General features: G+C 36.0%; 10 protein-coding genes and 2 pseudogenes across 10 annotated transcripts; 8 read left to right on the top strand and 4 right to left on the bottom strand.

The window, feature by feature from the left end:
- The first annotated feature begins 9,782 nt into the window (after positions 1–9,782).
- LOC109011143 (lanC-like protein GCL1) lies at positions 9,783–13,216 on the top strand. The gene is made up of 5 exons (XM_018992223.2): positions 9,783–10,056; positions 10,167–10,354; positions 10,904–11,015; positions 12,047–12,517; positions 12,608–13,216. The coding sequence occupies exons 1-5, from the start codon at positions 9,901–9,903 to the stop codon at positions 12,947–12,949; spliced, it is 1,269 nt and encodes a 422-aa protein (XP_018847768.1). The 5' UTR covers positions 9,783–9,900; the 3' UTR covers positions 12,950–13,216.
- Positions 13,217–28,503: 15,287 nt separating this feature from the next.
- LOC109011144 (serine/threonine-protein kinase SAPK2-like) lies at positions 28,504–32,300 on the top strand. The gene is made up of 9 exons (XM_018992224.2): positions 28,504–29,082; positions 29,205–29,279; positions 30,449–30,550; positions 30,688–30,741; positions 30,863–30,955; positions 31,048–31,140; positions 31,274–31,378; positions 31,490–31,588; positions 31,667–32,300. Exons 1-9 carry the CDS (start codon positions 28,963–28,965, stop codon positions 31,949–31,951), a joined length of 1,026 nt encoding a protein of 341 aa, XP_018847769.1. The 5' UTR covers positions 28,504–28,962; the 3' UTR covers positions 31,952–32,300.
- Positions 32,301–38,804: 6,504 nt separating this feature from the next.
- Positions 38,805–41,648, top strand: LOC109011147 (40S ribosomal protein S6-like). Its single transcript, XM_018992226.2, has 6 exons — positions 38,805–38,943; positions 39,086–39,150; positions 40,410–40,467; positions 40,559–40,667; positions 40,794–41,066; positions 41,198–41,648. The coding sequence occupies exons 1-6, from the start codon at positions 38,938–38,940 to the stop codon at positions 41,434–41,436; spliced, it is 750 nt and encodes a 249-aa protein (XP_018847771.1). The 5' UTR covers positions 38,805–38,937; the 3' UTR covers positions 41,437–41,648.
- Positions 41,649–44,459: 2,811 nt separating this feature from the next.
- On the bottom strand, positions 44,460–46,448 carry LOC109011145 (peroxidase 17-like). Its single transcript, XM_018992225.2, has 3 exons — positions 46,084–46,448; positions 45,759–45,950; positions 44,460–45,262 (listed from the first exon to the last, which is right to left on the bottom strand). The coding sequence occupies exons 1-3, from the start codon at positions 46,276–46,278 to the stop codon at positions 44,648–44,650; spliced, it is 1,002 nt and encodes a 333-aa protein (XP_018847770.1). The 5' UTR covers positions 46,279–46,448; the 3' UTR covers positions 44,460–44,647.
- Positions 46,449–56,941: 10,493 nt separating this feature from the next.
- On the top strand, positions 56,942–77,854 carry LOC109014563 (RNA cytosine-C(5)-methyltransferase NSUN2-like). Its single transcript, XM_035689010.1, has 15 exons — positions 56,942–57,349; positions 57,588–57,676; positions 58,255–58,321; positions 58,432–58,544; positions 69,157–69,223; positions 69,373–69,421; positions 69,661–69,746; positions 69,983–70,248; positions 70,356–70,411; positions 71,881–71,966; positions 73,718–73,810; positions 74,947–75,280; positions 75,648–76,180; positions 76,982–77,216; positions 77,289–77,854. The coding sequence occupies exons 1-15, from the start codon at positions 57,158–57,160 to the stop codon at positions 77,648–77,650; spliced, it is 2,628 nt and encodes an 875-aa protein (XP_035544903.1). The 5' UTR covers positions 56,942–57,157; the 3' UTR covers positions 77,651–77,854.
- A 330-nt stretch (positions 77,855–78,184) lies between these two features.
- Positions 78,185–80,266, bottom strand: LOC109014562 (ras-related protein Rab11A). Its single transcript, XM_018997076.2, has 2 exons — positions 79,950–80,266; positions 78,185–78,808 (listed from the first exon to the last, which is right to left on the bottom strand). Exons 1-2 carry the CDS (start codon positions 80,186–80,188, stop codon positions 78,361–78,363), a joined length of 687 nt encoding a protein of 228 aa, XP_018852621.1. The 5' UTR covers positions 80,189–80,266; the 3' UTR covers positions 78,185–78,360.
- A 13,330-nt stretch (positions 80,267–93,596) lies between these two features.
- Positions 93,597–97,528, top strand: LOC109014565 (annotated as a pseudogene).
- A 5,117-nt stretch (positions 97,529–102,645) lies between these two features.
- On the top strand, positions 102,646–110,981 carry LOC109014564 (annotated as a pseudogene).
- Positions 110,982–115,172: 4,191 nt separating this feature from the next.
- LOC109014561 (polyadenylate-binding protein 2-like) lies at positions 115,173–120,557 on the top strand. The gene is made up of 6 exons (XM_018997075.2): positions 115,173–115,352; positions 115,524–115,626; positions 116,090–116,160; positions 119,629–119,820; positions 119,928–120,055; positions 120,167–120,557. The coding sequence occupies exons 1-6, from the start codon at positions 115,230–115,232 to the stop codon at positions 120,213–120,215; spliced, it is 666 nt and encodes a 221-aa protein (XP_018852620.1). The 5' UTR covers positions 115,173–115,229; the 3' UTR covers positions 120,216–120,557.
- Positions 120,558–123,863: 3,306 nt separating this feature from the next.
- On the bottom strand, positions 123,864–127,720 carry LOC109014560 (phospho-2-dehydro-3-deoxyheptonate aldolase 1, chloroplastic-like). Its single transcript, XM_035694533.1, has 5 exons — positions 127,053–127,720; positions 126,588–126,865; positions 126,081–126,357; positions 125,146–125,391; positions 123,864–124,482 (listed from the first exon to the last, which is right to left on the bottom strand). The coding sequence occupies exons 1-3, from the start codon at positions 127,566–127,568 to the stop codon at positions 126,228–126,230; spliced, it is 924 nt and encodes a 307-aa protein (XP_035550426.1). The 5' UTR covers positions 127,569–127,720; the 3' UTR covers positions 123,864–124,482; positions 125,146–125,391; positions 126,081–126,227.
- LOC118348394 (phospho-2-dehydro-3-deoxyheptonate aldolase 1, chloroplastic-like) lies at positions 124,219–126,167 on the bottom strand. Its single transcript, XM_035689945.1, has 3 exons — positions 126,081–126,167; positions 125,146–125,391; positions 124,219–124,482 (listed from the first exon to the last, which is right to left on the bottom strand). Exons 1-3 carry the CDS (start codon positions 126,165–126,167, stop codon positions 124,219–124,221), a joined length of 597 nt encoding a protein of 198 aa, XP_035545838.1.
- Positions 127,721–138,839: 11,119 nt separating the features above from the next.
- Positions 138,840–144,161, top strand: LOC109014559. Its single transcript, XM_018997073.2, has 3 exons — positions 138,840–139,725; positions 143,150–143,260; positions 143,592–144,161. The coding sequence occupies exons 1-3, from the start codon at positions 139,060–139,062 to the stop codon at positions 143,745–143,747; spliced, it is 933 nt and encodes a 310-aa protein (XP_018852618.1). The 5' UTR covers positions 138,840–139,059; the 3' UTR covers positions 143,748–144,161.
- Positions 144,162–144,179: the final 18 nt, after the last annotated feature.

Genomic DNA, 144,179 nt, shown 5'->3' with positions numbered 1-144,179 from the left:
ACCTAACATGAGATGTCACCATTCCTCGGAGCCTCCGTAAATGTAAATTTATTAAAAAGTATGCTACGTACAGTCGTAACATATGCAAGCATCATGCCGTTGTTTTGAAAAAAAAATAAGGTTCATTATTAAAAAATTAATTTTCTTTTTACATGGATCCCATATTTATTCATTTTTTTCAAATTGATTGCACGATGATTGCACACTCATGACTGCAATTATCATTTCTCTTTATTAAAACTCCTTACGGGTAGATGTCATGGTATGCTCAGATGATCATCTCCTCTCTTTACGATGATGGTTGGCGGTGAAAATCCATCACATGCTTAATATAAATAAATAGTAGAAAATAGCTAGACACTCTGGCCTCATTTGTTTTCACAATTCTTTTCAACTCATCTCATTTAACTATTACAATTTTTCTAAGTTTCACACAAATTAAATAAAATAAATAATTCAACTTTTTCAAATCCTAAAATAAAAATAATATTAAAAAAATATATTCTAACAATATTTTATTCAATTTTTAACTGTAATCTCAACTCATCTCATCTGATTTGACAATATTAAAACTTATGTGCATAGATGTTAGATGCAAAATCTACTAGAAATGAGGTTAAATACAAGCTTTCAAGTCTTTTATAAGTTCTTTACAACTACTCTAATAAAGATGTAAAACTATATCACGTAAATAGTATATGATATAAAGACATTCAATTATAATTATTCGTCTTTGATACCGGACTTGTTGCCTCTTTCTCCTTGTCTTTCACTAATACCAGCCCTATGTTTTATGATCTTGTCCAATCAACTTTATGCCATTATTTTGTATCATCAGCTTTATCTATGTCTTGTCATCTTTTATCAATGGACTTTAACATTATTTTGTTACCACCCTTACACATTTTATACCCAACATATTATTACAATTGAGGAAACAGCATATATCAGTTGCTATCGTTAACTAATTCACATATTCTAATCGAGATATGACTTTTCTTCTTCATCCACTATCCTCAATGTGGCGTTTGCCTTGTTCCAATTTGTCATTCGCACCATATTCTAACCTGTAAATGCAAATTAAAAACATTCCTCAAGTCTCAAGGGAATCGAATTATGGCAAGCTGTCAAAATCCATAGAAGCCAACTTAACTAGCTATTTCCGTATAAACCATGCCACTTTGTTAGGTTCGCTTGTATAATTAGTTAGGCTAATTACTTTAATAATTATGTTTGAATTGGGTGAATTACCTAATTATACAAGCGAGCCTAATAAAGTGTCCCATGACCACGGTTGTAGATATGATTCTATCAATGAAAAGGGTTTTATACCGGCCAATTGGTATTGAAAATAAAAATTTTTTATTTATAAGTCGGTATTGATAACGCACCTAAAAAATATTTATGTGGCATAATTTGATTTGAAATTTGAAAATTTAAATTTTATAAATAAAATCTTATTATTTAAATGATGTGAATGTTATACTCTACACAACAATTTAAAATTATAATAACTTATTATACAAACAAGGCTAACAAATGACTCATAACGCTGGTTGAAGATATGAATGCAAAGGAATTTATATAGGGCAAACGGTTTTGGGAATAAGGCACCCCACCCCACCCACCGTGAGTGGTGGTAGGAAAGTAGGCATGGCTTGGATGTTGAGATATTGAGATGAGATAAGGTAAAATGATAAATTTGTAAATAATAGTGAAATGATATGTGAATATAATGAATAGTAGTGAAATGGTTTGAGTTAAAATATTTTATGAGATTTTGAAAAATGAGAGAAAAAAGTTGAATAAAAAAAATTATAAATTATAAATAATTTTAAAATATAATTTTTATTTTGGGATTTGAAAAAATTAAATTATTTTTTGTATTTTATTTGAAAGTTTGAAAAAATTGTAATAATTAGAAGAAAAAGTTAAAAATTAAAAATTAAACAAATATTTATATTTAAATGATATGTAGATGTTGATATAAGATAAAGAGAAATGTTAGGTAGACTTCCGATCATTTGCACTTATAGGTGCATTTGTATTTTTTTGTTTTTTTTTTTTCTTAAATGTTAAGAAATAGATTGAATTGGTTTTTCTTCGTTGCTTTTGTCTTAAACATTAAGAAAAGTATTTCTTAATATTTAATTAAAAAGAAAAAAATACAACTATTGATTATTCTATCGGTAGACCATCGAGCTCCATAGAATAACTGTAAGAAAAAAGCGATTGAGGCCATGTTTGGTTGTTGGATTCGACTGAGATCAACTCAGTTCAATCTAATTTTAAGCTGAATCTAACATTGAAATATCTAATTCTCAAATTACTAAACTCATCTCAACTCAAAAACTTTTTATATGTGGGACCAACAACCTTTTTTAATTTAACACTTCTTTACACGCGTGAACTACAACTTTTTTTAAATTTCTATAAATATATCTAAATTCATCTTAAGTGGGTCCTACAAAATTTACTCCACCATCTCAATTTATTACTATTCATAAAAAAATTAACTCATCTCAATTCAAGTCAACATCCAAACGTAATATGAGTACAATTTTACTATAAAAAAAAATGTGAGTACAATTTCAAGGACCATTAACTAGTAAAAAAATATGTACAGATCCAACGCCAAACTTTGTCCCCAAAAAAGGTGGGCTTATCAGTTGTCTTGTCCCTTTGTACGACAATGAGATTGCTCCTTTGATTTCAATCTCGAGATTTACATCTCATTCGGATAGTAAGATGAGATAAGATGATTTTAAATTAAAATTTAAAGTTAAATAAAATATTGTTAAAATATTATTTTAGAATTTGAAAAAGTTGAATTGTTTATTATATTTTGTGTGAAAATTTAAGAAAATTGTAATGATAAAATGAGATGAAATGAGATGAAATCGTTTCTGTATCCAAATAGACCATAATAATCAACTAAAAAAATATATGTATATTAATAGAAATGCTAGGGACAACCACCCCTGCGTCCCCACCACGAAATTTGCTGATGTGGCAGGCTGTACATCAGTAGATAAAATTAAAAAAAAAATCGAGGAACGAAAGGGGCGAGAATGTATGTCGGTCAGAAACGTGAACGCATTTCCCTTCTGTCTTCTTCTTTCTCTGACCTATCATAGACCACCAAGTTGTTACACATACACTCCCTCTTTCAAATTGTTACACATACAGATCCAACGACAAACTTTGTCCCCAAAAAAGGTGGGCTTATCAGTTGTCTTGTCCCTTTGTACGACAATGAGATTGCTCCTTTGATTTTAATCTCGAGATTTACATCTCATTCGGATAGTAAGATGAGATAAGATGATTTTAGATTAAAATTTAAAGTTAAATAAAATATTATTAAAATATTATTTTAGAATTTGAAAAAGTTGAATTGTTTATTATATTTTGTGTGAAAATTTAAGAAAATTGTAATGATAAAATGAGATGAAATGAGATGAAATCGTTTCTGTATCCAAATAGACCATAATAATCAACTAAAAAAATATATGTATATTAACAGAAATGCTAGGGACAACCGCCCCTGCGTCCCCACCACGAAATCTGCTGATGTGGCAGGCTGTACATCAGTAGATAAAATTAAAAAAAAAATCGAGGAAGGAAAAGGGCGAGAATGTATGTCGGTCAGAAACGTGAACGCATTTCCCTTCTGTCTTCTTCTTTCTCTGACCTATCATAGACCACCAAGTTGTTACACATACACTCCCTCTTTCAAATCCATCATTCCATATCTCCCAACACACACTCCATTTAACTAATAAATAAGTATGAACTGGATTTGAGTAAGTAAACATAACCAAAAACATAAAAAAAAAAAACGTGTTATTCCTTTATTTTTTTTAGCTCCCCGCTATTCATTTCCACCTATTTTGCCATTGCTACTGATTTCCAAAGCTCTTGCATCCTATTTCCCTGTAGAGCCTAGGTCCTAAGCTACTACTCCAAAAGGTAACGTTTTTCATCCCCCAGTTTGTTCTTGGGCTTGGCCTAAAATATGTTCATTTCTATATTTTGCTGCTCTTAGTCCTGTATTGTTTGGTATCTCAAGTTTTCCTCCAATCTATGCTAGATGTTTCATTCTCTTAATCTCTCATCCTTTCCATCTTGTTGGGTGTTTGGATCTTTTTATTTTTATTTTTTTTACTGCTGCCACGTCAGTAGGTTTCGCGGTGGGGACGCAGGGGTTGTTGTCCCTAGCATTTTTGGTATATTAATATCTCAATAAGTATACTATAAGGAATAAATTTACAAAAATATTTATTTTATAGTAGAGCTACTTTACAAAAAAATGTTACAATATAATTAATAATACAACATATTAAACCGCATTGTTTTATAAATTTATTTTTATCAAACATTTTTTGTAGACAAAATATTTCTCTAATATTTTGTATTACAGATGTAAATGTGAGTGGAATGAGCAATTTTTTATGCAGGGCTTATACCTACGAGTCCTTATTATTATTATTATTATTTTTGGACTAGTTTATGTCGAAGGCATAGCTCATTAGAGTGACAATATGTGACACGACCTGTTAATCCAATACGAAAATGACAGGATAATAACGGTTTTGAATTTAATCTTAATGGGTTTGGGTCAAAACGGGTTGACCCGTTAAGACACGATTGCTTAACGGGTTGATAATAGGTCAACGCATTTTGACCCGTTATAATCCGTTAAGAAAGTTAAAATTACAATTATATCCTTATACATAAAAATAAAATTGTTGGGATTTTAATTTCGATATTTTTATTGTTTGGATTGTAATTTTGGACTTGTAGTTATCTTTATATTTTTTTTATAGATATTGTAATTTTAACATTTATATAAAATTATGCTAAATTTAATCAGATCAAATAGGTTAATTTCGGATGATCTGAGGACACATCAGCGATAAGGGGCTCTAGCGATTTTGGCAATTTTGGAATCTTACGGTTTTGGTTATTCCGTTTTTCACGGAGTTTCCAAATTTTGAGTTGTAAAGTTTGCTGCACTAGGGTTCAGCCATGGAGGCCGCCCCACCCCCTCCGTTGGACTCCTCTACGGTGGGGGATGTTGTGACGCAAGGAACAAAGTCATTTGCTCAAGCAGTTTCCTCTTCAACACAGTCCACGTTCAGGCTTCTGATGAGACATCCGGTGGATATAGATGGTGAACAAGACTTTGTTTTTTCAGAGGTGGAGATGTCAAAAGCTGCAGATGATTTCAAGTTTGCATTAGTTCTCAAGTTTTCTCGTACCAGGCCGTCCATTGAGACTGTACGTGCCCATATTGCTAAATCTTGGGGTTTTGATAAAGGCCCCCACTATTAGTTTTATGGATGCATTGCATGTGCTTGTTCAGATAAGGAGTGAACGTGATTTCTTGCATGGTTGGTCTCGTGAAGGACGAACTATGGGGGATTCCTCTTTTCATTTATTCCATTGGACCAAGGATTTCGATCTGGCACACGAATCTCCACCACGTTCAGGCTAAATATGTGAAAATGGGTCATATGGTTCTTGCAAAAAATACATCTGCTTGTTCATGGTTTAGGAAATCGGTTATGAGAGTTTTGCTGGATGTCTGTGATAATATTCGTTGGCGTATTCGGGAGGGTAAGAAGTCTTTTTGGTATGATCAATGGCTGGAGTCTGGTCCTTTATGTTTACGTGCTACTACTATTGCAAATCCTCTACTTCAGATTCAGGAGTGCTGGGGTAACTCTGGTTTGGATTTTGAGTATTTGGAGGAGTTGGTGGGTAATGAAGTTATGGAGGAGATTATTAGCTTTGTTACGACAAAGAGGGAAGGGGTTGATTGTATCATTTGGAAGTCGATGTCGGATGATATTTTTTCTTCAGCGAGTGTGTGGGAGGTGATCTATTTAAAACAAGAGAAAATCCTAGGAATGGAGTGGATTTGGTATAAACTGCTACAGAAAAAAAATGTCATTGTGCATGTGGAAGGCTCGCTTCCGGTGTCTGTCAATGGATTCCAGAGTGCAGAATTGTGGGGTTCACTTGGCCTCTAGATGCAATTGCTGTAATATCGAGAACGTGGAAACTCTTGAGCACCTTGAGCACGTTCTGTGCTATGGTGAAGTTGCAACGCTGATATGGGAGAGAGCGGCAAGGGTGATGGGTTTGCCCTTCATGTATGCAGGAACTTGGTGGGTAGGGGTAGGCAGCGTGGGCGGGATGACCCAAGCGGGGCCCCGCCCCCGCTCCACATATATAATTTTTATTTAGTTATATATATAAATAAATAAATTGTATATAGATATATACAATTTATTAAAGATTTAAAATTGTATTCAAATCATTGGATTGCATTGGCCTTCTACGCCAATCTTTATATAGGAGGCTAAGGTAATACAATAGTCATCCTGCCTTAGCCTCCTATATAAAGGTTGGCCTTGGACACCAAGACAATCCAAAATCTAACTCTAATGAGTTTAAGTTCTTTTTATATTTATAAATTTTAATTTATTATTTAAATTATATTATAATTTTGATCTAAAAAAATATTTTTAGACCAAAATTTTTTTAAACACAATATGTTGGCCTAGGCGGGGGGCGGACAGGGTTTTTTCCCCCGCCCCCAAGAGACCCCAACCCCCGCATGGTGTGGGCCGGGGTGCGGGGGAGGGTACCCCCTGCCCTGCGCCATGTGGGTATCACCCCTACTGGTGGGGACGTGTTCTCCATTGGTTTTCATAGGCCAGGAAGTCTTCTTCAAGGGGCATTTTGATTGGTATGTTACCCACTATTATTACTTGGTGTTTATGGCAACGCAGGTGCAGGAGACGTATGGAAGTGGTTGCTTGCTCGGTGGATGGTCTATGGCTTTCAATAAAATTTTGGCTTAGGAATTTGTTTATGGAACAAATGAAGGAAGGGCCTGTCTTGCCCAGTGATGAGCAGTTTCTTGCCAATTTTGAAATCCCATCGGTTCGAACCCAATGCCGCATGCCACGTCTGGTTGTGTGGAAAAAGTCAGCTAGTGGGATGTGAAGTTGAACGTGGATGGGAGTTTTAGGAGTAATCCAGGCTTTTGTGGGGGAGGAGGTGTGATTTGAGATGCTATCGACACTGTTAAAGGCTCTTTTTAAGCTTTTTTTGTGCAGGGAACAAATAATGAGGCCGAACTTCGTGCTCTACATGCGGGAGTTGTTTTGTGTAAAGAGTTGAGAGTTTTTAATCTGAAAATTGAGCGTGATTCAAAAAAATAATTGTTCACTGAATTCTCTCAAAAAATTGTATAGTTTGGTATCTTTGGGAGTTTTGGGAGAAGACAATTAAAGAGCTTCAGGGTGTTCACTTCTTTATTTGCCATCAATATCGGGAATCGAATCAGGTTGCAGATTTTTTGGCATGGCAAAGTGAAGCAGGTTTGACATGTAGATATGAGGAGGGTGGGTTACTCCCCCGTCATGTCAGGGGTATCCTTCGTATGGATAAACTTGGCTTTGCCAACATTAGAGTTTAAGGTTCCCTGGGTCGTTTCTTTTTGGTTTGGTTTTATGTGTTTGTTTTCTTTGAATATAGGTTGGGTTGGCTGGTCTTGTATCCACGATTTTTCTCTGCCATAAGTGAGGGTGTTTGAATAAAATTGGAAAATGGTCACTCTTGAACAGGTGACCCTGACTCTTGAAAAAAAAAAGTTAATTTCGGGTCTATTAAACCCATTTATATAAACGGGTGGAAACAGATTGAATCATGTCGTGTTAACCTATTTCATAGTATTAACTAATGGGTCAAAACAGATCGTGTTGTATCAACTCGGTATGTTAATGGGTCGTATTAGAATTTAAGATTTTGACATGATAAACTTAATGGATTGTGCTCGGATTGACCCATATAGTATAATATATATACTTTAATACAACATAAATATGACCTGTTAATACGATTTGACATTCTTAAAATTTGGCCTGAACAACAATTTTCATTTTAAATTTTTTAGGAATTAAGGGTTCTTACATGGGAGTGAGACTGTGGCTAGAATTTTTGTTTAAATTCTGAAAATCAGATATTGACATTTTATAGAGAAATAGATATTACGTATAAAATCTACGAAATTTATTATTATTCATGAAGATTTAACACACACTATTAAATGTCCAGTGCTCACACTTATATCTTAATCTCAATTTAGTTCTTAGAATTAATATAAAAACTCTAAAATGATTACGTACGTTATTTACTCTCTTGTTAAAGATCTAGAAAAACAAAAATCTAGGGGAATTAAGGAAGGCATGTTGTAATACCATGGGAATGTAATACCATGGACTTTTATAAGAATAATGTTATAAACTTATATGCGCCCACAGTTTTATATACAACATTATTTACTCTGAAACGATTACGTTATTTACTCTCTTGTTAAAGACCTAGGGATTCCTAAAAAACAAATCTAGGGGAATTAAGGAAGGCATTTTGTAATACCATGGGAGTGGACTCATTGGACTTTTACAAGAAGAAAAATTCTATTCATCATCTCCACATCACACACCAAATTTTATTTATTTTTTATTTTTATTTTTTCTCTTACCAAATATATAGTATATAAATGATGAGTAGAAGAATTCAATAAGTTTAAAAAGAATAAAAAAAATTAAAAAAAAAGTGTAGTGTATGGTATGGGAATGATGAGTTGCAAAATTCTTGTATTTGAATTATATTTGAGAATAAGATGAGATGAGATGAGAGATGAGAATTTTGAGATGAGATCTATTTCCAAACAAGCCAATCAACTTTATTTTTAAAATTTTAAATTTAAATTTCAAATTTTAACCCTTTCAATAAATCAACAAGTATGATTATAGGCCTGAAATTGTACAAAAGTAAGATCTTGTTTGGATAATGAGTTAATTTCTACATAACTTATATAATCATTACAAATTTTTTAAATTTTTAAATAAAATATAATAAACATTTTAACTTTTTTTAATCTCAAAATAAAAATAATATTAAAAATAATAATTTATTTAATTTTAAACTCTCATATTATCTCATCTCAAGCTATGTTTAAAGTGAGAATTTAGTTTTGGATAATAATATCCTTATACCTCCTTTAATATTATTTTATTATCTAACTATTTTTTTTATTTAAATCTGGATTAAAAATCTAAAATATGACCTTCAATTAAATTCAATCAATCAATATAATTATATAATTTAATTAAAAATAACTCAATTTTATAACTAGATAGTAAAACAGATTTTTAATCAGATATAAGGAGCAAATGAAAAAAACTGAATAATAAAATAATAGTAAAAAAATTATAAGAATATCATTTAGGTGTCATCGTTTGGATCTGGAGTCATGTCAAATCAGAGTGATCATTATCTTAACTAATGAAAATGTAGTTAAATAATTGATTGATTCTTTTAATTTTATTTATTTAATAATTAAGAAAATGAATACATCGAATGGTAATGAATTGATAATTTTCTTATATATATTATATTGTTTTAAAATATATAAAAAAATGATTAAAGAAAAAAAAGATAAAAATAAAAAAGTACACCTATTTTCTTTGATTATTATCGGTTCTTGTATCACTTGTCCTTCTGTCTGCAGCATAATTATTAGTGATAAAGAATCTTAAACAACCGGCCCCACATTTCGGATAACCTGCCGTACCTGCAGGGCCACGGGATACTAGTGCACCAACGGTATCTCATTTATTCGTACAATATTTTATAACACGTGGCATCCATCAGTGCGCTTCACCGACCATTTCTTATAAACACAAGCGTCCACCGTTTCACATTCCGCCACTTTCCACAAAAGATACTCGGTACCTCCAATTGCAAACCAAAGCAACTTCAGACACACTCGCGTAGAAACAGAGAGAGAGAGAGAGAGAGAGTGGGAGAGAAACAGAATATATGTCACCGGTGATGGAGTTAGCGTCGTCCCAGGAGGGCCACGAGGAGAGCAATAACGACCGGCTAGATATGATTCACCACATGGATCCGATGGCCACGAGCTTGTCACTTCCGAGCGAGACTCTTTTGACGGCGGCAGTCTCTCTCAAGGACCAGGTATACATGTGTGGGGTTTGAGGGTGTTTGATAACCCGTGTCACTCGTATGAGTACGTACGTTAGCCGGAGGTTTTGAGGTTTTTCTGTTCTGTAATTGTGTCATCGTAGGTGGTGCAAATGACGTGGAGAGGACAACAGGGTATGGGCATGGGTATGGACCCAACTGTGTACACGGGTCTGCTCGGTACAGCTTTCACCTGCTTGCGGTCGTACGAGGCCACCGGTAGCCAGCAGGACTTGCTTTTGTCCGCCGAGATTGTCGACACGTGTGCTGTTGTCGCACGTGCCTCCAGCAGGTAATTTACCAGTACTGGTTCTCATCTGATTTAGCAGGTAATTTATTAGGAAAAATATTACTTTATCCATTTTATTTGACACTTCTATTTAACTGGTATTTAATTGCTGGTTAATTTTTTCTTACTTAATAATTAAGAAAGTAATTTTAAATATATTAATATATATTTTTTATTTTTTAAATATATTTAAATATGTTAAAAAAAATGTAAAAAGAACCAAGTTACAAACGAAGAATATTTGAAGAACTATGCATCCGAATGAGCAAGAGCATAAAGAATATGCTACTACGAATTATACCCACCATAAAACAAGTTTTACTCCAGCAAATAGCTAGCTAAAATTAGGACAAAGTCCACGGTTTTTGGACCCTAATCAACCCAACAAGCGTTTGACATTTCCTAAATCCCATGCTTGATGGATGCTTACTAAGATATTTTGTTGGCTGTAGTTTGTTTTAGTTGGACATTCTACGAGTCTCTTTCTTGGTAGTTGTAGATTTTCTTTGTGTGGGGGTAAAGGTAATAATTATCATGGTCTTCTGGAGACAGGCACGTGACATTTTTGTGCGGTGGAGGTGGAGTTTACGCCATTGGGGCCGTGGTGGCCAACTACAGAGGGGACCATCAGAGGCGAGACCTGTTTTCGAGTCTTTTTCTTGAGGTAACGTGACTATTAATCATCTACTGCCCCTTACGTGTAGCATATCACATTCATGATTATGGATTCTTTTACTGACTACACTTGTAGTATTCTTGAAGACACGCTTATCTTTGTTAGTTTGTCTCATTTTGTAAACGTGACACGTTTTATTACCTGAGCTCGTCTCTTTTTTTTCTTTTTTTTTTTTAAATAATATTTATTTAAAGGTTAACGAGCAATGTCACCTTATCACAGTGGAATAAACTTTAGTATGTTAGAAGACAGTCAGTATGCTTCTGTACGGCTATGAGCTTAACATTGTTTACAGTTTTGAAGTGCCAAAACAAAATATAGCAAATTCTTGCTATATGTTTACAATTCAAAGAACTTGTTCAGATGCTATGTCTTGAGTAAAGATATATAGAAAGCTGTAAGAGGAGTTTTTCAGAGACCCCGTTATTTATAAGGGCCCTCCAAAATTCCGATGCACCCATCAAGTCTACTGTGTTTTTGGACTAGTAATTATGAGATCACGAGTGATTTGCCAGTGTCTTTGTTCATTTAATCTCTTATTTTAGTTCTTGGTTAATAATTACTAGGGAATAGTAAGAAAGGATACCGTCGCTTAGTTGGGTCTGATTTAGATAGAAAACACTTGGTTGTTATCATGATTTAAAAGTTCTTTCACCTTTATCTCCTTCCAGTCCTTGTGAGTTTCTTAAGAACCCAGTAATTGTAATGAAGAATACAAAATCAGAGATGAAACTTGGGACTGTGACGTATGGTTGAGAAATCTCCACACTCCAGTGCGACGGACTAGGAGTATAATGGGGGATTTATCATTTCAAATCTTCTGTTTGTTCTGTATGAATGGACACACAAAAGCTGCCTAAGTTTTGGTTTACATATAAAAGTGAAAATTTTATGGAGCTCTTTATGAAAGGGTATTTCATTGCAAGTAATGTTGGCTTGATTATTATTATATGAAGCAGTTAATGTCATGCCAATTAGAAACAAGTATGTATCTTATTTGTCTATTTGATCATGTACAGGTAGCACAAGAGGGAGCTCTCCCTGTTGGTCCTGAGGAGGGTGGTTTTGGAATGTCATATGATCTTCTTTATGGGCGAGCTGGGTTTTTATGGGCTGCTTTGTTCCTAAACAAGCATCTTGGAGAAGAAACAGTTCCCAGAGAACTTCTCATGCCTGTTGTTGATGCCGTGTTAGCAGGGGGCAGAGCAGGGGCATCTGATAACACTGCCTGCCCACTGATGTACAGATGGCATGGGACAAGGTACTGGGGTGCAGCCAATGGTCTAGCTGGAATCTTGCAAGTGCTTCTCCACTTTCCTCTTCCCAGAGAGGATGTGGAGGATGTTAAGGGGACGTTGAGGTATATGATGAGTAATAGGTTCCCTCACAGTGGAAATTACCCCTCAAGTGAAGGGAACCCAAGGGACAAGTTGGTGCAATGGTCCCATGGTGCCACTGGCATGGCCATAACCCTGTGCAAGGCATCAGAGGTTAGTAACCCAAATTTTCATTTCAATCTGGCAGCTTTCACTATACATGAATTTACGGGATTCAATTTTTTTTTTTAATTTACTAAACAGGTGTTTCCAGACGATAGAGAATTTCGCGACGCTGCAATAGAAGCCGGAGAAGTAGTGTGGAAAAATGGGCTGGTGAAGAAGGTAGGGCTGGCGGATGGTGTGGCAGGAAATGCTTACGCCTTCCTTTCCCTCTATCGACTGACAGGAGAGAGCATATACGAGGAGAGAGCAAAGGCTTTTGCTAGCTCCTTGTATCATAATGCTAGAAAGCTAATGACCGTGGGGAACAGTCGCGGGGCCGACCACGGTTACTCACTATTCCAAGGACTTGCTGGAACTGCTTGCCTCTGGTTTGATCTGCTTGCACCTGAAAACTCCAGGTTCCCAGGATATGAAATGTAGGATATAAAAAATGTGCAAATCTAAATTAATTGGAGTAATCAATATGAGTATGAAATGTAACCCATAAAACATTTGTATATGAAGTCATGTGAACGCGTACCATTCGCTTAGCGTTATATTGCGTGTGTGTGTGTGTGTGTGTGTGTGTGTGTGGTCACTGTATACTTACGGCCATGGACTGTATGATCTTGACATGCAATGATCGAGTTAGATCTTATTCATATTTTGTATGTTATTATAACATATATATAGTTTTTTTTTAGTTTATATATAATTTTCACATACCGATCCAAATTCAAATTGATATGGGATCTGATCCAAATTTTAAGTTGATGGCATTGAACTTCCTTAAAATAAATTTGTGCAAGATAAAAAACGCAAAATATTTCTTGGGTTGGAGCAATATTAGGATTTATTATTATTATTATTCAAAATCATTGATTTAAGTTCATTTTTGCCTTCATAGAAAATATTTTGCTTTATGGGGTTGGCTTCAGCACAGCTTCACCCGAACGTGTATACCTCCATGCTTTGGCTAATCTGTTCTTTGAACATTTGGTTGACTAGCTGCTGGTATGTGGCACCAACATTTTTTAGCCCGAAGGGCATGACCTTTTAGTAGTAGAGTCTTTGATCGATGATAAAGGCCATTTTTGTTCGTCGTCCGGGCTCATTTGGATCTGGTTGTAGCCTGAGTATGCATCCATGAACCTGAGAAGTTGGTGGCCCGCGGTTAATCGACTATCAAATCGATGCGAGGCAAGGGGAAGCTATCCTTCGGGCAAGCCTTGTTCAGGTGGTGAAATCGACACACATCTTCCACTTCCCGCTTGCCTTCTTGACTAGTATTGCGTCGGGATAGTGGGTTTCCCTAATGAAACCTTCCACAAGGAGATGGTCTACTTCTTTGGCTATGGCTACATACTTCCCTATGCTGAAGCTCCGACACTTTTGTTTGACTTTCCTAGCCCCGGGGTTGCTTCATGACTTGCCTCAATTTGAGAGCCATTTTGGTCCCGACCCATACGGTGCGCTTAGGTCTCCAATGGTCCACGGAAGCCGGTTCCAAGGGTTCATTAGGCTCCGCTTACCGCAGTGCCTTCTTGTCTCGGACCTCTTTGTCCCAATCTGCCAAGGTTGGTGGTGGCAGCGGCTTAGCTGTCACCCGTGCTTCTCCAACCGTCGCGACCTCCTTCCCCCCATACCTTAACTCCTACGTGTAACATTCCCAAGTCAACAACTGCTCACATTGAACTTCACCCACCCCCTAGTTCATGGGGAACTTCATCTTGAGGGTTGGATGACCCAATATCGAGTTGTATGAGGAGGGGGCCTTCATCACCAGGAAGTCGGTCATTGTGGCTAAAGCTCTAAGGGCCTTCCCGACCAAGACAGATAGGGTGATGGCTCCTATTGGTTGGACAACGTCACCTGTAAAACCCTTAAGTAGCATTGGGGCTGGGCACAGACGGTCAAGGCTGATTCCCATCTTAACAAAGTCCTCACAAAATAGGATGTTGGCCGAACTATCGTTGTCAGTCAAGACTATCCGCGTCGTGAAGTTGGCGACCTGTACAGTGACTACCAAGGTGTCATCTTGAGGGTGGAAGATGCCCTCTTCGTCTCTCTCGCTAAATGTTATGGAGACTCCTCTGCATGCCTCCTTGCCCTTGCAGTCCTCTCAGTTGTTAACACCTCTTCATACAGAGCCTTGCGGGCGTGGGCCCTTTGTGTCGACGAGGTGGGTCCTCCACCCGCATATTTCCTTGCAATAGTGTGGATCGCGTCCACTAGATTGTCTGTCCTAACCGAGCTCCGACGTCGTGGGCTCCCCTTCTGGCCCTTTATCTGCTCGGGCTCTCCCTTCACCAAGGCCTCAGGCCTACAAGCGTCATTGGTCAAACAAACCCACCGGCTCTTCCATCATTCGCTTCAGTGTGTAGCAGCCTTTGATTCGATGCCAGCCCGTCCGGTGGTAGGTGCAGTATTTGTGGTTTTCCCAACCCTCTTGAGGTTCCTCATGCGAGGTTGGAGAAAGTTCACCTTCCATAGTCATACTCATACGTGCACGGGTTCCGCCTTGTGCCCGAGTCGGCGCCTCATTCCTGCGTTTGACATCTTGTGTGCCTTTCTTGTTCCTCTCATAGTTCGCCCTGCAACTTAGCCCTCCGACTTTCATATCCTTATGTTCTAGGTTAGTTTTTCATGGGGCCGTCAAAGCCCGGAGGGTGTCTTCGGCATTGATAAAATGGTCAGCACGGTCCCTGAACTCTCAGGGTCGTGGGGGTCTTTCGTGCTATCTCGATCATCAATGGACTCCGTGGCCAGATTCCTCCCAGCAAGGCCATCAAGGTGTTTTTTTCATCTTGGTTGTCTGTAGCCATGCACTCCTGATTAAATCGGGAGAGGTATGCCTTGAGACTCTCATCGTCGTGCTGCTTTATCATCAAGAGGTAGGCAGCCGGGTTTCTCTTATTTCGGCTTGCCAGAAACTGCGTTAGAATGAGACGGGCTAACTCGTTGAAGCTATCAACTGACCCTGGTGGTAGCGATTCGAACCAGGCCCTCGCTGCCCCTTTTAGTGTTAGTGGGAAGGCTCGACACGCGATCTCGCTCAGGAACTTGTGAAAGGTCATGTGAGCTTTGAACATCTCCAAGTGTTCCAGTGGGTCTTTGGCCCCGTCGTACTCTTTCATCTGGGGGACTTTGAACTTGGGTGGGAGAGGGACAACCATGATCACCATGTTGTATGGTAGGTCCGTGTTGGTGAGCAGCTGGTCTACCGAGGATGACATGCCCATTCGCTTAGCCATTTCTACGTACTTGTCCTTGAGCTCCCGAAGCCAAGGTGCATCCGACGTCTCTCTTCCTGGGCCGTGGCTACTCTGGGGCGCGCCGTGACTCAACGTGCTCGTTGTGGCTAGGTTGTATTCCTCCCGCCAGTTCTTCGTTAGCTCTTCATAATGCGGTGTTTTCCTGTTGGAGACCTCCTACTTCCACCATTAGCTTCTTTATTGTGTCTCCCATTTCGGTGAGTCTTGCCACCATGGTTCCGGACTGGTATTCTTCCCTTCGTGTGGTCTGGAAATGTATCATTGCTAGCATATGAAGGACACGCTTCTATAGGATAGATTCCAAAGACAGTGCCATTGTTGATGTCGTGTTTCGCAATCCGAACAACTTCACAATTCCCCAGTCCGATCCTGCAAGAATGAGAGAAATGAGGGCTCGAGCTGGTGAGAAGCACCATTGATGCCTAAGTCAGTGCAAGTTGTTGAGAATTCAAAAGTGTATATCTAAAGACCTCGCAACCCCTGTTGGGGGGTATATATTCCTGGTGGTGGTGGTCCCTCGCCAAACCGATCGTGGCTCTGCCACACCGTACCTAAGTCGTGAAGTCCCGCAGCTTGCTGCCACACGATAGGCCTGCCATGCTTGATCGTGGCCACTCCAACGGACTTGGACCCAGGTCATGGCAAGTTCATCCCCACCCTTCATTAAATGCAGTGTAGTCCTGATCTGGCGCACTCCCTTTCCATGTCTATCCACCTGTCGGTAACTTGGGACAGCGGCCACCTCTGACCTTGCATACACAGCTTGTCGGCCAGTAGAGGTGTCAGGCCTTTTGACTGAGTGTTTCGCATTTCATGTGTGATACATCTTCGCTCATTTTTGGGCCTCCTGGGCGGGTCTCGCCCTTCGGGCCCAGTCCGTCCTATCCTTTCATTTCAATTTCCTACTGCTGGTCTATCCCGAGGCCCATCGGTGCCTTGTGAGCTAGGATCGCGTGGTTCGGCCCGACACAAGGGGATGTCTCCCTCACATTACCATTTAAATTATATGGATTGCTTACTTTACGTACCGACTTGAGAATAGAATAACACAAAATTTTTATAAGGACAAAAAGACGTAAATATGCTTTCTAACAACACATAATTGGTTTGAAAATATCTCGAAAAGAGTATGTTGGAGTGAAGATGATTTCTTAATACCCACTACAACCATTCATAATCCACTGATTATAAAAGATTGACGTGTCCATCCAATAGTCCAAGATATCACGATCTCCACCTATAGAACTTCAACGGCTAGAATACATCCATTTGAAAATCGATTGGCACATGAACTGACGCAATTAGCAGTGTCTAATAGCAAATTTGGTAGCATATCTGTAAACAAAATCCCACCATGTCTTCTTACTTTGCAAAGACCTCCCAAGCTTGTAATATTGCTGGACATAGTTTGGGCCTATTTGGAATTGCATTAAGGTTTTAAAAAGTATTTAAATAACCTTAAAAGTTCTTTATGATCATATCCTATTAAATAACCACACATTGAGTATTTACATATTAAAGTATTTTTTAAAAATTATGATCATATCCTATTAGATTGTTTTCGGTTTTATTTGATTATAAGATTTGATTTCTATTAAAGATATGGTCATAATCATTAAAAAACCAAATGACACTTTATATCATTTCTATAAATGTCAGGGGTGATCACACTAAACGGTGTACCTTAGGATTTATATTCTCTCTATAGTGATGTTTCCATGTGGGTGTTGGTTGAGAAAGTGTCAAGAGACACAACTATTTGATTGAGTCAAACGGTTGTGCCCCTTGCCAATTAGTGGTTATGATCTATAACTAGGGACCAAATGTGTACAATCAAAACACTTGCAATTCCTTTGTTAAACTCCAACTTGTGGGACAAATACCCTAACGAGAATGTCACAATTTTTTAGCAAATCACCAACAAATTTTCGTTCAAAATACTTACAGTGGTATCAAATGCCTTGTCAATGACAAAGGGGTTGTATTCTTGCGTAAAGAAGACCATCAATAGACAAGTGCATGGTTTGGCAACCACACTTGTGTATTACAATCACTTACGGAGTCTTTCAGATCCAACTCATAAACTTTTTCAAATAACGGTGGAGGGTGTGAATACACTGGTTATCTACAAAATTTGGTTCCAGTTACTTCTTAGAGGAAAATTACTAGACAATTTTCACTCGAAGGGAGAAAGAAGCAATGTCCGAAACCAAGAAAAACAAAGGAGTTCAAAAAACGTTTCTCACTAGTTACCAAAGTGCTTCACTATCATCAGGTTTCGAAAGTGTTGGGGACACATCAGACATTACATCATTGTTGTCCAATACATGGGAAGAAAGAGAGAGTTTGATTTTTGAGGAAATGGGTTTCAGTGTACGTGGGAAAGAAGACGACACTGCTAGTCAAAACAGTGCCGTTTCGATCAACGGTCATCAAAGTTCAAAAATTTTTATGCTAAATGTCGTTTAGCTCGTTGGGAGGAAAATTTATTAAAACGACAACGTCATTTTGCCTACTTGTGTGATTCCATCTTTAGCAGCAGACGGCGTTGTTTCATGCAAGGCCCAAAGCGAAGTCGTTTTGAGAATTTTGGAGGCAGCATGGAAGAAGCAACACAACGTCATTTTGAACCAAGACAATACAACACCAAACAACGTCGTTTCTTCTTAAACCAAGTGGCACTAAGCATCACGTAAATAGATTCTTATTCTAGTCCATCTCGTTGAGGCCCTTAAGCTGATAACGGACTGGATCCAAGCACAAGGCCAAGAAGAAGCTTATCAGGCCTCCTGACCCACGAGTTGACCCACATCATGAAGTAGTGCACCGAGCCACACATTGAGTAGTTGATTGCGTCATTGACCATGCCAAAAACCAGTATGTTGCTTTTGAACCCAGTTTGAACCGTTTGACTCAGCTTTCTGATTCAGTTTAGTCTAATTTTGATATTTTGGAAATTCTAAGTTGTTTCAAGTTCGATTTGGTCCGTTCAAAAGTCGTTACGCTCCTAGTTCTCTACCAAATTTCTATAGAGCAATTGTTATTTATGATAATCGTCAATAATTCTTTGAAAGATGAGAAATTCCAAGGGGAGTCCGAAGAAATATTGGATCAAGGCAACATTTTCAAAATTCTCATTATTGGAAGTACAATAGGAGGATTTCTAAGCAACCACCTTGGATTAAATTCAATGGTTGTTATTATTAATTTATTAGTTAATTTGTAATTGTTTAATTTTCATAGTTTGAACTATTAGATTTATGATATTTATAATATATATTGCTACATTTATTGTTGATATTAAGATTTGTTATTTATGGCACCAACAAAATGTATTGATCCATTGGGGATAGAAAAATTAAATGGAAGAAATTTTCAGGCCTGGAAAAGGCATCTCATTTTTCTTCTTACCCATGAAAAGGCTTTATATACATTAACAATGCCAAAACCATTTGAAAGTGTGGAAAATGGCCAAAGTGAAGTGGAAGCGACATAAATACCATAGACAAATGGGAAGAACACAATGCTTGGACAATAGCTTTGATTTTACATTGTAGGAATGATGAAATCATTCCCCTCTTTAAAGATTATGAAACAGTTATGAAAATCATGGATGCAATTGAAGGCAAGTATGGATTAAGATATAATATTTATATACAATTATTATTGGATAAATATAATAGGACTTGCATGAAAGAGAATGAAAGCATGGGTGATCATATACTTCAAATGGAACTGATTACAAAATAATTAGTTGATGTTAGTCATTCTCGTACTGATAAAATGAAAGTTACAATCATACTCAATGGTCTTACTGTATCTTGAAAACACATTGTTACTTCCTTAACACATAGTGAAAATGAAATAACAATGACTTCACTCCTGATATTTTTGATAGTTGAAGAAGAAATGATGAAGATGAAGAGATAATAGAACATCCAACCTAATGATGGCTCAAGATACACGTTCTTTATAGAAAAAATGAAGTAAATACCGTTCAAGAAAAATAAACTGTTGGCAGAGAGCCAAAGTAAACCATTTGGTGGAAATTGTTTTAAATATGAAAAGAATGAACATTACAAGTCATAGTATCCTAATAAAGAAAAAATAAAAGAGAGTAAAGAAATTATGATGACAGCTTCTGAAGTAAAAATCGTGGAACCAATGACAACTTCTTGGTGGGTTGACTTTGCAGAAACAAGACATATTTGTAGGAACAAAGATCTGTTTGTCAAACTTGAATATAAAAAAAAGTGAACACAGAGTAGATTATATATGGACAACGATACATATTGCGATATCTTGGAGAAATGTACATGCAAATTTTATATCAATTGTTCTATTATTCACTTAATTATGTATTGTATGTACGTAGTATTTATAGGAATTTAAAACATATGCATGTACTAAATCAAAAGGGCAATGCATTTGAATTTAAGTTTGGAATCGTTATTATTAGTAAGGATAATGTATTAGTGAAGGTGTGAAAAGCCACAATATGTAGCTACTAAATATCAATATTAGTAATAAAAGACCTATCTCTAATGATTTAAATGTGTCAACTAATTGTACATATTTATAATATTTAAGATTGAGTTATATAAATAAAAACAAAATGACCAGAATATATAAAAAGTGTATTAATACCACAAATAAATTCAGATGATTTTGATATGTGTGAACTATTTATCGAAGGCAAACTGATTTGTGAATCATTTTTCAAAAGTTGAAAATCCAAAAGTTTACTTGAAATTATACATTTTTTATATTTGTGAACTTTTTAAAATAAAAATCCATAGGAAAATAGAGTACTTTATTACTTTCACTGGTAACTATTCAAGATATGGGTTTGTAAATCAAATATGAACGGGTCATAAACCAGACTTAAGTAAACTCAAAAGTGTGGGTTTGTAAGACACACATGCTTGTCCTAAGGCCATTAAGGGAAAACTTAAAATGAAAAACTTGAGAATGCATGTTTATTGGGTATGCAAAAAACAGAAGTGACTATCAATTTTATCACTTTGATAGGGGTTGATAAGAAAATAGGGATGAAATTTTCTTGAAGAATACAGATCTAATTATTCCAATTGATCAGACGGTTTTATTGACTGATCTTGAAAATCAACAAATCTCTACAAAACCTGATAATAAAAATGCTGACATTACTTGGACATAGAGTAATGGAAGTAAAAGAAAGTTTGGTCAAAATAAATCTTCAAGAATTGAGTAAAAGAACCAAACGACCATTAGTATTGTTTCAATATCATTATACTATTAATATTACTATTGAAAATTTAGAAAGTGATCATGAAAATTTGTCTAAAACAATCAATGGTGTCGATTTAAATAAATGGCTTGAAGCCATGAAATAAGAATTATAAATGATAATTAAAATAATATTTGGGAGTTAGCAAAACTTCCTAAGGGTAGAAAAACTATTGGTTGAAAGTGGGTTCTTAGAAAGAAATTTAATGCTGATGAAAGTTTAGAAATATATCAAACAAGATTAGCGCCCAAAAGATTCACTCAACAACTAGATTTAGACTTTGTGGATACATATTCGACTATGGCAGAGTTATCATCCGTGAGGATAATCATGTCTATAATTGTAAAAATGAATTTGAAATTATATCAGTTAAATGTAAAAATAGTTTTTCTTTGTGGTGAATTAAAACATAACATCTTTATGTTTCAACCATAAAGATTTCATATTGGAAGACATGAATAAAAAGTCTACATATTAAAGAAATCACTATATGTACTTAAGCAGTCTTCGTGACAATGGTACTTAAAGTTAACCAAGCAATTTTGGAAATTGGATATGAAATGAGTCAACTAGATTAATATGTATATATATGGAAACATGACAATAAAATAACAATATTATCATTATACGTTGATGATATATTGTTAGCCAGTAATTGTCTTTATATGATGGATAAAACAAAAGAGTTTTTTATATTTAAATTTGAAATGAAAGATATAGGTGAGAGCGCCTATATTCTTGACATAAGAATTTCACGAGATAGGAATTCAAAACTTTTATATTTAGATTAAGAAAAATATTTTGACAAAGTGTTCAAAAGATTTGGTTGAAAAATTGTAAATATTTAAGTACACCTGTTTGCAAAAATCCATACTTTGAGTAAAAATATGTGCCTAAAAAATGAAGCGGAAAGAAGTGAAATGCTTAAAATTCTCTATCCTCAAATTGTGGGAAGCCTCATGTATGCAATGACAAGTATGAGACCTGAAATTTGTCATGCAGTAGATTTAGTAAGTAAATATCAATCTAATTCAGAAGATGAGCATTGACAAGTAGTAAAATGTATATTAAGGTATTTTCAAGGTATCAAAAATTATGGGCACCAACATGGACCTATCATAGTCACCTCCATCTCCTTATGGTAATCCTCTACACTCCTAGACCCTTGTGTAAGAGTTGTTAGTTTTTTGTAGAGGTCTGTATAGTAGTGGCTAGGTACAAATCTCCGCCTTATGATTGCTTTCAACTCTCTCCATGTTTCTACAGGTCTCTAAAGATTCCCCCTCCTATTAGTCACTAATTGATTCTACCAAATAATCGCATAATTAGTAAACTCAATTATAGCGAACTTCACATTCTTCTCCTCAGAGTAATTATGTCAATCAAACACTAACTCTATTTTTTTCTCCCAGTCCAAATGTGAAATTGTGCTTTAGAGTCAGTGATTTGGAATTGATTGGCTATAGCGATGTTAATTTAGGAAGTAATGTAGATGATGGAAAATCTTCAAGTGGATATATATTTATATTTGGTGGTACAACAATTTCTTAGTTAAGTAAGAAAAAATGTTATATTGTTAAGTCCACAATGGAAGTAGAGTATATTGCTTACAACATTACAATGAGTAATGTTGCTTGGATGAAACACTTTATTGAAAACTTAAGTTTGGATACATCCACTAAACCAGCCAATGTTGTTGCGATAATCTGTCTGCCTTCTCATTAATATAAAAGTGGAGCAGATGGTTCCAAGAAAAAATACATTGGTGTGTATTATCATTATATTTTAGATATAATAAAAAGATGTGAGGTCAATGTTAATTTTATTTCATCAACTGAGAGGGTAGCGGATCTAATGACTAAGGGATTGTTTATGGAGAAATTTAGACAACATGTGTCTAGAATGAAGTTGAAAATACTTCAGTAAAGTAACCACATGTTTAGCATACATAACTTAGGAAGTTTTGGAAACACTTAGATTAATGGAGTTATGAGGAATTGCCCAAATAAAAAGGTTGTTCATTTGTAAAGCCACTGATAAGGTAAATAAGGAAAGCCTCATGAATGACCTTTAGATGAAGTACTTAATAAAAGTTTAGTGTAGTTCGATACATGTTTTATACGGTTATATTAAGTAATCAATTGTGGCAGGAATATTTGTACAATCACAGATAATTGATGCAGTTTGGTAATGATATAGTGAATATAAGACACACACAATTTGTCATAAGTGGGAGAATATATGATAAATGGTGCGGTCAGATAAAGTAATAATAAAAGCGTATGCACATAAAAGTTGGTCATGCTCTGATACCGATCACTAGGAGTTGAAGATAAGAGTTGAGTTGAGAAAAATTTATATTGGTAGTAAGGAAATGTACTCAATTATATTCATCACCGTTGTTGTGTGTTTAAGTGAGCGATGTAGATGTGAAGAGTGACCACCTCAAACAGTGCACCCCATGGTGATGGTTCCCATAAGGGTGTTGGTTTTGGAAGTGTCAAGAGATACAACCACTTGATCGAGTTAAACGGTTATGTCTCATGCCAACCAGGGCTTGTGGTCTATAAATATGGATCAAATGTGCACAATTAAAGCACTTAGAATTCTTCTGTCAGCCACCAACTTTCTAGGCAAGCACCCTAGGGTCCCAAATGACTGAACAATAAACACCCTAGGGTCCCAACTTTTTGTGAAAAGTAACATACTCAGCCTCACAAAACTTCATAATTTAACACAATGGGTCCCAAATGATTGAACAATAAACATCCATAATATAAGCAATTCATTCATTATTATTAGAAATATTAGGACCCATCAAAGTAACCCCACATGACTTTTTAGTGTCAACAAGAAGTCCTCAAACAGAAATCTTTAACAACAAATATTGAATGTGCAGACCATAAGAATTGAGTCACTCCTCATCAACATAAATAAAGATTAATTTGGGATCAAACTATGCAAAAAAAAATATTATTAAATGATTTAAAAATAAATATAATAATTCGGCATGAGCATGCATTATCTTTATTTATGCATTATCTAAGATTATATGCCTAGAACCTAACAACACAAATACCAGCAAAACAAAATGTTTAATGACAGAAAAATGTTTCAGCCAATATTTTAGTCAAACTAATGTCCAAAATGAGGAAGTGTTGGGGAGCAGATTAGGAAGAGTAACTTCATGTACATCTGAGCGTTTTATTTTTCATGCATTGTCTATGATTATATGCCTACATTGCCTAGAACCCATCAAAAGAAATACATAACAGTTTACACATAACAGAAACCGCCCTTCATACTTCTTTTTTGTCAAAAGAAACTTTAAGAAACATTAAAGACAATTATAATGACAAGAAATAAAATTTGGCATGTCATGATAAAACATAAATGAGTGATAGCCTGAGCTATATCTAACTTGTTGTACAGGATATAAAAATTGGGATTTGAGCTATATCTACACATCTAGCACAACTTCAATATTTGTGAACAGCCTGTTGTATTCATGTCATTCAATTAAAATGTAAAATGGAGCTCAATTAGCATGTGAACAGCCTGAGCTATATCCAACTGGTCCTGATTCAGACTGTGTATTTTATACTTTAGTTTGGATAGTGATTGGGGAGCTGCTGCAAAAGCACAAAAGGGCACACAATACAAAATACAAAGTTCTACAAATTCTAAGTCCTACTGTTACTCAATTCAATTTTTACTTAGGGTTAGAAATTATTGGGAGGGTGTCGTTGAAGCTTAGACAGCTCAAACATACTACTTTCAGATAGAATACCAAGGGAAAGACTTGAAGTTTCAATCTCATTGATGGTGGGGTCACTGCAAATAATTATTTTAATTAAATTTCTCGAGACCCAGACATAAAAAACTTTCGCTCAGATAGAGAAAAAAGAGCACAATGAAGAACTCACATTTAACAGAACCTTCCCGCAAACAAGCTTCAAGAGAACCCTGCAAAAAAAAAAAAAATCATTAATTATGAGAAAGTTGAGAGTTTGAGGGAAGGGTGGTGGGGGTTATATATATATATAAAACCTATTTTTGCAATTGATAATGAACTGGAAAAATATTCTTCCTTGCCAATCCCAGACACAAGCAGTAACCTATTACCAACACTGACAAGCGTAACCATGCAGAACCAATGACAAAGAACATTACAAACTTAAATTTCAACGAACACAACGGAAGCTCCTTGTTACGAAAACAGGGTATGACCAACGACAAGGGAGTCCTCAGGGTATTATAGCCTAATTACCAACAAGCTTCCAACATATCCATTGATACCAACAACAATGAGATATTGAAAGGGTAGAGAAATTTGGAGCATGAGAAACAAAACATATCTCAGCAAAACGAATTGATTTTGGAGCTACGGTTGAAGAGAGAGAGAGTAAGAGTAGAGAGAGAGAGAGAGAAAGACCCATGCTACCATTTGTGTGTGAGAGAGAGAAAGACCCATGCTACCATCTGTGTGTGAGAGAGAGAGAGAGACAGAGATAGGCAGAGGCTTAGCCGCTTAGGGTTTCTCTAGAGAAAAGAATCAAAAGATTGAGGGCAACGGTTTCGCCTGTGAATAGCAATGGATCAACCAGCATATTATTTCTACCCGACTTATCAGGTGGGTGGGTTGGGTACTTCGAACAGATTGGGCCAACAAATTTTTTTGTACAGGCCTACTTACACAATTCCTATCTCTACAATTTTTTTTTTAGTTTATTTCCAAAATAAAAATAACATGTTGAAAGTGTTTTAGATATATGGTTACCAAACCATAAATATATTTTTATTAATAGAGCTTATTATTTTAAGCTTTATAACAATAAGCACTAATTTAAAAGCTGTATTATCCACCGCAATTCTAAACATGTTATTATGCTTCCTTTTATATTATTAATGTCACGTGAATTAGAAAAACTGCCATCATCCTTGCATCAGTCAAAGCTACCTAAGAAGCGCTTGTAGCTTAACTAATATAAGATTAGAGGTAGGGTGTCAAATCGTGTTAACGGATCGTGTTCGTGTCATGTTTAAGACATGTATAATATACTATATAGGTCAACCATAATTCGACCCGTTAAACTTATCGTCTCAAAATCTCAAACCCTAATATGACCCATTAACATAACGGATTGTGTTATGTCAATACGTCTTGACCCATTTATGTAAATGGGTTTAACAGACCCGAAACTAACCTGTTTGACCTAGTTAAATTTAGCATAATTTTATAAAAATGTTAAAATCATAATATCTATAAAAAAAAATATAAAACTAACTACAAGTTCAAAATTACAATCCAATAATAAAAATATCGAAATTAAAATCCCAACAATTTTATTTTTAAGTATAAGGGTATAATTGTAATTTTAACTTTCTTAACGAGTCATAACAGGTTATAATGGGTCAAAATATAACGGGTCAAAATGGGTTGACCCGTAATCAACCCGTTAAGCAATCATGTCTTAACGGGTCAATCCATTTTATTTCGACACTGTTATGAAGAAATTTAGAAAGTTAAGAAGTCCAGGAAAGCAGGGTTTTTATGCTAAACTTTGCATAAAAATAAAATGAGCTGAGGTTGATTTTTGAAAAATATGGATGTTTTGTTATGAAAAGAAATTTGAAACGACCTTAATTATTTATTCTGCATTACTCATGAAATTTTGTATAAGAATAAATTATTTTCTAGCATGACTTATATAGACATGAGCTGATTTTTGACATTTTGTTATTGAACTGAGAAAAATGAGTGAATATGAAAAATTGATAATTTTTGCATGTATCGTGAATATGTTATGAAATTGTTTTGGAAAATGAGAAATGATCTGAATTTCAGTACTCTGTTTTAATATGATGTGGCGTCTGAAAAACCTTTGGCATGACTTTTTGATTTTGTTCTCATTCTGGTTTTGATATGGTGATTTTGATTTTATTTTGCTCAAATCTCTGGCCCTATCAAGAGATATAATAGTGACATCTAGTCCTGTCACGGGATATAATAGTGATCTCTGACCCTGTCACGGGATATAATAGTGACCTCTGGTCCACTACGCGATATAATAATATTTTTCTGTTTTGAGTGCAATCGTTTTGATATTTTTGGTGATTTATGTTCTGTTTGCCTTTTCGCAAAATGCACAGCCCTTTCACGTGGGTTAAACATGGTCTTGGTTCTGATATGATAAGATAAGATGTGATGTTTTAGTTTATGCTATGCCAAAGGGATTTTGATTATTAATATTTTTGAATTTTCGCTCTAATACCTTTGATAATATTCTGATTCTACATTCTGAAAGAAAATATTTTGTTCTGCATTCTGAAAGAAAATGTTTTGGTTCTACAATCTGAAAGAAAGTATTTTGTTCTGCATTTTGAATTCTGTAAATGCTCATGTTTTACACACTAGTATATGTTCTTTGCTTATTGAGTTGTTGATAACTCATCATTTATCTCCAAACATTTTTCAGATAATTTTGATGGCTCAGTTGGAGAACAAAGAGTATGATATTTTAGTAAAGTGTATCGATCGTAGATGAATAAGTGCCCAATAGTACAAATACTTATTTGAGAGTCATAATTTGTAAATAGATTATTTTCGATTATTTTGACGTGATAAGTTAAGAATATTTTTGAGTTTTTGGTGAGTTTCTAATTTATTTTATTGAGATTTTTTTTTTTTTTGTTATTCCTACGAAGGGATATGAATATTTAGGTTGAGCAAATGAATTAATATTTTATTGAGTTTTCTGGATTTTATTATTGTGATATCGGAATTGATATTAAGGCCTCGTTTGTATTCGTAACTCATCTCAACCCATTTCAACTCATCTCATCTCATCCTTATAATTTTCTTTAATTTCCACACAAAATATAATAAACAATTCAATTTTTTCAAATCTCAAAACAATTTTCTCAAATTTTCTTATAAAATATAATAAATAATTCAATTTTTATTCTACTATTCACAAATCATTTCAACCCATCTCAACTCATCTCTAAATCTAAACCATATAAGTATTAAGAGTTAACTTTTCATATTTTTGAAATCGAGATATTATATTATTATTATTTTAAAATTTTAAAAATTAAATTATTTATTATATTTTATATAAAAATTAAAAAAAATTATAATAATAAAATAAAATAAAATATATTTAAAATATTTTTTTATCCAAACGAAAGACCAGGGTTTTTTTTTTTTTATTCTTTCTAATCGTTTATTAATGTGCATTGCACCCTTTGCGAGAAGGATGAGCGACCTTGAAAACTGGGAGATCCCAGTCCAAGTGGAGCCCACCAATAAATTGCACCCACTTCTTCCTCTGTCCTTTCCTCCCAACCGTCCACGGCGCTTTTCTGTGCTATCTTGCGTCATTTTTCTCCTCTGCTCGTAAGTCGTAAGCCCTCAATAACCCCTTTTGTTTGGTCTTCTTTTTTAAATTTAATGTCCAAAAACTCCACAGATGTGAGAGTATTACACCTTAAATACTCGCTTTAGCTCCCCTCTTTAGTATACAAAGTGACCAAACTTCTGTCAACGAAATTTGTTCTTAATTACCAATACAGCCATTGCTGGCACGTCGTCATCTTTGAGAGCGATTTTGTACAGCTTTTGGCAGACGCGAGACAGAAGATAAGGACTCACAGTTATCATTGAGTTCCGCTGGAAAATCTAGCCTCTAGCATTAAGCCACGTATGCTCCCTGGTCCTCCTCCTTGTCCCTCGCTCCTGAAGACTCAAGGAGTCTGCAGGCAAGGCCCTATAACCCAATCATCTCTGCAGCTTTTTAAGCAATGGAAGCCTAGAAATCATGAAGATTCTCGAAGCAAACAAATAGAAAGAGAGTGAAAGATAACACAGACGGAGAGAGATTTCTTTAAAAAGAAAAAAGGAAAAAATGGAGCGATATGAGATACTGAAGGAGATTGGGTCAGGGAACTTCGGGGTGGCAAAGCTGGTCAGGGATAAATGGAGTGGTGAGCTCTACGCTGTCAAGTATATTGAGAGAGGCCAAAAGGTGTTAGCTTTTCATCTTTGTTTTGGAAAACCAAAGTACTTGTTGTTTACAAGCTGCTTTCTGAGTTTTGAAATGGGTTTCTGGTTTGTTCACGTATATTGCTAATTCTCTTGGTTGGGCAGATTGATGAACATGTACAGAGGGAGATAGTGAATCACAGATCCTTGAAGCATCCACATATAATAAGATTTAAGGAGGTATAATTATATTATAATTACTGTTTTTACAGTACTAGCTTTATGATTTGCCATTTTTCCTTTAAAATTTCTTCATCTGGGTTGCTCATTGATTATTCCTTGTACGTAGTTGAATGAAGAGAGAGTTTTTTTAGGACGTAATATATTATTGTCTTCTAACATGGCTGAACCTAAATTATTGGAAGAGAACCTTAAACTCTTGACATGGAGATTATGTGTGCCTAACTACTAGAACTGCCAAATTTTAAGACTGTCCCAACTTAGAACCATTCTCATGCACCAATATGGAAGTACATGACTTTGGTCTATTTAATCTTTTTTTTTTTCTGTTTTCTTTGTTTTTTTTTTTAAAATTTACTACACTTTTCTCAATCATCCGTTTGGTCTATTCAATCCCTCCTTAATTCTGTTTTTTTTTTGTTTTTCAATATAATAAAATATATTATTAAGAATTAAAATAAATGGTTATTAATTAGAAGTATTAGATCAATTCCCATTAATGCATGTTTTGATTACTAAACGACACTCACAAATTTACGTAATTATTGAGTTGCCAATTAAGCAAGACAAACGAAAGATCACTGGCATATATATATATATATATATATAGACATACACACACATATTGACTTGATAATAATTGAGTTGATCTCAAGCCACGGTACATTTCCAATGGCCCACCCACTTTGCGTTCAGTGCGTGGAACATATATATATATATATAACTATAACCAATCGATAGATGCCTCACATGCAATTAATACATTTGGCACCACCTGCACGCCCAACTACTTTAGTATCTAATAAACTACAATAAATTTCGCGCGCAGTACATATGATTCATACCATAAGAAAAAAACAATACGAGAAAAAAATAATAATATGGGACACACAAATGATTAATGCTTATTTCTACCTCTATATTCTTTGGATTATAGTATATACACTCACTTTTGTGAATTTTTTGTGCACTTCATGTGATTATATAAAATAATTATTTTATATTAAAAAAAATGACGTAATTAATCACATTAGTAGAATATATAAAAGAATATATAAAAATATTATACAGAGAATTTTTGTTATTTTCTTTTGCTACTACGTACATACGTTTGATCTATATGGATATTATATATATGGAGAGCAAAGTTGGAGCCTTTTTTGTTGCAGGTGCAGATAACACCAACTCATTTAGCCATAATCATGGAATATGCTGCTGGAGGAGAACTATTTGAGAGAATATCTAATGCTGGTAGATTCAGCGAGGATGAGGTAATTAATGGAATGAACATGATGGATAGGAGAAGATCGATATTTCTTTATAATTTGGATTTCTAGCTCCATGAATGGTATTTGCAATTAAGTTTTGTTATTCTTTGATGTTTCTTTACGTTTGTTTGTATCTGCAGGCAAGATATTTCTTTCAACAGCTTATTTCGGGAGTGAGTTACTGCCATTTGATGGTACAATAATTCTTTTACCGTACCTTTTATGTTTTGAAAAATATATATGGACGTTGCAGTACCTCTTGTTGATTCGAATATAATATGTTTCTTGCATTTTCTTTTCTTCTAATTTTCCCAGGAAATTTGTCATAGAGATTTGAAGCTGGAAAACACACTTCTAGATGGAAGTTCGGCTCCGCGTCTCAAAATATGTGACTTTGGCTATTCCAAGGCAGTGAACTAACTGATTTTTAAATGTGCATGAGTGAATTAGGATCTCATCAAATTAACCAAGATACTGAAAAATTCTACCTCATTTCGCAGTCATCTGTATTACATTCTCAACCCAAATCTACCGTCGGAACACCGGCTTATATTGCACCGGAGGTCTTGTCAAAGAAAGAATACGACGGGAAAGTAAATTTTATTCCAGCTTTCTGATGAGCTTTATTTCTAGAGTTTTCGTCGTTTTCGCTTTATCAACTTTAGTCACTAGATTAATGTTCATGGATTCGTGATAACTTTTTCGTCCTTGAAAATACATATATAGATTGCAGATGTTTGGTCTTGTGGGGTAACCCTATATGTGATGCTGGTTGGATCTTATCCCTTTGAAGATCCCGAAGATCCAAGTAATTTCAGAAAAACCCTTCAGGTTAGTTTAATTTGGTATCAATTATTTTAGTTCATGACCATCCAACCCAGATGCATCCAGCTTGCTGTGTTTTGATTTCAAATAATATGCTAACTGCATGCTTTATGGCAGAGGATTCTTAGCGTCCACTACTCAATTCCAGAGTATATTCGTATATCCATGGAATGCAGACATCTACTTTCTCGAATCTTTGTAGCTAACCCTGAAAAGGTATTCACAGATCAATGTTTTAGTCCTTCATATATAATTCTTCCCTCTTACTGATGATTTAATTTGCCTTTTGTGCAGAGAATAACCATCCCAGAAATTAAGAAGCATCCCTGGTTCTTGAAGGACTTGCCAGTAGAGTTCATGGAAGAAAATGAAAGCGGCTCGCATTATAATAATGGCGAAAGTGAGTCATCCCAGAGTATTGAAGCAATACTGTCAATTATTCAAGAGGCTAGGAACCCAGGTTTGGGGCCCAAAGTTGGTGGGAATACTGTTGGAGGCAGCATGGATTTCGATGAACTAGAAGCAGATGGTGACACGGACGATATGGAGACAAGCGGTGATTTTGTCTGCGCATTATAATGAGTGCTAGCTTGTTTGAATCAGGCATCTTTGGAGGACAAGTTCAGTGAAAAGCTAGCGCTTGAGATAAGGCACTTTTTTTCACGTTCAAGGGGAATCAGATTCTCTGTTTGGAGGATGATGTTGAAGGCTGTCTTACTCTCTAGATGTAAAGAGCATCAAGTCATCCACGTTTTCGTAATTCCTGTTGAAATTTGTAACTATTAGAATCATCAGTTCTTCTGTTTTTTGTTATATATATCTAAGTTGTGTTTGGCAGCATGTCTGACTTGTTGCCAATTAGAGTTCTAGTTCAAATGGTTCTCTCTTGTAATAACACATGAAGGAATATAAGTTTGATAAAGGAAAATGAGTTATGCACGATCCTACTTTTTTTTTTCTTTTTAAAAAAGGATGGATCCTACTTTTTCTTTTAAAAAAAGAAAAAAAAATGCATGTTGTAAACTTGTACTTGACATTATTTTTATTATTATTTTCGATTTTCTTGTTTATTGGCCAGCTCTCGAGTTAAAAATATATAAAAAAAAATGAGTTTTGTAAGTTTAAAATATAGTTTTTAATATCAATATCGTAATAATTCGATTCATTCCGAATTAGCTCCTACTCCCTCTCCTTCTCCATCGTCGTTGGTCCTTTTGATATAATTAAGATTCTCGGCCGCTTCTTTTTAATGTTATCAAGCTTGGATAAACTCATGATGAGCGGATTGAATAGTGTTATAAGCTCATAAGATATAATTCACACCAATTTAATATGCGAGCTGCTCTCTTAAGAACTCGGATTTGGTCTTGCCTAGCTAATTAAATTCCCATCAACGTCATGAAATCAGTTTCTTAACGTTGGGGATCCAAATGTTATTGATACGTCACATGTAGTTGTCCCTTGTACATGCACGATGTTTGTTCACTAGAGGTACATCCAAAAGCAAGCCCAAAAGAATAGTAGACGATCAGATATTAATATGAACCATGGTATCATTTATAATCGATGCACATACTTTTCATGTCTCATCTCATTTGCATCTTACGTGAACCCTAAGAATGTGTAGTTTGTGAATCTCACACGTATTGAATAATTATTGGATGATGGCAACTTTGAGAGTGATCCAAAAAGATTATTGGGTTTTGAGTTCTTAATTTACATGATTACATCTTGCCAAAACTTCTCTCTTGAGATTGATATTGTTGGATGAGAAATGCTTACCCACAAATAAATTTAATAAAAGTATATTTATAAACTGATATTGTTTGGTGTGATACATTATATTGGTGTAGTAAGTAGATCTAATATATTATATAAAAAATGATATTTTGTGAGTTTATTTTTATAAAAATCATTTTGTAACTGTGACACTTCTCTTGTTGAATATATAGTTGGATTTTTTTAATCAAAACAAAAGAAACTTCATTTACGTATCAACTGGACTAACATTACAGAGTTTATCAGATAGAATCAAACTCTTAATTGCTATGGGCCCCTCCTAAACCTAATAGTGAGATCCCTCCTTACCTAAAGCCATCTTGGCTAATTTATATGCTATCATATTCATTTCTCTATATGCAAATACAATTGCCCAATCAGTATGGTAATTAAAAAGTTTTTTTTTATATCTTCTATAATCTGTCCAACTATGGACCAGTCATCTTTAGTATTCTGTTCAGCTTTTATAATCTTCTGAGCATCACCTTCAAACAAAACTCTTTTGAAACCCATTTCTGTGCATATCTCCATGGCCTTCCAAAGAGTCATACATTTTGGTGTATTATCTTTAAGTAGTCCTTGATGTTGTTCATGCAAAGCAGCCAATATTTCACCATTACAATCTCTAACAATCACTCCAATTCCCATTGTTTTATTTTTACTATCAATTGTCGCATCAAAGTTTGCTTTGCAACAATCTTTCTCGGGTCTCTGCTAGCTTTGAGTTGTTTTCTCCATCACTCTCCCATGTTGCTTCTCCTCTTGTCCCATTTGCACTTGATAAAATTCTTCCAAGTTGTCCATAGTTGTAATCAGCACCTTTTGAGGAGTCGAGAATGTTTCTTCAAAGATGAACAGATTTCTTCTGTACCATATGCTTCTCATTATTACCACAGTGGCTTCAAGTTGATCCTTCTTTAAAACCCTACACAGATCTTCCCACAGTGTCAAGAAGTTCTCCCCATAACTTGATCATTGCTGAAGTAGACTTCCCCCCCCCCATACCTTAGAAGCTATAGGGCAACTCCACAAAACGTGAGTAACTGTTTTAGCTCAATTTAGACAGATAGGGCAAGTGTCACAATCAATAATTTTCCTTCTACATAGATAATACCTGGTTGGAGGAAGATCATTTCTTGCCCTCCAGATGAAGTGCTTTGCCACAACAAGAATGTTTAAGCCTCACAACTTCTTCCACATATCTTCCATCTCCCATTCTCTAGAAGTTTCACCCACCTTTTGTCTCCTAATTCCTTGTGCCAAGTGATAGACACTTCTCACAATAAATTTGTCATCTTTTGTAAACCCCCAAATTAGTTTATCTTCAGCTCCCAGCCTACTTCTTGGGATGTTTATGATCTATATTGCTTCTTCCTTATTAAAGATCTCATCTACAAACTTCCTTTTCCACTCCTTGGTTTCCTCGTCCAATAGTTCACTTACTATTAAATATGATCCTAAGACCTTAACAAAGGATTGGACATAATCTGAGGAAGGGTTAGACATCCATTTGCTCCCCCATATCTTGACATTCTTCCCATTCTCCACCCCCCATATCATGCCCTCTTTCACCAGCTCCAAAGAAGACCATATACTCCTCCAAATGAAAGAAGGAGATGAACCCAACTTAGCCACCAAAATTTGTGAGTTTTTATAGTACTTCCCTTTGAAAACTCTTGCCACCAGAGAGTGAGGGTCATGTAGTAGTCTCCAGCTTTGTTTAGCCAAAACGACCTTAATGAAATTCTCTATATCTCGAAAACCCAGTTCGCCACTAACTTTTGAGTCCCCCTAACCTACTCCACTTCCTCCAATCTATACCAGTCCCCTTCTATTGATTGTTCCACCGAAATTTAGCTGACATAACTGAGATTTCATTACACATCTGGACAATAGAAATACACTCATGGGATAGGTAGGGATGACTTGTAAGACTGTCTTTATCATAACTTCATTACTAACCTTTGATAGGAAGTTATTTTTCCAATTGTTGATTTCCAACTAGATTCTATCTTTAATACTTCGAAAGTTATTATACTTTGACTTCCCAGCCAGTGTAGGCAATCCTAGATATCTCTCAAAGCTTCCACATGCTGTAATTCTTGCCCTCCTTGTACCATGATCTGATCTTATGATTGAGTTAGTGTTTGTGCTGAAGAACACATAGGTCTTTTGTTTATTCAAAACATGTCGAGAAGCCCTCTCATATGTACTCAAGATAGCTTGTAACTTAGACCATTCAAGTAGCCTTAGCCTTGCAAAAGAATTATACAATCATCTGCAAATAATAAATGGCTAAATTTTGGCCCTCCTTTTGCCACTGCCACACTAGAAATTTCCTTCCTTCTCTCAACTTGCTGTAAGAAGCAACTCAGTCCCTTAGCACAAATAATAAGACAATAGAGAGAAAGTGAGTCTCCCTGTCTTAAACCTCTGCTTGGAGTGAAGGATTCCCCTGGTTTCCCATTCACTAGTATAGAATAAGAGGCTGATCTTACACATTTCATCACCAATTCAACCCATTTATCCTCAAAGCCAAGCTTCCCCATCATAGCCTCTAAAAAATTCCACTCGATCTTGTCAGCTTTGAACATATCAAGTTTTAAAGCCATGTTACCACTGTCTCTTCTCATTTTAGATTTCATGGTGTAAAGCACTTCGTACCTTATCATAATGTTATCTGTTATCAATCTCTCGAGAATAAAAGCACTTTGACAACTTGATATGATTTTAGAAAGAACCCCCTGGAGTCTTTTAGCCACCACCTTAAAAATAATATTGTATAAGACATTACATAAGCTGATTGGCTTGTACTCAGTAATAACTGAGGGGGTCTTTACTTTGGGGATTAAAAGTAATAACTGAGGTGAGGTTCAAAGAAGGGGAACTAACCTCACTATTTAGGAAATCTAGCATTGCTTTGCATACTTCCTCCCCTACCAGACTCTAGTGTTGTTGATAGAACCCTACACCAAACTCATCTGATCCAGGGGATTTAAATGGTGACATCTGATTAATAGTTGCCTCCATGTTTGCTTTAGTGAAATCTATCTGAGCCTTTTATTCATTTTCCAAGAGAGTTTGGCCTTTACAGGCTGTAGACGCCTTGAAATTGTTGTGGGACACTTAGAGTCAAACAGATTCTCAAAATAGACCTTAAAAGCCCGTACTATCTTTACATCATTTCTCAATATTCTATTATGAGGATCCATTATCTGCTTAATACAGTTATTCCTTCTTCTTTAGTTAGCACATACATGAAAACCTTATTCTTTGGTTAGCACATAAATGGAAATACTTTGTATTTTTGTCACCAATTTTATACCAATGTCTTTTTGCCCGCTATCTTCATCTTAGCTCCTCTTATTCTAACTTTTTGCACTGGTCACCCTGAACTCTCCTTATCTCCTCCATTGTCTTAGATCCCTGCCCTTCTTGTAGCAGCTTCAAATAATCAGATTGTTCATTGATAACTTTATCCCTTTCCCTGAACATGCTCCTACTCCACTTGACCAATGCATCTCTACATAAGTAAAGACCTTTTTGCACCCGAGTCATGGAATTAATAGACACATTGACCTTCTTTTATTCTTCTTCGATCAACTACCCACAATCCTCCTCAAGAGCCCATCGCATTTCATACTTGTAATTTGTTAACTATCTCCTTCTTCCATTATGGTCTGAGCTCCTTACAGCCAATGTTTCAACCCAAACTTCATTATAAACTTCTTTCCAACGTGTTAGCAATCTTTATCCAGTCTCTCCTTAGTAAAAGTATCATCACGATGATTATTACTCCATGTGAATTTTTCTCCATTCATCTCAAGTCATGTAGATCACACCATTCTAATGGAAATCTAAATTTATCCATCTAAGACAACCCCTATCTAGTCTCTCCTCAGTAAAAACCATCACCATGATTATTACTCCACGTGAATTTTTCTCCATTCATCACAAGTCATGTAGATCACACCATTCTAATGAGAATCTAAATTTATCCATAAGACTCCCCTCTTGGCCTTCTACCTTGTTTTTCTTTTTGCATGACAGTCTCATTAAAGTCCTAGATAACACACCATCCCTAACACCCCACAGCTTCAAAGATTTCAGGTTCCATCCCTCTTGCCTTTTACACGATTCTGGATGTCCATAAAAGCCAGTAAAAAGCTAGCTCAATTTATTTTCCACATCCAACACCATGGCATTAATGTGCCTTTGTGAATAGTTCACAATTTCTACCCTTTCATCTTGCCTCCATAACAAAATACGCCTTCCACTTCTTCCTACAAGATCCACCACAAAATGGCTCTCCATCTCCAACCTTTTCTTCAAAAATTGCACATTCTTTGCTTTTACTTGCTCTCCGTCAAAAAGACCAAGTTGGGTAACTTATCGTTTACTCAAGCAAATGTCAACAACTATTCAGGCCGACATTTATATAAAATTAACATCTAAGAAAAATTTATTTTAATTAATATCAACAAACACAAGCTAAAACATTTTTCAAAACCTAGCCAAAGGGACGACCTAGTTGTTTTAGTCTTCTATTCCAAAATCTACAAATTTTTAATAAATAAAAAACTAAATTATAGACAATAATTGTTCCTATTAGAGAAAAACTACCAATTATAAATTTATTCATATTCAAGAAAAATAATTAATCATTTTGGTTGTGGAATTTGTCTCAAGCTAATTCTTTTTCACTTGCTTTCTTTTGACGGTTCTCACTTTTCAAAGCTTTCCAAAAGTACTATGCCTCTTCACAAAAAAACATACAGAGAAAGATCTAGTTTGATTTTAGGATATCGATGTATATAAATTTTAGACAAAATTCATATTCCGACTAGAATACCGAAATCCGGCCTAAATGGAGCAAATGTCCGATCCGAAACAGTTCATCCCATCAAGTTGTGCCGAATTAAAACAGTGACACTTTCTCTCCACCATGCCAGCTTGAATTGAAGCCCCAACGGGGACCATTAAATAAGCAGCCCAGAGGCCCAAAACGAAACGATGAATGTCATACTGATATACTGATAGTATGATGAGAAATTATATTTATTATAGAATCTACAAATGCCACATATTCATTTTAAAAATAATAATAAATAAGTGATTTATATAAAAAAATTAATTTGATAATAATAAATTCTACACTTTTTTTAAAGTAGTGTATAATATTTGGACAATACTACAGCCCCGCTGGGGTCTAGCTTTGTTCTTTCAAGTGTTTTTTTTAAGTTATTTATTATATAGATTTTTTAACACTTTTACATATTTTTAAAAAATAAAATAAATTAAAAATATTATTAAAAAATATTTCTTTAATCAAAAAGTTAAAAAAAATCATTAAAAAACACTTTTTTAATTATGAAGTAAAATTTTTTTAGTTAAGAAAATATTTTTTAATAATATTATGAATTTTTTTATTTTTTTTTAAATATTTAAAATTATTAACAAAATCTATATAAAAAAAACCAAACAAAAACACATAAAAAACACATATTAATACAAGCGGTAGAGCTGGGAGCGGAACAATTAGCATTTTCTATAATATTTACATAATCTATAACTATGTAGTAACCCACGTGTACGGTAACTAATTCACTCGTACAGATTATCACTCTATGGAATAGTATCCAAGAATCATTATGTAAATATATAATGCTCCTCATTAGAACTTTAGAAGTTTAAAAACCCTAAATAGCTTACGGGGAGCCCCAGCGGAGGAAGAGCCAGAGGCGGCATTGTTTAATCGGCGGCCCGAGGAAGCGAGTTCATCGAAGATGAAGGTGACATTCTTTGAAATCCAATCTGTTGTGTCTAACTCTTCAAAAAAAAAAAAAAAAAAAAAATCTGTTGTGTCTTACTCTGAAACCATAGTCCTCACTTCTTCGATACTCACTTTTTTTCTTTGTTTCCCTGTTGTTTCAGTTCAACATCGCAAATCCCACCACTGGGTGCCAGAAGAAGCTAGAAATCGACGACGACACCAAACTGTACGAAAACTTCTCTCCCTCTCGCTTTCGTTTTTTTGGTGCGTTTTTAAGTATTGTAACTGATGCGGTGGAATTGAGAATTTTATTTGTATACGACCAGTGCTTAATCGGATTGTATTAGTAAATTTGGATTCTCTCTCTCTCTCTCTCTCTCTCTCTATATATATATATATATATTTTTTTTTTTTGGGTATTAAGGGTTTCTTTGGTTGCTGATCCCAGGTATGAAAATTACGAGAACAATATAGGAATTTAGGTCTCCAATCCTGTATATGATTTGAATTTGCGTTCTGTAATCTGTACATTTTTTTATGAAAGTTAAGTTCTGTATATCTTAAAGTAGGTGTTATCAGTGATAGTCTAGGCAAAAATATAATGTTCAAATACAATTTATTATTTGTTCACATTGTGTAACACCCCATCCCCCTAGGGTTAAGAACAACATCATTTTAAAAAAATCTAGGGTAACAGTACTTACCTTGCCTTTAATTTTTTTTTTCTTTCTTTAATGAAGCACCGGGTATAAAAGATTCCATATAATAAATAATAAAGTCATTCTTTATTAAAATACTGGATATAAAAGAGAGTATGCGGAAACACTTAAATTTCTCAAACTTTGTACTACAAAAATCATAACTTAAATGCTCTGTACTTGATCTAGGCCTCCGACCTTTGGATTGGGTTGTCACACATTGTCTAGGCAAAGATAAGTATGTGCCTCATGAGTTGGTGTTCATATCATATTTCACGGTTCTATGGAAAGAAATTTCTTCCTACATTGTCTATGGGTAACTCAAAACTGTATTATGTATGTGCAACGTTCGTAAGACACCTAGTGCTTTAGCAATTGAGTGCATTTCTTTCACTTCTGCCCCTTGGATAACAGTAGCTGTTTAGCTGCTAGTTCTTAGCAGTTGGGTTGAACATGGAGAGTCCTTGTCTGTCCAGACCAATTTGGTGAACATGTGAAATTTCGTGTAGCAGTCTTTTGCCTGAGCCTATCTGTATATGCACACAAATTGACTCAACAAATTATATGTTGTGCATACCCACAAATAATTTGACATGTCTTTTATTTCTGTCTCGTGTTCATGTTGAACATATACTGTGCTTTGTTGCCACAGATGTATGTCTGTTTGAGTTTTCGGCTTTACATTACAACACTTTACTTTTCAAGTTTTATGTTTTCTTCTCTACATAAAATTTCTTATCTGATCAAGTAGTAACCAAAATTCCTTGTTGATGAACTACCATTGCAGCCGAGCATTCTGGGACAAGAGGATCTCACAAGAAGTCAGCGGAGATGCGCTTGGTGATGTACATTTTTACTAGTGATCTTTTCAATTTTATTTGCTATGTTTTATTCCAAGTCATTTGGTATGGAGATATTTTCTATGTTTTATGGCAGGAGTTCAGGGGCTATGTATTTAAAATAATGGGAGGCTGTGACAAGCAAGGCTTTCCAATGAAGCAAGGAGTGCTGACTCCTGGCCGGGTTCGTCTTTTGCTCCATCGAGGTTTGTTTGTTGTGTTTCAGTTGTGTGTGCATGTGGTTTTGAGTGGATTTATTTAGCCTAGTTGTGCAATTTCTCGTGTCTTTTTTCTCATGGTGAGGCTAATTGGTTCAGAGTTTTTTTGAACAGGGACCACTTGCTTCCGTGGTTATGGCAGGAGAAATGGAGAGCGGAGGAGGAAGTCTGTTCGTGGGTGCATTGTTAGTCCAGACCTGTCAGTTCTGAATTTGGTTATTGTGAAGAAAGGTGAGGATGACCTTCCTGGACTGACTGATGTTGAAAAGCCTAGAATGAGAGGTCCAAAGAGGGCATCAAAGATCCGGAAGCTGTTCAACCTTTCCAAGGATGATGATGTTCGGAAGTATGTCAACACATACCGTAGAACATTCACAACCAAGTCAGGTTCGCCAACTGATTAGCCTTTCAATTGCTCCTATAGTCAACAGAGAACAAGTCACAGATTCCATGTATAGTCCTCTTTATTTTGTTAGTTGGTTTCAGCTGTTAAATAATGTCAAATTTCTTTCCCACAGGCAAGAAGTGCAGCAAAGCTCCCAAGATTCAGAGACTGGTGACTCCTCTGACCTTACAAAGGAAGCGAGGAAGGATCGCAGAGAAGAAGAAGAGAATTGCAAAGGCTAAGTCAGAGGCAGCCGAGTATCAGAAACTTCTTGCCACTCGCTTGAAGGAGCAGCGTGAACGACGGAGTGAGAGCTTAGCAAAGAGGAGATCTAGGCTCTCTGGAGCTTCTAAGCCATCTATTGCTGCTTAGATCACTAAGGTGCAATATTTGATATTTTTGTTGAGTTGATCTTACCTGGATCATAGATGGGCTGAGGTTGTTTTGGACTGTTCTTGTATTGCAAGACGTCATTCGGATGTTCTGTTGCTCCTAATATGCATTACACTAGATTTTGTTTGCTTTTATAATGTTGAGGATCTGAGCATTTTAATGAGGATTGTTTCTAGCTTATGCCTTGTTCACTAGAAGCCTTGACGTTCAAGTATTTGTGCACAATGCTTTCAGTTAGGAACTACATGCCACTTGGGCTGAAAAGTTGTTCCTTATATATGCGTCCTTTATAAGATCTGTGCTGGATCCATGATAACGGGGTAAATTTACGAGTCACGATGACTAGGTGGTCGGTCTGAGACCAGTTAGGTAAAATTACGATCAATAATCTAATGTAAAATCTCTTTAATACGATCTATTCTGAATTGAGCCATGGTAACTAGGTTAGTTTATGACTCATTCCGATATCAGCTAGGTCAAATTACGACCAATCATCTTGCATAAAATCTCTCTGGGAGGTTTGTCAAGTGGGATGAGACATAAAATTTTCATCTCATTTTATCATTATAAATTTTTTAAATTTTTATATAAAATATAATAAATAATTCAATTTTTTTGAATCTCAGTTCAACTTTTTCAAATCTGAAAATAATAATAATATTAAAAAATAATATTTTAAACTTTTATCTAAAATTAAAAATTTTCATCTAACTTCCCAAACTTATGTTTCATGTTGATTAGTCAATGCCTGGCATCTGTTTGGGAACAAACTTGACAAAACATGTAACGTGTGAAATGTACGTTGGAATGGTGGCTTGATTCCTGTTGAAAAAATGTATTGTTCGCTTGACACCCGCTTAATAGTCAGTTTGAGCAAATTTCAACTAAATTGTTTGCTTGATACTTCGCTCAAGCGAATATTTAGAAAATCTAGTTCTCACGCCGTTTGATATATAAATATATTTTTGTAAAGTGAGGCATGCAGAGTTGCGGTCAATACATAGAAAAGAGAGAAAAGTCTTTTTGTGAGATTCTTGAGAGCTAATTGGCTGTAATGAGATTTTGGGATTGAGGACTTTCATGATTGATCTCTTGTACTCCATCTTTGTTTGATTGTGAATTCATTGAGACCAATCATGCTAACGGACGTAGGCTTGTTTAAACTGAATCACTTAAATCTTAATATTTTGTGTGAGTGTCGATTTTGTTATTTGCTTCCGTTAATCTATTTTAAAGTCATCTCTAGACATCCAGTTAATTCTAACATGAAAAACTTTATTTACAAGATTGTGTCGAAGGAAAGAAGATTGAGAAGAATGATCGAACTGGTGGCTTTTATGATTAATCCTTATTTTAACAATCAAAACTAGCCGGTATCTTTTGTACGTAGGATACAGCAACTAAAATTTTAGTGCGAAACGATGTTGCCACCATTGTTGAAAAAGTGGGAAGTTTCTTGTGAAGTCGAGTCATCTTTGTATTCATTTTACAGAAGTGTAGTTGGAATTCGGCTTGGATTTCCATCAGGGAAATATTATTCTTTGATTATGATATTTATCCGACGGAGAAATGAGAGGAGGATTGCACAACTAGTGCCTTCTTTTTAGCAATGTTGATGAGTCAATCTGATGAAAGTAGCATGTAATAATTCTATTATAGTTGGGTAGGCACCTCTAAATTAAGCTTTGAAGATGCATGCATGGCATTTGGTGCCCATACATCATCAATGGTACTTGGTTGTTCAAATTCAACAAATCAAAATGGTGGATTTCCGAAAACCCATTATATCTTTGATTGCTCATACTCTGTATGTTGTTCGTTAAGCACGTTAGTTCATAGGTAATCAACCACTGATGAGGACGGCAGAATAGTCAAAAAAGAGAGAACCACTAATTTCAAATGCTCCACAACAAACCCTCTAATTTCACATCATAAGCTATGAGTCTTCGCTTATCTTCGCCAATCAGTCAAATATTCAATAGTACTAAGGAATGGACCACAGTTAATGTGCTCTCTCTCTTTCTCAACATTAAAGTCAGCTTTCAACTTCCTTACGAGTGGGCAGTGGACTTGTGCGAAACGTCCAAAGATGCTTTGAATGGTTCCTTATCTTCTTCACGCATCTGATTTCTGCCTCTAGAATTTTGGCAATATCTGATTATGATAGACCAAGTTTACAGCAAAGATACTGCAACGTCATTAAAAATTACTGAAAATTAGCTAGGAGATAAAATAAAGGGGTGAGGGCCCGACAATCATCCAAGAAAATCGGTACGCAAAGAGAGCCAAAAAAAGGAAAAGAAGTAATAACTAGGGTAAATACGATCACAGAAATGGTACTATTCCTGCTGGTCCCTATGGTTTCTTGGCATTGGCTGTCTTCATGCCTCATGGCCTAGGAGAGGCCACAGCAGAGACATGCAGTTCTCAACTCTTCATTGAGTGAGTGAGGGGTCTCCAACTAAACTATGTACAGAAATCAAAAGAATATATTAACATTTAGTTATCAAAGTACGCACCAAGAAAGAAGAAAATCCTCTAATCTTCAACATCTTGACCCAATTAACTTGGATTTGAGTTGAGCTAGTTTTCTCCTCAATTCTGTTGAGGAGCCTGGAGAAACTCTACAAGGGTTCGTTTTCAGGGAGGCAGGAGGCGATAGGTGAGGAGGTTTTGTAAAAGAGAACCAAAGACTTTTTAACTGCAACGTTCTTAATTTTATTTTTTGATTTTGGAGAGGGGGTTTCGAACTATAGAACTTTATTTTGGGGGCTGTGGGTTATACTATAACCAGGCCACATGCCTTTGGCAACCTTCTTAATTTGTTGAGTCCAAAGGTTGATGCAAAATTCTATGCTGCGTACTTATTTCAATTTGAAGTTTCGTGAATTCGGAACACAGAATATTCTTGACCTGCTTAATCTCATGATAAATTAATTTATGAATTATATACGTTTCACCGTTTAAATTGAAATTCAATGTAGTGCAGGAATTCGGAAACAAAACCACATTAATAAGGTTCCAAAGACGTTAATTAATTCTGGAGTAGTGCACTTCTAATGTTACATGTCATTGTATTTGTTTCAGAATAAACCCCAACCAACACCCATCCACATCATCTCCGTGGACATTTTAGCGTATATGAATTCTCTAGGTGATCTCTGTATTTTCCAATATATATTGCCTTCAATCAAATCACGATCCTTTCCCGTCCAGACTCCCACAATCTGTTCATATGTCGGCCATTAATAGCCCTGCAATTCCTTCTGATCTCCCCCGGCTGGTCCCGTTGCAAGTCACCCATCTTCAGCATTCCCGTCACAAAGGCCTTGAAAAACTCACTCTGGTCTTTGCTAAACAGCTCCACAAACTTTCTAGTCTTTGTGAACGTAAAAAGTGTTTGATCCGAGTTGAGAAACCCTCTCCCAGCAACCAAGTCCTTGAAGTACTGGTTATCGAATATACGGGGAGTTGCATCAAGGTCTCCTGTGACGTTCTGGTCAACATTAGACGGGCAGAGCCTGTCAAGCTTTTCTCTATACTTTGGTTCAATGGCAGGGTCCGGCTGGCCGGTGCCGGACTGGTTGTATAGCCGAAACATGACGGAAAAACAACGAGCTTGGCCAATAGAGTGAGACCCAGAAAGGGCTACAAGGTCTTTGACAGAGAGATTGTAATTGTGGAAGAGATCAATGAGGGAACTGGCATTGGATCTAGGACTCGGCATGATTTCATTCGAGTCTTCTTGCTTTGCACTTAAGCTGTCCAACCTTCCGAGCCTCACTTCCCAAAAGGGTCCTCCAGTCTGGTTTGAGTCAACATTAACGACATCATTTGATCATTTTGAAAAATACTACAAACAAAATACATCGATCTCTGAAAATCTTTGATGCTAATATTAATATTAAGAAAAAAACAAGTTTCTCGGACTTTCTCATCACAAACAAACGAGTACTGTGCCCCCCATCGGCTAGCTAAAATTAATAAAGTGCATGCGCCTCCGGGGGAATCTTATATATGATACTGCCGTATTTGTAACTTTGGACTTGGGGCTATAAAAAATCATTTACGTTAATATTATATTAGACCAACAGGGGACCTAGTCGACAAAAGTTTCAAGAAAAGTGGCCTCTTTGGCCTAGAATTCTGCGACAAATCGCAGGGGCCAAAGATCTCCTCATTTCCAAAATATACCGTAATGCGCGCAAGGTCGATCTATACCAACTTTGATTTCGTTTTTTGTTATTGTTTTTCCAAAAGAGAAAACTAATTAAAAGAGATGCTGTGTAAAAAATACAGACCAGCGCAACGGCATCTCTAGCGGCAATAATTATGATATCAGCGCATGAAACAACTCCGGGGCAAACCCTTTCCAGGGCCTCCTTGGCTTCATCGATGACTTCGAAGGATCTCAGAGAGTTTATGTTGGAAAGGGCGTCTTTTTCTCCGAGCATGGTTGCTGTATCATCCAGCAACAAAGAAGCATCACAACCCTATAATAATATTGAACCACCCGTTAGCATATATATATATATGTGTGTGTGTGTGTGTGTGTGCATCTAAATTTCATAAGCTAATTAACAACGAAACTGAACTGAAACATAAGAGTTAGCCTTGCGAGTTTACGTTAACAAAGCAGTCATGGAATTGGAAGCGCATGACTGAAGCGACGCTCCGGGGTTCTCTAATCAGGGCATTCTTCATGACTTGTCGGACGACGGATTCGGCTTCCGGACACGTTTCCGAGTAAAAACCTGACCGGAGTTGGGCTGCAGTGGCCATGGTTATGCATAAAAGAAAAATCAGAAAGAGAGAAGACATTATTTAAGAACAAGTAGTTGGGTGTGACGGTGTGTGAATGGTCCAGTTCTGTGATCTCTGTGAAGCTTTATAACGCCCATTGGGTGCATGTGTGGAAAACTATATATGGATCATATAAAGGGGTAACTGTTTATGGGTCCCTCCTCTTTTTATTTTTTCTTGAAAAGTTTATGGGCATACATTTATATTTACACACATATATATATATATATACTAGTTAAGGGCAACGTGCGCTCCACGTATGTCCAGTTGTCTACTATTAAATATTGTAAGATGTATAATAGGCAGTAAAATATGACCAATTTCAGATAGAATCATCGTATAAAGCAAATCATCATATTATCACAAGCAGCATATGAATAAGGATTTTTAACTAAATTATTTCCCTTTTTATCTCATATTATAAACCCTAATATCAATGCTTATATCCAATAGTATTTTTACGAGTTCCAGATAAAATAATATATAATGAGAATCTTGGATCTTGTTAGGCAGCAAACTCAAGAATTGAATGCATTTAAATGAAATGTAACATCCATAAGCAAATTAAGATTATTTCTTTTACTAAAAAAAAAATATTGTTTGGTTAACCTTACAAAAATCTCTTGTTTAAAAGACTAATGTTTCTATAATATTAAAAAATAATATTCTAACAATATTTTATTTAATTTTTAATTTTCATTTCAACTAATCTCATCTCAATTAGGATCTAAGCTATCAAAAAAAAAAAAAAACCTCAGTATCCAAACTCACCTAATCGGCAAAAGAGCAAAAACATGAGAGAACCGGATTTGATGAGAAAAAAGGAAAAAAGAGAGAGAAATTGATAAGAACATTGTTCATCCCTTACTTATTTTCAAATAAAAGTCTATTTGAAAATAGATTTTATTCCAAAATTTTCATATCATATCAGATCTCCTTTTTAAACATAACTGAAATACAAAATTTTAAAAATAATCATTACAACTTTCTCAAAATTTCAAATTTCAAATAAAATATAATTTATCTTTTTAAATTTTAAAATAAAAATAATATTATAAAATTATAATCTAAGTGTCTGATAATATTTTAATTTTATAATATTTTTTTATTTAACTCTTTCTCTCTTTCAATTATTTTTTATAAAATTTCATCTCATCTAACTCTCTCCAACATTATATAAATTTCCAGAGAGTGAAAAAATTAAAAATGTTCTAATATATATTAACATATTCTAGACCATATTATTTAACACTACAAATAATGTTAAATTATTGCGTTAGTTCAAAAGTAGTTTAGCTTTTAATTTAAAAATGCAAACCAGATCATCTTAATTTATTTCAAAAGTTTTCATAACTCTTTTTAATATTATTAAAACAGAAACACTATAAAAAATAATAACAATAAAAAGCATTAATTTATTTAACATTTTCACATTTGGGTAAATAAAATAGTAATAATGACATATTATATTTTTAAATTATTAAGAAGTTATAATTTATTTCCTTATGAAAATTTGTAATTATACTAACCAATCTACTATTATTACTCTTAATAATTATAGTTGGATGCACATGTTGTATATTTGTTATTTTCAAAATAAATATATAATGTGTCAGTTTTAAAATTCAAAACTACAGTGGTAAGTATTAAATAATTTAATCATATATTTTATAAAGTCTCATCCTTTACATTTAAAAAAAGGTAATGATAGGGTTACTATCCTATTACTACCCAATTACTACTCATAGTTAATTTCAAATTTTTTATTTTTTTATCATTTTCTTTGAAATATTCTTTTAACATCCTTAATCGAAAAAATTAAAAAAATATATAATTTTATTAATAATCACTTCCTTAACCATTAAGTAAAATAAAAAATTTAAAAAAAATCAAATATAAAAAGAGTAGTAAATGAGTAGTAGGAGAGTAGTAATCCTATCATTTTCCTTTAAAAAAAATTAAACAAACTATAGTACATTAAAAATTATAGATCTACCTCAAATAGTGTAATTAATTTCAAGTTAATTAATAAACTATTCAATTTATCCAAAAATGAAAAAAAAATATTTAAGTTTATTTCTTAATAAATCATTAAACAAAAACCATTAATAAAAGAAAAAAATTAGATTTATAATGAAACTGTAACAATTCAATTCAATATTTACATAATTTAAAATTAAAGTAAATAAAACACAATAAAGACACAACGCTCCTATCAATTAAATTAAATTAAATTAAATTAAAAAATTAAAAAAAAAAAAAAAACAGAGCCGCGGCGGCTTGGATTCGTCGTGGCGGTTAACGGCGGCACGATAGGAGCTGATATTGGAAGGGGAGGAACGCCGGACGGAGGGGAAGAGAATGGGTGGGGCGGTGTTGGCCACGCCGGCGTGCGGCGGAGCACTGGAGGCGACGAAGAATCGGACAGGCCGCGGCTTCGATTCGCTCGTGGCGGTCAACGGCAGCACGAGAAGGGCTGGGATTGGAAGGGAATGGACGCCGGTCGGAGGGGAAGAGAATGAGAGCGGCGGTGTCGAGCACGACGGCATGCGGCGGCGCACCGTAGCAGATGAAGAAACGAACGGGAGAGAGGGGAGGAGGGGCTCGCGCGCGGGAGAGACAGGGGCAAAATGGGAAAATTCTCAGTGGCAAAACCGTAATTTTGGAATAAAAGTAGGGGTAAAATTGAAAAAAAAATATTAGACGAAAATACTGTTACAGACTTCTTCGCGCTTTATATATAAGTAGATATATATATATTGCATGAGGGACATTTTGACAATATATGAGAAGGTTCTGGTTGGAGAGAAGGGGGCAGCAGAAGCAAATTGGGTGAAGAGTTTGAAGGACCAAAGCAAACTGAGAGTTCACAAATGACCACATATATATATATATATATATATATATATATCTTTTTAAACGGTGTTGAAATTAAAAAACTATACAAAAATCTTGATACATTTGACTTTTTTAAGTTAGATGAGCATCATGAATGCCGCAATAGTAGACAAACTGGATCACAATCAAGATTTTTGTATAGTTTTTTAATTTAAACGCCGTTTAAAAAGATATATATATATATATATATATATATATATATATAGTATGGGGAGTTTACTATATTTATTACACTAAGATCCATATACATATAATTGCATGGGTGTCAATACATGATCAAAGGGTTTTGGTTGGGGGGAACTAGAAGCCAACTGGGTGAAGAGTTTGAGTGACCGATAGCAAATTGAAAGTTTGGATAAAGAGTATGATATATGATCATAGATATATCATATTGGTGTGGTTCATGTGGATGGTGGATTATGATCCAATTTCTCTACTATTGCAGCACCCACGATATTGCTCTAAAAAGGTCAAATCATGTATCGAAACTTTTTACAATTTTATAGCCTTCAGAATCCATATTCAGTCTGGATTTTGAAGCCACATCCCGTACTGATTCCGTGCATGAATGTATATAAGAATAAACCAGCTGTGTGGCACTTCAATATTATTATAAAATTTAATACACCAATTAATGGCACGTCAATCGTTACCACTTTGCTTAGAGGGTGAAAAACATTCATTAATACAGATTTCTTTTTCGGGATCGAGATTACTATTTACTGGTCAATCATCTAATGCTTAGAACTCGTAATTGATGCTAATTACCCCCAAAAAATGGATTAATTAAGTTTATTTGGGGTGTCGGAGATCGGATATGAAACTCAATAATGCGCTACTCTTTACATAGAGAAATATTGTTATTTTTCGTCTTGAAATTATGGTTAATTTTCATTTATATAATTGGTTTTGGTGTACTAAGTTGTACGTGTGGTTTCTTATATAGATTATTGTAAGGAAAAAATATTTAAAGATAAATTATATTTGCAGTCTTAAAATATGTTGTTCGTATTCCCTTTAGAAAAAATGAGTAACTATAGAACTCACATAAAAAAATTAATTTTTAATAATGACTTCGACTTTTTTTCAATAGGAGCATGTGGAGAGTGCACACTCTAAGATGGTATATAACATTGTCCATAATTAAAACATGCCACATCCATTGTACATGATAGTTGAAAATTTTTCTCATTATCTATATTTTTTTGATGACTCACGGAGTTTGTTTATACTTTAACTTTGAACAATCAATCTTTAAAGGTATATTTAGGTTCGTTATACCTCCTTCCCTTTCTTACTTCCTTTTGAAATTTTATTCCCTTTGCACACATTCGATGTTAAGGCAGATATGTACCGGCCTCATATCAACACACCTCAAGGAAGCTTCTAGAGAATTAGAGAATATTCAAGAGAATAAAATCTTCCAGAAGAATATTTGTGTAACTGAAATAGTGACCTAACTAGCTAGGTGTCACCGTGGTGTGACCATAGGACAAATTCTGTTATGGCTAAATATCTATATATGGAAACCTTTGTGTACTGAAGGAATATGAGTGCAGGGTATACAAATACTCTGAAAGAAAATATTCTTTGACAACTTTTCACAAACACTTGGTAGTTAGTCTTTTTTCACTTCATCATGGTATACTGAGCCTAAAGGACCCACGTCCAAACTGTTTTTTACAATTCTTTCTCCCACCTCATGGAGTCACCAAAAAAATCACCCACTGTTAACACCTTCATCATCAACTCAGTCACACATTTCATCACTATCAAACTCACAATCGACAACTATTTCTTATGGAAGGCACAAGTTGTGCCGCTCTTCAAAGGTCACCAACTCTATGGTTTTGTCGATGGCTCCTTCCCCATGCCCACTCTCATTCTTGATGACAAACCTAACCCAGCACATACATGATGAATTATACAGGATGATCATTTCGGCTATCAATTCCTCCCTCTCTGATAATGTTTTTGGCTCAAGTCCTTGATTGGGCAACCTTTTGTGAGGTTTGGACCACCCTTCAAAATCTCTTTTCTGCAAAATCATCTGGTCGTGTAGTTCATACCAAGCATCAGCTAGCCACACTAAAAAAAGGACCTGAATCAGTTTCAAAATATTATACCAAAGCCAAAGCACTGGCTGCTTCCTTAGGAGCCACTGGTCATTCCCTTTCTGATTCTGAGTTTTCTATCTACCTTCTAGCCGGTCTTGGCACAAACGATGAATCTCTTGTTACTTCCCTCACTACACGACCTGATTCACTTTCACCTCATCAAATTTATAGCTACCTCCTTAACTATGAGTCTCGCATTGCTCATCAAGCCCAATCACTACTTTTTGGCAGCATAACACTACGACTAGACCAACTTCTTCCTTTGGTTCTAATCGTGGTCGTAATTCCTCCTTCTGTGGTGGATGGCGTGGATGTAGTAGCGGCAGAGGTTTTTTCAATAGTGCTTGTACTGGAGGCCAATCCTCAAACTCCTTCTCAACTTGAATGGGTCCTTGCCCTGTTTGCCAAGTATGCTCTAAACCAGGTCATACTGCACACATGTTACCATCAGTTCAACCAAACATATCAGGCCCCAACCCAAACTTCCCTCACTACTAACTATACGTCTCTCCCCACAACCACATCATCCCCTTCCTCCTAGTTCCTAGACACTGCAGCTACACACCACTTAACATCTAATTTCAACAATCTCAATGTCGATTCTACTCCATATCAAGGCTCCAACCAAGTTAGCATGAGCGATGGCCCACCTTGCCAATCCAACACACGGGATCAACTCATATGCATTCCTCCTCTGGCAATTTTCTTTTGCGAATTCTATTTCATGTTCCCTCTATATCTTGCAATTTCCTCGTAGTTCGTCAATTCTGTCATGACAATAGTGGTTTTTTTGAATTTCACTCTAGCTTTTTTTTTTTTTGTGAAGGATTCATGCTCCCGGGAAGTTATTCTCCAGGGCCATATTGAAGATGGCTTGTATGTCTTGTCGTCACCTATAGTGCCTTCGACAGCATCCTCTCCGCAAGTATTGATTGGCACCCATACCTCACCTCAACTCTGGCACTCAAGGTTGGGTCCCCTTCTTTTAGCACCACTTCATTGATTCTTCGTAGGTTTCGACTTCCTCTCACCTCCAATGCTACCCTTGGTCACTGTTCTGCTTGCTCGCATTCTAGAGCTCATGCTCTCCCGCACCCTTCATCTCCATCTCGCACTCACATGCCCTTTCAACTTTTATTTTTGGATGTATGAGGTCCATCACCTGTTCTCTCTACTAATGGCTCACGGTTTTATTTGATAATTGTAGATGATTTCTCCAAGTTCATTTGGTTATTTCCTATACAATTTAAATCAAATGCTTATTCTTTAATTCTTGTTTTCCTACGTTTTGTTAGTAATACATTTTCTACAAATGTTTTTTTGGTTCAGTCAGACTGGGGAGGGAAATTTCGCCCTCTTAAATCGATTTTTAAATCTCGTGGCATTTCTCATAGAATCATTTACCCTTATTCACATAAAAAAAGGAAGTGTTGAACGTCGTCACCGACACATTGTTGAAACGGGTCTTTCACTTTTATCTCATGCTTCAGTCCCTAAAAAATATTGGGTAGAAGCCTTTCAAACTGCCAATTTTCTAATTAACCGCATGCCCACATCAATTCTTCAACATAAGTCCCCTTTTGAAGTTTTAATGGACCAAATCCCGGATTATAATTTCCTATGTCTTTTTGGGTCTGCCTGCTGACCCAACTTAAGGCCGTTTACTCGTAATTAGACTATTGCTCTAAACTTTGTGTCTTTATTGGCTATAGCCCAGATCACAAGGGTTATTGTTGTCTTCATATCCCTTCGGGCTGAACCTATATTTTTAGGGATGTCACCTTTAATGAGACATCATTCCCCTTTGAACCACAACCCAAGTCCACTTCTCCTCAAAATTCATCTCTGGACTCACCCTTCCGTGGGCCTACTTCTAATTCTATTCCTACCTCACTTTTCACTCCTATTCTACCTCAAAATACTCAGCCAATTCCAGGCCCAATCCCTCTCACTAGCCCATCACAACTCACTTCAATATCTTAGCCTGATATCACACTTAGGTCTCCTTCCTCACTTTCCTCTTCTACTCGAGATGGCTCCCCAGCCCTATCCTCGTCAGAATCTCCCACTCCCTCACCTCAAATCGTGCAACCTACCTCCCATCTACTGGTTACCCGTTCACAGTCAAATATTTATTATCCCCGACGTCTTACCAGTGGAACCATTCTCTGGCCAACTCTCAAACCGTTACTCTCTTTCCCTGAATCTTCTCCCAAAATGGCTTCTCAGCCTTCTCCAATACCGGAAGAGCCCTTATCCTTCTCTAAAGCGTCCAAATACCTTGAGTGGCGTCAAGCCATGAACTCTAAAACTGCCGCCCTTCTCCACAACCAAGTGTGGAATTTGGTCCCTCCCTTTCCAGACTTCAATATCCTTGGTTCCAAATGGATCCTCAAGTCAAAGCGTCAAGCTGATGGCACTCTTGAGTGCTGTAAGGCACGCCTTGTAGTTTAGGAATTTCATCAGCAACTTGGTCTCGATTATAATGAGATGTTCAACCTAGTCATACATGTTACCATTCGACTTTTGCTTTCCCTTGCTATCACCTCTAACTGGTCTCTTCGACAGCTCGACATATAGAATGTCTTCTTGCACTGGGGACCTTGAGTAAGCAGTCTAAATGAAACAACCTCCTGGGTTCTTGAATCCTGACTTCCCAGCAAATGTTTGTAAGTTGAACAAAAATCCATAGATGGCTTGAAGCAGGCTCCTAGGGCCTAGTTTGCTAAGCTCAGTGATAAATTACTTACTCTCAGTTTTCATTGTTCTAGTTCAGATTCCTCTTTGTTCATACTAAAACATGCCTCTGATTGTATTTTTATTTTGATCTATGTTGATGATATAATAGTCACGGGGTCTAATCCTACACTTGTCTCAGATTTCATAGACTCTTTACATTCATATTTTCCTATTAAAGATCTCAGACCTTTACATTACTTTCTGGGTATTGAAGTAAATAGATCATCCGCTGGTTTATTTTTACCTCAATGTAAATACATATCTGACCTTTTAATTCGAACCAACATGCACAATTCTAAGTTGATTTCTACACCTATGTCATCCTCTAAAAAGCTTATTGCATTTGATGGTTGCTCTTTTGAGGATCTATCGTGGTATCGTAATGTAGTTGGCAGCCTTCAGTACCTAGCTTTCACAAGACCTAATATCTCCTTTGCGGTCATTCGAGTATGTTAGTATATGTATTGTCCACATCTTCCCCATTAACAGGCTGTCAAATGAATCGTTCGTTATCTCAACCATACTCGACATTTAGGTTTATGTTTTTCACCTTCTTCCTCCTTTCAATGTTTGCTTTCTCTAATGCTAACTGAGTTGGGTGCCTTGATGATCGTAAATCTACTAGTGGGTTTTGTGTTTATTTTGGCACTCATCTTATTTCCTGGGATTCTAAGAATCAACCCATAATTGCTCGGTCCTCTACTGAAACCGAGTACAAATCTATTGCTAACACTACTTGTGAGCTTCTTTGGTTGCAGTCTTTATTATGTGAACTTTTCATTTTTCTTACTGCACCTCCTACTTTATAGTGTGACAATCTTGGTGCTACATACTTGTCTCTCAATCCTGTCTTGCATTCTTGAATCAAGCATGTTGAATTGGACTACCATTTTGTGAGAGAACGAGTTGCAGCCACATTACTTCAAGTTTCATTTATTTCAAGCAAGGATCATATAGCAGATATTCTCACAAAGCCTCTCTCATCTGTAAGGTTTTCCCAACTTCGATCAAGCCTTAGTCTCACTCCAGTGCCGCTTGCATCGAGGGGGGATGTTAAGGCAACAGATGTACCTGCCTCAGATCAACACACCTCAAGGAAGCTTCTAGAGCATTAGAGCCTATTCAATAAAATAAAATCTTCCATAAGAATATTTGTGTAATTGAAATAGTGACCTGGTTAGCTAGGTGTCATCGTGGTGTGACCATATGACAAATTCTGTTATGACTAAATGTCTATATATGGAAACCTTTGTGCACTTAAGGAATATGAGTACAGGGTATACCAATATGCTAAAAGAAAATATTCTTTGACAACGTTTCACAAACACTTGATAGTGATAGTCTTTTTCATTTCATAATAATGTTAATTTTCCCTTCAAGCCTAAGAAATGAGATCATTATTTGTTCAACAAGCTCTGATTTTATATTCAATTTCTTCTTTCTCAATTTTTCTATTAGATGGTATAATCATAAAATACATAGCCTAGATGATTAAGTATGCTATGTGGTAAAAATCAGGAGAACAGTCGTATGTTCTATAGCCAATATTGGGACTAGGGAGAACCATACGAGACAAAGATTTGTATTTGTGCCCAAAATTACCCCTTACACTAATAGGAAAATGGGCTAAATTAAGCAATTAATAAGGCCCAAACGAAGAATGCTATATAAATTTAAGATGAAAAATAACATTTTATTATATATATTTGTCTGATGATTTATAAAGCTTGTTTAAACTTTAAATTTAGGCAATTAATCTTTAAAATCATAAAAAGATTATATAAAATTAATCTAACAAACTGACGTGAATTTATGTAATCCGTTAAATTTATTTTATAATAAAAATAACTTTATAATATAATGAATTATATGAAATTAAATTAATTTATAAAATTATTTTTATATAATCTATTTATAGTTAAAATATTTCTTATTTTTAGAGTTATATTCAGTTTCCATAAAATTCATAACTCTCAACTTAAATTAAGGTGCTCACGTGGCTATCAGTCTCAATATATATATGACAACAACGAACTGCAAGAAATTAATTCAAGAGAATTTGTTTCTTCCAAGGAACTGCATGCATTGCTCTCATGCGTGACTAGTCAGTAGCTACGAAGACGTTCATGTCCCCCGTGAATTGCAATTATTTCCAAAAGTCAGAAATGTAGTGATTACACTTTTGGATAAAAGAAATTAATTAAGACAACTGTATTGTGAAATTGTAACGAAAATAGAAAATACATGTTGGTCGATTCGCGCTAATTCCGTATCGGAGTTCCAAAATTTATGACAAATATATGAAAATTGGTACAAAAAGTGGAATAAACATAAGATGTTTTACCCCCACAAGCAATCTTATCAGTTTAGCAGGTCGAATAAATATAAAAAAATTAATTTATATAAAAAATTATGTTTTTAAACATGACCCACAATATCTCCAAAGAAAATAATAAGACTACCTACTAATAAAACTATCAATATTTTTCAGATTCTAACCTATAATAAAATAAATATTACAAACTCAACAATAACTAATATGAGCATAAGCTCAGAATTACAATCCCAACAATACAAATATGAACACGTTAAAAAATACTAATTTTACCATTTAATAATAATCAAATTATAATCTTGAAATAAAATTTAAATAAATTATTACGGATTGATTTTAAGTTAATTGGGTTGATCCGTTTATTAATCGTATCTTAACAGGTCAATTCGTTTTAATCCAAACTCAATTATATCAATCTTAACCTTGCTAATTTTGTGTTATATTTGTATTAAATTTATAAATTGTGTTACATATTATCACCCTTGATTAATATGTTATTCCATAGCTTTTGCAATACGATATATATCTAGGTCTAGATGGCGTTGGGTTAGCCCAAGACTTCTCTTGAAGGCATCGTTTGGGTTATGGTTCTTCAACTAAGCCCAACCAAACCAAACCCAACCCTAACTGAAACCCAAATAGCGAAGCTCACATTTACAAATAAGATGGTAGCAGGAGACTGACTCGAGAGTCGTGTGCGAAGATCCGACTCCAACTCAAACCCAGTTCTTGTTTACGACCCGTCGACCACAGCTCCACAACGCAGTTCCTTTCACGCAGCCAGCAGCAGTAACGCATTGTGTCCAAAATGGGAGGTAGAGGAAGATCTCGTACCCAGAGAAGGCATTTTAAGGAGAACAGAGAGAACGTTTGGAAGCGCCCCAAATCCGATCCTTCCTCTGAAAACATCAACAACAACAACAGCAGCAGCAGCAATAATGAGAATTCGCATTGGCAGCCCTTCGCCACCCAAAACCCTGCCTTCGATGAATACTATAAGGTACTTTTACTCTATATACTCGGTGAGTATTTTTCATACACTCAAACGGGTTCCGGCTGTTATCTTATGTATGAATTTTTGTTCTTTATTTGTTGGTGTGTGCATGGATTATTTTGTCCATTTGATATCATACTTACTCAATTGAGTTCAGAATATTATGCTATATTATTAATGTTCTTCTTTTTTTGTGGGAATACGAACTTGTGGTTTTTTTTTTCACTTTTTTTGGTGATATTAGGAGCAAGGGATTGTGTCCCCTGAGGAGTGGGACTCCTTCATGCAAGTTCTTCGAAAACCATTGCCTGCTGCTTTTAGAATTAATTCAAGGTAATGTCACAATTGGCGTGTTTTGATATCATATTCTATTGAAATGGCCTTTGGCGTGATTTTATCAGAAAATGGAGAGATGGAACTCCTTTAGACGTCTAGCTGTGCTCTTTTAAGCATTTGTTTTGGTAGAGAGAATGAATTGTAGAAAATGTTTGGAAGGAGCCAAAAACAAGTAGGCGGCAATGAATGTAAGCAACCAACTTCCACTTAAACCCTAAAAAGTGTAAACTTTAGGTAAAAATATTTTCCCTACCCCTTTCAAAAGAAATATATAAAAAAATATATAATAAGATATATATTATATAATAGAAGAGTGGCTTATGGATTGTTGGGTGTTTCCTCAATTCTTTGCCGTAGAAGATAAAGTTCCCTATTACAGAAAACATAAACATGGAAATTCATAGGTGCTAATGGCATGGGGACTCCTGTGACTAATGAAATTGAAACAATCAGAAATTGGCCTTTTCCCTTTTTCTGTGCAATTTAAAATGTTTTTGGAATTGTATTTGATTTCCCAAGATTCCAATAGATTTAATTTGACGATGACATATCTTTCATACTTTCATTGTTTGCAGTAGCCAGTTTTGTTCCGACATTCGATCACAATTAGAGAATGACTTTATGAAATCTCTTCAAGCTGAGGTAAGATACACAATTAACTTGGCAATTGTAGTGCAGTGATGATCTTGATGACGGTATTGTTCATTATTTGTGACAAGCTCTTGTGTTTCTTTTGCATTCATTTTTTTAAGGTCACTGATGGTGAAGCGGAGGCTATTAGACCATTGCCTTGGTACCCTGAGAATCTTGCTTGGCATTCAAATTTTTCCCGCATGCAGCTGAGGAAGAACCAAACACTTGAGAGGTCAATCATGCTTTGTGTGATGATATATGTTAGTGTAATAGAGTAAATTGCATGTGTAGATTGCCGGTTGTCTTCGCATACAGTATATATCAAATTTGATTCTAGAATTTTTGTAGCGACCCCAAATGGATCCCAACTAAAGTCAAGGTTTGAAGATGCCATTAAAAAGTTAATGTAATAATACCTTAGTTGTGATCCCTTATTGAGGGATCATAACGGTTAAAGGGATGACCATTCTGAAATTCTCCTATTTTTTTCCTTTATCAAATAATCACACATTTAGTCATTCTCGTCAAACTAGATAAAACTAGTTTCAGTAATGGCCAACATACTCCCCTCCTTCACCAGAGTAAAGGATTTAGATTCTATGACTAACACCATAGAAGAACCCATGTGGTGATGATGATGAAGGAGGGGAGTATGTTGGCAGATTTCTGACCTGGTTTCAGATTTCTGACTAACACCATACTCCCCTTAGCCATGTATCTGTGTAGCATATTTCTAACCTGGTTTCAATGTGATGATGAATGGCTATTGAAGGAGGGGAGTTGGTCAATATGGGTTCTTCTATGTTGTTAGTCTTAGAATCTAAATCCTTTACTCTGGTGAAGGAGGGGAGTATGTTGGCCATTAGGAGATACTTTCACTGCTCTCTTTGTGCTAGCTAGAGAAAGGGAGGCATCGATTGCTGACCTTCTGGTCTTTTCAAATGGCTCCCCTCAATGGAATATTGACTTCATTAGGGCTGCTCAAGATTGAGAGTTGGAGTCTATTATGGAGTTTTTTGCGGCTTTATATTCTACAAGTATTTTAAGGGGCACAGGAGACAAGATACTTTGGAATCATTCTAATAAAGGTATTTTGTTTGTCAGTTCTTTTTATCAAAAGCTTATGAACTCCGGAATGCTATGTTTCCGTGGAAGAGCATTTGGCAGACGAAAGCTCCTTCAAAAGTAGTTTTTTTTGTTTGGACAACATCTTTGGACAAGATCCTCGCTACAGATAATTTGAGGAAACGACGGGTTATTGTCCTAAATTGGTGTTGTATGTGTAAGAAGCATGGGGAGTCAGTTGATCATTTGCTTTTACACTGTGAGGTGGCCAAGGTTATGTGGTATGATTTTTTCTCAAGAGTCGGATTGTCTTGGGTTATGCCTTGTAGATTGGTGGATTTCCTTGCAAGCTGGAGAGGACTACGCGACGAATCCCAAATAGCGGCAATATGGAGATTGGTACCAATATACATGTGTTGGTGTATTTGGAGGGAGAAAAATGCTAGAAGTTTCGAAGATCAAGAGAGAACAATGGATGAGCTAAAACTTTTCTTTTTTAAGTCATTGTTCTTATAGGCAGGGGGGCCATAGTTTGTAACGGACTTAGTGTCCACGATCTTCTTCTCTCTATTGTAACCTCTAGCTAGGCGTTCTTCATGTATACTTCCTGTGTACCTGGGCATGGCCTATTTCTATGAATATAGTATCTTTGATTACCTATAAAAAAAGAAGCTAAACTATGCAGAAGTAAATATTCATATGGTAACATATACCTCGTTGTAAGTGTTGGAAGGATGGGGGGGAATGTGTTAATCTCTTTCTTCATTGTGAAGTGGCCAGGTTCTTGTGGAATGAGGTTTTGAATCGGATTGGTCTACTTTGGGTAATGCCAAAGGAAGTGGTGGATTTATTGGTAGGGTGGAAGGGATTGAAGGGTAGCAAGAATACTGTTGATATTTGGAAGATGATTCCTTCTTGTCTCATGTGGTGTCTATAGCTTGAAAGGAATGAGAGATGCTTCGAAGACAAAGAACGTTCATTGGGAGACCTTAGGGATTTTTTCTTTAGTACTTTGAGTTTGTGGGCTAAAACTTTTGTAATGGATGATAATTTCCAGAATTGTTTTAGATTTATTTTTGTTTTTAGAAAGTAGTAGGTATCTCCTTTGTATACGTCCTGTATACTTGGGGCTTATGCCTATTCTTGGGAATAAAATCTCTTATTACTTATAAAAAAAAAAGTTTTGGAATTCTAGACCAACCATATAAAGTTGAACCAAACATAGAGAAGAAGTTTAAGAGACTATTCCCCAAACCAACATTTGCTCTGGCTTGGGAATCCTTCCAATATGCTAACTTTCTTTGTCCTACAGGCTACAACTATTGTCATTGCTGTGGTTCAGTGAATATGGGCCATTTAAGGGGATAATAGGAAAAGGAGGGGTGAATGTTTTAATTGCTAATGAATGTTTGGATAGTAGATTGAAGTTGGAACAAGCTGGTATTCTTATTAAATTGGATATGGAAAAAGCCTATGACCATGCAAGTTGGGATTTTCTTGATTATCTTTTGAGGAGATATGGCATTGGTGTTAAATGGAGATTGTGGATAAAGCATTGTGTTTCGACTTCAAAATTTTCGATATTGGTGAATGGAGAACCGACTGGTTTCTTCTGTAGTTCTCGTGGCTTGAGGCAAGGTGATCCCTTGTCCCATTTTCTTTTTGTTATGATCATGGATGCCATGATTAGAATGATTGAAAAGGCTGTGGAGGGTAATTTTCTGTCCAGTTTTGTGGTGGGTAATGAGATAAGGAATAATTTTAAGATTTCTCATTTGTTATTTGCTAATGATACTCTGCTTTTTAGTGAGCCTGATTTGGATAATATACGTGCTTTAAAAGCACTTTTACTGTGTTTTGAAGTTGCTTCGTGGTTAAGAGTTAATTTATCGAAGTCTGAAATAGTTCCTGTGGGTGATGTTCAGAATTTATCAGATTTGGCAAACTTACTGGGGTGCAGAATCTCTTCTTTGCCTATGAGGTATCTTGGACTTCCTTTGGGGGCTTCTTTTAAAGCTATAAACATTTGGGATGGGGTGATAGAAAAAATTGAAAGAAGGTTAGCTGGATGGAAGAGGATTTTTTTGTCTAATGGGGGTAGACTCACTCTTATAAAAAGTACTCTGTCTAACCTGCCCACCTATTTCCTTTCTCTATAACCCTGAGGGGTAGCTCAGCTGGTCCGGCCTTGGGTTTACTCCACAATAGTCACCAGTTCGAGTCCCCTTAGGGCCACTGGAGGTTTACCTGGTTGTTAACTTCAGGGCCCCGTGGGATTAGTTGAGATGAATGCAAGCTAGCCCGGACACCCTCAGTTATCAAAAAAAAAAATTCCTTTCTCTATTTCCTCTTCTGGAAAGGGTTGAAAGGAGAATTGGGAGTTTATTTCGAAACTTCTTATGGGGAGGCATAGGTGAGGAAAAGAAGTATCATTTGGTTAGTTGGAAGAAGGTTTGTCAACAGTTGGATTGCGGTGGTTTGGGGATTAAAGATTTTAAGGGTTTTTAATAGAGCTTTACTTGGGAAATGGCTTTGAGATATCAATTGGAGAGCAAGGCTCTATGGAAAAATGTGATAGATGTGAAATATGGAAGTTTGTGGGGAGGTTGGTGTTCTAAAGCATCTAGTGGAGCTTACGGGGTTAGTTTGTGGAAATTTATTAGAAAAGATTGGGATTCCTTCTCCAATAATTTCAGATTGAAGATGGGAGATGGAAAGAGGATACTCTTCTGGCATGATTTGTGGTGTGGGGATACTGCTCTTAAGCTGGAATTTCCTGCCCTTTTCAGAATTGCAAGGGATCAAAATGCAGCTGTCTGTGATTTGTATTGCAATAGTAACAACAAGGTTGAATGGAATGTTATTTTTAAAAGGGATGTTAATGATTGGGAGGTGGATGAAGTTAAGGCTCTGCTGGTTAAACTTTACTGCTCAAAACTGGTCCAAGATAGAAAGGATTGTATGGTGTGGATTCCTGCTGGAAATGCTAAGTTTTCAGTTTCATCTTATTACAGAATTTTGTCAAGCCATGGTAGTTGTGTATTCCCTTGGAAACGTATTTGGAAAGTGAAAGTTCCTTCTAAGGTTGCTTTTTTCTTTTGGGTGGCTTCTTTGGACAAAGTGTTGACTACTGAAAACCTTAGGAGAGGTTGTTTATTGCGGATTGCTGTGTTTTGTGCAAAATCATTGTTAGTGGGTGAACCTCTGTTAGTTGTTTGTGACTGAATAGCCAAAGTCGCTTCAGGAGTGTGAGCTGTTCGAGACTCTCTATTTTCTCTGTTTTAGTCTTTTTACTTCAGTTGGTAGTGATTCATCAATGGCTTTCCCTCTTGAGGGGATTAGTGTATTCCTCTGAATCATTAGGTTTGCATTGGCTGTGGGTTGGTTTTAGATGGGGTTGTGCAAGGAGGTATTCATTGATCAGAAGTTGTTCGAGCTCAAAAAGGAGAATGCAAAGTGGTGGAGGATTATAGAAAGTAGTCATCGTGGTGTGAAGTACATTTCAGTGGACTGGGAAACTCTGGGTTGGCTGGGTTCTATGGTGAAGGGTTGTGCAGTAACAGTGGGTACTCAGGAGTTTCTGCAAACTCGTAGAAAAGGAGACACTGTGATAATAGTGAGGAAGGGATGTAACTTTAATGGTAGTTTTATTTCCATCTCAGAATTTGGTCGTGATAAGAGAAGAGGTTTGCTAGTGATTCCGGAAGGAAGGAAGGGGGAGGGATGGAAAAAGCTTGCTGACATTTTAATGGAGATGGCTGATTTTCAGATAGTTGCTGCAAAGAAGAACAATGGTGAGGGAGGTGTTCCATCATCGTTGGCAGGTGGGGCAAGGACGTACAGTGAAGTGTTGAAGAAGTTACCGTATCAGGATGCGTTAGTGGTGTCAGGTGTAACCATACCTGAGGACGTGCAGCGGCATGGTGTAGCAGAAAGCAGTTTGGCGGGGCTAAATGAGGAAAGCATTTTGAAGATGTTAACGGGATTGGAGGAGAAGATCGGCATTGTGCTAGATGAAATAAATCATCTAAAACGCTGCGTTAAAGGCAAGGAGGTGATGGGCCGAATTGGTGGGCCTGGTATGGGGCTGAGCAGAACAATGGGCTTGGGTAAGGGTCAGGCATCAGGCCCTGTGAAGGTCTGGAGGGCAGTGGAGATAGCCGGGTCGGGGAAGGGTCTCGGATCCGTGATATCGGACCAGGGAAAGAGAGTGCCGCCGATAACCTCATTACCGGCAACCCTGCCGGCACAGAAGTGGCCGACAACCTCGGTCGACCCCTCTGGTGAGATGGGAAACGAGGTCCGCCTCGGATCCGAGATTTCGGACCAGAGCCAGGGTGCTTCTGTGGCGCCGATAAATGGATTATCGGCAACCCTGCCGGCACAGAAGCTGCCGACACACTCGAACGACCATTCAGGTGAGGCGGCGAAGGAGGTCCGACGGGAAGAGACAGAGGAGGGGGAGTTTCTGGCGTTAGAGATTGCGTCTGCGTCCTTGTCTTCAGAGATATTGATGGGAAATGAATTCTCGGAATTTTGTGTGGTGGACGAAGCTCCAGAAGAAGGGCATGAGCAGTCTGGTTTGAGGGATAGAGAGCTGCCTCGTTGCGGTGAGATGCTTTCGCGGGACAGTAATGTGATTCAGAGTGGTCTTCCACTTTTGGTGAGGAGCAGATCTGATGAGTTAGTTGCTGGGGATGATTCTCCTATTAATAATATGGTTGTAAATGGTGAAACAAATAAACTAATGGTTTCGGTGATTCCCAAGAACAGTATTGGGGAAGAGGGGACTCTTACTCCTTTATGTACACTCCCTCCCAGTGATTATGGGAGTTATTCGACGAATTGGATTTTTAAAAAGGTAGAGGAGTTACAGAAAATATTCGGGGTCTCTTTTGGAGGTTATGAGGAACAATTTATGGCCCTTCTAGTGGCTATTGAAGCTAGCCGTTCGAAATCAGCTTCAAAGCAAGACAGGGAACTTAAACGCCTAACATGCTCCATCAATTACGATGTCAAGGAGGGGAGTAGTGGAAGGGTTAGATCAAAAGGGAGGGGTAAGTTAAGTGTTAATGAAGCCTAAGCTTGTTTCTTGGAATGTAAGGGGTCTCAATAATAGGGAAAAACGCCTTCGGATCAAAGCTCTATTGAGACTATGGAAGGGAGATGTGATATGCTTGCAAGAAACAAAGTTGGGTCTTATTGATAGAAGTATTGTGCGTAGTATTTGGGGATGCTCTTATTTGGGTTGGTCTTATTTAGCCTCTCAGGGAGCATCAGGTGGAGTATTATTAATGTGGGATAGAAGAGTGGTTGAGGTGATTGAGGAATGTGTTGGAGAGTTTTCGGTTTCGGTGGTGTTCAAAAATGTGAGCGATGGGTGGATTTGGGCTTTTGCAGGGTCTTATGGTCCTAACATAGATAGTGATAGACGACGGTTGTGGGAGAAGTTGGCGGGAATACACTCTTTATGAGATGTGCCGTGGTGTATGGGGGGTGATTTTAACATTATTCGCTTTCCTAGTGAACGATCGGGGCATCATCGACACACTTTGGCCATGGCGGAATTCTCTAAGTTCATATTTGATATGGATCTTATGGACCTCCCCTTGGTGGGTGGTGAGTATACTTGGTCTAATGGCCGTGTTTGGTCGAAATTGGATATATTTCTTGTCTCGCCGTTATGGGAAGCACACTACCCAGAAGTTAGCCAGAAAAGGTTAGCTAGAGTCAGCTCAGACCATTTTCCCATCCTTTTAGATTGTGGTGGCATTCAAGGGGGTCGCCGGTACTTCAAGTTTGAGAATATGTGGCTTAAGGTGAACGGGTTTGTAGAGATGGTGAGAAATTGGTGGACTTCATACCAGTTTAGCGGCACTCCGAGTTTTATTCTTGCAGGTAAGATGAAGGCTCTAAAGCAAGACCTGAAGAAATGGAACTTGGAAGTTTTTGGTCATATTGACAATCAGAAGTCTATTTTGTTGGAGGAGTTGCAAGAGTTGGAGGGTAAGGAATTATTGGGAAGGGCCTCGGAGGAGGAGTTATTGAGAAAAGTGACGGTTGTGGCAGAATTGGAAAGGGTTTTGCTGTTAGAAGAGACTTCATGGCGTCAAAAATCCAGAGCCCTCTGGTTGAAAGAGGGTGATAGGTGTACGAAGTTTATCCACAAAATGGCTAATTCTCATCGACGCAATAATGCGATTGAGTTGTTACATTCAGGTACACAGGTGCTATCTTCTTCGGCTGATCTAGAAAGTCACATTGCACATTATTATGAGACTCTGCTTACCGAACCAGCAACTTGGAGGCCGAAGCTTGATGACTTACCATTTGAGACAATTGATTCACAGCTGGTGAGTGTATTGGAGAGACCTTTTGTGGAAGATGAGATCTTCAAGGTCATATCTGGTATGGTTAAGGACAAAGCGCCGGGCCCGGATGGTTTTTCAATGGGTTTCTTTCAAACTTGTTGGGATGTGGTGAAAGGTGATGTCTTGCGGGTGTTCAGTGAATTTCATGCTTATCAAAAGTTTGAAAAATCACTTAATGCGACTTTTATCGCACTCATTCCAAAGAAATATGGGGCGTCGAATATTGAGGATTTTCGTCCAATAAGTTTGATTAGCAGTGTCTATAAGATTATTTCAAAGGTCCTTGCTAACCGGCTCAGTCTAGTGCTGGAAAATATTATCTCCAAGCCCCAGAATGCTTTTATTCATGGGAGATATATACTTGATTCGGTGCTCATTGCAAATGAGTGTTTGGATGCTAGGTTGAGGGAGGGAAGTCCAGGTATTCTTTGCAAGCTAGACATGGAGAAGGCTTATGACCATGTGAACTGGGATTTCCTTTTGTATTTATTGAAGAGGTGTGGCTTTGGAGATAGGTGGATTTCCTGGATGCGTTTTTGCATTTCAACGGCCCAGTTTTCAGTGCTAGTTAATGGCACTCCTGCAGGTTTTTTTTATAGTTCGAGGGGTTTGCGACAGGGTGATCCATTATCTCCCTTTCTTTTTGTCATAGTTATGGAGACGCTGAGCAAGATGTTGCAGGCTACTGTTAGTGGGGGTTTCTTATCTGGTTTTCATGTGGGAAATGGCTCTGGTAGCTCTTGTATCATTTCACATCTTCTTTTCGCAGACGACACTGTTGTTTTGTGAAGCGGATAGGAGTCAGGTCCAAACTTTGCGTGCATTATTACTTTGTTTTGAAGCAGTATCAGGGCTCAAGGTGAATCTTGACAAGTCTGAGATGGTACCGGTGGGGGTGGTCCCTAATATACGCAATTTAGCAAGTCTTCTGGGTTGCAGGGTGTCCTCGTTCCCAATGAAATACCTGGGCCTTCCGCTAGGTGCTACTTTCAAGAGTAGAGCTATATGGGATGGGGTAGTAGAAAAGATAGAAAAAAGGTTGGCTGGATGGAAAAGGGTGTATCTTTCGAAAGGGGGTCGTCTCACTCTTATCAAGAGTACCCTTACAAATCTTCCCACTTATTTTTTATCCCTTTTTCCTATGCCTGTAGGGGTGGTGAATAGAATCGAGAAACTCTTCAAGGCATTTTTATGGGGAGGCTTAGGGGAGGAGAAGAAAGTTCATTTGGTTAATTGGAAGTCAGTATGTTCTCCAGTTGAGTATGGGGGGTTGGGTGTGTGTAATTTGAGAACTTTTAATAAAGTGTTGTTGGGGAAATGGCTTTGGAGATATCATATGGAAGAGGGTTCTTTGTGGAGGGAAATAATAGATGCTAAACATGGAGTTGATTAGGGTGGTTGGTGTTCTAAAGAAGTGAGAGGGGGGCATGGAGTGGGGCTATGGAAGTTTATAAGGAAGGGGTGGATTATTTTCGTAAATCATATCCGTTTTGTCGCAGGCGAGGGTAACCGAATCAGTTTTTGGCGAGATGTGTGGTGTGGAGATCACGCATTGGAAAGGGTGTTTCCAGCTTTATATCGTATTGCAGTTAACAAGGACGTGTCTGTGTGCGATTATTTGCACATGGCTCGCATCAGTGGAATATTCTGTTTAATAGAGATATTCATGATTGGGAATTATCTATGGTTTCAGATTTTTTCATCTTGTTACATTCTTTTGGGTCTACTATGGCACAACAAGACAGCTTGAAATGGAGGCTCCAGGATCATAAGAAATTCTCAGTAAAAGCGTATTATAAACTTCTGATTTCTCAGGATCACACCTCATTCCCATGGAGGAACATTTGGAGGTCTCGAGTGCCTTCTAGAGTTGCTTTCTTTGTTTGGAATGCCGCCCTTGGGAAGATCTTAACCACGGATAACTTGAGGAAAAGAGGATGTGTTGTATTGGATTGGTGCTACATGTGTAGAAAGAATGGAGAATCGGTAGATCATCTTTTACTACATTGTGATGTAGCAAGAGGGCTATGGGATGAGATTTTTCGACGGGTCGGGGTGGCTTGGGTAATGCCTAGGAGAGTGGTGGAGCTAATGGGTTGTTGGAGAAAATTGCAGGGCAGTCATCATGTGGCAGCAATTTGGAGAATGATTCCGTTGTGTATCATGTGGTGTATTTGGACGGAACGGAATATGCGCTGCTTCGAAGACAAGGAACGAACAATGTTGGAGCTGAAGAATTATTTTATGCACACTTTATTGCTTTGGTTTTCAGCTATTGTATTAAATGGGGATGATATACATGAATTCCTATCTTTAGTTTAACACTCGTAGAATGTATCTAGGTGTTCAACTGTATACTTCCGGTGTACTAGGTATATGCCTATTTCATTCACATCAATAAAGTTTATATCTTACTTATCAAAAAAAAAAAAAAAGGGTTGGAGAATCTGTAAATCACCTTTTCCTTCACTACGAAGTGACAAGATTCTTGTAGAATGAGGTTTTGAGTTGGACAGGATTACATTGGATTATGCCCAGGGAAGTGGTGGATTTATTGGTAGGGTGGAAGGGTGTGAAGGGCTGTAAGAAGGTGATGAGTGTTTGAAAAATGATTCCTCCTTGTCTTATGTGGTGCATTTGGCTCGAAAGAAATGGGAGATGCTTCGAAGATAGAGAACGTTCTTTGGGAGATCTTAGGGTTTTTTTCTTGAGTACTTTGAGTTCTTGGGCTAAAGCTTTTGTAATGACGATTAATTTTCTGCATCTGTTTTAGCTTTATGGTGGTAGTTTTCTTTTTTGTTTCTGGAAGTTGTAGGTATTTCCTTTGTATACGTCCTGTGTACTTGGGCTTATGTCTGTTTCTTTGAATAAAATTTATTACTTATAAAAAAAAAAGTTTTACCCCTCAGTAAGCCAATTTACCAATGCCACTGTGTGAAGAAGGGTGAAATGCAGGAATATAACATCCATGATGATATAAAACAAGGGCATCATAGCATGCATCTTTTAAATAAGGTAAAACCCATAAGTCATAACACTTATTTCTCAAATGCTAACACAAAAGCAAAAGAGCACATAGAATCGTCTATATAGGAAGTTGCATCATCAAGCCAACAATATAAATCATAGGAGGGTGTTAGTACACACACTATATGATCTGTCAAAAAAAATGGGAGGGATGGCAAGAATAAATATTTTAGAAGATAACAAAGAGAGATGCTTACCCAAAATTTTAGAATAACAAAGAATTAAAGAGTTTACCTACCCATTCTAGAGAGCACAATGAAGACAACAAAGAGTTTAGAAGAATACAAGACTTCTGACCATATGCAATATGTACCTGCTTTTTATCCTGGATTTCAGCCCGTATGTCTGTTCTCATTCTGCTATGATATGTGAATTTTCCAGGTTCCATGAGTTCTTAAAGCTTGAAAATGAAATTGGAAATATCACAAGACAGGAGGCTGTCAGCATGGTAAGCCAACATTATACACACCCTGTCACTCCTGAAGTTTATGTACTGATGTTTGTAAAAGATTTTAAAAATCTCTTTGCGTTTTGGATGCATTTGTTTCCTTAATGGTTAAAATATTTACTTGTGATTAGTGATTGCTTGTGATGCAGGTGCCTCCTCTCTTCCTGGATGTACACTCATATCATTTTGTACTGGACAGTAAGCAACTTATTGTGCATTTAAAAATTCTCTTTAAACATTCCTTTGTATTGTAATATCTTATTTTCGATAATATTTTTAACCAAGTTATTTTATAACTGCTGCTTCATCTTTGTCTTCACATTCATCAAATGGTTGTTAAAGTTGCAGGGAAAAAATAATTGAAAACCCATTTGACATGTAAGAAAATCGGGATATTTAACCAAGTGTTTTCTGACTGATTATTTGCTTTTGCTCAGTGTGTGCTGCACCAGGATCAAAAACATTCCAACTGCTTGAGATTATACACAGATCAGCCAAAGAAGGATCACTGCCTGATGGATTGGTTTGTGTCCTTTAACCATTCCTGTTTACTACTGATTTTATATTTGTATATAGTCTGCTCTTTTTATTTAGCTTGGCTAACTTGGTCTGTTGATATAATTTGAACTTCTCAATGAAGTCCTTGAGCTACGCCTATTTTATTCTCAATGAAATCCTTGTTTTGCCGATAAAAAAAAATTTGAACCTCTTCTCGCTCTGCTAATTCTGGTTTTGAAATTGATTTCTTCATTCTCTCAGGTTGTTGCAAACGATCTTGACGTCCAAAGATGTAATCTCCTCATCCACCAAACAAAAAGAATGTGCACTGCCAATCTGATAGTCACAAATCATGAAGCTCAACATTTTCCTGGCTGCCGTTCCAACAGAAATTGCTCTAGTTCTTCTGAAAGTACAATGGGATTTCATCCGAGTATTAGTCAACTTATCTTTGATCGTGTCTTATGTGATGTTCCCTGCAGTGGAGATGGTACACTTCGCAAGGCTCCTGATATCTGGAGGAAATGGTCGTGTGTTTTTCCCTTTATCTACCTTTTGTTTCTTGAATTTTATAACGCCATTTCTGTTTTTACCTTTCTTTCGTGGTGGATAAGATTTTATTTTCTTAATACAGGAATCCAGGATTGGGCAATGGGATCCATAACCTCCAAGTTCAGATTGCCATTCGAGGTAACCTTTGATGGAAAAATTTAAATCAGAAATCCTCTTTATTGTATGCAACAATGCTTGTTTGGATTATATGATTTTTTAGTCTTTTTGAGATTTATTTTGTTGTTCCAACTAGATGATTATACTTATTAACAATGACTAGATATATTTGTGCATATTCTGTAAGAACTTAACTCATCTAGGTGGATTCCATCATATTAGATGGTCTGAAAGCCTTTTTTCCTAACTTGGTAGGGGCCTGAAGTTTAAGTTTTCATTTTAAAATTTTCCTACTGTCCAATTGGATCCATTTTCTTAAGTTATATTTTATGAACACGTGATGGAAAATGAAAGTTAATGATGGTGGTGGCTCTGGTGGGATTTGGAATGGAGAAGAGGGAGACGGAGAGGAAGATAGACTTTTTTTTAAGGTAAGAAAATAATTTAATATAATTTTCAATTGTTGACATGGTATGGCAATGTTGCCATTTCACATGCCACAGGTACTATTAACATGCCACCTTAGTTTTCCTTTTGCTGCATCAGCAACTTCCCCCCCTTGATGGATGTAAGAACTAAATTGCTACCATTTAAGTTTTTTTAAGGACTAAACTGAGGCTTTTCAAATTTCAGAGACGAAATTCAGACCCTTGTTATATATTTGGGGACCAGAAGTATTTTTCAGTCTAACTTATACCATACTTGTATATTTATAGTTTTTTAATTCTATTTTATTATAATATATGTATTTATGATCAAACTGGTTTGACCAGTGACTCTGTGAATCAACTATCTTTCTGGCTCACTTATTTAGTTTTAAATCTTGATCCAATCTTGTCAGAAATTCCAACTAAAATAAAATCGAAAAAAAAGACTCGGATATTGTCCTGCTAAAATGGTGTTTTTCTTGAAATGTTGATGTGAATTTGTGTCTAAGGGAGATATGGAAAGAAACAACCCACCTGTGGGTAGCCCAAGTGGTAAGGGCGAACTTGTGTGCGTGAGCCCCATGTCACAGGTTCGATTCCCCCTGGGATCAAACTGCGATTTAAGTGGGAGGCCATGGCGGTAGGTTGCTATGCTAGTCTCCCGGGGGTTTAGGTTCCATGGGTGAGTCCTAAGGGCTCTACCGTGGGGCGGTTCCCCCGTCATTAAAAAAAAAAATTGTGGAAAGAAACAGTTCTACTATATGTTTTGTCTCGAGTAAGTCACAGGTTCCCGTGGTGCTGACAAGAGGCTAATCTCTTCGAGAGCCCTTCTTTTATTTAGTCATTACATTACAATGCATGTTGTTGCTTAGACTCAAGTTTTTTGATGGTTCATTGATGGTGTTCAAGAGATGTTTGTTGTATTAGATGGAACTTCTATCATGCCACTTGGTCTTTCCTTTTTAAGTTAATATACGAAGGCCATACTAGTGTTTGTATTTGGGTCTGCGCATGCAGTCTAGTGAGTATTCAAAACTTACAAAAACTGTGTTGTTTATGCAGGTCTATCCTTGCTTAAAGTTGGCGGCAGAATGGTTTACTCAACTTGCTCAATGAATCCAGTTGAGAATGAAGCTGTGGTTGCTGAGGTAATTATCAATTATTTTTCTACATCAATGAATCCAGCTAGTGAATGAAGCTATGGTTCAATGAACTTGCTCAATTTTTTGTGTGCACGTGCACAAACCCTACCTCTATATCAAGTAACATATCAACTCTTTTAACAGCCTGCAGGAGGTTCTTTTTTATTTCTAGATTTAACTGTCTTATCACTCAAAGATGGCATTAGGAAAAGGTAGAACTAGTAGGCTGATAGGCTCAAAAGAATAATTTTTGTTTTTTGGGATAAGTAAAGATACCGCGAATTATTGTTAAGTGCTGGGGGCACAACCCAAGTACACTGGGGTTACACAAGAAAATGCCTAATCTGAAAAAAAAAAAAACAAAGAGTAAAGATTCTACGTATGGACAAGTAAATTTTGTGCTCCTGGTCCCTTGGCTGCTCTTTTAAAATCTTCACTTGAATGAAGACACCTGATTAGGCCAAGATGTGGTCATTGACAAACCTGTCCTACACTGCTACTGATCTCCTAATGAAATCCTACAGTGTCCACCAGCTTATTCATCTCTCCAAGACTTGGAATGTTTATGCTATGTCCACATCCTAAAGTACGTTGGTCACAACTCCTTTTTTACAAGTAAAGCCTGTTTGTCACAACGTATTCTCTATATAAAGCAAATCAATTTTGATTCTTGAATAATTATGATTTTATGTATTGACCATTCTCTCCATGATGGCAGCCATTATGGACCAGTTCTGCTTCAACTATAACATTTTCTTCCCTTTAAAAATTATTTTACTTATGTACCATTCCTCTAAACACGAGGTTTGTGCTCATTTTGTGACCAACTTTACATCTAATGATTGTCATGCACTACTTTCGTGTGTCCCTAAAGGAACTCCTCTATCTGAAGACAATTCACGGCACCTCAGCAGTAAATTGAAGAGTAATAACAGCAAGTGTTCGATTTCCTGTCTACTTTCAAATTTCTTAATAACTGGTTTTTACTTTAATTGACTGAGAATTCAGAAAGTTGGTATAAATAAGTAGATGGAGAAGAACAGATTGGACAATTTGATTTTGAAGCTAGCTTTCTAGTATTTTGGAATTTCCTATCTCAGTTTTCACTTTCATTATGTTCTAAGATTGTTAGCACCTTGTGTCTTGAGAAGATCTAATCTGTTTTCCTAAACTCATGTTGCTGTATAACATATGAGATAATTTGCATGTGAATTTTATGCTTGCAACTTTTTGTTTCTACTTTATTTTCTTTTAACTTAACATAAGTGTCAAATTTGGGTCAATTTCGGCTTAATGTGTTGGTATTTGATCTTACCAAGTTGTTGTCTTCTTTAGTCTTTAATTTATTTATTTATTTATTTGATTTTGGAGAACCTCTCCAAGGCAGGGCCCTTCGGACCTACCCCTGTAGAGTAAACCCCAGTTCCGTGCACCGTACCCTCGGAAGTTTCCCTACACGGAACTGGTTAAATCGCTGGCTTTTCACCAAGGGGTGTGACCCCAAAAGATTGTTTGCACCCATGAGGTGTTGAACCTTAGACCTTGAAGGGAGTGATACCCCAAGACCAAGGCCTTTATCAATTGGGCCAACCCCTTGGGGTTGTCTTCAATTTATATTATGGTCATATTTTTGAATGGTTGGATTCCATTTCTTCTAATGATTATGCCCTCATGGATGTGGCAACTTTCTTTCTCTGCACCAACTGGAGGTTTATTCCTACACATAAATTTTGGTCACCATTGCTCATTTTCTACAGATATTGCGGAAGTGTGGAGGGTCTCTTGAACTTGTTGATGTCTCTTGTGAGCTTCCCCAACTTGTTCGCCGGCCAGGCCTCAAAAAATGGAAGGTTAGTTCTTGGTGTATAGATTATGGTTTTTAATTTTTTTTACTAAATACAATTACTCTGGGGTATGGGTGATGTGTATGAGGCAAGAAAAATCCCTATGCCTGCTCTCAGTCACCTGCAAACTATATGCATTGTGTTACCCCGAGGAAAATTGGACTGAAAATATTTAGTTCCTGAGCCATCACATTACTACTGTTCTACCCAAGCGGGTAGTAGTCTTGTGTTCTTTTTGGTCGACACTATTGCTATATTACTCTTGTATACTGAAAGTTATCTTCATTGCCCATGCATAAAGGACATTTCTTGCTCTTCTGTTAGAGAGGAAATTTAGCTTGAATCAATATTGGGTGTTTGGCATGGTTCCATTGCATACAACAATGTCTATATCAGATTTACCTTCCAAAAAATATCTATCTGAGACTTGGAGTGGAGAGAAAGTAATCTCTGTTACTTGTAGTAGTACACTGGTCGAAATTAATATTTGGGCTTCGTACAACCAGAACCTCCGGACATATAACGAAATCAAATTATGACCCTGTAGATGAAAGTAACGGTACAGCTGACTTTGGCGCACGATAGAAGCTTACCTTTCTAATTAAATTGGAGGATCCCGTATTACTGTTTTTCCCGCTTCACTCTTAAGGTCAAAATGCTGTTTCTCTTATTGATTAATGGTGAAACAGGACTTGGTGCCACTTTTTAGATTGACTATTTGGTGGGAATTGATGCAATGCCTGGCAATTTTTCCTACTTGGACCTTTATTTCTTGACTGGAAAATGTTTGTATTGGTTGTATCGTGGTTTAACGTTGAAGTTGTTACTTTTAGCTTATGGGTCATCTATTCTAAAATAAATCTAAATATTCTCAAATTAGTGAAAAAGTTAATCCTATGAGAGCGAGTATGTAGTGAGTGATGCTGTGCATGAAAAATGTCTGGGTTCAGACTGGATATTTACATGGAAAATGGTATTCTCTATCCAAATCAAAAGCAACAAATTGCTGATCTTGCCCGGTAGCAAGACAATGATATAAAATTTTGGTCAACTTTGTGGAATAAGTTCCAGCATTACACCTTTAGCTGGCTACATGCAGCGTACAAGTATATGGTTTTTCATTCCTTCTCTTGGACATGCAGGTGCGTGACAAGGGCACCTGGTTTGTTTCCTACAAAGACGTCCCTAAGTACCGCAGAAGTGTGATTGTTCCTAGCATGTTTCCTTCTGGCAGAATCTATGTCGAGCGAAGTGAGAATAACCCTGATAAAGAATTGGGAGAAAAGCATGAGAATTGTGGTAACGGAAATTCCAAAGATGGGTTCCAGCCGTTAGGGGATCCCGTAGCTCTAGCTGATGATTTAGATGAGGAAGTTTGTAATTTTCCTCTAGAACGTTGCATGAGGATAATGCCTCATGATCAAAACAGCGGAGCATTTTTTATTGCTGTCTTCCACAAACTTTCCACTCTGCCAGGTAACTTCAGATCTAATCTAACTAATAATATTTCTCATGAGAAGCCAAGACATTCAAGGTATCGGTCATGGTAAAACCAAAGCGACCGCATGCATGTGCTAAACATCCATAGATAAATCCCTTTTTTGTGTCTTCTCTGTTCTGTGTTCTCTTTGTGGGCAATAATTTTTTTTTTCTAGTGTTAAGTTTTTGGAAAATCAGATGAATGTTTCGATACCCTTTTGCAAATGCATCATGTTTATGACATGCTTTTGCAATAAAGTTTTAAATTTATTATTTATATCTATTTTGGAGTAATTCCTGTTCTCTACATGCTGTTTTAGGCTTCCACATCAAGATGATTACACTGATATTTTTTTGTACACAGCCATGCAGGAGAAACCAAATACTCTGCAAGTAGGTAGTGAGTCATCTACAAAACAATTGAATCAGGTTATTGAAGATACAAGTGGGGTGGAGGTTATTTCAGGAGATGGCACAGATGAGAAACATTCAGTAGCCAATTTAGAGGCTGGTACAGATGAACCAGATGAGGCTGCTGTGGAACCTCATCTTTGCATTACAAGTGAAGTTCAGAATTCTGAAGAAGCCCAAGCACTTGATCATAAGGAAATTGATGTGAAGAAAGCTGGAGGTAAAAGAAAGAAGCAAACTCAAGGCAAGTGGAAAGGGGTTGACCCTGTTGTTTTCTTCAAAGATGAAGGCATCGTCAATAGCATAAAGTTATTCTATGGTATTGATGACGCCTTTCCATTAAGTGGGCACCTAGTCACAAGAAACAACGATACTAACCATGTGAAGAGGATATACTATATTTCAAAGTCAGTTAAGGATGTCCTTGAGCTGAATTTCTCAGTAGGGCAGCAACTTAAGATAACGTCCATCGGCCTGAAGATGTTTGTAAGTATTTCTATATGTCATTGTTACCATGATTATTTAGTATGCCCTAGTTTAAGTTCCCGTTTCAAAGTTACATGTTCATAAAAGGTTTCCTTCTCTCCCATCTTATTCTTGAGGGTGTCAATCCTGATTCCTGTGTATGAATAACTGCCTTGTAAGTTAAGAATAGCGCCATTGGATGGAACATAACATATCAGCTACAATTTTATAAGTCAAAGTTTAGTTGGCATACGATTAACAGTACAAATGGTTAAAGTTTGTTCTAAAAACATTTCATTTTAGCCCCAAAAGAAAGAATCAAGAAGCGCTTGCTACCCTGCTTATAATTTCTACCAGGAGTTGAACCGTGATCAAATTTGCTTTCACCTATGTTGGGGGTTTTATTGATGGAGTATCAAAACAAAGACATGGAAAAATAAATGAGAATCCAGTCCCATGATCTGGTATCGTTCATATTTATGCTGCCAACTAATGAATCTATTGAATGGTTTTCTTTTACGAGTACATATTGCCAAATTTCATTTTATTTGCTTGTGATGGACATGAATATTTGTAATGTTTTCTCTTAATTTGCTTTAGTTTGTATTTAGGTGTATTCTCATGTATACTTTCTGTTTACTTGGGCTATATGCCTACTTACTTGGAATAAAATCTCTTATTACCCATCAAAAAAGAAAAAAAAAATGCTTGTGATGAGTTTAACTGCACTCCTGTCTAATCCTAGTGTATTACACGAATAAAGTTCCCAGATAACTGCTATTTTTGTGTAATTGGAGTTTTTTTCACTCCGTCAAAAAACAGGAAAGACAATCATCCAGAGAAGGGAGCTCTGCACCATGTGCGTTCCGGATATCTTCCGAAGGACTGCCACTGATTCTTCCCTATGTCACCAAACAGATACTATATGCATCCCTAGTGGACTTCAAGCATCTTCTGCAATATAAAACTATTAAATTTGCAGATTTTGTTGATTCTGAGTTTGGACAGAAGGCAACAAACCTAATGCTAGGCTGCTGTATTATAGTTTTGAGCAAAGGTATACATTACCATGTTGTCAAGATGATCAGTTCCCATTTACGTGAATATCTTACATATTTTTTTTCTGCAGGTAGCAAAGCCTCATTAGATTCCACCCAAGTGGATTTGTCAACGATAGCCATTGGATGCTGGAAGGGCAGGGCCAGTTTATCTGTAATGGTCAATGCAATTGAGTGCCAAGAACTGCTAGAAAGGCTCTTAATACACATGGATGCTCAAAACGGCTCTTCGGTGCATGAAGAGAAATCTCATGTTAAGGGTGTCGAAGTAGAGGACATTAATGACATAGAGAGGAATGTGGACATGGATGCTCAAAACGGCTCTTTGATGCATGATGAGAAATCTCTTGTTAAGGGCGTCGAAGTAGAGGACAGGAATGACATAGAAAGGAATGAGGACATGGAGAGTAGCATACTTGCAACCAGGAGTTGAACTAATTTCAAGAAACATATTTCTGTGTTGTATTATAATTAGCTAATCCAATCTTGAATATTATCATGATTAGTGTGGCAGAGTCCTTCGTTTTGCTACTTTAGAGGAACTCTTTTTTGACAGTGTGGACTCTTAATTTTTCTTACCATATCATGTTAACGCGATTCTTAAGAACAAGAAATTAAAGGGTTTGTTTTGCTGAAAGTTTACTCTTTTACGCACACTCCTAGAAACCATGACCATGCATGTGTCTAGATCGAAGTTTTTATATTATAAAAAGTTTTTCGATGGCCAACTCGCTGGCGGAAGGCGTACATGGACATGAAATTTGTTTCTCAAAAGTATCCAAAAGAGGAAGTGTAATGCAAAATCATACCGAAGAGGAATTGCAGCAGTTGTGTATCACATTATCAATAATAATTGGGACCCCACCCGTACAGAATTTTAATAAACAGTATTGAAGGCAATTGGGTACTATCCCCAATTGACAAAATTTCTCCGGGAGAATGGATAATTTTCTTATGGACTTTGACATTGGTAGAAAGAGAATCTAAACTCCCATTTCATAACATGCAAGGAACCAGTTGCTCATACAAACGGAACTGAAGCATTGGAAAATATACAAAGGAAATACACCACACACCTCAAAAAATTGCTATGACGAACATATGACCAAGATTCACGTATTTTGAAACTTCAATTCAATCAAATCACGCTAATCTACAGCACATACTGCTCTTAGCTGGGATCTCTTGTGCGGGACCTGGGATAATGATCTTTTTGCCGGAAAGGGATGCGGGGTTCCCATTACCTTGATTTTCGTCTGCAACAAGGTTCTTCTTGTTCACAATGTTGAAGATTTCTGTTAACACAGTCAAGAAGGCAGTTTCAACATTGGTTGCTTCCAGTGCCGATGTCTCCAAGAAAAACAGTCCTTCCTTTTCAGCAAATTCTTTGGCATCCTCTGTGGGGACTGCACGCTGATTCTCAAGATCACTCTTGTTCCCTATCAGAATGATGACAATGTTCTTGTCTGCATGGCTACGCAGCTCTTCCAGCCAACGAGGTATGTGATCAAATGTCTGGCGCTTGGTTATGTCGTAAACCAGCATTGCCCCAACAGCACCCCGGTAATATGCGCTTGTAACCGCTCGGTATCTGATCAATCAACCAAAAGACAATATCAGAGGATTATAGATTGCATTGAGGCAGACAGTTTATTGCAAATGGCTTAACAGATCATTCAATCAAAATCCACACAAAACCTAATCACTAAAAAAAAAAAATTAAGTTGAGTTACTAAAAAGGAAACACGTTGGTCTCAAAATACCACAGAAATTTGCCAAGGCCCCCTCTCATTTACCCAAGGGTAGAATGATAGAATCCAAAGCTATATGAAGGCTCAGTAACATCTCTACTGCCTCAACAAGTGTGTTCTTATCACACTCTTAAAGCACACCATAATACAAGTGACAGGCATTTCGAAAATCTTGTAGAAGGAAGAACTCCCACACAAGATCAAGTAGTCATTCATATTGGACATAAAACGAACTACTCTGCAAATAAAATATCAATCTTTACAAGCGTTGAACATGTTTCGAACTTTCACCTTGTATCTCCAGAAAGGAATATAGAAGCTGAAAAGAAAAGCTCTCGTACGGCTTGGAAGTTATCCTTCTGACCAAAGTTCCAAACATATCATCCAATGGAGGAGGTTCTATCACAAAACCAATGGCTTCAAGAAACGCCGACTTGTCTAAATTTGGATTAAGTCGTAATAAGATTTCAAATCATTTCGCATACTGGTTTTTTAACGCACATTATTCCAATATACATCTACGATTACACAAAAAATCAATTACCAAAACGAAATTATACCTCATGACAAGCCTTCAGAGGACTTGAGACTCTCTGATGGATTGGATCTAAGAATAAAAAAAACTAAGATAACATTTTAATACAATCATACCAGGAGAAAAAATCCTGATCCGAAATAAGGAAATCTAACTTTTTTCTAAATTGTAAAGGAATTAGTAACAAATCAATGCAGAGTGAAATTGACATTGGTTTGACTTATCAAAACTCGGCGTGGAAATAGAAGAGAAGATTGGAACTGCATTTCCTGACAAATCAGTAACCTCAAAAGACATGTGAATTATTTATTTAGCTAGCTAGTTTTCTCAAAAGAAAGATCGATCTCGAGCTTTGAGCACAAATCAGTGAACTAAATGAGAACCGTAGGAAGCTAGCAAGAAAAGTTGAAAGCTAAGTGTGTAGCAGAAAGAGAGTTGATGAGCACCGTTCTTGGCCAGCTGTGTCCCAGATCTGGGCCTTGACGCTCTTGTGCTGGATAACGAGGGTGCGAGTCTGGAACTCGACCCCGATGGTGGCCTTGGAGTCGAGACTGAACTCGTTCCTTGCGAACCGGGCCAGTATCTGCGACTTTCCCACCGCCGAGTCCCCTATCAGTACCACCTTGAACACGTAGTCTATCTTCTGGTTCGCATCCCCGTACCCTCCTCCTCCCCCACTCGCCATTCTCTCTCTCTCTCTCTTCTCTGTGCAAGTTCACGGATCGAAGCGGAAAGGGCACTTTTGAGGAATAGCCGAGGGCCTCAGCCTGTTGATACAAATGAAGGCAATTGGTATTTTCCAATATTGCGCGTGAGGACGGGAAGACCAATGATGACTTCCCACGTCGTGGAAAATTTGGATCGAAATTCCGGGAAGGTGATTTGTTGGCTTACGTGGCGTGAAGGGAATGGGCAGGTTGGTATGCAGGTTTGAATGGGTCTGCACTAGATTTTTACTGGAAATAGTGGGACCTTTCGCTCGCAATGATTCGCAATGTCGGGTGGCACTTTAGCCTCTGTCGTGTTTCAGCAAAGTTGTCTGATTTATTTTTTATACTTTAGTCTTTATTTAAAATTAAATTTATAAATTGATGTAATTGTAAAATTATTTTAATATAAAATAGATCAAATATATTATATAAAATTATATTAATTTATAAATTTATTTTTTTATAATTTCTTCCTATCTATAACAATTTTCTTATTTTTTACGGTCATTTTTTGCCAATGCTAAATTCGTTATGTCCAAGCTTATAAAGCTTCGCTAAATTCCTATTTCTAGTTAAGTTTGTATTTTATATTTTTTTGAAATAATTTTAATTTTTAAGTTAATTTTTATAAAATCTTTTTATGCGTATAATATTTTTCTTTTCTTTCTTTTTTAAGGCAAAAGTTCACAATGTTTAGTTTGATTGATTATAAATTGTACATCCATCTCGTTTCCTTATCATTGAATTTTTGTATTTTTTATTTTAACAACTATTCATTTAAACATTACTTGCTCTTAGGAGTGTTACCCACTTCTCAGGCAGGTGGTTTTGGCCTCGTCTCCCACCCCTGGATGGGGGCGTGAGTGGGTGCCCCTATTCGAATGTTAGGGGTGGATTGGTTCCTAGGGCTAGGGGAGAGAGAGAGACTAGTGACCGTCCATGAGACAAAATAAAGTGAGGGAGATTGGTGAGGGGGCAAGTGTTTTAAAATAAAACCCAAGACAAACGACGTCATTTTATTAAAGAGAATACCTTTCAACCGGTCAGGCTGTCCAACCTCAAAAAACAACCCTCCAATCACAGCCCTCCACATAAGTCGTTTAATTTACACCTCGTGTGACTGCCTATAGCTAATCTAAAAATACAAAACTCTCCAATCTTCTACCTGTGCCCTTCTCGTCTTCCACCAAAGGACCCTGACCAAACCCAGAGCTCCATCGACGGACTCAGCTCCACCATGTCGAGCCACGATGGATAGAGATTGAACCCCCGAGCCTCGACAGACTCAGCTCTGTCAAACCTAGAAGGTCGAAGATCAACCTCCACGCACCCATCTCAAACCCAGAGCTCCATTGACGAACTGAAGCTTGACCTTGCTAAGCCATGACGGATGGAGAATCTAATTCAAGATTCACATTTCTTACAGTCTCCCACATTTTCTCCGATGCCAAATAGAGCAAGCTTGAAAAAAACATGCGCAAGAATGCGCAAACTAAATCAAAAAAGGAAAAACCTTGTCGAGTAGAAAATTGGGGAAGATATGGTTGGTGGTGAGGTAGTGAGTGCAGCAAGGACAGTTGCTCTTGTTTCTTAGGTGGGTGACAATGCACATGTAATAGAAACAGTGACCACATGTGGTGAGAAATGCGTCCATTATGATCTGCATGCATATTGGGCACAATGTGTCCTTGTCCAGCTCACATCTACGGCCTCCGGAGTCGTGTGATTAGGCGGTGGACGCGGTGGTGGCGATGGTTCAGTGTTAGGGTCTGGCAATGGTCCAAGATTGAAGGTAGGGACGAGTGCTTATGCTACAAGTGGGGTATCTTCCATATTAGAAGATATTTTGATATTGTCTGTCTGGCAATCTGCTCTGGAGAAGTGAATTTTTACTAATTTGATGGTGAGTGGTGGGAAAGAGCAAGGAGGGGAGGGTCTTTAAAAGATGGTAGTTGGTATGGTTGCCAGGGGGAAGGGGTTTCGGCGAAAGGGAAGGGAGGAGTTTTGGGTTTCGCAAGTTGCCATGGGGAAGGGGTTTCGGTGCGGGGAAGAAGAGTTTTATTTCACATGGGTTTTAATTAGGTGTGATCTTCTGTAATGTTTATTTAAACAGATTTCTTACGTGTCTTAATATAAATGGAAGCTGTTATTTAGACAATTTCGGATGGGCTATTCCGAAGCATTTCTCTTTATTAAAAGAAATTTATTTATTTATATATAAATATATATTATATTAGGTTGAGAGGATCGGTGAATATTAAGGCTGGCCAGATGCAGAAACCTGCCGCCCAGCCCTACTTGCTCTTATGACATCAATAAAATAACATATTGATGAGATAATATAAATTTTAATTAATGAGAATATGTATTCTTTACATATTTAAGAGATAGACAAAAAATACGTATGATAATTTAGGATAAATTATGAAATTGGAAACAAAAACTTTATTCTTTTCTCTACAAAAGATTTGCCTTTTCGGATCCGTTGGGCTGGTCACTGTGTCCGTACTATTTTATTGGGCCAAAATGTCCGCAATTTATAAGTAAATTGTTCTCTTTATGGTTGGAATTGTAGTGAAAAATATAATTTATAATTTTAAGATTTATAACTTATAACTTAAGTAATAAATTTTATTATTAAATTTTTTTTATTAATTATATGTTTAAAATACTTTTAAACATGCTACGTTTGTTTAGAAATAAATTAAAAAAATATTTTTTGATGTAAAAATTACTATTATTTAAATTTTTAAAAATTATGATCATATCCTTAAAGTTTGAAAGTTTGAAAATTACAATTATTTTACAATTGTATGGGTATATTTTCCTATAAACAGTTTTTTTAAAATCTGAATTACGTTTTGTATTATTAAAAAAAACATGTTTGAGAAAAAATATTAAAATATTTTAATATGTAATGTCCAAACAACTTAATTTTTTCATTAAAAAACTTTTAAAACTATTTAAACACTTTTTATAACAGTATCGCAACCCAAAACAAGCCCTTAGTAATGCAAGCTCGATGTAAAAGTACACAAAGAGACCCACAAAATGCTAAAATTGAAAATAGAAACCCGTACTCTAATGTGGATCATTTTGGGCTGTGCAAAAACTTCAAGCTCCAATATTTCCTTTTTGCTCTAAACACAATTATTATTAGGTATTTTGAGATATTTTAAGATATTTTATTTTCAAATATTACTTAAATACAAACGTTTTTCGACTTCAAAATTTCAATATTTTCATCTAATCATCACTTAATTATTATAATTTTTTCAAACTCTCAAACAAAACATAAAACATAAAAAAAAATACAACTTTTCAAGTTTCAAAACAAAAATAGTATTAAAACAATGATATTCAAATAATTTTTTAATTTTATAATATTTTTATTCAAGTTTTTTTCTCATTTTTCAAAACTTAATAAAACATCTTAACTCAAACTATTTCACTATTATTCACAGATATACTGAGATATTCTAGTACTATTCAAATAATGACTAAGGGAATGCTTGAGAAATTAGATAGACGAGATATATATTTTGTAAATAGTAATAAAATAATTTGTAAATAGGCTCTTTTGTGTGTGTGTGTGTGTGTGTGTGTGTGTGTGTGTGTGTGTATATATATGCAGCAAGCTCATTGTATCATCAGTAAATAACATAGGCTTAAATCAACCTTTGGAAGATTATGTCACCTGAAAATTACATAGATTTAAATAATTAATGATGTGGTAGTTAGTAGTAATTATTAGAGTTTAAAATGAGCCATCCAAACTAAACACGTGTCAATTAATGACCAGAGGATCACAATCTTCATGGGCCATCTAGAAGAAATTCCACTAAACAAAATTATCTTAAATAAATTACAAGTTTATTGCCCATTATTGCCATTTTGCCTGCATGTCAAACTACCACCAGTGAGTGACTAATTTCTTAACATACGTACCCAAACAGTCAAATTAACCATGCATATCGTGGGCAAATAATTTGCATGTGAATGGAATTATGTTCAATCTTTTTAATGAAGTCACAAATCATGAGATGATAACGCATTCCCAATGGTTTTATTTAGATAATATTCCATTCATAATTAAACCCCTACCACTACCACCCTACAGTCATTCCAGTTCTCAATTATTGAGAATTTATAAAGCAATGCAATGCTTTCATATTTATTTAATAAGGCAATGGTGCTCCTTGTTTCAGGAAGGACAAGTATTTTTCATGCCAATACTATTATAAATCTAAGACTAAGACTGTTCATCCGGGTTCTGGCCTAGGAATCTGGGTATACCCAGATTGGAACCTGGGTTTCAAACCCGGACAAGGTTGGCCCGGGTCAGACTCGGGCCAGAACCTGGGTGAATCCGAGTTTTAGAGCCCACAAGCCACGGAAACTAACACCCATTAACTTTGATTATCAACCAATACATAATCCATAAACAACCCAAACCATTATCAACCAAATGATTACCCCATCCATTCCTCAAGCACATAATCATAGTTAGAGGGAGAGAGAGAGAGACTCGGGGGAGGGGGGAAGTATTTAACTGGTATCAAAACAGCGTTGTTTTGATATCGGTTATTTAAAAAAAAAAAAAAACCCTGGGTACCTGGTTTCAAACCCATACCCAAACCGGGTTGGTCCAGGTTTTTCAACCCGAGTTTGATCAGGGCCGAAACTAGGAACCGGAACCGGATTTTCTGGATTTCGAAATGGGCTGAAAAAAAAAATCTGGGCCGGAATGAACAATCTTATCTAAGACATTTTATCTAGAGGATTGACCAACATCAACCTTACTAGACAATACAACAGTACCTAGAATATGTCATTTTGACACCCTTTTTTTTTTTTTTTTTCACCAAAACACAACATCTATGTCAGAACACATAATGTTATGGTAGAAATTGTAAGTACCCACCATATTTTAAATCTAGAAGTCCTGACCTTCACTATTGTATTTTAGTCATCTACATATATCCTTGTCAGCTGCTAATGGATGAAGCCCACCATCTCCTCACTGCAAAGATAAACACCTATTTCAGATTTTGAGGAATGCTAGCTACAAGTTTCATGCAACCTCTTTATAAAAAAGTGGGTTCTACTAATATAAAAAAAATTAAAAATTTTTCAAGACTTTACAAAGACTTATGTGAGACTTGTTTATTTGAAACTTGTACAAATCATTTCTATTGACTCATATGATCAATTACTAACTCCTAATAACTATCCTGTTATATAATCATAACAACATGCACGTACATCGGCCAACTCCGCATTCACCTAAAGCCAGTTAAGCATATTTGTTAAGCCCAATACAAGCTCTGAAATTAAAGAAATATCTATTATATATGATTCATGTAACAAATTAAGAAGTGGTAGGAAAAAAAATATATATATATTATCCAAGCTACTCTAACTGCAGAAAGTTGGTTTGCATGCCATGGATGTGTATACCAGCCATTGTTCCTAATTCCAGCAAAATTATCAATTTCAAAATCTTGCACCATTTCCTAAACAATTGCTAAACAAAATATCATGTGATAGCCAACAAAAGTTAGCAAATAGTATTCTTCACAAATACATCTTAACACAAAAAGAAAAAATCAGAGTTTTTTGCCCAACTAGTTAAAAATCTCCTAGACATACCCACGTTCATCTTCTAGTCATATATTTGATTTTTGCCAAACCAGTCACATTTGTACGTCCCTTTTCAGCTCATCCAATTGGCTCTTATAATTCATTGTCGCATTTTTATACTTCTCTTTTTCTTTTAGGTGCTCAACTTGTGCTACATAGAGGATGGTCTAGGCTAGGGTATAACTGAACAACCAAGTCTTCTTACGTAACCATATATGTGACCTAGAAGATCCCTAAATATAAATTTTCTGCCTCATCTGTGTGCTCCTTAGGCTTCATCTCATTTACGTTCTCAATCATTGTATTTTGATGGAAACAATATATTTTGTATGAATTTAAAAGAGGGGAGATAAATAAACCGATTCTCTTATCTATGAATGGAACAATATAGTAAAAGTAATGAGGTTAGAGAGCACTCACATAGAGTGCTTCCATCCTAGGAGTGACAAATGTCCATTTTTTCTTTGACCATCTAGTTTCTTTATAGAAGTTAACTAAATTTGATGAGCTTGGACCCCTCAATTACATACATGAATGTTAAGAACGACATTCTTTTGCTTATACACTAGAATTACCCAATGAGCTTAATTTAGGTAATCACAATATAAATCTTACCATCTTTTCCATTAACCTCATAAATGACTTTTTACTTGTTGTGTAGTTCACATACTACTTTTTTCTATTGGACTTATTTTAATTGGATATTTTTTGCAATATTTATATTGAAAATGTTAGCAATGCTCAACAAAGATCACTTTCTAAGAGATTGTATCAAATCGAATAATGATGTTTATTTTCAAATATCTACAGGTCACATCTTACCTTGAACTCCTCGCTCCCCATCTCTCACATAACTTTTCACATACCCATCGTTCCACCAACACCGTTGATTTCACTAGCTCCTCCTCGTACGTTGCACAACCCTAGTATATTTTAAGAAACTAATAGTGAAAGTTGTTGTACTTCTTTGTGAGGTTGTTCTTGACCAAGTCACTATCATTCCATTTGGTCCAATCTGGAATGAAATCAACATGCAACATTAATAAAGATAAGATTAATCAGTCCATAGATGCCATATTTTCTAAAAGGTATTGAAAAAGAACTCAGTCTATTATCTTAGGTAATTTCAAACAACCCAATATCCAAACACGATTGATCAGCTCCACTATCTCTTGTACATCTACAACATATATCCCAACTTTTGTGATCCATGTTTGCATGATAATTGATAATCCTTATTACCTTTGTTGTAAATATTATTTTTTTATGAGCTCAATTGCATGGTTGTGGGTTTTTGGGTTGTGTAGATGTTGTGGACCAATTTTTAGGCCTCAAAGAGAGAAGAACTGGGCCCAGCCCCCTCCTTCAAAATGGCATCGTTTAGTGGCCTAAGGAAGTGAGAATTTTTCTCCTGGAAAAACACATTTTTGGCTTGTTGGGTGAAAAACCCTAGATTTTTTTTTTCTTCCTTCTTCCCCTGGCGCCACACCCATCTCCTTTTTTTTTTCCCTCCCGCACCCATGGCATGCATTGCTGTCCCTCGCGGCCAATCTTGTTTCTCCACGCGTCCATCACAACACACCACCTCCACCATCGACTGCCCCACCTCTCTTCTTCCCTAATCCAAGCACCCCTTTTCTCTGGCCTTCCCCCACTACCTTTGCTCCCAAGCCGTTTCGGCCATGGAAATCACACGCCGCCACTGGTGGCCACACAATAACTTAGGCCAAGCTTCCCTTCCTTCAAATCGTCCCTTAAACAATCTCTCATTCCCTCAAATCGAGTTCTAGCATCTTCCTCACCCTCAGATCTACCTCCCAAAACCTCTAGGATTAGTTTTGCCCTAGCGCCATCATGCGCCACCATGAGCCGACACTCCCAGTCGTGTTTTGAAGGCTACACGACCACCTCAGAGTGCTCCCCTACCTTTTCCCTCCATCCCCTTCCCTAAGTTTCACCCAACTCGTGAGCTAAAGCTCACTATAGTCGCTGTCTGACCGTACTCCGCCACAAAAATCCTCACCTTCACCCACTAGCACGTTGGATCCGCCTTCCCATCGAGAGACGCCCCATCGGTAGCCATTTGTTCTGCCAGATCCACCTCTGCCACCTTGCTCTGTCGTTGTCCTGCTGCTGCTCTGCCACTCTTGGCGCCACCTCAGTAAGCTATATACCCTTTGTTTGGTATTTTTTAATCGTCAGTCTATGTTTCGATTTAACCCATTTTTCATTGTTCGTCTGCACAACGACACACACACTCGTTCAATCGTAGGACACCATAAACCATTACGCGTGATCATCTAAAATATTTACCTCTCGCGTTATAAGTAACTCTCTAGCGCGACCCCTGAAATTCTAACGTGGAATTATCGTTAACTTTGTTGAGTCTGGTTGTGTTTGAGAAGGGCCTTGGGCCAGGGGAAGTGTTGGGATTGTTTAACATAGTTGTTGTCGGAAACTGTAGTTGGGGTTCATGAAACTGTGGATTTGTGACTACTATGTTATTGTGTGTGATTGGTGCGTGCTATGTTATGCCATCCAATAAACTGCCTGTCATGCATCTGCATATTACTATTACTGATATCTAACATGATTTTTATTCAACTGTGCTATGTTCTATAGTATGCAGTGTAATATGAAAATTGGGTTTTTGGTAAATATATTTTTGTGTTGGTGTGTGTGTGTCATGACCCCAAGTCGAGATGGAGTATTATCTCGGTGGAGCTCTTCTGGTCACTTGGAGGCGTGTAAAACTGAGTGACAGCAAGTCGTGACCAGGCAGCAATATATTTTTGCAGTTATTGCTTTCATAACTGCTGAACATGTTTGCTTGTATAATTTCATACTTGAATGTCTTGGTTTTTATTCTGTTGATTTATTTACTGAGATTGTGAAATCTCATTGTGGTATTCCTACCTACAGTTCCATTTCATGGAATCATAGACTTTGATGCAGAGGAGGGATATGAGCAAAGGGACCAGCCCCACCTGAGGAGTGACGGCTCGGGGACCTTTTGAATTTATTTGTTTTGGACCTTTGTTTTCCTTTCCTTTATTTTAGTTGGATGGCTATATTAACCTCTTGGAGGACTTTGTTTCTGGTTGTATCGTTTTCAACTTTCTGGTACTTGGTTTTTTATTGTCTTATATTTTTCCGCTATGTTATTTTTGTTGTACACATTTTGCATGTTTTCACACACTTACACATGGTGATAGGTTGTATGATCCATGTGGTCATCATCCCAGTGTCATGAATTCTACCAAATCACACGCGGAGGTCGAGGGCACTACAATTCCTTTCGTTTTCATGGTCGTTGAGTTGACTCAGCTATGACTAAGTTTGATCTAGATATTGTTCGAACGATGTTGTATTCGTTCAAACGGTAAGAACTCAAACGTCAATCATTTTATTGGTTCACCATGCATTCGAACTGAATTTAATATCTGCGTTCAAACATATATAATTCAGGTTCGAACTATATACGTTCGAATGGGGATGAAAAAATTTTAACATTCGAACGGTTATGGATTCTATCGAACGGTATAACAGAAAATAGTTTCTAATCGTTTTAATTAATATATAATTTTGTGAATATTTATGTATTATATTTTATAACTAATGTTGCATATATATTTTATTTTTGAAATTTCATGTTAATAATATCTTATAGGGGATGTAAGCGTGACATATTAAGGCAACTTTCCATCGAAACAGTTCGAGAGAGGACTATCTTATTGGAGCGTCAGGTGAAGATTTCTGACTTTCTAACTCTTATGTGGGAGGATCATTCTTTGATATCAATCTTCAATAATTGTGGTTGGACACCAATCTTTGATCAGAATGACGAAGCATGGGGCCTCGTGTCTTATATTGACATCGTCTCTGAGTTTCATAAAGAGCTCGGTGGTACTAATTTAGATGACGAAGGGGCATACACGATCTCTATCCGAGGAGCATCAGTTATATTTTTAACAGACAGACTTGCTGATTTTATTTGTATTCGCAGACTGCGCACTACATATCCGAACGTGGTGCTTAGAGAGTCTCCACCTTCGGGTGATGGGGAGACGGCTGAAAACGAGAGATCAGCTTATACAAATGAGTTCGATAACCTCGCTGATCATGAGGTGAGGGAGTTGGTTGTTGGTCCAGATGCTCCTCTGTATGATGGAAAGAAGAGCATCAAGCAGGCAGATCTATATACTTTCTTCAATATCATGAACTGCCAACAATATTGATCATCGGCAGTACAAGACAGAGGTTGGCATGGATCTGGCGAAGTTTATGATACACATCACTCGTGGCGTTCCTATCAACCTAGTGGGTTATATATTCGATAGGATTCGATCAGAGACCCAGTACATTATGATGGATATATTGTCATTCAGGATCCTGATCACTCAATTTTTGCTATATGACGAGGTCTTGCCAGATATTGTTGAGCGTGTCCGGGAGCTGATGAGACCGATTAACAACTCCACCCTATCACGAAGCATGGGACACTTGAGACTTCTTCTTTGTGGTCCTATTCCATACCCGGTCAATACTCAGAGAGATGGACACCCGGGAGATCGTGGAGTATCGGTTGGTGAGACATCCACGCAGTCTGAGGCATTATGCACAACTACAAGTGAGGAGATGACTGATATAGTGCGTGTAGAGATCAGCGGTGATCGATGTAGTGCATATAGAGATCCGTACTACCATGTCTGACTTACGTGCAGAGATTGATGTCATGTTTGCGACTTAGATAACGATTAGTACTCGACTGACACAACTAGAGACACATTTAGCTACAGTCAAGGATGTGTGCAGAGAGTTAAGATCTTAGTATTTTCTATTTTTTATTGACATTTTTTTTTTTGCTATGGACAATATTTGGCGTTTTGTAAATTTAATTTAATTATGAATTATATCTTTTCTAAATTAGTTATTGATTTCTATTATTTAATTGCTACCTTTATATAAATTAAATATTTATCCGCAATTAAGTAAGGCATTTTGTTACTATCAATAATTTTAAAAATTCTGAAATCATTCGAACGGAATATGTCACGTTCGAACGTTTCTAGTCTCCATTCGAATACTTTATTTTACCTCTGAACATTGATAACTTATTAGTTCAAATGATATAGTAATATGTTTGAATGATAAGTCAATGTCCCACTAAATTTATTGACTTAACTCGCCAATTTCTCGTTCGATCATATATAATATGTGTTCGAACATTGATTATCTTTGACATTTGAAAATGTTATATGTTGTTCGAATGATAAGTCAATGTCCCACTAAATTTATTGACTCAACTTGCTAATTTTCCGTTCAATCATATATAATATATATTCAAATATTGATTAACTTTGACGTTCGAACGTTGTTGGATGTTGTTCGAAGGATAAGTCAATGTTCTGCTAAATTTTGTCACTTAACGCCCCAAATTTTCGTTCGACCATATATAATTAATGTTTGAATGTTTATTTTATTTTGCGAACTTTGTTTTGGATGTTCGAACTGTTATTTTATTAGGGATGAAATTTTTTGTCTCTACACGTTCGAACAGTAAAACCTTTCGTCATTTTTTAGGAACAAAATTTGAATTTTGTGATCCCTACATCTCATTTTTTGGGATGATTTTTGTTTCGTCCCAAACAAAAATTGTTCCAAAAATGAATTTTTGTTGTAGTGCAAGAGGCTGAAAAGGAAAGAAATAAAAAATGAAAAGGCAAAGAATCACAATGTACGTAATGAGTTTAATGAGATCTTAAGCCACATGAGCGATGATAGGAGGACAACGATGATGGTGAGAAGATAAGCAATAATCAAGGTAAACAAAGATAGATCTGACTTAATACATCTTAAGAAAAGAGATTAACATGAAAATTATGAAATTGGATAATGATTCCATAAATGCTATGCAGCAAGAGTATTTCATAATCTTTAAATGGAATCATTGAGGAGCAAAATAAATAGGTGTCTATCTCGTACATAGTTGTTTGCTTGCTTGTAGTTTATTTTGGTTGGACTCCATGTATGATCTTCAATTGTAATGTTGGTGGACCTGCTGGTCGCTTATTTTGTAATGGTGTTTGACTATGGCTTAATTTAATTTGACTTTTGGTTGCTCTATTGTAATGGACTTACAAATATAATAATGCATCATCTATGAGTTATTGGTGGCTTACAAATGTAATGAAGCAGCATCGATTGTAATGGATAGCTTGCTGGTAGCTCTAGTGATTTTGGAATCGATTTTGATAAATTTCATTAATGAAAGTCTGTATGCATATATATATATAGCATATATATATATATATATGCTAATTATAAATATTTAATGAAAGCCTGTGTGGTTTGTTTCAAAAATAAAATACATCGTGTATTTGGTATAGTGTACGTAATCTTTCTAGCTAGCAGGTAGTAGTACTTAATGATCTTCAATTAATACTAATAATTCTCTTGTAATCTTTCTAGCGTACTATTTGGTATAGCTTTGATTCACTGATTGCCAACACATGCATCATTAAAGGCAAACATTAGAGAAAATAGAAGTAGATAAAAGAAAAATTAGAGAAATTAAAAAATAATAATATTTTATTAGTATAGAAAATGAAATGCCTAATTCAATGTGCGATTAAAATTTTGGATGGGAAAGCCAAAGGCAAACTATATATGATCTATATGGCGCTCTTGTTAATTACATACTGCTGCAATATCACATGATCACGAAGTTGCTGCAATTTTACATGTAATTAGTTATAATACATGAAATAATGGTCATGATCATATTTAAAAGTCGATAGAATCGACGACGTTACAAGAAATCAATATCTATAATTTGGATGAGCAATGATCGATAGAGATAAGTACTTGCAACTTATTTACATTTTATTTACAACTTATCAATAAAATAATATTTTTTTTAATTAACATGTACATCAAATCAAAATCAAAACTAAAATAAAAATTTCAAAAAATATTATTTTATTTGAAGATTGTAGATCAATAATTATAAAGAACTAGTTGTAACTCTATCATTTCTCAATTGGGATATGGGAAATTGGAACAGCTAGAACAAAATTAATGATAAAGCATTAAATCGAATAGCAAATTAATGCTCAAAAACTAACATGAGTTGGGAGTACTGATAAGGAGATATGAATGCTTTTAAATGATGTAGAGTCAGCTTGCATGCCTAAGGTTGCAATATTATGCAGCAAGTTGTATATATGCGCGCACCACATTAATATTAACGAACTAGATTATTTGTCCTTAATTTGAGGGTTATAAATTAAGGGGAAGCCAGGTGCGCGCTATGATCCGATGGGGTAGAACCACACGCAGGACCAAGCGCTAGCTAGCTAGCTCGTTGTAATGCTCCCACGCATGCATGCCCTAGCTATGGAAACTAGTATATATCTAGCTAGCTCGATGTTTCGGTGGTACAAACTTGACGACGTTGGTGGTAAAGTCATCACAGTCATTCACGTGTGATCCGTCGTCGGAAGCTCCTCAAACTTCGGCGGCTGCCGGCCTCGTGGATTGATTACGTATACCTAGCTAATTAATTAGGTTCATTCAAATTTTGTTTTTCTATTCATCATGATGGTTACGTCATTGACTAGTGGAAGCGGAAGCCACGACTTACATGAATTCAGATAAATTTTTCTCCATTCTTCAACGGCCGGCTCTCTCTCTCTCTCTCTCTGAAATTCTCTTCTCTAGCAGCAACAAAAAAATATCATGGATTACTCTTCTTCGAATGATGTACATGTCCCTAGATGGACACCAAAGTCAAGTCGAGCAAGCTCACCCCTGAGAACTTCCGTAGTTGCCAACGAATATGTTGGCGATTTAGAGATGCAAAGCATTGATTCTGTAGAAGAAGATGGCGGCCGTTGCCCAACCGTGGAAGAAACTTTCCCATTTAACGTTGCTGGCCTCGGTACTTTTGGTGCTCCAGTACGTTTGGATGTTCATGAAACGTCATTTAAGTTTGGTTCCGAAGTTGTGTCTTCGGGGACAGAGCAAGATCAGAATTACGTTGCAAAGAGGGAGGGAAATATTTTCTTGACATGGAAGGATCTGTGGGTGACGGTGCCCAATGGCAAAAGTGGACGCCGGCCGATAGTCCAAGGGCTGACTGGGTACGCGGAACCGGGAAAAGTATTGGCTATCATGGGTCCCTCTGGCTCTGGAAAATCAACTCTCTTGGAGTCTTTGGCAGGTAAACTTATCTATAATTAAAATTAAAATTATTTTTTAAGAGGGTGACATAACTATATATATATATATATATATATAGATTAAATGATTTAAAATAAATTATAAAAAATGGTAGGTATACCATTATCTATAAGTATAATTAATATCAGATACGCTGACACGCTGCTCAATTACAGTTTTTTAATATGGATAAAAGTTCATTTAATTTATTATTCCTACCATTTATTAAATTTAATCGTGGCTGCTGGTCAAGGTCACGCGTGCACGTTCGTGCATCGACTGATGTAGCCATCCATAGAGAGAACATGGCCTCTTTTAAGGGAGATTTGAATTAATAGTAAATTAAGGTAACTTGAATCGAAAAAAAAAATAAAAATGGAATAAAATATTATTAAGATATTATTATTATTATTTTAAAATTTTAAAAAGATAAATTTTTTATTATATTTTATGTAAAAATTTAAAAAAATCGTAATTATTATAAGAGATCAAATCAGATAAGTTAAAACGATTTTTTTTATCTAAACCTCCCCTAACGTGGGTCCTTCCCGGCCATCAATGTCCAAATATTAGAGGTTTTAAAATTAACGAGCTAGAGATGGGCTAATTTTATTGAATATTTAATAGCATTTCAAAGATTTATACGTTAAAGTTATAAGGTATGTATATATATATATATTTAAATGAGTTAGTCTATATATAGTTCTCAAATGGAAACTGTTTATGCAAACCATATAGTTATATTTAAAAAAAATTAAAATTATAATAATATTCTTTTTAAAATGATATTTTTTTTCTTTTTATCTCTATTCATCAATGAGACAACACATATAGTTACCACTCAGGATTGTAAATAAAATTTCTATATATATATATATATATATATATATGTTCAATAGTTTGTTTTTTTCCCCTCCGAATACGATGGAAGACATGCAGGAAGAATATGCATGATCCGGTTTTGGAAACCTGGTTAAAGAGGGGAAAAACTGAAGTACAAAAAATATTAAATTCCATTGATTGAGATATGGGAGGTACTGATGAGAAGCAACTTATTGCAGGGAGGTTAAGGTCAAATACGCAGCAGACTGGGGAGATCTTGATAAACGGACGCAAAGAAACACTTGCTTTTGGAACTTCGGTATGAAAAAAGAAACAAAAAAGTCGCGTGTAAATTTGTAATGCAGATCAACGTCGATTTTAGTTAGGCCTTTAATTTTGTGACAAGGGTTTATCTTATTTTTCATGACTTTAGGCCTACGTAACCCAAGATGATACCTTAATGACAACACTAACAGTACGGGAAGCTGTGTACTACTCTGCACAGCTCCAACTGCCGGACTCAATGTCGAGATCCGAGAAGAAGGAAAGGGCCGAGATGACTATAAGGGAGATGGGATTGCAAGGCTCCACTGACACGAGAATTGGAGGCTGGAATGTAAAAGGTCTAAGTGGGGGGCAAAAGAGGAGGGTTAGCATTTGCATTGAGATTTTGACCCACCCGAAGCTCCTTTTCCTTGACGAGCCAACAAGTGGGCTTGACAGTGCAGCATCTTTCCATGTCATGAGTCGCATCGTCAAGATAGCTCGTCAAGATGGAAGGACTGTTGTTACATCAATCCATCAACCCAGCAGTGAAGTTTTTGAACTTTTCAGCAATCTCTGCCTCCTTTCTACAGGAATGATAGTCTATTTTGGCCCTGCTTCAATGGCAGAAAAGGTACGATATTTCCTTAAGAAATATAGAACCTCTTTAGCACTGAACAAAGTTTCTGAATAATTTTACGAATTGTACATATGCTTGAATTTTTATGCAGTTTTTCGCTTCAAATGACTTCCCATGCCCAACCCTGAGAAACCCATCTGATCACTACCTTAGGACTATCAACAAGGACTTTGATTCGGTAAGCATTATTTTCTAGCTCGTTACCATCCCTTTCTTGGAAGTAATGATCATCAGGGAGGAAACATTGGTTATACATATCATCACAAATATAGGACATCGAACAAGGATATCATACCACAACAAGCACTGGGGAAGCTATTACTATTCTCGTCAATTCATACAAATCATCCGAGACTTACCATCAACTTCAGCAGCTGGTATCTAAAATATGCCAACAGGTAAACCGTTTGATCATATTTATTAATGACGATTCCAACTGTTCAAAAATTTTCTCCTCAGCGAAAATTATGAAAAAGAAGATGGAATAGAAAGCTTTGATGATGAGGTACGTAGCTTCTTTGTTCTGTAGAAAGGAGGAACTCTGGAGAAGGGAAGCCGAGCAAGCTTCATTACCCAGTGTCAAGTTCTGACAAGGAGATCGTTTGTGAACATGTATCGTGATCTAGGCTATTACTGGCTTCGCCTTGCAATCTACATTGCATTGTGTTTATGTGTCGGGACTATCTTCCATGACATTGGCTTCAACTATGGCTCAATACAGGTAATTGATGAAAAAATATATATCTCTAGCTGGAATAATGCCGGCCTAGCTATATATCTCATGTGTTATGAATCGAAGTTAATTCATGATTATTTGAAAATGATGGTTCGGCTCATCCTCATGATCTCACTAGACATGCATGACTACTTGAAAATTTATAGGCTAGAGGTTCAATGTTGATGTTTGTTGCGGCCTTTCTGACTTTCATGGCAATCGGTGGATTTCCTTCATTTGTAGAGGACATGAAGGTGAGTTATCATATCTTTTTCAATATACAACATAATTCTGTTATGTACGTAGCAATATTTGGATTTACTTCGATCGACCCTGAATCTTTCCAAATATCAGATCTTTGGGCGAGAAAGATTGAACGGGCACTACGGTGTTGGGGCTTTTGTGATGGGAAACACATTTTCTTCCATTCCTTACTTGCTTCTCATCTCCATAGTTCCAGGAGCAATAGCTTATTACCTGGTTGGCCTTCAAAAGAGCTTCGAACACTTTGCCTACTTTGTATTGCTACTCTTTGTGTGCATGATGTTGGTGGAAAGCTTAATGATGATGGTTGCGAGTATAGTGCCGGATTTTCTAATGGGAATCATTACTGGTGCCGGAATACAGGGCGTGATGATGTTGAATGGAGGTTTCTTCCGGCTGCCTGATGATCTTCCAAAGCCTTTCTGGAGATATCCAATGTATTACATTGCATTCCACAAGTATGCAAACCAAGGATTCTACAAGAATGAGTTTGAAGGATTAACATTCCCTAATAACCAAGCAGGAGGGCCGCCAACGATCACTGGTGAAGAAATCTTGCGAAGTATTTGGCAGGTAGAGATGGGCTACTCCAAGTGGATTGATATTGTTATTTTGCTGGGAATGGTGGTTCTATATAGGCTTATGTTTTGGGGAATTATAAAGAGCGTAGAAAAGGTTAAGCCGCTTATTAAAGCTCTTGCAGCTGTACCTCACAAATAGTCAGAACAGATCGTAATTTTTTGAATAAGATTTTTTCCAACAATTGAAGCCTACTCATTTCGTTCATAGGCAGTTCTTTTACGGTTTCATAATTTTTTGATTCATTTTCTTTCCGCTAGAGATATTTTACCCATTTACACCAATATTGATGAATCTGAGATGTGAAGAAGAAAAGAAAAAAAAAAAAACTAAATGTGTTTTTCCGCCGCTATGGGATGGAGGTGGATGGATATGTCATTTTTTTTTCTTCTTTTTGTGCCATCATCGGAGAATTAACCTGAAACAAAAACCATTGATGAACCTAAAAGCTAAATGCAGTTGACGTGTGTAACAGCTGTTGATGTGGAAAATGAAGTGCACCATTTTGTGTTTGTAGCAAAACATTTTGTTTCGTATCAGTTCACGACACCAACTGAAGACTCTCCCTCAGATCAAGACCAAAGTCTCCCTCCTTTCGAAGACCAATACCCACGACAATAAACAACTCTCCCCCTCCCTTTGTTTTTCGAGATCTTCCCTCTCACGAAGCTGCTCTGCCTCACCACCAATCAATGCCTTCCCACGAAGGGATGCCTCTCGTGGCCTTCGTCTTCCCACGAAACTCTACCTCTCCCTCCCACAGTTCGCTCATTGTCGTTCACCCTTCATTGGCCCCCTCTTCTCCAAATTGAAATCCTAAAACCCTAACCTTAACCTAGCACCTTCCCCTTCATCCTGAAACTCTAACCCTAACCTAGCACCTTATCATTCATCCTGAAACCCTAATCCTAAATTTATCCACAATAAGGTGACCCACGGTTTTGGTAATCAATTGCCCCTATCCAGGGGGAAGGCACGCATTTCATCAAACTTTTTGATTTCTTAATTTGCATAATTCTCGTAGGAAGTTAGTTTCTTAATTTTTGCATTCTTAATTTGCAATTATTGAATGGTTTGCAATTGATTTGCACTAAGTTAGTGTCTTACATAATTAAGTGAAATTTTACCTTATTTATTAATTGCTTCTATGGATTGAATCATTTATTCAAATAAAATGCTTATATTTTAATTCCTCACAGTAATCTTGATGGCATCTGATTCCGTTCATATTGCACCATATTTTTTTCTTCTTCCAAAAAGAATGAAATGCATAAGAACCTCACTAGTCTTTACTACTTCCTTGTTTTCAACCAACCAATGTACTGGAAAAATGGCTAGCAGATGGCTCCATTTTGACACATTATATTGTTTATGTTACAATGAGAGTAAAGGGATTGGCATCACTCGAATCGATTCATAGAAGGATCGGAAGTTCCAGAGAAGTTTTTAATTCATGAAACAATCTGGACAAGTCCCAAGAAATAGTGTTAAAACCCAACATAAGTAGAGACACGGCATGTATGTACAATAACCAGGAGATATCATAAAACAATAGAAAATAAACTAGTAAAATCTAGGAGACTCATGGAATATCCATGTTGATTTCATGCCATCAGCTGCTTTTGAGCTTGATCCAAGTCCTCTTTGCTGCTGCTTACATCTTTTAGATGTGCCATTTCTTGATGGATAGAAGGGGGGTTCTCGTGATCCTAGAAAATCAAAGAATGATTACGTTACAGACAATTCTTTGTTACAACAAACTGTTACATCTTGATAGCCAATTATTACTTAATGGTTATTGCTAAATGTTACATTTTGTAGTGTTGTGCATGTAATTCCTAATCATTTGACATTTGCCAATTATTTTGTCTTTCTAATATAGTTACTGGCTTTTCACTAAGTTGATGTCTTAATTTGCATTCTTTAACCTGTGTATGGATTTGTGTCGTGCCTATAAATCCTAATGGATTTAAAATTACTGAATATTTAGAAAAGGAAATCAAAAGAACAAAAGGTTTTTGTCCACTGTCCACATCTGTTTTAAGTATGCATATTTCTATTTTCATACTTAAAACAAAAAACAAAAAATAAACTAAAATAAACTGTCATGTTTGCACATCACCAAATGCAGCAAACAAATTGTGACAAACTATTACTTATAAAAAGTGAATAACCATAATATTTATGGTTCATGTTAGAATGTCATCATCATCATCATCAATGTCGTCTTCATTCTTTGCTAAACGTACTTTGGTTCAACCTTGTTGTTTCTATGAAGTAGAAGCCACACTAAGATACTCAAATACTGCAAGAAATCCAGGACGACCCTTATTAAGGTATCTAAAGCATAACACAGAGGTAACTACAACATTTGTAACTTAAAACGTTTAATACAAGCTGAAATATAGTAAGTCATCAAACATTTTTTTATATATGTATAAAATGATTAAGGTTTACCATACTGCAGTATTTCAAGTGGGTGGATAGTAATCAATACATAGAGCTGGATTTTCAAGAAAGAAAAAATGAATTGTTAACGAATGAGAAAGAGATCGAGAAGATACTCGAAGATATCTAAAAAATGGAGATTGAGTTCCATAAGAGAGCGGATGAGATCGAGAAGAGAGATGGTACTATCCAATAGAAATGAGGAGGTTTTGAAGGAGTTGGTGCTTCTTGAGCAACAAGTTGAAATAAAGTATTCACACACACTACTCCGGGTGTATTGGGCTTTTGCAGTTGTTGTTTCATGTTACTTGGTAGTTGTTTGATGTTATAGCTTAGTCTGAACGTGTAGTTTAAGTGTTAAAAGTTATTTAGACTAGTTGCTTGATATATGTTGGATTTCTTAATTTGATATATTTCGGACTAGATTTTATTTCTTGCAGTTTTGTAATTTTATTTTATTCAAGTTATAATTTCAAGATATTTGAAGCTGGTGATGTTGTAATTCCTGTTTTTGGACAAGATATTATTCAATATGAAAAGCCTAGATGAAATTCCTGTTTTTGGACAAGAATAATTTAAGTTCTTTCAAAGATATTGAAATCAATTCTTCTAGGTACAATTTCTTTCAATTGTATTGTAATGACCAAAACCCAATGCCCATACATATCTTTACAACCCAGGCCTGGTAGTATCCATACCATTTTGAATAATGCAATGACCAAAAGTTGCATCGGTTGTGCCAATACACAAATCCACTTGCTAGTGCCTATACACAAAAGTTGCATCCTCATTGCCCAAGAGTTGCACCAATTGTGCCCGTACCATCTTGAATAATACAAACCACGCTTGCTAGTGCCAATATACAAATCCACCTGGTAATACATTCAATACACAACATGAAATCCTGAAATTAAAATTCAATATATTTAATACACAACATGAAATCCTGAAATGAAAATTTAATACATTCAATACACAAATCCAACAGGAATTACATCAAATACATTCAATCCTAAAATTCAAATTCAGAACACAAATCCATCCTGATGTTTAAAATTCAACACACAAATCTATCCTGAAATTAAAATTCAATATACAAATCCATCTTGAAATTAAAATTCAATACACAACATTCAATACACAAATCCTTCCTGAATGTTTAAAATTCAACCATATCATTGCACCGGTTGTGATCTATCTAACCCAAATTGCATCTGTAACGAATAATATGCAAATATTAATGTAATGTCAACACTACTATTAAAATATAAAAAGTTTAAAAATATTACACTTTCTTGCGTGTTTTTAACATTGGACATATCTATCTCTGATGGGCCAAATAAATCCCTACACGTGTCCAGGACTGGTGTATTTCCTTCATCTCGCTAATAATCAAGTAACAAGAATTAAAACCCATTTGTAATATTTGCATTAATAAAGTAAATCGACATAAACATGTATTTTTTTTATTATTAATAATATTAAAAATGTGCACCTGTTTATATTTCTCCTTTATTAGTATTTTCTTCTTTTCTGCTTTAACCTTTGACATGTCTTTTTCCATCCTGAATGCTCTCCTCAGATATGAGAATCTTCATTTCCCTTTCACAATAAGTGGATTGAGTATTTTCTTTGAACTACCAACTGTAGTTGTGTCTAATGTCATACAATCAGCATTGGAACCTGTTACGGTCATAGATGGGGGTTATTGGTTCTCACGATATAAGTCAATCACTACATATAACTTCTTAATTGCATCCTTGTTGTGCTCATTGGAACCCGTTGCATGTGTTATCATCAGATAACATATATTCAACTGACTTGAATATCTATTGGCATCTGGCCACTGATCTCCTACATCATAACTACTGTGGATTAACATGTATCTCATTTTAATATATTTCCTCTATCGATCTAAAATGTACCTATCTGGCAAAGATTTTATCTCGTTGCATTTGAATATGGCCAACATATGCCTACACAGTATCTCCCTTATCTGAAATAATCCACATGAACACTTTGCACCACAGTCTTCCTCTTTAAAGTCCACATAATGTCTAACCAGCTTAGTGAACTCTTCAACACGAACTTCATCTTCTACCAGATAGGTTTTCATTACTCTATCCCTTCAAAGTAGAGTTGGATCCATATCGAGCACACCCATGACTTGCTGCGGGACTTTCCTAAATTTTGCGTTCGTGTACAACTCTTGAAATCTCTTTTCAATTGGAGATCTAGATATGCAAGAAATTGTGATGTTAAATGAGTGGAAGCCCGCAATATTTCCATTCTCATTTTCTTTCTCAGCGCATTGTCAAACTGGTTGACAAACTCCTTTAACTTTGTCCTCGCATGAACATAACCGTAAAAAAAATCATTCATGCTCTCGTTTCGCTGGGTTGTACTCATTCCAACCCAAAGTACTCTTTTAAGAATACCGGTACCCAATGTCTACACTCAGTGTATAAACTTTGCAACCAAGCATTCTCATGCAAGTTGTGCATGTTAATTAACCCTTCCCAACATTTCTCAAACTCTTCAATAGTTTGAGTGTCCTAGACACATTTCATTAGCTAACTTTTTAGCCTACTTTTGTAAGCATCATGGGAGCCAAGCTTCTCAATGACCTTTTTCAATATATGCCACAGACAAAATTTATGTCGGCTTTTTGGAAAGATAATAGTAATTACATTTTTCATTACTCTATCTCGATCAGTGATAATAGCTTTCGGAACTATATCATTCATACACTGCAACCATGTCTGGAATAACCATGTAAATGTCTCTATATCCTCACTGAAAAACAAATGTGCTCCCAAAATAATTGACTGCTCATGGTGGTTTACACCAACAAAGGGTACAAAGGGCATCCCATATCTATTCGTCAGGTATGTAGTGTTGAATGTTACCACATCATCAAAATAATGATAGGTACTCTACTGCGTGGATCTGTCCAAAAGACATTCTTTAACCTCTTATCATCATCTAAATCTATCAAGAAAAAAAAAATCTATTATTCTTATACTGCATCTTACAAAAATACTCTCAAAGCGCTCTAGCACCACTTTTCTCAAGTCGTAGATGTCGTGCCTTGTTTATATAATTGTGAGAATCCTTATCCAAAAACGGGAGGTTCTCGAATCCACCCACGCCAACGACAAGAGATTTGAGCTTATTCATTTAGATGCTAGCCAAGTCGTTTGTATCTAAGACTCTTTTTACGGACTCACTCACTTCTCTATTACATCAAAAGAATCAGGATTTCTGTGGACTAAGGTTGTAATTATGGGTATTATTAACTGTTGTCAATCGCATCTTTCCCTTGACTTTTAAGGCATTAATCTTTGCCTTACAGTCCATCTTTCCTGTCGGGCAGTGTTTGTCGACATTCAACATCCTATTTTGGGCCTTCCCACCACGGGCACAACCAATGGTGACATATTTGACACTCTCATCCTCTCTCATCTCACTCCCTTATGTCATCACCCCAAACCCGTATTTCTTAACATAGTGCTTATAATAACTTATTAATTTTTCAAAAGAATTAAACTCTATCTCCGACTTTGGCTCTTCAATCATATCACCACCATCCATTTGTACATCGTCGATTTTTCGTGAATCTGCCCCATCCTCTTTACTTTCTTCATCAACTCTAGAGGATGTACATGGCACAATACATGGCGCTTCAATTTCCCTACAATCGAGTGCATCCTATTTACCAACTTATTCACTCGTTGCAGAGCTTATAGTGATGAGAGGAGTCAGAGATCCCATCCCATGTTGAAATGGGTAACCAGAATTCTGTTTAAAGCACAAAAATGAAAGTAATTAAACACAGCCAAACTACAAACTTATATAATAATAATAATAATAATAATAATAATAATAATAATAATAATAATAATAAGACAGAACATAGTTGCATCATCATCTGAATGTTGCTTGGATATTGGTTGTCATCTAGATATGGTAGAAAAGCTAGTGATCATTTAGGCACTAGTCCATAGTAACCGTGCATGTAAATTACAAAGTTTGGTAGTAAAGTCTTTGAGATGTCCTAACATAAAAATAATAATGATAATTAGCAAGTACGGGGTTCATGTATTTTGACAATAAACATTGACCACACCCATTCTAACAAATTTTTTAAATAATATAATATATCGCGGTTGGGAGATTTGAGCTAGATGGTGTTAGCGGAGATGGGTGTTCTTTCCCTTTTCTCATGCCCTGTACAAGAACAGTTCTTCAATAACCCCACCAAAAAATGAATATCGATAAGAACAGTTGTTCAATACTCTTAAACAAGTTGTATTCACATCATTTGGTGATAATTAATATTTAACCAAAACTCAGCTGTAACTTTAACACATTTCGTCTTCCTTTCCATGAGTCCCCCTACTCTTAGTATCGATATTGCCTTCTACACACATTATGCTTCTTCAAACAAGATGGTGGAGGGATTGCAATTAGCAAGGTACCGTCGCTAATCAATAACTCTTAAATTATTTTTTGAATTTTTTTAAATTAATTATTTTTATAGGATGCTATAAAAACTGCTCTTTTGCTTGGGGCTACTGATCGTGCAATTGGAGGGATTGCAATATCTGGAAAGAGAGGAACAGCAAAGACAATCATAGCATGCGGGTTGCCTCCAATTTTGCCTCCAAATTACATTCACCATGCAAATGTGGTGACTTTTGCCAAAATGCTAAGATATACTGTCTTAAAATATATCCTAAAGGTTAGTTGAAACTTGTATCCAATAAAAAAAAATGCGATTTACAAAATGTCCTGCATTTGTTTTTAATCTTTTTGTATATTTTCCTTACAAACAAAGAACAGCAAAAATCTTACATTTAGCTTGCTTGAAGTTCAGTAACTACAAAGAACAACAAAAATCTTAAACTCTCGGTGGGTAACACATGAAGATCTAGTAACTACATGTAGCTTTTTTTCGAAAAGAACAGCAAAAATCTTACCAATGTTTGATGAAGGTACCCACGAAGACGACTCACATGAAGATCTTACCCACAGATCTACAAAGAGCTCTACTCTCAGCAGCTCATCTACCCACGAAGACGAAAACGAAGACGAGAAACCCACAAAGACAAGAGTCTGACATGAAGAAGAAGACGACCAAAGATCACCAAAATGCTCTCTTGAAGTTCATCTACCCACATCGAGAGACCCCTCCTTCCAAAGACGAAGAGCTCTGATACTTGTTTTCATCTGTATCTTTTTTCTTTTGCTTTTCTATTTTCAGATGCCTTTCTATTTGCATCTATTTTTCATTTCGTTTAAGTGACAGGCTGAGGTGGCAGGCAACTCCCCCGCGGTTACACCTCCCAACTGTACGTAGAAGAACTGAAAGGTGTATGCTGGCCGATGGTAGCCGGAAATGGGCTCATCGGCATCTCCTCATCGGATTATGTCGGTCTTCTCAAGTTGACGATGGTAGAATATCACATAAGTGTTGACGGCGTTGTGTTGTATCTTCATGTAAGAGAAGAATTTATTTTTGGGTTTGGGTTTGCTTCACGTGGAAGGAGAAGTGTGCTAGTAGGGTGGTTTTTTTTTTTTTTTTTTTTAAATCTTGAAAGTGGGCTTGTACAATGGGGTTTTCCTTTTTTTTTTAAAGGCTCCAAAATATGGACTTACATAATGGACTAATGTCCAAGTGGTCCAGCCCTATAGTAACTACCCACAAAATCAAGTTTAACTTATTTTATTTGCGCTAATAGCCCATCGTAGCCCACATGCCTTCTTTTTTACTTTCCTTTTTGTAACAACCCGATCCTGAGTTTAGGCTATAAAATAAGTTTTATGTATTTTTTCATATAACTATAAGTATTTTATTATTATTATTATTATTATTTTATCAGATTTTACGTCCCTCTAGAGTTTTGGTTTGAATTCAAATCTTAGTTTTTCTTATCTCCACCGAATCTCATCTCTTGATTTTTAGCCTTTGAAATAAACACAAGAAACCTCCAAGCTCGTACGTCTCTCAGTGTTAGTTGTTAGTGTTCTAGTGGAAAACCAGGTCTCACGTTAAAGCCCTTATAAATCCTCTCTTCCTCCTCACAATATTTCCATCAACAAACCCACACTTCAAACTAGAGTTACACAGTAAAGACAGAGAAGGAAAACTCACTCAACAAACATTCCCCCACGTCTCAACCGTGTTTTACACTCCTCAACAGAGCACTGACAGCAGCAACCAAAAGTTGACGATGAAACCATAACCACCGCGGCAACTCCATTGCCCAGACCATGCATGACCATGAAAACCTACCTCCAAGCATTGTCACGTACACCACGTTGCGGCCTCTTGCACTCATAAACAAGCACCTCGACGCAACCAGTCCAAGTGGTGCCGCCAGCCACCACAGAAGACATCGATAAAGGCTCTTTGGCAGTGTACTTATGCTGTCGTTGCCAAACACCTCAAGGGACGTCAAACCACCTCCCGGCCACCATAGAAAGAGCCGACCAGCCCAACCTCGTCGCACCCACTCCCTCCTGGTAAGCACATGATCGTCAGCCACCCAACTCAGCCACGTGCTCCTCCTTCCTATCGGTAAGCTTTCCCAACAGCTCTCTCTCCCTCTCTCGGTGTCGCGCCACCACAAGGAACCTCCAACTGCGTCGCCGTGACCTCCTCCAGCCACCCAGAATCGCCGCACGTTAGCCTCTCTCTCAGTGAATCCCTGTATCGCACGCCTCCCTCCCGAGCTTCTGTTCTCTTCACGTTATAAATTGTGTTTTTAGGTTGTTGGTTTACTACGAATAGATGTTAATAATATTACATATATTATTACTTTTATAACCTTGTTTTAAGTATAATTACTTTTATAATTTTGCACTTAAGTATATGATATTTATGGAGACTATTATGTTATTTTATTTGAAGTTGAGTTTAATATTTGAATTTGAGTTTAATTTTAAATAAATATATTAGTCATAAGCTTATTTTTATAAGAAAGTGTTTAAAAATTTTGAAATATATTTTAAAGTATACTATTGATTCTAATATTTTATTTAATATTCTCCTTTGTCTATTTAGCCAGATTTTAATAAAATTATTAAGTTATTTTTAAATAGAAATTAATAAGTATGTTAAGAATATTTAAATGATATTATTATTTATTTGATTGCTTGTTTAATTATGTTAATTATAAGAAAGGAAACCTATTTTAAGAATTGAGGTTTTTATGACTTATTTAAAATAGACCAAGTACTTTACTATATTATAATATATTATTAATATTTAAGTAATTTAAATACAAGGATTTATTGATTTTTGTGTTAAACAAAATATTTATTTGACTATCTTTTAGATTGTGAATTTAATTAAGTAGGATATTAGTACATATTATTCCCAGATAGATTAAGTGATAGTTAATATTGCGTATATGTGACGAGCTACAAAGTGATATTCGAGAAGAAGCGCATCGATGTAAGTAATTTAATCACAAATTAAGATCATCACAATTAAGCTTATATAAAAGTATTATTCAAGCTAGTTCATTGCCAGCCATTATTTATGCACCACTTATGTCATATGCAAACATGTCATCCAGCATAGCATACGATTATGTCATCCAGCATAGCATACGATTATGTCATTCCGCATCATGTTCAAATTCAGAAATTATGATTATGCATGTAATATGTCATGCATCTCATGTGTATAAGACACATAAGCTATCTTAAGTTCAAGTGCAAAATAAGATAAAATCAGTTAATTAGATGGCTATTCAGATGCATGGTACCAATGCAGTTCAGTTTCAAGATGAATGTGCAAGTCATGGGCTCAAGCATGATCCACCATAGTATGCCAGAATACTGTTAGCTGCTCCACTCGCGACGGCGGGACGTGGGGCCGGTGCACAACCTCGCACATAGGGTTAAGTGTGTTGGCCAATCAGATCAGTCAGTTAATTCAGATAAATCAGTCATACATAGCATAAGCATCAATGTGAACAGTCATGAATTTTAAGCTCTCAGCATGAAAACTTTATGTTTATTATGTTTACGTTGTGATGGATTTTTTGCTGAGTTTTCGACTCATTTTAGTTTGTTTTCATGTTTTTAACCACCCAGATGAGTATGATGAATACGAGCAGACAGGCCAGGATTAAAAGGAACAGTTGATTTTAGTTTCAGACTTTCTAAAAATAAAATTTATTTTTATGACATAAATTTATTCAGTTTATTCATTTAATATTTTTGGAAGACATTTTATTATATATTTTTCCACAAAATAAATTCAAATTTCATTTATATAATATGAAATCTCTTGTCGGGTTTATTTTATGAAAAATACGTGACACTCCTAACTTACGGGAATGGGGTGTTACACTTTTACTCTTACTTTCCTTTTAAATGAGCCCATCAAGATGACCTCAAATGTTATATTAGATCTATAAGAGGACCTTGCATGGATCCGGCTCATACATGCCCAATTGAGAGTTGGTTATCTATTAAAAAAGATTGCTTTTTTTATCCATATTTTATAATAAATAAGATGCATGTAGTGGTTGAGAGAAAATGGTTGAGTTTCATATTTGTGTTGAGCACATACCACAGAACACATGTTGGCTGATCCATTGACAAAATGTTTGGCTCCAAAAATACTTCATGATCATGTGATCAGTGTGAGTTTGTTTGAATCTTTTGTTATATTTAGTTTGTGGGAGTTCTGTATGTATGTGTGAATCATGAATTTTGATTATGTTGTCATATGTTGTCTTGTGCACATTTTGTTTTACGGCATTAATATAGTTGTAACACAAGACATTCGGATTTAGTCTTGTAGGGCTTCTTGTGAAAATGAGAGTGTTAACCATTGTTTCATATTATTCCTCCATCAAACTTGCATCTCACTTATCTAAGTCACGTGATTGTGAGTACTTGTTAAGCGTCATATAACCTGTCGGGATATGATTGACATAACTAAATACTTGCAAACATATTTTGGATTTATTACGTTTTGAAGATGCTTGGTTGCCTTTCACACTGTGATTGAATGATTTATGTTGTCCAAGTGAGAGATTGTTATATTTATTATGGACTAGCATATATCTTATATTGGTCTTTGGGCTCATAATGGGATGAGCCAAAAATATTAACACATGAGGAATCCACTTCTCTCACCCAAAAATATAATAGAGTTAGCCCATTGGATTCTATTATCTCTTGCTTGTTAGGGTTAGAGAGAAGTTTTTCCTCTTTCAAAATCAGCTACCGAGTGCACAATGGAGATGGATTCTTCAAGTCATGGTGGTAATTTCTCAACCATTTACTTGTTTTATTTACACATGCTATGAGTGAAATGAGACATTTTGAATAAGAGTTTTTCCAACACATACAACTCCAACTGTCTGGCTCAATGTTTAGACCTAAGAAACAGGAAATGTCTGAGATGATCATAAGGGAGATGGGCTTTCCAAACTCCATAGACATACACAATTTTAGGAGGTTGGAATAAAAGAAAAAGGTATAAGTGGAAGGTAGGAGGGACGTTAGCATTTGCATTGAGATTTTGACTCGTCCAAAGCTAGATTCTTTTCCTTGACAAGCCCACAAGTGGGCTTGACAGCTCAACATATTTTCATGTCATGAGCCGTATCATCAAGATAGCTTATCAAGATGGAATGATTGTTGTTCATCAATCCATCAGCCCAACAGTGAAGTTTTTTGAGCTCTTCAGCAATCTCTGTCTCCTTTCTACTGGAATAACAGTCTATTTTTGCCCCCTTCAATTATAGAATAGGTACTAAAAATTCTTTTACATTGTTAGTTTTTAAAAACATTATGCCACATCCATAATTAATGGGCTCATCTCTTTCATTTGCAAACGCAAAAATAAAAATGTAGTTAGCATCAAATGGTCAGTTATTTTGATTAATTTCACGATTCGTACATATATGCCCATCTATCAAACTTTTATGCGGTTTTTTGCTTCAAATGGCTTCCCATGCCTAGCACTAAGAAACCCATCTAATCAGTGATAACTACCTTTGAACTATCAACAAAGATTTCGAGGCATCAAGTATAGTTTTCTATTTGCCATCTTCTTTTTGATGGTAAACATCATTTGGAGAACTCATGTTTAATTACAATTCTTGCATGTGAACCATTAGCCATCAACACTAGGATATCAAACAAGGATCTGGTGGCACGACAAGCACTGAAAAAGTCATTAATATTCTCGTCAAGTCATACAAGTCATCTGGGACTTTCCAACAAGTTCAGCTCATGGTCTTTAATATAGGCCAACATATCATAATTAAAGATATTGTTAATTACTCATTGATATTAATGAAGACAATACTAAGTATTGCTCAAACTTTATCTTCTCAACGAAAGAAGAAGAAAGTTAAGATTCTGAAGAACTAACGATTGGCTTATTTGTTTTGTAGGAAGGAGGAACTCTAGAGAAGGGAATTAGCCAAGCAAGCTTCATTACGTAGTGCCTACTTCTGGCAAGGAGATCGTTTGTAAACATGTATCACGATTTAGGCTATTACTAGCTTCGCCTTGCAATCTATATTGCATTTTGTTTATGTGTTGGTACAATCTTCTATGATATTAGCTTCAGCTATGGCTCTATTCAAGTAATTGATCGATGAAAATATGTATGTTTTGGTACTGGTGACCTCATATTCAACTCTACTGCTTTCAAACTTCTAGGCAATAAGTTCGATGTTTGTTGCGGCTTTTCTGATTGATCTTATGGCAATCGGTGGATTCCCTGAATTTGTAATGGACATGAAGGTGAGTCATCATATCTTCTTCATAGCCAGCGAATTCACACTCAACATAAGCATGTAATGTAGCAATATTTGGATGTACTTTGATCATGATTTTTCTAACAATATTAGATCTTTGGGCTAGAAAGATTAAATGGGCACTACAGTGTTGGGGCTTTTGTGGTCGGAAACACATTTTCTTCCATTCTTTACTTCATGTTTCGATCTCATCTCCATATATAGTTCCATAAGAAATAACTTATTACATTGTTGGCCTTCAAAAGAGCTTCAAACACTTTTCCTACTTCATATTGCTACTCTTTGTGTGCATGAAGTTGGTGGAAAGCTTGATGATAATGGTTGCGAACTTGAGAAGATTTGTGGAAACAATAACCCTACTTATATGTTGACAAAGGGTGTTACACTTGAGAAATTGAAGTTGTACGCAACTTCAGTTGGTCTTCTAACTTGAAGACAGTGGCTATGAGTTGCAGAGGTGGAAGATATCAGTTTTGGGGGCACATAGTGATGTGTTGGTTGTAATAGTGACACTGAACAGAATTTAGATTAATTCTGATGGCTAGTTTCAACAGATAATCGAAACAGAGAATACAAGAGATTTGCCCAAAATACAGAGAAAACTTTGAATAATATTGATTAATAGTAAAATTTGAAATTATTTTATCAAGCCCACAAGCCAGACTTAAATAGCTGCCAAATTCAAAATTATGAAGATCTTTCCAAAAATAAAAAAATCTAAATTCTTGTATGAGAAATAAATATATAAATAAACAAGAATTCTACCAAAAATTTGGTCAAAATCAAAATCAAAATCACTTTCAAACTTGAAACTAAATATTTACTAGCAATGCAAGAATGAGCATAGATATATGATTCGGGAGAAAATAACTAATATCATAAATATATATTATTTGGGAGAAACTAATGGATATTATTCTAAAATGATTTTAGGGAAAATAACTGATACCACATATCAATTTGGGTTTGCACCATTCTCATCAGGTTGGAGAGAATTCACCCTCGAATTCTAAACTTTCTTGCCTCGATCTTTTGGATGTCCAATTATACCAATCTTTCTTTCCTTTTATTGTATCATCCCAATGATCGTAGAAAAATTAAAATTAATTTAATCGGCTCGAAAGAAAATAATATTGAACATCATATACTCCAAAATTAAGTTTCTTTCCCACATCTCAAATCCAAAAAAATTATTTTGCATAGGAGAATTTGAAAAAAAATCTTCAACTCCAATAAAATCAACATAGTTAATTGTCTCAAAAGTTGTTTCGTGATCTTTAAACTTCAAAACTTCACCAACGTTTTCTTTCTCCAAATTTTCTATGTTTTTAATGAATATAGTTATCTTATCCATTATGTTATCTTTATTAGGATAGGTATAGAGTTTCACCATATGGAAGAATGTCCATCCTCAAACTCTTTTTCCTCAGAGTACTAAATTCATTCAACCTCATGTAATAAATTAAAAAAACCTTCAGCTTGAAGAGTGCCAAGAAATTCTGGTAAATCAACTCTAAAACTGAGGTCCCCATGACGCTTCTCCCAACCACGGTGCTCTCAGAATAGAGCACGATTGTAATATGAGTTCTCAAAATTGAAAGTGGAATTGTGATCTTCCATCTCACGATCACCGATATCCTGCACAGTTAGACGCTAGGTTAACTCTACAACCTGTCTCTACAAATCCTCAATCATCAATTCTTAACGCTATGATCATGGTGTAAGACTTCCTCGTTCGGAACCTGCCCACAACAACCACGACCACCAACCATGGAAACTAATAAGATATAACCTCATGAAAGATACTTAAATTATGATGCCAACTAACACCGGATAGAATTTAGATTAATTCTGACGATTAGTTCCAACAGATAATCGAAACAAAGAAGACAAGAGATTTGTCAATATACAGAAACAACTTTGAATAATATTGATTAATAGTAAAATTCGAGATTATTTTATCAAGCCCACAAGCTGGACTTAAATAGCTGCAAAATTTAAAATTATGAAGATTTTTTCAAAAATAGAAAAATCTAAATTATTGTATGAAAAATAAATACATAAATAAAAAAAAATCCTATAAAAAATTTGGTTAGAATCAAAATCAGAATCACTTCCAAACTTGAAACTAAATATATACTAACAAGGCAAAAATAAGCATAAATAATATTTTTAATGACCACTTCTTGACCACTTTCTTTTCTTGTCTCATCTTAGCATGCAAGTTTTTCAAGGGATGCAAAGATGGCAGCTTTAATTGATCCATTAACAAATTAGTGGCATATTACTTTGATTAAGGAATTATTTTCAGAGGCAGAACACACAAAGAAATCCTTCAACAAAAAGTGAGTCCATTGGGTGGTGAAGATAAATTGCTTTAGAACAGTACTACATCTGGTTATGAAAGTAGAAATAAGTTTGAAGGATTTTCATTACTCTCGGGGGGAAACACAACCCAGCAATGGACAAAGATCATCTATTATTAATGAGAAATTATTTACATCAGTCTACTATTGGCTGCGTTGAGGATAAAAAAAAAAGAACATCACGGTGTGTGGAGAGTGTCGGCTGATGTATAGTCGGGCTCATTATTAATACTTGACATTCTCCTAAGAAATTTTTCAGTGAAGTTTAAATCAAATAGTAGACTTTCTGATACAGCCATAACGATGTCGTTCCAATTGGAAGGTGATGCAAAGCAAATAGTAGATGTCATTGTGGCTGTATTAGGAAGTCTAAATCACAGGGCGAGTTTGTGGAAGACACCAAATCTATTTTGTTAACTATGGTTGCTTGGAATTTGAGTTTTGTAAAGAGAGAGATTGCTCATTGTCTTGCCAAGGCAACTCTAGGTCTCATTGTTGATACTATTCTAATTGAGGAAGTGCCTGATTTTCTTTAGCCACTTGTGGCTCTGGTTGTAACTCTATTTGATTAATGCTAATATATATTCTAGTTTTTTTTTTTTTTAAATGATAGTTTACATTAGTTGTGTGAAACAACATCCTTCTAGTTGTGGGCCACTACTAAACCCTTCGAATATTTTTTATATATATATTTAGGCATCGTTTGGATGTTAAAATGAGATTAAAAATTTGTAAATAATAGTAAAATAGTTTGAATAAGATGTTTTATAGAGTTTTAAGAAAAGATAGAGAGACAAATTCACTCAGTACATGTTTGAGATTGTGGTGAAAAATATAACTTATAACTTTAGGGCTTATAGCTTATAACTTAAGTAATAAGTTCTACTATTAAAAATTATTTACTATTTGGTAATCATATATTTAAAACACTTCCAAACATATTACATTTGTTTGGAAACAAATTAAAAAATTGATTTCAGAGATAGAAATGATGATTATTTAAATTTTCAAAGATTATGACCATATTTTTGAAAATTTGAAAATTGTAATTATCTTAAAGTTGTATGAGTATTTTTCCATTAACAATCTTTTTAAAATTTGAATTACGTTTCATATTATTTGAAAAAACACGTTTGAGAAAAAGTATCAAAATGATGATTTTTCTCAAACGTATTTTTTAGTTGATTTGAGACTAAAAATACTTAATATATAGCATTCAAACAATCTAATTTTTCCATTAAATAACTTTTAAGACTATTTAAGTATTTCTTAAGACTCATACTGCAACCCCAAACAAATATTTAATTTAGGTCCTCGTTTGGATTGATAAGTGATCTTATCTCATCATTACAATTTTTTTCAAATTTTCACACAAAATATAATAAACAATTCAACTTTTTCAAACTCTAAAATAATAATAATATTAAAAAATAATATTTTAATAATATTTTATTCAATTCATTTAAAACCATTCTTCTCATCTCTTAATCTAAACGGGATCTTAGAGCATTGGTATTGACTCATCAAATGAGTGCAATATTCAAAATTTGATGAATTTATATTAAAATCATTACATTGGATTCACCAAATGCTAAAATATGAAACTTTGAGCTACAATGCATTTTAATTCATTTTTAAATTTGAAGATTCACTATTCACACTCTATAACCATTATTTTATTTACTTAAATTATTATTTTCCAATTTTGAACCACAATATATTTAAGTTAGGAAATAATTATTTGAATATCAAATTAAATTATTAATTAACATATAATTAGTGTAATTGTAAAATATGAAAAATAAATAAATTAAAAATATTATTATTATAAAAATAATATTATATTATTATTTTGATGAATCTAATGATTAATCCAATGTGGGATTATGGATACAGAGGTTTTAGATTTATGAAAAATATATACTTTTCATCAAATTTTAAAGATGAAAATGATGAAACCAATACTAATGTTCTTAATATGTATAGGACAAAAAAAAAATTATTTACATAAACCTCAACACAGTGTATTGAGTTAAAAAAAAAAATTGAAACTATGATATGTGGAGAGTGTAGGCTGATGTATAGGATATCTGTTGGACAAAATAATGATATTTTACCTTGATCACGTGAAACGACACACAACTAAACCCTTCGAATATTTTTTATTTTTTTATTTATATTTAGTGGGGGGATTGTGCAACAAAGGTCGCAAGATACCCTTTCTAGAAACCCAAGGGTTTGAGAGGGAGAGAAATGGAGGAAGAGGAGCACGAGGTCTACGGAGGGGAAATTCCGGACGAGGGGGAGATGGAGGGAGACATGGATTCTCACCACGCCGACGTCGACATGTCCACTGCTGAGGACGACGCTGTTAAGGTCCTTTATTTTCTCTTCTCGTTCTCTTCTTTCTTTGTAATGGATCTTGTTTTGAAACATTAAAAACCCTAGCGATTAATTCGACGCCTGGTGCATCAAAACTTATACCCAGTAAATTGTGCGATTGTAGAAGTATATGATGTGTTTGTTTGTATGTACGTAATGCTGCAGGAGCTGGACGAGATGAAGAAGCGTTTGAAGGAGATGGAAGAGGAAGCCGCCGCTCTTCGCGAAATGCAGGCCAAGGTCGAGAAGGAAATGGGTGCCGTTCAAGGTTCGAATTGCTTTCTTTGTTGTTTTACTTTTGAGATTCCGATGTCTTTTCTGTTTTTCTTTGCTGAGAAGCCGTTGGAAAATATAAGTAAATAAGATTTGTGTTCTTAAATTGCAATTATTTTAATTAATGGTGCTGTACTGGCTGCTTGGGTGGAAGATTGTAGCAAGCATTATTTATTCTATTAAAAATGGATTTTGCACATGATGTCTATTATTTGGGGATCTAGGAGGAAGTAGAGTGACATCAGTCTAAAAGGTTTAAATTTTGAAGCCGACTGCATGTGACATGGTGTTGAATTGTTGTTCAGATGAAATTTTACTGTGTATCGCGAAGCATGAACTTATAGTAGTGGTTTTATTTAATCTCGTTAAGACTAAAATTGTTAAAAGACTATTTTTATAACTTTCTTTCTTTTATTTTGGTTTTTTAATGTTTTAAACATGTGCCTGGTTTTGTGCAGACCCTGCCAGCGCAGCTGCTTCTCTAGCAAACAAGGAGGAGACAGACGCACGATCGGTGTTTGTTGGCAATGTGAGAAAATAATTGTTTTTTTTCACTCTTGCTCTTTTCAAAGCATGCCATGCTTTTACATCAGCAAGTTGGATACAGTGTCCGCTTATGGGATTCATGATGTCTTATCATGGACCTTTCTTGGTCTCTTTCCGCAACTTCAAATACTTGTTCTATAATTGCTTAGTCTTTCAGAGAAACTATAGTTTTATTTTATTTATTAATTGATGTTATTTTTCTTGTTTTGGGCATGATAGTATTGCTGTCATTATTTTGCAAAATCTTGTCTTCATAACAAGTCTTGTTCACATGCTCTGTCACTATAATGTGTGTTGATATGCCTGCAAATTATCTTTCAATAATGAAGGTCTGACCCAATTAGGATATGTGAACAAGCATTTCAAGAAAAGTGATAGAAATATGTTAGTTGCTCTTATTGGTCTAGAGTGGTTGTATTTCATTTGGATTTACTTTGATGGCATAAGCTGCTTATTGTCTTGGTAAAATATAGCAGCACGATGTCCTTGGATGTTGTAACAATTATTGTAGTTTTTAGCTCGTATTTTTCTTATACCATCTGTTCATCACCTGGGAGAAGTAAAATTACAAATGATTTGGAAGAAATCTTTTACTACTGAAATGATTTCTCCTATTATATAGATTTTGTATTGCAATTAACCACATATTTGTGCTTTGGATGAATGTGGATCGGGTTTGAGAAGTATAACCTGATCCCATCACATAATGAGATGGGATGGAAACACATCCATATGGTCAGAGTTTATAAATTCATAGAGGAAGCTACTGCCGGAAAGAGGGTATTTCTCATATATAGTGCATCACTGAAGATCAGTTTGGATGTCATACCAGTGAAACTGATATAAGGCATTAACTTGGTATATTTCATTGCAACATGTAAACAAAGAGTTAGAGTATGTTAATTGCTTGTGTAGATATTTTCTACAGATTTTTTTTCCCATAACATACCTGAGATGTATACAAATATAAGTTAGAAACAAACCTATTACGAATTATTACCTATTCCCATATGCCTATGAAGTAGGTGATGTGTGTGTTTGTTTGTGTCTGTCTGTCTACAACTTCTCATATTGTGTCAATGATTTAGGATTTTAAGGAGCAATGATGTCTATTTTGACATGTTTAATGATATATAATTACATATAAAAAATGATAGATAATTGGATTCATCAATCTTCTCCTTTCATCTTATATTGAGATATGAAACTCTGGGGTATGATTGTTAAATATAAGCTTATCATTAAAGCTGTGGGGATGTAATTGTACATTTCATCCCTGAAACTATGTTCAGTATATATTCTTTTGGGAAACATTAAAACCTCTCTTTTTCTTTTGCTGTTGTGGGTGTGGATGCTTCCTACTTTAGAGACATGATTTGACATAATGTCTCGCTATTATCGCAGGACGGTATTTTAGCGCTGGATGGTTTCATTGTAGTTTGTGGGTGAGCCAAAGTTATTCTGGCGTTGTTTAGGCGTGCAATAGAGGGAGATTGAATGTCTCATGTTTGTTTCAAAATATATAAAAAGATTACAAGAGAAAGTAAAATTCGAAAAAAAAAGAAATTGAGGAAAAAAATCTCAAAAACTTCTGAAAAAAGGAAAAAAAAAAAAAAAAAAAGAGATAGAAAAGCATGTGGAAAGGAAGGGGAAAAAAGAAAAGTAAGAAAAGAAGGAAAGAAAAGAAAAGGTGAAATATGGAAAATGACATGAAACTGAAAGTTCTATGTAAATGTTTGATCTTTTCCATTGGAACGCCGGAATGGAAGAAAGTATATGATGCAATATAGATGCTTCAACTTCCAAACACCAGAGGACAGCTTTTAATTCATTGGAAGAGTGAAGGCAACTCTTGGGCATGCAATCGTAGTTGCAGAGCCTTTGCTGCTGCTGGCAATGATGGTCTGTGGTGCATCAAAAATGTTTCAATTGGAGATGGCGTGAGGGGTACAAGATTGCTGCTTACTTGTCGCCTTATTTTCTTAATTTTTCATCTGAATGAAAAACTATCAATATTTCCTGACAGATATGATTTTGTTTTCACTTTTTTCCCTTGTACATATGATGTTTCTGTCGATTGTCAGAATATTTGTGAGCTCTTTCATGGATTACATTGATTATCCTTGAGTAAAGAAAGTATCTCTATTTTTCAGGAAAGCCCTCTAGATTTCTAGAGCTGGCTATTCAAATATTTGTCAAAGTTATACTTGCCAAAAAAAAAAAATTGTCAAAGATATATTTCTGTTTGTGCACCAATTTTCAATTGGGTCTTCTTTTGCTCTTTTTGCTTGTTTTTTAATAAAATGTTTGATTACTTATCAAAAGAAATTCTAATGATTTGATGGCTTGATCATTCTGTCAGTTCTTTTTACTTGGGAAAGTGAGATTTTGAAATATAATACATGTTTTTTAGTAAAGATTATGATAGGAGGTTGCTTCTGCAATACTTAGGTTGAAGATCACTATGAAGACATGAAAATTCTTTTCTTATTTTAAAAGAAAGTATTTTCTTTGATGGTGACACTTGCCACCAAGATGCATGAAAATAAAAGATGAATTGTCGGTTCCTTTTAGGGAAAATTAAGAGGAGATTTCCTGCCAAAGGAAATCTTATGTGTGCATCATTGTTGTCAGAAATTTCATCCACTGATGTTTTTGTTACATTACCTGTGGGTTTCAAATGGCAAAATGTCCCTTAGGCCTTTATCTCTAGATCTCTCACATACCCTCGCAAAGATGATATATTTAATTATTTATGGCCTAATATCTGTTAATTGCTCCGATGAATCACTAGATAGCTATTTCAGTAGTTTCTATGAATGTTAAACTTGATTTTCATGAATTGAATTTATCCATTCTTAAACTTGTTAATCTTGTCATACTTTTTTTTCTTAAGTTGTCTGTAATCTTTTTTCTTTCTTTCATTCTTTTGATACATCATACATTAGAGTTTTGTACGATGTTCAATTTGCATAGTTATAGTTTTGGTTGACATACGTCAAGTTACAATTATAAGCATTCAGGAAGAGGATTGTATGTGGGTAAATGTGTGATGGGCTGTCTGAACTCTGAATCAGATTGTTTGGTCATGTCTCTAGATCTTTTTTTTTATAAGTCGTCTCTAGATCATATTTTGCTGTGAATAATCAAGAGTTTGTGGTGTTGGTGGTGGAAATTGGAAAAGATATACATTTGTAATATGACTAGATTTATTGGGATGTCATGGTACTATTTGGTTTTCATAGGCTGGATTTTCAGGCACGGATCTCATCTCACAAGAGGAGCAAACATACAACGTTGAGATATTTGAAATGTTTACTTCATAAAACCTGATTTTTTTCGTGCCTTTTTGTTATGCTGTTCCCACCTGAATAACCGAGTTTTGCTCTTCTTTTGGCTATTTTTATAGCACTGCTCTCTTTAAGATTTTGTGGTTTTTTTTTTCTTGCAGGTTGATTATGCGTGCACGCCTGAAGAAGTGCAGCAACACTTTCAATCATGTGGCACGGTAAACAGGGTGACTATTCTGACAGATAAATTTGGCCAGCCGAAGGGTTTTGCTTATGTGGAATTTCTCGAGACAGAAGCTGTTCAAGAGGCCCTCGTTCTGAATGAGTCCGAATTACATGGTCGTCAATTGAAGGTAATGTGTACTGGACTTCAACCCCAACCTCATTGCATAAATTGAGGATTTCCATTTTGATGGCTTCTGTCGTTGGTACGTCTTGATTGTGTGATATATATTTTCAGGTTTTGCCTAAAAGGACCAATGTTCCTGGGATGAAGCAGTATCGTCCAAGGCGTTTTAATCCTTACATGGGGGGCCGATTTAGGAGGCCATATGTACCTCCTTATTTCTACTCCCCTTATGGATATGGGTATGTTACTCAATAAGCTGTTATTTTACAATTTTATGCATGTTCACAAATGTGCTGATTGGTCTTCTTGTCTGCTTGCTTTTGTTCATTCCGACTTCAAAACCGCTGCAGCAAGGTTCCAAGGTTCAGAAGACCAACAAGATACATGCCTTACTACTAGGAGCACATTTGCATCTTCAGACTTTCGATTTGGATGCCTGCAATATTCAAGGTTCAAAAAGGCCACCAGATATATGCATTACTACTAGATCATTTGCATGTTTATGTTTAGACTATTCATGTTTGATGGATGCTGTCCCATCAGGGCATCCTGGAACTATCCATATATCTACCCCTCCCCCTCCCCCCCAAAAAAAAAGAAGAAAAAAATTGATCTCTAGAGAACATGTGAAATGCCAGATATTTTTGTCTGTGCGTCATGTACTGTTATATTAATGGATAATCAACTATATGTTAAAAATGAGAATTGAATTTTTCGGGGACTTTGGAGAACGAATACCCACTTGTGCTTGTTAGTTGTGTTTAGCTGGTAGTTTAATCCTGGTTGTTCGTTTATCTAGCTGCTTAGGTTATGTTCGGTTGAACTGTTGGCATTCTGATTGGGATGCACAAATCAACTTTCAACTCTCTTTTTGAAAAAATAAAAAATAAAAAATGCATTTTTAAACATAAGTGGCACTAACTTTGCCGATGTTCTCTTTGGTGTTATATTCGGTGAACTACTGATATTTTTGTATTAATGGGCGGCCAGAAAGAGAACAAAATCGGTGGGAACAAGATCTTGTTCCATTCTAAGTTGGCATTAATTTAGTTGAAAATATAGGTCGCGTGGTCATTATTTTTTATTATTATTAAAAGTGATTCCATTAATATATACCAAAACATCTATTAATCTTTTTAAGAAAGATCATCAAATTTTTTAAGCATCTTAGCTCTTATAAAATCTTTTGACGTAGTATCAGTTTCATGTCTTTAGCTTCTAGTTCTAGAGTTGTTTTAGTGTATAGTATGTACTCGGTAATCGTGTCCAGTAGTCAAACAAAGAAGAAAGTACGGATACATGATGAGGTGTAGTCTTGTATGCTTCCCATTATTTTCAATGCAATTTCCTTTCGTAGTCTAAAAGCAATTAATAATTGAAGAGACAAGGGCTAAATCTACAGTACACCCCCTATTCACACACGTACACGTACCCCAAAATAGGCTTTGGTTAGGATTTATTGAGTAATATTGATCGATGGAACATGGCCAGCCTTAATAAGCCTACGTATCTTTTTCCATCATGTGGTCCTGTTACCTGTTACCGTACGTGGAGTTAGTGCTGCAAGCCTGCAGGCTGCATGTGTATCATGTTTATATATTTATACACACAACCATAAACACCCTTTCCTCTTCCATCAAATGAATTATATATATAATATAATAGGCGGAGATCGATCGTATGTGACAAAGGATCCTCCTTCCACCAACCCTTTTTATTATATATAGTTGTGATGGGAATGCAGCTTCCAACTGATCATGGTGGGAATTATATATGTGGCTCAGAATAGTTTATATATCTTAATTTTATCGGTACGTACGTTCTATCTAAACCGGATCGATGAATTAAGTTATATATTCAGCCTCCTGATCAGATCGTGTAATATCCAAATTAGAACAAGAAGTAGTACTACTCCATGGATCTTGGACAGTACCATACTATACTAGATAGCTAAGGCCGGCGGAAGTACGAACGTACAAATAATATTAATGTATAAATTAATCCAATTTCTATATATATGTTTAAACCTATTAATCGAACCAAAACTTGATAATCTCTGTCATGAAGAACATGCATGAGTTGTTCAAAGGGGTTGGTGCATGCATGCAGCTGTTTTCTTCATATCAATTATTGTGGGAAATTAATTTCGGTAGATGCAGATCAGGGTCCAGCCTCCCCGCGTGCAGCTAGCTACCTGGGCAAACATATATAATTGAGAAAAATGTTTATCTGATCCCCACCCCCACATGCATGTCATGGCCGGGGGTATCGGATCACATGGACTGTCTGATATATATATATATATATATATATATATATAATATTAGAAGAATTAAGATCAGTTCAAGAGACGACCAAAACGTGCAACGTATGGATCATCTTGTTTTTTTAATTTCGTACGAATATTCATTAATCAGTCTTAATTATACTACCCGCTATATATATATATATATATTAATTTAAGAGAGCGATAGAGAGAGAGAGAGAGAGAGAGAGAGAGCAAATTGTAAAGGAGGGTACGTACTGGATGTGTGTCGGATCAGTGATATTTAATTGTGGTTCCACCTAATTATAAAGAAAAATCTATTACATATATATATATATATATATTCCGGCATTGATGATCAGATGGCCACGTGATTTTGGGAGGAGCATGCATCATATACCTAATTTTCAGCTTATAACCAATTTTCAGCTACCATGCATGCATGCATGCATATATATACAAGTACGCGTCGGCAACTAACTTGGGTACTACTAATAATTATAAGTTCAAGTGAAAGCAGCTAATTCCAATCTGGCACTGGCAGTCATGCATGTAATTAATTAATTCCATCCCTTGCTTGATCTCTTCTCATGTGGAGTCCGCCTGAGATATTTTCTTTTGTATTTTTTCTCCCATAGCGAGAAAAACGCACGAGTACTGTACTGCATGGCTGGATAAGTAGTAGTACTACTTCTGGGTGAGATAAATTTATAAATTAAAGCGATCGAACTGACCATGATGGACGTTGGTAATATATATATAGATTCTCCTCGATCGTTTCTTTTTTTTCACCTTTAAGACGATCAGATCGAGGCTTCTTAATTATGTCAAGAACCATCTATATATCGGCCATGCAGGCCCTAGTACTTATAACTTAAAGAGTGTACTTTTATTGCTTTAAAATTATACTCGAGATGATCACTTTAAGCCATGATCAAAATAGCAACTAAAGTCGATCTTCTTTGCAATAAGTAGTAGTACTCATGCGTCGTTTGAAAATCGATCGATGTTGCATGTGTAATTTCAATGTCTTTTATTTCTAGACTCTTATTCTTGCAATTGGTCATGATGTCTCCTATATGTACGTAGTCACCGAGCACGACTAGTACTGCGTCTCTAATCTGTATACCCGCTGATTTATAATCAATGCAATATATATCCTCAATCTTAAAACATCTTAAAATTAGACCTCGATCACCACGCACGTACAGTTTAGCTTTCTTTTTCAAATGACAGTTGGACTCGTTTCAATAATAATAAGATGAGATAAAATAATTTTAATTGAAGTAAATAAAATATTATTATAATATTATTTTTTAATATTATTATTATTTTAAAATTTAAAAAAAATTAAATTATTTTTTATACTTTTTATAAAAATTTTAAAAAATTATAATAATAAAATGAATTAAAAGTGTTTCTGTATGAGCCTAATTGTTCTTTCTTTTGTCGAGAGCAGACATTTGTTCTTACTTTCTTTTTCGAGAATATAAAGAACGATGAGGGCATGAAAAGCTCCAGTACTGCTTGCTTTTTATGACAGTTATTTCCTTAACATAATCATCAAGGAATATTATGATCCATCCATTTTCTTGATACCACGCATTTATACCCATTTTATAATAATTGTACTTGATCTGTGTGTTGTATTGGTTATGTCACCCTGGCCTCCTTTTGTATTTGATCACAGCTTTTTAGTTTAATGAAATGATTGCTAGCTAGTTCAAATCAACAAATCATTAATGCAAGAATCAACACGTACATATATACCAGTTCATCCATCCCATTTCCAATGCCATATATAATAGCCGTTTTCTTTTATTTATTTCTTTTAAAATCTTAAAACGATTACTTGGTCTGATGATCAGACGACATCCACACATAAATACAGAAACAAATTAAATTCAAACCCAATTACTAAATAAATTAGGAATACAAAGCTGCTCCCCCAAAAACCTTGCATTTGCAGCTGATCTTAAATGTAGGAGACCATGGATTTGCTGGTATTGCATGCAATAATCAGTCATGGATCCTGCAACACAAGGTTTTTAGTAGACAAACCATTCCAAATTTATTCACTACCAAATAAATCATCATTGCCAATCGTCTAGAAATGATGAGGTACTTTGAAACTATCTAAAGGCTCAACGAAAGCAGACGCTGAGTTCCAATTCTTCTCTTTCTAAGCCGCTCTGCAATGATGAAGGCTAGTTCGAGAGACTGAGAAGCATTGAGTCTTGGGTCACAGTGAGTGTGATAACGTGAGCTCAAATCATCAAAAGTAACTGTTCGAGACCCTCCAATGCACTCTGTCACATTCTGGCCAGTCATCTCCAGATGAACTCCACCAGGGTGGCTCCCTTCTTGCTCATGCACATCAAAGAATGCCCGCACCTCGGCCTACCAGAAAATATGACATTAAGGGCAAAAATTAAATAAATAACTGAGAGGGTTGATCTTATTTACACCTAGATGTTACTTGGGATAATTTTCTAGGAAAGGTAAGAGTTTCACATGCACCCAAAGTTTCACATACAACCACCTCAAAGTGTGTAGTAGATGACCATATCATGTTGACTAAATGGACTTTCTTGTCAGGTGGAACCCTTAACTCTTGGACTGCTCACCAGCCAGGACCAGCAATGTGCTAAATGTTTTTTGATAAGTGCAATGTGCTAAATTGCTCTATGTATGACGCCTCTTTTACATGCACTACTCTTTAATAGTTTTTTGGAAGAATGAAAAGGACTTAAATTGTTTACCTAACAGAATTACTAATTAGAGATATGACAATCAAGCTACATATTAGCTCTTGAAGGTTAGAAACGTTGATTTCCACAGATTGTGTTAGGTATCCGATTATAAACCGATCTTTCCAGGGGGCCAGATATTTGGTTGTACTCCTTCCTACTATATGGAGGTTAAGTTAAATATAAATAGACTGAATATTTCCATTTCTGTGCTTCTGAAAACACCCAACTGCTGTACTTATGGAAAGCTATCCTAAAACTCGAGAACTATGAGTGATCAATATGATGTAAAAAAGTTGGAGAGAAATAGTACCAAAATTGCATCAAAGGGACGTGTTTTAAGTCCACACGGTGCCTGTATGGTGTTTCCGTGCATTGGATCACAGACCCAGGTCACAATTTGCCCAGCCCTGCGAACAGCTCTGATCAAATGGGGAAGCTTAACTCTCATGTTCTCGGCACCCATTCTTGCAATTATTGTAATCCTTCCTGGCTTGTTATGGGGATTCAGGATTTCAATGAGCTTGACTAGGTCATTTGGATCCATTTTGTTGCTCACCTGCATTAAAAAGTTTCACCTTTAGCCATCTTAATTTTTTTCGCAGCAACAAAATTACTTTAAAAATAGTACCAAGCATCAATCACAAAGAAAATAATAGCATATTTCTCTTCATTGACAAGTGCAACGAATTAAAGCCTCAACAGCTTAAATTAGTCAAATAGAATCAACAAAATTCATCGCCATCAATTTTGTGTATAAACATTTTACTAATTAGCATATACCAACTGATTTTGAAAAGGTAATAGTTATCATTTTGCGGAAGACCATTCTAGGATGTACTAGAGGTCAGCCGTAATACTACCACAGATGATGATAATAATTGATAAAGACTGGTGAGACTAAACAGGGCACTTACTGCAAAGTTTTAATCTGTTTTCCCAGAAGCATGAGTGAACATTAGAGAAACTGAGCTCAAAGTTGAGTAAGAAATAATAAGGAAAGAGAGGATGAAACAGACGTAGTCATTATAATCAGATTAGTTTTAGCACTTTACAGACATCCCAGGATACGAAATTTCTAGGTTTTAAGATACCATAGACAACTAACAATTTTATACTTTGTCCCATCTGATCTAAGTGATGAAATTGTGGATGTCTAACATGAGCAATAACTACTTATCAAAAGAATATAATGAGCAATGATAACTAGATCTATCAAAAGGTTAAGAAAACCGCAGTTACGCATACCTTGATTCCAAGAGGATTGGAAAGTCCCCTAAGGAACTCTATATGGGCACCATCCAGTTGCCGGGTACGCTCCCCAACCCAAAGCATGTGAGCAGAGCAATCGTAGTACAGGCCGGAAGTTGAATCCTTCCTAGTGAGTGCTTGCTCTTAAGGCAAATGCAAACACTCATGGGACGTCCAGAATTCAGTTGTCCTCATTACAGGGTGGTCAACAGTAAGTCCCGCAGCAGCCATGAATCCTAGGGCCTCATCAACCCGGTGAGCCAATTCCTGGTACCTGTTTAGCCATCCAGCCAACGAACTTGTTAATACTTCAGTGAATCTTAAATCATCAAAGCTCCAACGACCCCACTTACGAGCAAAAGAAAGATCAATAGCTTCTGGACAAGATCACTTCCATATTGTCAGACAATCAAGGCTCATTGAGTGTAAACTGAAAGCTAAAACATTATAAATGTGCTTTTACTAATGGGTAAAAGAAACCAAGACTGGTTTAACATAGCATACCTATCTCCCTGCTCGCTGTGCTCCGCAAAATCAAGATTCCATTCACTAATCCTCTGTATTGCAGCATATCCTCCTGTGGCAAAGGCCCTAAGAAGGTTGAGAGTCGCCGCGGATTGGCTATAAGCCCTTATCAATCTCTGGGGGTCCGGAGTCCTTGATTTCTCATCAAAAGCATCACCATTTATGTTGTCCCCTTTGTAACTTGGCAGCTTCACTCCATCCCTTTCCTCAAATGGAGTCGATCTGGGTTTCGCAAACTGACCCGCCATTCTCCCAACCTAAACAGACCAACCACCATAATTCTCAACATAATCCAAGCCGATACCAAAAACTAAAATTATCGAATCTAACAATGATCATATGTAGTCAGCACAAGATCCCGCCCAAAACTGTCAAAAACCTACAATTCAAAATTTATAACATACGCGTAGACAAGCTCAAAAGTCCAAGAAAAGAAATACCGACCCTAATGACAGGCATTTGACCACCAAACATGAGAACAGCACCCATCTGAAGAAGCACTCTGAAGGTATCCCGTATGTTATTAGCACTGAACTCCTTGAAACTCTCGGCGCAGTCCCCTCCTTGCAAGAGGAAGGCGTTGCCCATGGCCGCCTCGGCCAGCTTCTCCTCCAGGTGCCTCGCCTCACCTGCGAACACAATGGGCGGGAAGGCCTCGATCGACTTCAAAACCGTCTCCAGGCCCTTCTGGTCTGGGTACTCAGGAAGCTGAAGCGCCGGCTTGGACTTCCAGCTCTCCACCGTCCATTTCAAAGGAGAGACCGCGACGGGCGGCGGAGACTGCTTCGTGGAGGGCTCTGCAGCGTGGACGGCGGAGATGCGAGTAGCGAGGGGCTTGGAATCATGTGCTTTGGTGGTGGGGACGAGAGAGTAAGTGGGTTGGAGGTGCGGTTGAGAGAGTGGGCGGGTGTTGCTGTAAAGGGATTTGGAGGAGAGAGTGGCGGCGTTTGAGAGAGCCATTGTTCAGCAAAGTGAATTTGCGTCTGCGGGAGCGCCCTGTGTCTCTATATATCTCTCTTCTTCTCTCTCTCTCTCTCTCTCTTCTTTTGGGTTGGATTCTCTCTTTTTCTTTCTTTCTTCGCCTCCTTCTTTCTGTACAGAGAGAGAGCGCGTATTTTTGGGAGAAACAGAGGAGGGGGTTTTATAATCGTTTAAGAGCGAAAGAATAGGTGGATGGGCTTTCGGCCTTCAACAGTCCAACGGCAAACTCAAGAGTGGTGTGGAGGCGGGTAGTTAGCAAATGGTCAGTGGGGGTACGTAATTGAAATGACTTCTTCTACGTACTGTTGTTCGATACGTACAGTCTTCTACGTACTGTTATTTCTCTTTCATCAGTTCGATTTTTTTCTCGTTAATTTGATATTTCTTACTCATCAACTCTAACAGATCGATCTCTCTCTCTCATTAAATATCTCCGCATCAATTATATTTGCACGCCGTTTATATTAAGTATTTGCAACAAGTATTTTTCAATTGAAATACGTGAGGTACGTGGTGAGGGTTTCTTTAGTAAATAACTAGAAACCCGAGAGAGGTGTCGTGCGGAGAATTGATATTTTTTTGAAGAAAACAAATATTTATAATTATGAATTGAGTAATTGTTACATAATTGATTTAAAAAAATAATAAAATATGATATTCACAAAAAAATTTAATTTTTTTAAAAATAATTACATAAATATTTACATATTTTATAATTATATATAAAATTACTCGGGTCGACACTTCAATCTAACACGGTGACACATACGTAAATGATTGAGCCACGTATGTGCCTAGTCCTACCAACCAAAACAAAAACATGCGTACGTGGTATAAGTTAAAATGGCCGAATTGATTTACACAGGAAAAAACACGTGTGACGTCACATGGTTTGATATACATCCATATCAACATACGTCATTTTATAATTTTTTTTATAGTTCAAATATATTTTTTTTAAAATAAGATTGGCAATATATACAAGTCTAATGTCATAACCGTCCTGATTTATGTACAAATTTTTTATAATTATATAATCAATATCACTTTATTAAAAAATCAATTAATTTTAAAAATCTCTTTTATTTTGTATAAAGTTATATAATTATTATAAGTTAATAATTTTCTTTGACATGTAATACTAATAAAGCTTCATCATACATATATTGAAATTGCCAATTAGAATATTCTGTTTTATCCCTTTTTTACAAGAATTTGAGTTGTTAAAATATATATATATGTTGGTTTTTTCCCCCAATGTATCCAAAAAAATTTATAATTGATTGTACCATTGAATGACCATCTCCTTTGTAATGTGTACTTTCAGCTAGATTGTGTTATATTAAATTTATAATTTCGGAATGCAAAATGTAAAATTAATAACAATTTAAAAATGCAAATTAAGTATAATTTAACGATTTCAAATTAAGGACGTTAATTGAATATTTTACAAGAAAATTGAAGTGGAGAATTCAAAGAAATTGCTATTTTACATAGATTATTAATTAAGACAGCAATTTAACTCATGATATATAAGTAAGGATATATTATAATAAGACCATATATCACTTTGAAGGGAAACTTCATGTATCACATTTTTATTCCATTACGATGAGATGACATTGATCGCCATTAATTTTATTTTATTTTTTTATAATAAAAGATGATACAATGGTGATAAAAAAAAAGTGCCATATTTTAAAATATAATGGGATGAAAGTGTGATATGTAACATTACCCAGCCTTGAATAATGCTGGTTGAGGAATGTTCGGCAATTGCAAGTTTGAAAAAAAAAAAAACTAAGTAGGATTTGAGTCCCATGATGATTTTGTAACAAATTAGTACTTATAGATATTAATTAGATGATAAATGATAATTGAGTTTCAAAGTTAAAAATACTAACACCTTGGAATTCCTATCATTGAATTTGAAAGTAATATTTAAAAAGTTTCCTATAACGATGTGTGAATATTCCATGAATCTAATATTAATAATTCCTCTAAATCCAAATTTAAGAAATGTATGTGATCATGGGAACCTGAATTTTTTAAAATATGACTAAACTTTAAAATGGCAAGGAACTTGGCAAGATTCATAGGATTATAAGGAGATTCTCATATTTTCTCTACTTTTAGATAGTACAACTCATTTCTTTATAGACAACAATATACCTAAAACTTTGTTACAACTTGTTTTACAATCAATTAATGCAAGCATGCATGTCGCTTCATTAAAATAAATTTTAATATATATATAAAGAATAAGTTAATGTTTTAGAAAATGTTAAATGTACTTAAGAAAAATTTACAAAAAACTTATTTCTCCACGTATCAGTTATTGATATGCTGAAAATCATAACATTTTAAATTCAAAATTTGAACTTAAAAAAAAAAAAAACTAACAAAATAAGTCTTGTAAATAAAACTATAAGTACATGCAGTAGCACTCCTCATATGTTTTTCTCATTGTTTATTCTTTTAGTAATATCCATATATATGTTTCCCTCTTCAAGAACATAAGATTGCTTGATCCAAAATATTTAAAAGCTAAACCGAAAACGAATGGGAAGAAAAACTGTGTATAAATCGGTTTTTTTTTTTTAATTTCTTTTCCCAAAGTAAAACTATGTATATAATTAATTTGATTTGTTTATTTTTATGTCTCAACTCTAACTAAATATCAGAATCAATTCACGATTCCACTGATCTATGCGAAATAAAATATTGCGTCACTTTTAGTACTACTATATATAGATTTTATATATAAATATCAAAATTGTAAGAAAAAATAGTTTAGAAAACCATAAGAATTATTAGTTTAAATTTTTGGAATAAATAGTGATTTAACATGTAGTCCTGAATTTGAAATCCGAATCTATATTTACATGCACTTATTAAGAATGAGTTAACTTACCTCGCATGCGAGGAGGATAAATTTACATATTTCAGCTTTTGATATATACAAGATAGAGATAATTTTACTACTATATATATATATATGAAAAATAATTTTTACAGTTTTAGATTATTTACATTCAGCACACTCATTTTTTTTTAAAAAAAATGAGTAAATTATGGGATTCACTTGAAAAAATTATTTATTTTAATGGTGAATTCCACTTTTTGAGCAATAAATATGTAGTCCTGAACTTGAAATCTGATTCTATATACATACGAGTAGTGCTGCTAGGTTTGAAGAACATGATGCATACATGTATATTCAAAGAATCGAAAAGACTCTGAACTGCATGCGTTTGGAGATCGACTTCTAGCTTTCTGTACTCTCGTCATGTCACCATATTATATATAATCTTATCTATGTGTTGAATAGAGTAAACAAAATTACAAACTTATACCTATAAAAATATCACTTCAAATTTTTGCTTGAAACCTTCAAATTGGAAATATATTAATATATATATATATATATATATATATAATTCCTTACATGATCGGACATTAAACAAATATATATTTCGCCTGTTAGCACCCGATCATAGCTAGCGCTGTTACTTAATTCTTATTATAAGCATTTGCGGGATATATATATATATAAATATATATATATATATATATAATATCCGATTGATTAATTATTCCCTGTGCATAGATCTAAATGATCTTAATATATATAAATATATATATATATATATGTAATAAAACATGATGATCTTGCATGCATGGGATAGAGTAATAATGTAAAGTAAATGGTGAAAAAGATCTCCGGCCCCTCATTCATGATCTGCGCGCATGATCTTAATCTGCATGCATGTGATCAGGTTTTTGCAACTTGCAACAGTCGAGCCATATTATAATTTTAAGCCAGAAGAGAAACAATTAATATGATTGATCTTGTATATATATATATATATATATTGTTTGTTTGCTTGCTTCACCAAAAGTTCGATCCTGACCGATAAGTAAACGTAAAAGTCGCCAAACCCATGCACTTATATATATATTGGCTGACTTACAGATCACCGATCGATCGAGAGGCAGGCGGCCAGTGGCTTGAATATTATTTCCTATGGATTATTAATAATATTGACTGCTAACCTATTTGATATTTCTGTACCTAAAAATAAGGAAATGCAAAGCTCATGATCAGTAGTACTCATGCCATGTGTCAAAGTCATCATCCCCGGCCATTAAGATCATTAATGTTAAGGAAACTGCTACACCCACATAAGATTGTTATCGAAATCTTCTACCGAAAGATGAATGTATTTTTGTCTTTTTCAAGTATTTTTTAAACACTTTAAACATTTTTTAAAAAATACAAAAAAATAAAAAATTCATTTAAAAACACTTCTCTAAATTGTACGCACGTAATCTTACGTACGTATGCACGTTTGTTTCATGCGTACTCCGATGAATGCTAAACCTATAACTGAAATGGTAGTACTGATATATCCATATTATAATGATGGGCGCGCGATCTAGTTCGATCCCAACAAGATGTCTTCTCTCTGTTTTTTTTTTTTGAGTTCGTTGGGGGTGCATGACTTCCAACAAAATGTCAACCTCTAAGCCTGATCAATTAATTATGAGCATAATTTATAATTTGATCTCCCATTCAACAATTTGATTGTCGGCCGGCGCCCTCCCATGCATGCATGTGATCAATATAATACGACCGTAAAACACGTACGAAACAAGGAGTACTAGTACTGATTTTTATATTTATAATTTGAAATCGACATTATAATTGACAAAACGCCCAAAACAAAATTCCAATTAATTAAGTACTACTAGTACTGCATGAGCGGCGTAAACCATCATGATGAACCGTGATACACAAGGGTACTTACGTAGTACTACGTACGAACATTAATAGAGATTTTAGAAAGTCTTAATGATGATCGATGAGATAATATATATAGAATATTTATCACCTAGGTTTGGATCTCACTTCCTCTCAATCTATTATTATAATTTTTTTAAATTTTAACACAAAATATAATAAACAGTTCAACTTTTTTAAATTTTAAAATTAATAATAATATTATTATAATAATATTTTATCATTTCAACTCAATTCAATTTAACTCAGTTCAATATCCAAATGCAACTCATTAACATTTTTTCTTTCTTTCTCGTGATTAACTAAAAAAAAACAAAATTGGAGGTTGAATTTTTTTTTTTTTGTTTGCCCTATTTGAATCCGATTGTAATAATATAATTACTCGTAACCTGTCCAGACGTAATATGCGGTATTTATGATAAGAATAACTATTTATGAAGAAAATAGATTCATTTTAATAAAAAATAGTTACAAATAAATAATTTTTTTATAATGACTATTAGATGATCAGTGCACGTATATATAAATAGGGACAAACTGATGTCATGAAATAAACTCACCACCCACACATTAAGACCTAGCTAACCAAGAAGCGTTAATTGTATTAATGTAATTTTGATTGTAAGATATTTTTGTTGGATCGGTTCGAAAAACTAGACTAGTACTCCGGATATTCTTCCATGTTATGAGTATATAAAAATTACATTAATTTGTAAGATAATTTTTTAATTGTTCTTTTGGATGAAACATTTCTTTATCCATTATTACACTAATTAACTAGCCTATATATATATATGTAAAAGATCAGAATAATGAAAAATGTTTGGAAAGTATTTCTGCTCTGTTTACTTTCATTATGTACAGACTATTTAAAGAAAAACTTATGCATAACAGATGCCTAGAATTGTGCTTAACAGATGCCGTGAGTCATGCCTATGAGTTACAAATTTCAAATTTAAAAACAACTAAATTTTAGGCTCCAGGATTGACAGCTTCTCCTAATTGTTTGCCTCATTTTTCTGCATGCAAGTGTTGTAGTTAGCATGATCCTCGACACGCCCCCGCAATCTCAAGGGAATGTCGCAAACATTGAGATTGGATCGAATTGTTGTAAACCGATTAGTAGACAAAGGCTTGGTAAGTAAGTCTGCAATTTGATCTTTAGTGGACAGAAACTTGACTTGTAGCTTTCCAGTTTTGACAAGATCACGGACAAAGTGAAAGTCTATCTCAATGTGTTTCGTCCGAGCATGAAAAATAGGATTCGCAGAAAGGTAGGTAGCGCCGATATTGTCACACCAAATAATGGGTTGCTGTGTAGTTTGAAGACCAAGTTCTGTTGAGAGTTTTTGCAGCCACTGTAGTTCGGCTGCAGCATTGGCAAGTGCTTTATACTCAGCCTCCGTGCTGCTTCGAGCGACTGTAGCTTGTTGCTTACAACTCCATGAAATTAAGCTTGAGCCGAGATAAATGCAGTAGGCACCAACTGATCGACGATCGTCTAGATCTCCTGCCCAGTCACTATCAGCAAATGCCTGAAAATTTAAGGAAGATGAATTTGGCAAGAATAACCCAAATGAGATTGTATTTTTTAAGTAGCGCAAGATGCGCTTTATAGCTTGCCAATGAGAATCTTTGGGATTATGCATAAATTTGCTAACACGATGGACTGCAAATGCTATATCCGGACGAGTGAATGAGAGGTAATGAAGACTTCCAACAATGCTTCTGAACAGAGTTGGATCAGCACAGTCGGGGCTATCTTGTTGAGACAGTTTAGTGGATGTCGCCATTGGAGTTGTACATGGTTTGGCCTTGTCCATACCAGATCGTATCAAAATATCAGTGACATATTGGCGTTGTGATAGGTATAGTCCATTGTTACAATGTAATGCTTCCACACCAAGAAAAAAATTTAATTGGCCAAGATCCTTGATGGCAAAGTCGGAATGAAGACTTTCAATGACTTCAGTGATAGCTTTAGTAGATGAGCCCGTGATGATGAGATCATCAACATAAATGAGTATGAAGATAATGATGGGCTCCTTACGGTAAATGAACAAGGATACATCCGATTTGCTACCAGTAAAGCCATAAGTGATCAACTTGTCTGTAAGTCGAGAAAACCAAGCACGAGGAGCTTGACGAAGACCATATAATGAGCGACGAAGGTGACAGACATGGTGTGGAAATTGAGGATGTTGATATCCAGGGGGCTGAAGCATAAAGACATTCTCCTGCAAATGTCCATGAAGAAACGCATTTTGCACATCAATTTGATGCATTGGCCAGTTATAAAAGACAGCAATGGTGAGTACCATTCGAACTGTTGCTGGTTTAATAACGGGGCTATAAGTTTCGGTAAAATCAAGCCCTTGTTGCTGGTGAAAGCCCTTGGCTACCAGCCTTGCTTTATAGCGTTCAATAGTGCCGTCAGCCCGTCTCTTGATGCGGTAGACCCACTTACAGCCAATAACATTGGTATTGGATGATGGTGGAACTAGAGTCCAAGTCCCATTCCGTAGAAGGGCATCAAATTCAGCATCCATAGCAGTCCTCCACTCACTATGTTTAGAAGCTTCAGTGTAGCAAGTTGGTTCATTGTGAAGAGCTTGAGCTGCAGCAAGGAGAGCACGTGGAAGGGGGTATCGAATTGAACCATCAAGAGGCCTCTTAGGACAGTGAATGCCATTTTTAGATCGAGTAACCATGCTGTGGCAGTTTGTTGAACCAGGAGGTTCTTGTTGAGTAGGTAGTTCAGCTGAACTATCAATGTGCGAATCAGATATGGCTGCCAAAGTAGGAAGTTCACTTCCTGTTCCTACATAATGATGAGCTTGAGACAAAGAAACTGGTGAGTCAATATTAGTAACAGGATGAGATACTTGAACAGGTTCTTCATTTGGACAGATTTGCAGAATTTGAAAAGAGGTGGTAGACGACATATTTGTTGGAGGAGAAGGTGGTTGTGGGGACTGAAATGGAAAGCTGTTTTCATCAAAAATGACATGGCGAGAAACATAGAGCTTTCCTGTTGAAGCATCTAAACACTTGTATCCATGATGGTTTAAACTATAACCGAGAAAAATGCATGTTTTTGATCGGAAATCCAGTTTATGCTTGTTAAATGGGCGTAAGTGAGGCCAGCAAGCACAACCAAATGTTTTGAGAAAATGATAATCTGGTTTCCGTTTGTAGACAACCTCATAGGGGGATTTGTTTTGTAAAATCGGTGTGGGAAGCCTATTTATTAAATAAGCAGCAGTAATAAAGGCGTCTTCCCAGAAAATTTGAGGTAGTTTAGAGTGGGATAGAAGAGTTAAACCAACTTCAACTATTTGTCTATGCCTGCGTTCTATGGCACCCATTTGTTGGTGTGTATGTGGGCATGCAATGCGATGGTGAATACCAACTTGTTTGAAAAAGTTTGAAATTCTTCGATATTCCCCTCCCCAATCTGATTGAATGGATTTAATTTTAGTGTCAAAGTGTCGCTCAACATAAGCTTTGAATTGTAAAAAAATGTTTTCAACATCTGATTTTAGTTTTATTGGAAAAAGCCATAAGAACTTTGTGCAATCATCAAGAAAACTGACGTAGTAGCGGGCACCAGTAGTAGAGACAGTAGAAGCTGGTCCCCATACATCTGAATAGATTAAATCCAAAGGAAAGTTAGATTTTAAATGACTTGTCATAAAAGGCAAGTTACAACTTTTTGCTGATTGACAATCAGAACACACAGAGTGTTGTTTATTTGCTTCAACAGGAATGGAAAACTTAGAAACAGCACGTAGAACTACAGGGATCGAAGCATGACCCAACCGTTTATGCCAGAGACTGAGTGGTAGGCGGACAGCAGTGAAAGCATGATATGGTGCAGGATTTGCGCAAGCAGAAAAGGAGTAGAGACCATTTTTAAGCGGGCCGTGGTGAAGGACGTTCCCCGAGTAATCCTTGATAAGAAAAAAATTCTCGTGAAACTCAAAATAAACATTGTTATCTTTACAGAATTGATGGACAGATAGTAGGTTTTTTTGAATTTCAGGAACAAGAAGAATTTCTTGGAGTAGATAAGATTTAGAAGTAGTGGAGAGAGTAGAAGAACCAGTTTTAGTAATTCTCAAACCTGCACCATTACCAACTTGTATTTGTTCTGTGCCATCATAATCATCATTGCGCAGGGTCAGGTTGGTCATCTCATTTGTGAGATGATGTGTGGCTCCCGTATCTGGATGCCAATCATGAACCGTAGATTGATTGTTGGCTGCAACCATAGCTTGCATTTGTCTATTAGCAGGTGGATCAGTGAAGGAAATATCGAACCTATGATAACACTTCTTGGCAGTGTGTCCTGGTTTGTCACACAATTGACAATGAGTGGTCTCCCGATTAAACTGCCCTTTGTTGACATGATAAGAGGTGGAGTTAGGAGAGCCACCACGATAGGTATTACGCCCCCGCCCTCGAAAGCCTCCACGACCTCGAGGTGTATAAGACGTTTGCTGGCGAGTAGATAGATTAGCAGAACCATTGAAAATAAGAGAGGCAGAATTATTTGCAGCAAGCCGAGACTCAGTTGTTAACAATAAGGAATAGAGTTCCTCTAATGTGACAGAGTCCTTTCTAGCAGTGACAGTAGTGACCAACGAGTCATAGTCGTGACCAAGGCCAGCAAGAAGATATGTGATCACATCATCACATGACAAAGTTTGGCCTGCAATTGCCAATTCATCAGTGATCTTCTTTATACTGAAAAAATAATCAGTGGCTGTTTGAGAACCTTTGCGTATAGTGGAAAGTTGAGATCGAAGATGGACAGCACGAGCTTTGGATTGAGAAGCAAAGGTTTGTGCAAGAGCATGCCAGACATTATAGGAGGTTTTCTGAGATGAAATCTGAGCCACAATGGGCTCGGTGAGTGTGGACATAAGAGCACTTAGGATGAGAGCATCCTGACGAATCCACTGAGCATGCGCAGGATTAGGAGAGGAGGAAACAGAGTTATCAGTGGAGGAGGTGGTAGGAAGAGTTGCAGAGGGTTTGAGAATGGTTCCATCAACGTAACCAAATAAATCAAGGCCAAGAAGATAAGGGACTATTTGAGCTTTCCATGTAGTGTAGTTATCTTTGGTTAATTTGTGAATATTGATAGCAGGCGGGGTGATAAAGGTGGGAAGAGTAGGAGAAGAGGAAGAAGCCATTGTAGACGTTAGTCGACTGGTTTAGTCTGATACCATGTAAAAGATCAGAATAATGAAAAATGTTTGGAAAGTATTTCTGCTCTGTTTACTTTCATTATGTACAGACTATTTAAAGAAAAACTTATGCATAACAGATGCCTAGAATTGTGCTTAACAGATGCCGTGAGTCATGCCTATGAGTTACAAATTTCAAATTTAAAAACAACTAAATTTTAGGCTCCAGGATTGACAGCTTCTCCTAATTGTTTGCCTCATTTTTCTGCATGCAAGTGTTGTAGTTAGCATGATCCTCGACAATATACAATCATTTGTTCTTGCACATAGAAGAGAAGAGAAAAGAATTTTCCACTATGGAATATTAATGCCATTGTTACCTCTCCAAATAGACTTGAGTTCACGTACAATTGAACATCACGTACGCGGTTTTGGGTGATCTACAATCATCGATCTGAATTTATGAAAACATATATATTATTTTGCTATTTTTGTATTCATTTCTATCAAATGCAAGATTTAATTAACATAATTTGATGGGGGACGCCAAATATATTTTACAATACAAAAAAACTGATCTATAAGTTTTATTTTGTCAAGTCACATCGGTTTTTAATACAATTATTTTTACAGCTCTTTACAACAATTTTAGGAGGAATGTTGATAAACTTGTAAAATATATAATCAATCTCCTTGATTTTTTTTTTTTTTATATATATATTTTCTTCAGAGGCCTATTGAGAAATGGATATCACAATAGCATATTTTAATGTTATAGATGAAATCAAACCTTTTTTTTTTTTGGAATCAGGAAAAGGGGTCGAATCCAAGTTGTCCATTTTGGAGGTTCGAATGTTATGTCATCATGCCATAAGCCTTTGACATTCCTAATTTTAAGTTTATTTATTTATTTATTTATAAGTATTTTTTTAACATTCTTAATATTTAAAAAAAAGTTAAAAAAATATATAACTTTATTAATACTCACTTTCTTAATTATTAAGTAAAATAAAAAATTAAAAAAAAATAATAATAAATAGATAATAATAGAATAGTAACTTTATCATTATTTGACTCTAAAATGTTTAGGAGTACACAAAAAAAAAATAATAATAATAATAATAAAAATAATAGTAATAATTATAAGAAAGAAAGACGTTGTTGCAAGGCCCGCGAGGGTGACGAGCCCATTTCGAAGCCCAGTAGGCCGCCGCCGCTATTTATTCCAAAATTTTAAACGTCAACTGGCCCGTGTAAAGTACATTTCTACCGTGCGCGGATATACCCCGCGCGCAAACCCGCAAATCATCGAATCCATCGCCAAGGTCTGTGAGAGAGCGTGTGTGTGGGAAGGAGCAGCTGCAGCACCGAAGCTCAGCAAGAGCCCCCCAGCCATGTCCTCCCACTCTCCAAATTCAACGCAGAACTGACCGACTGAAACATCCACTCAGAAGCCACAGTCCCACAAAAAATGTCCATCTCTCTCCAAAACCTCTTCACTAACTCGCCCTCTCGTTTCAGCCTCTACTTCACCGCCACCGGCACCACTTATCCTCCCAGGACCTATTCTCTCTCTTCCCCAATCAACTCTCGCTACCTTTCTATCCCACTACATTCCCAAAACCTAGCCCGCTTCTCCCAACGTTCTTATAATGTTATTTCCTTCATGACCCACCATACAACTCGTCTCAGGGTTTACGGATCCCAAGGCACCGTTCAGAGAAACGACGTCTTCGGAGGTCTCAATTTCGACTCGTTTCTTTCCATTGCCGAATTGCTCTGCCTCGTTTCGTCCGCGGCGATCTTTTCGATCGGTTTCGCTGCCAATCTGGCGTTTCTCTCGAGCTCGAAGAAGGCGGTTCTGGTGGATGTCGGGAACAGGGTTTCGGTGTGGGGGGTCGTGTTATTGGCGGGTGGGGTTGCGATCGGTTCGTGGATTCGGAGGCAGCAGTGGAGGCGGGTATCTAGGGAGAGAGTGACGGGTGGGAATGAGGTAAATTTGCTGGAGAGGGTTGAGAAATTGGAGGAGGACCTGCGTAGCTCCGCGACTATAATTCGGGTCTTATCGAGGCATCTTGAGAAGTTGGGGATAAGGTTTCGGGTCACGCGCAAGGCTCTCAAGGATCCCATTGCTGAGGTAACAGAAACATTCATGGATCCTCTTATATTGGTTAAAGTCTAGTGTAACAAAGAACTAGTGAAAGTCCCATTTATACTAATTTTCAAGGCAAGGTTATGATAGGTCCCGGTATTAAGATCAATGTGGATGAAAACAAATGATAGAAAAGAGATAATTCTCCACTTGGGTTGCGGAGGAAACCACACATTACTTATACTACAACCCCACATAACTGCCACATACAACACTACATAATTGCTATACACCTATTCAGTTGCCACGTATCTACATAGTCACACATATGGTAATATTTAACATAATAACTGCTATTCTACAAATAACTGTTGTACATGATCTTGGGCATGCAAATAACTGTTCTCTATTACACAATAGCTCCCATTCTCCATGTCCACACATTTCCGAAAGCTTTGGGGTCTATCAGGTTGTGGCGTAGGGGGCTAATTTTGATGGTGGGATCAAATGGTATCGCTGCTAGGAGCTATGCGGTTCATTGAAATGAAAAAGAAAAAGAAAAAGAAAACTAATTAAATGCAATTGCATAAGATCAGGAGAATTATATACTTACATGGAAAGAGATGTCAATGTTGTGAATAGCGTGAGAAAAACTTTAGAAGTTAAATTAGTAATGGATAAGAGTAAGCCAGAGATCGCAAAGAAAATATTGGAGAAAAAAGGGGGGAATAATCAATGATTAAGGACTTGTGCTCACTTCAAGTTTGACTAGTTTCGTATTATAGGAGAAGATATGTTAATCAGTTTGGATAGACTTTCTATGATTTTGCCTATACTTGTTCCAAATTTTATTTGTTGACTTGGTTCGAGCCTCTAAAATTGTTTTGGTCCTTTTGATATTAGAGATAAATTGTGGTTTTTTAAAACAAAAATATTAGAGATGAATAATGTGTGTAAATTGAGTTCAAACGTGGGGAGTATGTTAGCTCCTACTTTTTATTGGGGTACTGAAGAATTGCAGAATTATATTTGCAAACAATTGGGCATATGGTATAAGCTAACAATTTTCTTTTTGGCTTAGCTTAACTGCTTAAGTAGTTCATAATCAAGGTGAGTGGAATTTGTGATGTGAGCTAGTTTCTATTACTTTTGTTTTTGGATGAGCATGTAGATGAGTCTATTTATGATTGGAATCTTGTAGGGTTATGTTGGATTCTAGGAATTTCAAAAATATTTTTTAATAAGATAGATGCTTGGCATGCACTTTAAGGTAAAGGCAGTGGGCTATGAATGCATGAAAATAGATAAAGGAGAGTGTATATATGAGAATGTTGACAATAGGACTTACTGGTTGGCTTGTGTGGTTATATCCAATGGGGCTGTTTTCATGGACATAAAACTTTCCACTAGATCTGTAATACTGAAGGAAAGTCTAAATCACACCTAGGCTTTTTACTCCAAAATGAGAGAGTGAGAGAGAAATAGACAGGGAACGAGAGAGAGAATGAGGGCTTTGGTGAGGCAAACCTGTGCCGCTGCAAATTTAAGAAATTGCCCATAACAGGTGGCAATATAGTGAGAAATGGCTGAAACTGGGTGCAGAGGTCAGTTGTGGGAGTAGTGGCCATCCACATCACCACAGAGAGTGGTAAAAATGTTGCAGTTCGTGAGGAATGAGAAGAAGATTCAGGGGTTATAGGAAACACATTCTTCTTCTTCTTGTTGAACACTTTACTCACAAATCAGGCCTCAGCATAACATTTCCCATTTAGTTTTCTTTTAATTGTAATAATGATAGCCTATATATATTAGAGAGAGAGAGGGAGAGAGTATGTATTCTAGATCCCCTTTATCCTTGAGTATGGCAATGGTTATTTGAGACATTCCCTTACAGTATCTCGTTGTTGGACTCCATTTGATGCCAAGTCATGCCTACATAATATATTTGATACATTCTCCTCAACTTTTTTGCTTGTATCACAGGGAAACCCTTATTACTCATCTAACAGCTAACTATCACAATTAGGTCTTCTAAGGCACACGGATGACTTCTTGCTTATGGATATGCATTAGCTAAGACTACCTATTGGTGAATTCTTTCGCCTTAGCATCTCTGACTGATGTTAAAAGCAAATGCTTGTAGAATACTTCCTTGAAAAGTTGAAGTGGTGGCATGTGTAGGGGCTTGTCCAAGTTCTTGCTTCTAGTGGGTCCTTCTTGAGTCCACTGGCCTTTAACCTCTCTGGTCAGCTTGAATGTAGAGTACAACACCTTCTGCTCGTCAATGCATCAGAGGACTCATGTATTCTTTACTACAGTCCAATTAGTCTTCCCTTCAGAAGTATGGCATGCATACAGTAAAACTGCTCAATAGTGTACCCCTCAGCAGCTATTTGTAGATTCTGACCAGCTGAGTTCCATGCAATTTTCTCCGTAACTTTTTTTTGTAGGTAAAATAAAATTTTATTGATATGAAAGTAGGCGTAGCCCAAGTACACGGGATTTTTAATTTTAATTTAGTCCATTACTTACTTTACGATATCATCTAACACCTTAGAGCCATCCTGCCTACTCCAACCTGACTTTCAGCATCATATGGTTCATTCATGTTTAGAGGGTCATCCTAAAATAGTGAAAAATGTTCGGGGTCACAAGTCAAGACAAATAATACAGAAAACAATCATTCAATTACCATCATGTCCCATACTCCATTAAAAATCATCTCTCAAAAGTCTGGGATTATACTCTATAATGACTAATCAATATTACAATTAGAGTCCATTGGAATCATTTTAAGTTTCAAGAACTTGTCTCTCCCAAACAATCTTAAATCTCATTTATTACCCTCCTATTCTCAATTCTGGTTGTTGCAGGATCATTAGTTGAGACTTAAAAAGTGGAGTTGGTAATTAGCATGCAAGTATGAACGAACAATATTAGTCGAGATAAAAGTGGTCTTTGTTTCTTTAGTTACCACTGCTTGGAACTTCAGGCACTAGAATGTACATTTTCTGTCAACACTATTAACTATAAAATGGCGTGGCATATATTCTAGTGGGTGCCTGTAAGCTTAGAAGCATTATTGGAACCTCCAATAAGTTGTCATCTACTAGATGGTTGAATCAGATGATTTTAGTGCTTTTAGGGACAGGCAGTTCTAGCCTAGAAGGAGATGTGATTTTTTGTAAGTTGATGGTTAAACATGGATGGAGTTCAAAAAGACATCTATGCCCTTAGCATTTTGTATAAGGGCTGGCTTTTTGACAGGTTGACTTGGTTAGGATCCATTCTCATAAACCAGATATTGGTATGAGGAATTGTGTTTATTGATAAAATGTTATATATCACAATGTTTATTGGTAACTAATTCAATTTACCAGATTCTCATTGTTGACTTCTAACTCAACCCAATTCAATCATGCTTTAATCCCAACTCAACTCATCCCAAGTGTTTGTATAAATCTTAAAGACTGCAGCTTTGGCTCAAAAGAACTCAGAGGCCACTCGAGCATTAGCCATACAAGAGGACATTCTGGAAAAGGAGCTTGGTGAAATTCATAAAGTGCTGCTGGCTATGCAGGTATATTTAACAAAATTATAAAGTAACCCTAAGGACTGTAAGTTTTTTTAAGTGTAATGAGTTATTTTCCTCGAGATTTGATATCAAGATTGGTGGATTGTCAGCAAATTTCCATTTGCCTGTTTCCTTCTGTCCAAATTTTTATCTGTCTATATGGTGTTCCTCTTGATTCCAGGATCTTTTTTATTTATTTGTCTAGGTTGTTAATCAGTATCGGTGTTGGTGAGAACTATGGATTGGTGTCATAATAGGTGTTATTCATGACTTTAATTTTGAGGAGCCAAAATGCTTATATTCTGAGTTTAGCTTCGTGATTGAGTGTTATCTGTAGGAGCAGCAGCAAAAGCAACTTGAGCTGATTCTCGCCATTGGCAAGACTGGGAAGCTATTGGAAAGCAAACGGGAACAAAAACGAGAACAAGATACAATTAAAATATGCAATACGGTTGAAGAGGGGCTAAAACACAAGGAAACCCAACAAATTTAAGCTTTGGTACAAGTAGGGGAGAGATACAAGTTACCATTTTGAAGCAAAAAATGCTGGAGGAAGTTCTCTAATGTTGTTTGCAACATGACTCAAATGTCTAACCTATTTTTGTCTGGGGCAGTTGAACTTGCAGGTTACCATCAAAGCTATTTAATGGGTGCGAGGGAAAATTTCCTGGTCTTTTCAATCAACCATTTTGGAGGTCGAAGGAAAAACGACCAAGGAATAATAAAATGGGAAATGTACTTATTTCTTTGTTGACATGTCATTTTACTGAAATCCTGCTGGAGCTTATGCTTATGTATGTGACTTGGGGTTGTAACGTGAATATGCTCCATTTTCATGTATTTGAATATTGGGGGCAATGCTTGATCTCATTTGACCCCATCGTGAATTCATTCCATTTCTTTTCAACTGTCTTTGCCATTGAGT

Source organism: Juglans regia, chromosome 1 (assembly GCF_001411555.2).
Source record: "Juglans regia cultivar Chandler chromosome 1, Walnut 2.0, whole genome shotgun sequence".
In the NCBI taxonomy this organism is placed as follows: domain Eukaryota; kingdom Viridiplantae; phylum Streptophyta; class Magnoliopsida; order Fagales; family Juglandaceae; genus Juglans; species Juglans regia.
This window is presented reverse-complemented; position numbering and strand designations above follow the sequence as displayed.

What these genes read in the sequence shown, in the direction of transcription:
- LOC109011147 (XM_018992226.2), top strand. An exon ending in ATCGACGACGACACCAAACT is followed by an intron (nt 39,151 to 40,409) that starts GTACGAAAACTT and finishes CTACCATTGCAG; the next exon opens with CCGAGCATTCTGGGACAAGA. An exon ending in GCGGAGATGCGCTTGGTGAT is followed by an intron (nt 40,468 to 40,558) that starts GTACATTTTTAC and finishes GTTTTATGGCAG; the next exon opens with GAGTTCAGGGGCTATGTATT.
- LOC109011143 (XM_018992223.2), top strand. Translation starts at nt 9,901, where the DNA reads ATGTCACCGGTGATGGAGTTAGCGTCGTCCCAGGAGGGCCACGAGGAG. An exon ending in GTCGCACGTGCCTCCAGCAG is followed by an intron (nt 10,355 to 10,903) that starts GTAATTTACCAG and finishes TTCTGGAGACAG; the next exon opens with GCACGTGACATTTTTGTGCG. An exon ending in CCCTGTGCAAGGCATCAGAG is followed by an intron (nt 12,518 to 12,607) that starts GTTAGTAACCCA and finishes TTTACTAAACAG; the next exon opens with GTGTTTCCAGACGATAGAGA.
- LOC109011144 (XM_018992224.2), top strand. Translation starts at nt 28,963, where the DNA reads ATGGAGCGATATGAGATACTGAAGGAGATTGGGTCAGGGAACTTCGGG. An exon ending in ATATAATAAGATTTAAGGAG is followed by an intron (nt 29,280 to 30,448) that starts GTATAATTATAT and finishes TTTTTGTTGCAG; the next exon opens with GTGCAGATAACACCAACTCA. An exon ending in GTAGATTCAGCGAGGATGAG is followed by an intron (nt 30,551 to 30,687) that starts GTAATTAATGGA and finishes TTGTATCTGCAG; the next exon opens with GCAAGATATTTCTTTCAACA.
- LOC118348394 (XM_035689945.1), bottom strand. Translation starts at nt 126,167, where the DNA reads ATGCTTTGGGTTGGGGAGCGTACCCGGCAACTGGATGGTGCCCATATA. An exon ending in CCAATCCTCTTGGAATCAAG is followed by an intron (nt 125,392 to 126,080) that starts GTATGCGTAACT and finishes TTTTTAATGCAG; the next exon opens with GTGAGCAACAAAATGGATCC. An exon ending in GTCCCTTTGATGCAATTTTG is followed by an intron (nt 124,483 to 125,145) that starts GTACTATTTCTC and finishes ATTTTCTGGTAG; the next exon opens with GCCGAGGTGCGGGCATTCTT.
- LOC109014563 (XM_035689010.1), top strand. Translation starts at nt 57,158, where the DNA reads ATGGGAGGTAGAGGAAGATCTCGTACCCAGAGAAGGCATTTTAAGGAG. An exon ending in CAGGCCTCAAAAAATGGAAG is followed by an intron (nt 73,811 to 74,946) that starts GTTAGTTCTTGG and finishes TTGGACATGCAG; the next exon opens with GTGCGTGACAAGGGCACCTG. An exon ending in CCATCGGCCTGAAGATGTTT is followed by an intron (nt 76,181 to 76,981) that starts GTAAGTATTTCT and finishes GTCAAAAAACAG; the next exon opens with GAAAGACAATCATCCAGAGA.
- LOC109014560 (XM_035694533.1), bottom strand. Translation starts at nt 127,568, where the DNA reads ATGGCTCTCTCAAACGCCGCCACTCTCTCCTCCAAATCCCTTTACAGC. An exon ending in GTCAAATGCCTGTCATTAGG is followed by an intron (nt 126,866 to 127,052) that starts GTCGGTATTTCT and finishes TGGTCTGTTTAG; the next exon opens with GTTGGGAGAATGGCGGGTCA. An exon ending in CACAGCGAGCAGGGAGATAG is followed by an intron (nt 126,358 to 126,587) that starts GTATGCTATGTT and finishes ATGGCTAAACAG; the next exon opens with GTACCAGGAATTGGCTCACC.
- LOC109014559 (XM_018997073.2), top strand. Translation starts at nt 139,060, where the DNA reads ATGTCCATCTCTCTCCAAAACCTCTTCACTAACTCGCCCTCTCGTTTC. An exon ending in TCAAGGATCCCATTGCTGAG is followed by an intron (nt 139,726 to 143,149) that starts GTAACAGAAACA and finishes TAAATCTTAAAG; the next exon opens with ACTGCAGCTTTGGCTCAAAA. An exon ending in AAGTGCTGCTGGCTATGCAG is followed by an intron (nt 143,261 to 143,591) that starts GTATATTTAACA and finishes TGTTATCTGTAG; the next exon opens with GAGCAGCAGCAAAAGCAACT.
- LOC109014562 (XM_018997076.2), bottom strand. Translation starts at nt 80,188, where the DNA reads ATGGCGAGTGGGGGAGGAGGAGGGTACGGGGATGCGAACCAGAAGATA. An exon ending in GACACAGCTGGCCAAGAACG is followed by an intron (nt 78,809 to 79,949) that starts GTGCTCATCAAC and finishes TTGATTGATCAG; the next exon opens with ATACCGAGCGGTTACAAGCG.
- LOC109011145 (XM_018992225.2), bottom strand. Translation starts at nt 46,278, where the DNA reads ATGTCTTCTCTCTTTCTGATTTTTCTTTTATGCATAACCATGGCCACT. An exon ending in TCCATGACTGCTTTGTTAAC is followed by an intron (nt 45,951 to 46,083) that starts GTAAACTCGCAA and finishes ATATTATTATAG; the next exon opens with GGTTGTGATGCTTCTTTGTT. An exon ending in CTAGAGATGCCGTTGCGCTG is followed by an intron (nt 45,263 to 45,758) that starts GTCTGTATTTTT and finishes GACTCAAACCAG; the next exon opens with ACTGGAGGACCCTTTTGGGA.
- LOC109014561 (XM_018997075.2), top strand. Translation starts at nt 115,230, where the DNA reads ATGGAGGAAGAGGAGCACGAGGTCTACGGAGGGGAAATTCCGGACGAG. An exon ending in GATCGGTGTTTGTTGGCAAT is followed by an intron (nt 116,161 to 119,628) that starts GTGAGAAAATAA and finishes TTTTTCTTGCAG; the next exon opens with GTTGATTATGCGTGCACGCC. An exon ending in TACATGGTCGTCAATTGAAG is followed by an intron (nt 119,821 to 119,927) that starts GTAATGTGTACT and finishes ATATATTTTCAG; the next exon opens with GTTTTGCCTAAAAGGACCAA.